A 121,896-nucleotide genomic window follows, 5' to 3' on the forward strand; every position below is an offset into this window, starting at 1 on the left:
ACACTGTGCAAGATCAGGGAGGACGAGGAGCAGGTCTTGTTAGTGGCTCCATATTGGTCCAACAGGACCTGGTTCCCGGAACTCATGCTCCTCGCGACAGCCCCTCCCTGGCCGATTCCTCTGAGGAAGGATCTGCTTTCTCAGAGACGGGGCACCCTCTGGCACCTGCGTCCGGACCTGTGGAAACTCCACATGTGATCCCTGGATGGGATGCAGAGGTTCTAGGTGACCTACTCCAAGAGGTAGCACTTGCTATCGCTTCAGCACGTGCACTGTCCACAAGACGGGCCTATGCTCTGAAGTGGAACCTGTTCATCGAATGGTGTTCCTCTCACCATGAGGACCCCCGGAGATGTTCAATCAGAGCCGTGCTTTCCTTTTTGCAGCAAGGGTTGGAGCGTAGGCTGTCCCCCTCCACCCTTAAGGTTTATGTTTCTGCTATTTCCGCTCACCACAACCCCGTAGAGAGGAGGTCGGTGGGGAAGCACGATCTGGTTGTCAAGTTTCTTAGGGGGCCCAGCAGGTTAAATCCTCCTAGGCCTCCCTCCCTACCCTCTTGGGATTTGGCATTGGTGCTAAGAGCCCTACAAACTGCCCCCTTTGAGCCTTTGCAGTCAGTCGAGTTGAAGTTTCTCTCTATGAAAACCCTACTCCTGACTGCGTTGGCCTCGATCAAGAGGGTGGGGGACCTGCAGGCATTTTCGGTCGACGAATCGTGCCTTGAGTTTGGGCCGGCTGACTCCAGTGCAACACTGAGGCCCCGGTCCGGCTATGTGCCCAAGGTTCCTACCACTCCCTTCAGGGACCAGGTAGTGAACTTGCAAGTGCTGCCCCTGGAGGAGGCAGACCCAGCCCTAGCTTTGCTCTGTCCTGTACGCGCACTGCGACAGTACGTGGATAGAACTCAGAGCTTCAGGACCTCAGAACAGCTCTTTGTCTGTTACGGAGGGCAGCACAAGGGGAAGGCTGTCTCCAAGCAGAGGATGGCCCACTGGATAGTGGATGCCATCACTTTGGCCTATGAAGCACAAGGTGTGCCCTGCCCGCTCAGGTTGTGTGCTCACTCCACTAGGGGTGTCGCATCGTCCTGGGTGCTGGCTCGTGGTGCCTCGCTAGCAGACATCTGTAGAGCTGCGGGTTGGGCGACTCCCAACACGTTCGCTAGGTTTTATAGCCTACGTGTCGAACTGGTTTCCTCCTGTGTTCTCCCCTCAAACGGGTAGTGGCACTGAGAGGCCCGGCTCAGATTCGACTTGCGGCGTCCTTGCGTCTAATTCTCCAGAGAGTTCCTTAACCAGGCAAACCCTGTAGAGTCCTCCAGCACTCCGGTGTCCAGACATGGTGGAACGTCCGGTGCCAGGCCTTCAGCCAATGAATTCTTGAAATCTGGTGTGAGGCTAGTGCCCATATGAGAGACCCTGTCGGGATCCCATATGTGTATTCCACGGTATGCTTATTAGAGCTGTATTTTCCCTGGGAGACCACGTTCTGCCATCTCTAATGATGCAGCCTAAGCCATCTCAGAGACTTCCATGTGCTATAGGGCCCTATTATGTATCATACTTACAAACATTCATGCATTTTTAAATTCACATTTTCCAAGCACTGGCAAACGCCCTGGACTGCATTTTTGGCAACCGCTCTTTTGTGAGGCGAACGGTTCCATCATTTACATGACAAAAGATTCACTAAGAATTTATTACTTTATTTTATTTGTAATCAAGTCGGACAAATGAAAAGGGGAGCCTGTGTCTTTCAAAGCAGTCCAAAAACTAGCACATAAGAAGAGACTCCAAAGAGCTATTCTAGGCTAATAAACCTGCCAAAAAAATTATACCACAAAATTGGAAAAGAGCAGTCCATAAGCCACATTCCAGTATGTTATTTGAACTTCCTATTAATCAAAGAATCCTGAAAAAATACAGCAATATTACAATATAACACTGATAGCACTGCATAAAATATAGTGCTATATAGGCTATATATATATATATATATATATATATATTATATATGCTAGTGCTGCTGCTGGTTATTGCTAGTTGTAGATTATTGCTGCTGCTGCTGCCAGCAGGAACTTGCTTGTAAGTAGATATTTCCTGACACACCACAACAAAAGATAGGAATAACTGGCTTAAAAACAAAATACGCACATACACACACATGATCCTTCAGAAATCATTCTAAAATGTTGTTTATTATTATTACCAGTGTAATTATCATTACCAATGTATTGTTGTAATTTACTGTAATAATAACAATAATCTAAATAGACAAAACAAATTGTGAGTTCATAAGTTCTCCCTCACAACTGTAACACAGGAAGGTAAAAAAACAAAATATGGTCAAGCTCTGGGTTTATTCACTGAATCACTATGCATGTTTAAATACTTGGTAGCAACATTACAATTATGTGCACTGCATGAGTAAACCTTCGTGGCCGGATTCACAGAAGATCAGTGGAGCCAGGGCCTGTAAAGGGTGTGTCTTCAATCTGAGTCACCCTGACACACAGTCAGCACATATTGCACTCGCACAATCTCTACTGGCAAACTTAACTTCCGTGCGTCAGTGTTTTTACCTGGGGCCAAGCAAAAGTCAAATAATAAAGAAAGCTCCATTTGTTATAAACGTGAAGTCTTGCATTTGATGACAAATACCATCTTGGAAGGCCAGTAGAAAAGAGTGGGGTAAAATGTACCACCAGAACTTGCCCTCTAGGCAGGAAGAAATGACAAAAGAGCTGAATCAAATGCACTTACCTTATAGTATTTTATATAATAGTATTATACTATATTATAATACTTGGAGTTGTTGGGTAATCTGTTCCAAATCGGTTAAAAACAGATTCATTTGTCAAAGATCAACGGTCAATGTTCTGCCCTGAGAGAAAACTTCCTGAGGGGAAACTTCTCGAATAAAATTCAGGACAAGCAAAAGACTAGACTCGTGAACCACTATAAAAACAAAACCTGTGGATTATCCAGGTAACTACACAGCATTAAGAACTTTTATTAAGGAACTTTTTAAAGAGGTCATTTTTATAAATGCAACTATTTTCTCTTGTGGACTATATGTAAACATCTTTTATGTGAAATATCTTATTCAAGTCCTAAATAAAGTACTAAATAAAACCTAACATGCATTTTGTATGACCCCTCTTATTTTAGTAAAATAATTAACATTTTGCAGATATTACAAACTGTATGTAAAATGTTGACCACAACTGTAAATGTCTACAGACCAGATGGCATGAGGTAAAGCTGTTTATGTTGTAAGTTTTCAATCATGAACATGTAAGATTTTCATTTAACAAACTGGAACAGCCTACTGATACCAGTTTTCTTCCTATAGATTCCCATTAGCTGCTCTTGCCGCTCCTGTCACGCCCGCAGTTTACTAAATGTTTTTGAGTATTTTATGATTTTATGACATATTACAATATGTAATAAAAAAAAAAATCATCCAACATATTACAGGTAAGTTGAGCCATTTAAAGTGGTAAATTGGGGAATTCAGCAGCATTCAAAACTTTAATGTAAATTGTTTTTAAAGAAATTAATGTTTATTCATCAGTGATGCATTAAATTGATCAAAGGTGACAGTAAAGACTTATACAGTGTAACTATTTCAAATACAGGCTGTTCTTTTGAACTTTCTATTCAAAGAATAAAAATAACTGATAATTAGATTTAATTACAATAATTGTATTTTAAATTGCAATACTATTTCACAATACTACTGTTATTAGGACTGTATTTCTTATACTGAACAAAAGACACTTCTTTCAAAAAACTAAAATACACTACAAACCCCAAACTTTTGAAAGGTAGAGTAGATAAACAATTTACAGTTTCAAATGACCGCCATTTAAAAGTGTCTAGATCAAGGGTAGTAGGTTTGAACCCACAACCTTTAGATTACCAAGCCCAGACCCATAACCACTAGGCTGCACCACCACATTCCCAGCAGATGGTTTTAAATATGACCAAGAGAAAATGCCAGCAACGAACCTCACTGCCCAGCATTTCTTAGCTTGAACGAAAGTTTGGATGGCTCGAGTTCAAAATTTAAAAAAAAAGGTATCGGGTGAATATAAATCATTGATCCATCTAGTAAACACACACCATCTTCCAAATTCAGAACCTGAAACACATTCCTCAACACTGCCTGACAGCTGTGTTTCTTCATTACAGAGGCAGATCATTTCAGATTTGAATTAAAGAAAGCAGAGTGATTCATGAAAATTCAACAGATTTGCAATTATACAAAAAAACATTTATTTTTACACTCATGAGCTACAGAGAAGCCAGAGTCATTTTAATATATACATGTTAAAAACTACTTGCATTGCTAAAATGAAATAAAAAGTTAGAAATGACTGAAAAAAAAAAAAAAAAGTAAAAATGAACTTGCACCAAAATATAAGACCCTTTGTGTCTTATAATAAATGCAATAATACAGTCAGATAGCCCTGATTAGTTATTGTTATAAGATACTGAATTAATCTTCTGGTGAGGTTTAATTGTTGTTCTGCGTGACATGACCTATCCAAAACATGAAAATGGAAACACAGATAGCAGACAGATCGGACTGGGCATCTATCAAACATTGAATGATTATTGAAAAGAAAAATCTAATTTTCTGATAAGCAATAAATTATTGCAGGTTTCAGTTTTCAAACATGGGTCATGAAAGTTCAGATGACTTTACAGCAACATGTATATGTATGACTGCTGTATGATCGTTTTTACATACAAGAATCATGAATTCAATGGAAACCACCTGAGCAAAGACAACCATGAGGTTTAAATCAAAGAATCAGATGAATGCATTTGAAACAGCTAGTCAAAACCGAACACAGAGATGTCTGATACAATTATACCATTATAAAGCTATATCCAGAATTTTCCACTTTCTGAAAATGAGAAAATGAGAAGTCCGGTTGCCAGACTGTTAAAACCAACTGTTGCTCAAGCAAAAACAGCAGAACTTATGTTTACCTGTGCAACGGCCATTAACTATCAATCTGGCAACCTAAAGTGAAATCCCTCTGTCTTTTTTGTGTCATTGCTTAGCTTTTTTCAGAATGGTTCCCACTGCAGAGATGACTGTGGTCTTGGTGCCGCTGGCTGTTGTGGTTACAGAGACGACTCCAGGGAGGGTGGCAGTGGTGGTGAGGAGGGCGGGTTGTGCCAGGGTCACTGGTACTGCTGAGTCCCACTTGCTCTTCCTCTTCTGTGCATCTGCTAGGTCATCAAACTCAAAATGAATTCAATTTGCACTAACAGTAAATTTGTTATCAGTAGCACTAACCCAATGTAATACACGAAAAAAATAAAATAAAGTGATTTCACACTTAAAGGGGCTGTGTGTAGAAATCAGAAAGCCTTGTTATTAATGACACTAAGTGAACTGCAGCCTGCATCTTTTTCAGCAATATACCGTTAACAAACATTCAGACTCTGTCCACACTGTTGAGAGCGACGTTTAGATGAATAAGTAAATATGTACTACACGGTATCCTCTCGATAAGAAAAATCTGGCTCTGTGAGACTAGTTTGAATGAATCCCTTATCTTTGCATGACACAATGACATTATAGACAGAATAGCTCTTTCGGCATTAAAGGTGCAATAGGTGTCTTCAGAAAATGTTTTTGTTAAGCTGGTTGAAAGTCTCTTCACATCCCGATAGCAATAATTAAGTTAAGTGATCTAAATGCATTTATCTGTATTTCTATATTCTGTGGAAGGCGTAGGACCAAGAAATGTTCATCCAATTATTGACTTTCCTACCTGCCTGTCAACATGTATTTGCATACCTCTGCGCACCCGGTTCACGCAGACAGGATACGTCATCAGCGCATTCAGGTACGCTGTGCAGACGGAGTGAGAATGGCAGGCAAACATCAACAACCCGATCTTCCTTCCTGGTATTGTAGTACTTTTACTAACTGTGCTATAAAGCTTTCTCACCGGTGAATGACACGATGTATTGTAGTTATGTTGCCTGATCGTCTGACCTGTGAGCATTCAGGTGGCGTGGCTTTGGATGGTGATTTGCAGAGAGGGTGTGACGGCCGCTTTCAGTGCTATCAGGCTAAAGTTAACATTTTCCAAGATCTCCTACTGCACTTTTAATCTGAACATAAGCATTCGTTTCATGTGTCATTAGCTCCCGCACTGTCAACATACTACACGGTATCCTCTCGATAAGAAAAATCTGGCTCTGTGAGACTAGTTTGAATGAATCCCTTATCTTTGCATGACACAATGACATTATAGACAGAATAGCTCTTTCGGCATTAAAGGTGCAATAGGTGTCTTCAGAAAATGTTTTTGTTAAGCTGGTTGAAAGTCTCTTCACATCCCGATAGCAATAATTAAGTTAAGTGATCTAAATGCATTTATCTGTATTTCTATATTCTGTGGAAGGCGTAGGACCAAGAAATGTTCATCCAATTATTGACTTTCCTACCTGCCTGTCAACATGTATTTGCATACCTCTGCGCACCCGGTTCACGCAGACAGGATACGTCATCAGCGCATTCAGGTACGCTGTGCAGACGGAGTGAGAATGGCAGGCAAACATCAACAACCCGATCTTCCTTCCTGGTATTGTAGTACTTTTACTAACTGTGCTATAAAGCTTTCTCACCGGTGAATGACACGATGTATTGTAGTTATGTTGCCTGATCGTCTGACCTGTGAGCATTCAGGTGGCGTGGCTTTGGATGGTGATTTGCAGAGAGGGTGTGACGGCCGCTTTCAGTGCTATCAGGCTAAAGTTAACATTTTCCAAGATCTCCTACTGCACTTTTAATCTGAACATAAGCATTCGTTTCATGTGTCATTAGCTCCCGCACGCATAAACGTCACATCCCTTTGATTTTCCTGGCAAAAAACATCCCAAGAGTTTCACAAAAAAAGAGTCGACAGGTGCATCTCAATTTTAATATCGTGAAAAAGTTTTTGCAAATAAAACTGAAAATAAATAAAATTGAAAGTCAAAAATCCAGTATCTCAAAATATTAGAATATTTCCTAAAATCAAAAATTATTTGCAAAACAGAAACGTTCAAGTTCTTTAAAGTATGTTTATTTATGCACTCAATACTTGGTCAATACTTTAGCACAAATTCCAGCATCAGTGAAGTGTGGCGTGGAAGCGATCAGCCTGTGGCTCTGCTGAGGCACTATTGAGCCTTCAGCTCGACTGTATTGTTGGATCCACTGTTTCTCATCTTTCTCTTGAAAATATCCCATAGATTCCATATGGGGTTCAGGTCAGGCATGTTGGCTGGCCAATCAAGCACCGTAATATCATGGTCAGCAAACCACTTGGAAGCGGTTTTGGCAGTGTGGGCAGGTGCTAATGTCCTGCTGGAAAAGGAAATCAGCATCTCCATAAAGCTTGTCAGCAGATGGAAGCATAAAGTGCTCTAAAATCTTCTGGTAGACGGCTGCATTGATTGTAGACTTGATAAAACACAATAGACCAACACCAGCAGACGCCATGGCATCCCAAATCATCTCTGACTTCGGAAAGTTCACACTGGACTTCAAGCAGCTTGAATTCTGTGCCTCTCCAGTCTTCTTCTAGACTCCAGACCTTGATTTCCAAATGAAATGCAAAATTTACTTTCATCTGAAGAGAGGACTTTGAACCACTGAGCAACAGTCCAGTTCTTTTTCTCTTTAGCCCAGGTAAGATGCTTCTGACGTTGTTTCTGTTTCAGAAGTGGCTTGGTAGCCCTTTTCCAGCTTCATTCCACTCCTTGTGAATCTCTCCCATGTGTTTGAATCAGCTTTGCTTGACAGTATTCTCAAGCTTCCGGTCATCCCTGTTGCTTGTGCATTTCTTCCTTCCAGTCAACTTTGCATTTAAAATGCTTTGATACAGCATTTGATACATGACCCTCTGTGACTTACCCTCTTTGTGGAGGGTGTCAATGTTCGTCTTCTGGATCATAGCCAAGTCAGCAGTCTTCCCCATTATTGTGGTTTCAAAGAACAAGAGATACCCGTAATTTATACTGTAGGGATGGTCATTAATTGAAACTCAAATGTAAATATTCTAATATTTTGAGATACTGATTTTTGACTTTCATGAGCTGTAAGCTCTAATCATCAAAGTTAAAACAAAAAAACTTTTGAAGTGTTTTACTTTACATGTAATGAATCTAAAATATATGAAAGTTTCCCTTTTTGAAATAAGTTACAAGAAACATTTTTCACCATATTCTAATTTTCTGAGATGCACGTGTATAGGATTTAACTGGCAACCTAGGAAGCTGAAGTAGTTTCATTACTAGTTGTTCACACGAGCAAAAAAGTGATTAATGCATGACAATTCTTACATATAACCCCTTTAAGGTCTTTATAAAGTACTACTTTGTGTCACCCCAAATCCACAAAAATGAACAAAAAAAAATACAATGAAATCTAATAAAATGAAAATGCAATAGAAGCCATTTTGGTTTAATTTAGTTTTTGATTTTGTTGATTTCATAGGTTATCAGTAGAATTTTTACTTTGTTGTTTTTTGGAACTGGTACCAAAAAAGAGACTAAATTTACATAAAGATAAAATATATTAAAATATATTTTAAAATTTTCATAATTATATATATATCTTTCAATAATAATAATAAAAACATTATTATTATTATTACTACTACTACAATTCTTATTCTTATTATCAGCAGAGGCTATTATCATAAGAGAGTAATTTATATTATGTTATAATTTTCTTATTTTAAAGCAGCATTAAACCCTCAAGTCCTCATTATTTGCATCAAACGCACTTTATGTACCTGTGGAAGAGGCAGTTGTTGTGTTCGTGGCCAAAGCTGCTGCATTAGTAGTGGTACCTTTTTTGGTGGCCGTCACAAATTCAATCTACAGACACATGGGTAAAAAAAAAAAAGAACAAACATTACCATCAATCAGTGATGTTGTGGCCCAGACAGTACAAACAAATGTTGTAATATTACTTTTATTTCTTTTTACTAAGTGGAGTGCCTCAGGGCTCTAACCTTGGTCTTTTCCTTTTTAGCTTTTTCCAGCTTGTCCATCTCCACTTTCTGAGCTTTGGCTGTGGAGAGAACAGCACACAAATAGTTAACAGATGTAGTCAATTCAATCCATACGAGTTTAAACGTCAAACATAATTTAGAGCTAAACTTACCCAGTGCCTCATAATACGAATCCTCTGACCAGCCATGGGGATCAAACATGTCCTTTGGAGAAGTAAACACAAAAATATTATTTTTGTAACAGACGTGAATAACATGTATTTATGTGGTATTAACAAGTAAACATTACCACCTACTTTTGGATAATTGGTTCCAAGTTCGTCAATACCACAGAACTGGATAAGCTTCTCATAAATACTATAAACACAAACACAAGGTTAGGTTGCAAACAAATAAAACAATATCAAAAGTTAATTTACTTCAGGTTATGTCTGGTGCATTGTGGATCATAAACACTTCTTATCTCCAGACCTTGGATTGCGAAACTCTTTCTTCTTTTGAATATGACTGTTTGTATCAAAGTCTCCGTGAAGCTTCCGCTCGTAAAGTTTACAAATCTTTTCCTAAAAACAGAAAAGGGAATCATTATTTTTCCCAATCATTACTGATATTAACTGCACGTATGATATTGCTAAATGAACAAACTCCATTTTAAGCCCACTTGGGTCCATTTTAAATGCAAAATGTGCAGTACAAAACAAGACAAAAACTGCCTCTTTGCTCCAAGTGTTGTGAGACACAAAGAATGAATAAAGTCTTTGTGCGAGTGTGAGTTTCTAGAACTAGAGGGTGATTTTTGACAACCAGACTCCAAGAAGCAGATGGAGATGTGCCATTTTCAGCTCCTCAATCTGTTTTCCTTCACATTCCAAGAAGTCAAATAAATTGCAAAGTCCTTTTTGACGGTTAAGACACTGATCTTAGTCAATTTGTACAAAATGTGCTACAAGAAAGTTAGCAGCAAGACCAACTCAGATGTATAAGGGAATGAGGATCATGTCTGAGCAGTGATTAAAGCATAGCCACAGGGTCAGGATATTCATCATAACGTGGAAAAAGAACACAGCCCATCTATCAGTACTAGCTGTACCATACTGGAATGTGACAACCACACCTGTGTTCACCTGTCCCGACAGCTCACTAGAGAGAGAGCTGCAACAGGAAGTGGTAGGTTTATTAGGAATTTGATAAAAGATATGAGTAACTATTACTGTAATAAAACAAACAAAATAAGTTCATATATGACCTTGGCATCAACACGGTTTTGACATCACTGACCTCAACAGTTTGCACCTCTAGTCTGGACATGTACTGACAACATGCAAGTTACATGATTTAGGGCGAACTGCCACACCTTACCTCTGGGTGGGTCAAAACACCTGAAAGCCTGACACCTACAACGCAACCCCCCCCACCCGCTCCAAACCCACCAGTGCCACACCCTGAGACAAAAAATGCCAGCCAGGATCTGAACATGTGCTTTAAACAGCGTGCCAAGAACTGAAACAACGAACCCATAAGAACTCTCCTTTTATTACTGTTGACAAGGAGCAGCAGTCCAACCAAAACAAAGCAGCCGAGAGAATGTTTTCCGGCTGGCATATGAAAAAAAAAAACCCAGCAGGAAACTGATACTGTTGATAAAAACATGTTTGCATTAAAGGAACATTACACTTTTTTTGAAAATAGGCTCATTTTACAACTCCCCTAGAGTTAAACAGTTGAGTTTTACCGTTTTTGAATCCATTCAGCCGATCTCCAGGTGTGGCGGTAGCACTTTTAGCTTAGCTTAGCATAGATCATTGAATCGAATTAGACCATTAGCATCTTGCTCAAAAATGACCAAAGTGTTTCGATAATTTTCCTATTTATCTGTGTGCATGTGTGTAAAACAACAAACTGACGATTTATATATAATCATTTATAATTGTGTATACATTGTTGTGATTAATTGTGGCTGGAATAATAATGTACCTGTAAAAATAGTTGCCTGCTGAAATTAAAATGTATTTACACCATCATGACTAGATAGACACGGTGAGATTGTGTTTACTATACATGTTAGCTGTGATCCACTCATAGTAACAATCCTGTCAGATCATTCTTTGAGTGAAGAGTGTAACGTTACAGGTCGGCCGATCTGATTTCGTCCGTTAAAGTTAACCTTTTCGACATGTTTCCGTGTTGTTGTTGCTCAGCAATGGCATGGACGCGATGCTGTCTGGGGGTTTGGCAAAAGGACGGTTTTGACAAAATGGGACCTTTAACCACAGTGTCTTCAGCGGCTCAGATGGAGGAAGTCTATGGAGACTCCTATGTTCGTTAGTGCATTCCAAAACACAACACTTGAAATGCCTCTTTGACAGCAGCTACAGCAAGCAATCAGTAAAGGCGGAGGCGGACCACAGCTTCTCACTCAGGGCTGTATTTATGCTTATAGGGCAGCGTCACAAATGGGTGGGACTTTTTCCCCTCGGTGATGTGAACAAAGGGAGCATCTGAAACAGCTCTTTTGGAGAGACTGTTTATGACTTACTGGTTTTATAAAAAAATGAGTGGGTGGATTTTTAACATTATAGGCTGGTTGTTTTCACACACTGCGGCCACACAACTGTTCAAACACCTTATAAAAGTGATTTTTGCATTATAGGTCCCCTTTAAAGCTTGACTCTTCTGTAGTTACATCGTGTACGAAAACAGATGGAAAATTAAAAGTTGCGATTCTCTAGGCCGCTTTGGCTAGGAACTATACTCTCATTCTGGCGTAATAATCAAGGAACTTTGCTGTCGTGCCATGGGTGCAGCAGGCGCAATATTACGCAGCGCCTGAAAGTCGTCCCCAGCTAAGTTCCTTCATGGATTCAAAAACGGTAAAGTTCAACTGTTTAACTCTAGGGGAGTTGTAAAATGAGCCTATTTTCAAAACAAGTGGAGTGTTCCTTTAAACTGTGTCCATTTTTTTAAAGAATTTGATTCATGCTTTTTTAAACAAATAAAAATATCACATTCTACTGAAAATTCAGATAAGCATATTCACCAAGAATGAACAACACTGATCACACTGTTCATTTGCATGCACAATCTGTGTTGTTTTAGCACCTGATTCACAAAAGTATTTATGAAAATTAAAGTAACGGTGCTTAGACTGATGATGACTTCATTTAAATACCAAAATCACCAAAAACTAATGGACAATATTTTCTGCAGTATTTATTCATTTTTTGTTCATAAAAATACAATTGTTCATTGTTGTTCATGTCAGTTCACAGTGCATTAACTAATGTTAATGGACAACCCGTTATTTTAAATAAGTATTAATATGTTGAAATTAACATAACCTTAAATTAATGAATAGTTTATTGTTAGATCATATTGTTATCTAACAAATGTGAACTTATTTTAAATCATGAGAAATTGACCATCCACTGTTTGTTTTTGATAAGTGATGTTTATGGGCAAATCTGAAAATTATCAAAGTCAATAAACACACATTCAAATAATCATGTAATAGGAATAAATCCTTTTGTTGAAACTAAAAACAAAGAAATTCTGTCCAAAAACCATTGGTTTTGATTTTTTCACAAATGTAATTGTGCTTAAAAGACATTTATTACAGAATGCCTAAAAAAACATCATCTTTAAAGGTTTGAAAATGACCTCACACACGTTTACTGCAGAAGTCTTTAACAGCTTTGTGGGTGACTCCTGGAAATTGCACAGCAGCCAACCAATCAGATTAGAATTGATTTTAGCCCTCTCTTGTCATTTGTTTGTGCAATATGCATTGCATAAGCCTGTGAATGGTCAGCGGACAAGATATTTGATAGCTTAGACCAGCATCTATCAGAAAACAAGCACCGTGAATGAGTGCCTTCAAAACTTCTCTCATTGGAGTCTATGGCAGCATGTCAAGAACATCTCAAACAGAATACAGCAACCATCTCACCTGCAGAAGACTGGAACAACGCCCGGGAGGTTCAGGAGGAATTCGGATCTCATCTGGAGACATATTCCGAACCTTCTCCGAAAACTGTGCTGTGAAGGAGGAGGAAAAAAATACTCAAAGACAGCAAATACATGCAATTTACTTAAAACATAAAATGCTGCAGTGGAGTAATGACAGTAAGTCATACAGTATGCTCATAAAACTAGATTTTTATATTTTCTCAAGAAAACCTAGTAGTGCTTGCCCGTGCAATCTTGCTATAGGTATCAGAGTATTTTTCTCATGTTGTTAATAAAATGCAAGCTTATTTATATTGCTTAATTTTTGTTTTATATATATGAAGAGTTTATTTGCAAAAACCGATCACTCCGTTTTAAACAATTTTCAAAAATCAGGTTTTTTCATTGTGCATTCCAATTAATCTGAATCAAACTGCAGTTGGGTTATTTTGATTTAGGTTCAAAAATAACTAAAAAATACAGCTAGCTAACACAAAAACATGATAACAATAAAAAACAATTGTAAAAAAAAAAAAAAAAAAAAACCGGAGTTAACTGTTTTTGCAAATAAACTTCATACATATATAAAATAAAATACGAGTTTATTCGTTACATTTTTAATCTTCGAAATATATATAAAAATTACCTATATTTTTTTTAAACAGTATATACAGCAAGCTTATTTGTTACATACTGTTTCTTTGATAAGTTTTAAAAAATGTATTTAAATAATTTTTTTTTATTAAATATAATGCAAACTTATTTATATAAACCAAGTTGTGCGATTACATCAATTTTCTTTGCTATAGACGTTTACATATTTCATATAGGCAGAAATAAGCACATATCACTTAAAAATTAAGGGAAAAAAAAGCACATGATTTCAACTGGGGGTGAGGGGGGGGGGGGGGGTACTCCCATCAGTGGTATGAAGTTTCCAAACACAAACATTCTGGATTCTGTATGCAACTTTAACCTCAAGCTATATTTCATTTTAATTTTTTTTTTAAAATGACACTGAACTACTTTAATTTCATAAGCATTTGCAATAAAAAAAAAAAAATTCCCTCAAACTAGAAGCGTCTAACAGCAGTTTTCATCAGACGTCTCTGGAGCGAATTAGCAAGATATGGAATTTGTGGTTGTGCACACATGCAGCAGTGAACACTATTCAAACCGTACTGGTTGGAACAAGCTACTGCCGAAATCTTTCACCTCACCTCCTCTCGTCTCAATCCCACACACCCTTCCTCCCCCATCTGCCTCTCTCACACCCCCTGGCTGCTGTTCTGGGCAGGTCTGAGGCAGCGACTGTGGGCCAAAACATGCCTCCGATTGTTAAAACGCATGACAGACAGACAGACACACACACACACACACACACAGAAGCAGGGAAGGGCAGGGTGTGGCCCTCTAGTTGTGGCACGCTTCCCTAAGCAATGCACAGACACACACACAGACATAAACATGTAAAAACAGGCCCTCTAGCGATGGAAACTTGCCGAGATACTTCAGAAAGGTAAAAGCATTTTTCAGCCAGAGCAGTCTTACGTAAACCGTACTTTTGAGAACAACCCTGTGGCAAAACAAATCATGCACACCTGTCCTGTACTTACAGTTAGAGATTTTAGACTAAGTATTAAAATTTGACGCATAACTCGTCTATAATGGTGAGTTTAAGTGATCAGAATTATTTTTCACCTGATGGATATTATAGTCACATTGAAGGAGGAACCAGTGTCGTGTTCCCATCCACTTTTTTTAGTGGTCTTGGTTTTGCAAAGTATTTTTCCCATTCATTTTTTCCATAGGGATTTTCAAACCAAACCAAACTAACCCAGCTACGAGGTGAATAACAACATAAATTTAAGACAAAAAAAAAAGTACATTTACATTTATTTTAGCAGAGACTTTTATACAAAGCAACTTACAAATGAGGAATACAAGCGATTTATATTAAAGAGGCAAATAAACACAAGAAGTGCTTGTAATACAAAGTTCAGAGTTTTTAAAAATTTGACAATAATAAGATAATAATAATAATAATAATAAGGCTTTAATGAGGCAAAGAGATACAATCCCATGAATTACAAATCAAAATAAAAAAAGAAAATATTAAACTACTGATTTAAAGATGTTATTTATATAGAAACAAAAACAAAATGTTTATTGCAAAATACACAAATATCAACAATACACAAACGTCGTTTGAGAACATAAGACTGCATTAGAGTGGGCATTAAAGAGCTCTTTTGGCTCGTTTCGATTTTCTGATTGCTGGAGATTTTTTTGCAGAATCATGGGTAATGTAGTTTTTCCAGCAACTCCACTGTTAAACAATTATTTAAAAATAAGTTGAAATAAAGGTTATCTTTAAAAATAAATTTCCCTATGGATAAAATGAATGGGATTTTTACTTCCAAAATTGGCCCACTACTGTGACCAGATTATTATATAGAGACATGTGGGTTCTTTTGACTGCAAGCGACCACCTGGAAACCACCCAGAACAACCTAGCAACAAAGCCAGAACAACAAAGACAATCACAGCTCAAACGTTCTTAGAAAATATAGAAAACTTCAGTATAAAACTGTCATTTTATGAGATTTATGAGTGTGTGATTATATTTGTGGCTGTCAAGGATTCAGCTTCATGTAGTTGGTCTGAAAGCTGTGTTTTATAAAGCATTCAAGCATATCCTAATAATTACAGTGTGATTAGAGTAAATGTGGTAGCAGCAGGCAGCAAGTGTGCACAGGAAAGCTGGCAAGACGAGGGTCTTCTATAAAAGCTCTAAAAACCCCACTGCTGCTCTCAGATTTCTAATCCCTGACCTGATTTACAATGTGATCTTAGCTGATCTTAGAACAGTAGATCTCTCTCCATGGGTCGGTTTTTATCATTTCCTCTCCATCAGAGTAATCATGCAGTGACTGTAAGTGACTCACTTCTCAGGCATCTTCAGAGATCAGTGTCCACCCAAACAAGTGGCACAATCACACACAAAGCCCATACACCAACTCCCATCTCAGAAAGACTCCAAAAAAGAGAAGGAGGGAAAATCAGAGACGAATCTAAAGATCTTCTGTCTTGCAACCACAAAGAAAATCTTTGAGTCTCCAACAAGACCTTCCTGTCTATGGTCTATTCTGATTTTTGCACATTTTAACGAGAAGAAAAACAAGACAAGGTGGAACGTACGGTTACTCGCCAAAGTGTGTTGTTTTTCCATAACTCCCTACAGCCGTAAAAAAAAAAGAATATTCGGTCTCTGACTGCATCAGAAAGATATATGCGATTTTACACATAAACACAAAGGGAAACTTAAAGGTCACACATCACAAACTTCTAGTGCATCCTCCATGTGTTATGTTGTTAATAATGTTGCACATTATAAAGTTTTTTTTCCACTCTCTCTCTATATCAGGCTGAAGTAATAATACCAAATACATATTACTATTGACGAATTGGCAAGGAGGAGGCTAATCATCACAAAGGCCTATTAACACTAAGGATGATAATAGCTAACTATTCTAAAGCTATATAATTATAACGATAGTAACAGAGGAACAGTATCAAGATTCCACTTGATTTTAAAGTGCTTGAGCATTTAAAGCAGCAGATTACAGAACTGCAAGTTGAGCTTATTATAAACGGGACGAAAGTATTTTTGCATGCTTGAAATGCTGCTATTTTTAATTTTTTTTATTGTCAGGACTTGATTAATCTGCAAAATACTCAGCAGATTACTAATATAAATGACAGTACTAAATCAGAAATCATTGTCACCAGAATAAACCAGGATTATACTTATGAGGTTTAATAGAAAAGTGATGATCCGATCCTGAGGTCTCACTATAATCAAACTAATCACACAGGATTTCCATAAAACATGATTGAAGCAATCCAACCTGGGTCACTCATTTCCTGGGCAGAGTCAATACACACACACATCCCCCTTAGCCACTTTCTGACAAAGTGATTACACCATGTTGCCTGGAGCACATATACACATCGGTGCTCTCTAACATATACGAGCTAAATTTTGAAAATATATTTTATTTGAAGATGACAGTATAATTTATTAAATTTATACTTACCAACAAGCTCATTGGGGTCTTTAACCTCCACTTCTGTGATGTCCTATAAAAGAAGAAAAGGACAAACATGAATAAAAAAAATAAAAAAAACAATAACACGTTTTACTTCCGATGTCGTTTCAAGTCAGCATGTATGTGTACATGAGATGAATTACGATAGACCAAGTAATATATTGTTAGAACGGATTAATATTTGGCCATTTTGCCATTATCAGCATGGGCTAATAACAATGTATGCTTGTTCATTTAACAAGTGTTAGTGCCCTCTTGTGCCAACTCCAAGTCCAACAACAGCAGAGCCAAAGGATCATTTTTTTAATAAAAAAAAAAAATGACATTTATGCAATTTTGTGCAGATCTTAATAAACTACTATCTATTCTAATGAGAAACGTGTTTTTACAGCACAGGATTAAACCGAACACTTTTAAAACACAAAATATCTCTCTTGGGAGGCTTAAAAACTGATGGTGATGAAATCAGCACCAAAGCGCAAAAGCCCTAATAATTAAAACTGGGCAGAAAAATACACTGGGCCTCAATTCACTGTCCTCCTTTACACAATCTCACACATACAGTCACTCAGCAACAGGATGTGCAGATGGAAGAATGGTCTCGTAAAAGCGCCCAAGTAGAAAATCTGTCTAGGACAGCAAAGAGAAAGAGAGATATGACTCACTAAGCAATGAATCTCTTGTAGCCAAAAGCACAAATCCTAACAACAGTCCTTTCACTTGAAAACCCAGCTTGGCAAAACAATGAGACACAAAAAAGGACCCACTCAGGTGGGGGTCCTGCCCTAAAAGAGGTCTTTTTCATTTAGATTAGCTCAAAAATTGGACCACAGGTTAATGGACCTACTTCTTGCCATTTCATTGTCATGCCCCTGCATGCACTTTTACAAAAGCAACGACAAAAAGAAAAAAAAAATGAATCATAAAGTTATAAGACACTTAATAAGTGAAGATTACAGCCTGCATTTAAAGGAATAGTTACTTTCATGCCATTCATCCAAACCCATATGCTGTTGTTTTTATGCAGTAGGTGCATAAAGATTCTTCAAAATTACCCTTTTTACGTTCCAATGAAAACCAAAACACCATATGGGTTTTAAACAACAAGAGGGTTAGTAAATGTGAATTGTAGTTTTTGGGTGAATAACAGTTAAAAGGACAAAAATGAACTGAACTCACATAAAAAGCACCATAAATCTTACATTTGGAAAAGTCATTGTTAGGCAATTTAAACTATTTATTTAATTACAAAACATGTTTTGGTGCTCTTTAGTAAGCATGACGAACAGTGTTCTGTCTTTGGGGTGTGGCTCTAAATTTATGCAACATTGCAAGCTTCTGTTATGAAAAAGTAATGTCAGTGCATGAAATAACTTGCCACTGCAGTGCTTTGCACATCTGAAATCCTTTTAGATGGAACTGGAATTTAGATTCTTGCTCTTGGAACTTATAATCAGAAAATCTATTCATAAAATAGCAACATAAATGTGCTTCTGGACACTATCATGATGAATACCATATACACACATACACTACTGCTCAAGAGTTTGTGGTCAGTAAGACTTTTTTTTTTTTGGACAAATTAATTGTTTTATTCAGCAAGGATGTATTAAATTGATAAAAAGTGACTGTCAAGACTTTTGCATTGTTACAAAAAATTCAATTTCTAATAAATGTTGTTCTTTTGATCTATTTCTCAAAGAATCCTGGAACAAAATGTTTGATTTTTACAAAATACTAAGCAGTACAGTTCAGAATAAGAAATCTTTCTTGAGCATCAAATCAATCACTGGCATAATGCTGCTGAATAATTTTAAATTATAATATTTTTTCTTATTATTACTGTTTTGACCGTAGTTTTGATCAAATAACTTTTAAAAACATCTAATACATTTAACTGTCCCCAAACTTTTGAAGACTTTTTGTACATTTTAAATGAATGTAACAAAAGTAACTGTGCATAACCCTAATGTTCAATAAGTATGCATGAAAACATTAAGGACATGCTGCATTACTCTCATATGACCCTTCTCTGCAAGTTCAAACACACATGTTGTTCCTCAGTTGGAGTGATGCTGTGTTTTCTTGGTTTGAGACCAATCACAACACTGCAATAAACTGAGGACGGGTGTGTCTTGGGTTTGATACCCTGAACTCCAGAGCAGTCAAGGGGGGGTTTAGGTGGGGTCACATACCTTCCCATCATCTTGGGTCCGCCCTGAGTCCGACTCCTCCTCTTCCTATGAAAACAAAAATGAACAGGGTCACCACAGACACATTAATCCCAAAACCACTCAAGAGCTCCCCCTTCAGGTGTGCAAAGTTTCAACCATGGTGCTCTGAGAATGACTGAATTCAGTTCTGACTGTGGCCTTTTTCTGATTAATCTAATTATAGTTGATTTCATATTAATTATAGGTGATATAAATTATAGTCTATGCCATACAACAGTCTTGACAGACTGTGGGAAATGGGATCAATCAAATAATCAGAGTTGAAATAAAACAAAATGGGCAATTTTAAATTTGGAACTAAGCAACTTTTAAAATTTGGATGTAAAAAAGAATATGTGTACCAAATATCAGAACCACTAGATCATAATCTTTAATTCAACAAATCAGTGTGTTGCTAAATTATGGAACATTATTGAACTTCTATATGGCACTAATTCTATTAGCTGTGAAGAACAATTAGCATTAAAAACAGATGGAAATTTTCCTACTTTATAATTATCTAAAACTATTTAAATGTATAATTTTCCTAATGATACTGATAATTAAAAAGGACAATAATAATAAAAAAAACTATTTCAACTATTATCAACCATAACTAACTATTTTTCAGCTCGTAAACTTTCAGCAAAGCTCATTTTATATGCGCTAAATATAGGTAGAGACGCTCTCCTGCCTCATTCGTATCAGAAACTGAGAAACAAAATAATTGCAGCACTGTAAATAACGATAGCGGCATTAACATACAGTTTCATGTTATTTTTAAAACATATAATTTTTTATGCCGAGCATGGTAATCCCAGGAGAATTTAGACACCTAAGTGTACATTTAAATGCTGACAAATAAACACTATCGTAACTGTTTAGGCTAATCTCTTGAACGACATCATAATGTTATTCTTGATAATAAATATTTTACCTTTAGCCATGAACACACTTTTTAAATCTTATAACATTTTAAAGCCTTTATTATTTCTCAACTCTACATCTGTGCAGTAAAATTCACTTTTCATTCATGAAGACAACGAAGTAATGTGCCAAAAATGTGTCTCTTAGAGGACTTTTTAAGATGAAAATGACATGAAATGACCAATGACCATTTTAACCTGGCAGCAGAGGATCAATAATTGGCTGCAGCTGCTATTTCAACTGCCTAGCTTTTTTTTCACATCTTTTGAAATTATTATAAAATTAATAACATATTATTATAACATATTTTAGTACTTTACTGCTCTGAAGTAAAGTATAGCAAGTGCAGGAAGTCACAAAGTCACTTAAATTGACTTACGGCATGATTTAATGGATTCACTCACGTACATTTTACACTTGCATTTGTAATTCCTGAAACTGTATAGGACGATTGGTCCTCTTAGACAAACAAAACTTTTCTTCAAATTGTGAATGGATTATGCCTCTTACGGCACAGTACAGTACAGTTGACTGGAAATGACTGACCTGGCTTATCTAAAACCAGGAAGAAATCATGCATATGCTTAATTGTTTGTGGTTGCAGAAATGTAGTGTTACTTCCTTTTATTGCAACAGGCTCTGATCGTCTCGAATTAATCAAAGGTCCATTAAAAATGTGAATTTTGTGAATTACATTTCATGTGGATCTGAAATTTGTGGTTAATACTGACCGAATTTCTAGTGCTGTCATCATCACTGTCCTCATTCTCCGAGGGCTTCTCATCTGGCTCCTCCACACGACTCACATCATCCTCTCCATAAGCAGCCGACACCAATCCACCATGAGATTCTGACAGACAAGCACAAAACAGCTTCTTCAATTCCACTGAGGCCACAGTTACAACAGTATATACTAGACTTACTAAATATTGTTGCTACTGTAAATCCATAACACACTATTATGAGATATTTTGTGACAACAGTTGAGACTACCTGTCGAGTCAATGAAGGTTACAAGCATAGTTACATAAAGCAGAAGAAGAAAAAACATAAAAAAAACTTTAACATTAAGTAAATAAAGCAGGAAACAAACCAATTTTTCTCTCCCCTATACAAAACTCAATGGTCAACTGTTCATCATAATAGTGTCCGTACTGCTACCCAGCAATTAATAAAATACACAATTGAGCTCATAACAATTTAAATAATTCCTGTTTTGTCCATTACACAACATTTTGTCATTCGCTGTTATTTATTTACGTTAACTTTACGTTAGCCCTACACTGACAACAAAGCCGCCAGAGTTACAAACTCACAATATGTACATGCTTTTCCTATCACTAATTAGAGTTTATACCTTGATCATCCGTGTCTGGATCTGAATCCGGCTCTGAATCATCTCCATAAGCCGCTAGTGAAGTGAGAACAGCATTCTTTTTACCGCTCGCCATGTTCAGCGCTGGCGCACAATAGTGACGCTATGTTCAGCTCGGTGTGCGCATGCTCGGCGTTTTGAAACGCGCGTCGCGTAGGACACGTAGTTCTGTTTGGTTTCCATAGGTTACCACGACGCTTTTGGAATCAGACGTGCAAACTTTTGTTAGAGTTAACACTTTAAAGTACAACAACAATAACTAAAAATTACTAAATGATAGTATTTATTACAACCGATGCCATACTGACAGTGAAATTATGTGAATATGCCCCCCGAACGGAATAAAAGTGCTACTCCATCTGAGGTAACTCCAACGGGGCCAGCTGCTGCTAATAAAAACTGGGAAGCAGCTCTTACTTCTGCTGTATTTGAAGAGGTAACTTAATATATAAATGATCCTCAAGAAACCGTTGTTTCTTCTTCTAATTCATCTTCTAAATTATCTACTCAAATCAGCATCATTTACTTGTCTTTTAATTACAATGTCTTACTTACAAATTAGCATCATTTACTTACATTTTCATGTTGTTCTAAACATTTTGACCTAATGTGTGACAGAATCTCAGTCACCATTTACTTTCACTGTATGGAAAAATATACAATGAAAGTGAATGGTGACTAGGCCTGTCAGCCCCTAAAATTATGTATGTAGAATGTATGTTTGTTTCAACTGACGAAAAGTTGTTTTTGTCTCCTTTTAATCATGCATGACTTTAGAATGACTGGAGGGCCAGTCTGTCGATGGTGCAGGCAGAAAGAGCAGAAGACGAAGAACTCATCAGCGCCCTCCTGCAGGCGGCCCAGCTGCCCCTGCGCAAGCTCTTCAGTGTGCTGTCCTGGGAGGACACTCTGGAAAAGGTCTGAAATATGGTTTCTGTTCAGTGATGATTCACATCAGATCCTTAGAGAGTATTATTAATAAGTTAATTGTAGATGGGTGTTATGGAAAGGAATACATTTAATTATGTTTCATTACTCTGACAAAGATCAATGAACTGGGAAACCCAAAGACCAGAAAGACCAAAGATGTTGCCATGTTTTGTGAGGTGGGTATTATTATTCACCATAAAAATTTAAATGTTAGTATAGTGTTATAGTCACAAAAATCTATTGATCATGTACAGTTTTGTTTTTTGTCTCCAGTCATCCCGTGATGGATGTATAGTTTTGGAGCAGAAAAAACAACCAGTTTGAAAGTTAAAATAAATAAACAAAAACATAATAATAATAATAAACAAATGTTAAATTATGTTGTCTATTCATGATTTCAGTTAAATGTCTTTTGTGCTTCTGTAGGTGACTGAAGTTGCAAAGTCTATAATCTTAAACCCTTGTGCAGATCATTGCATGTGATATCATTAAGGTTCCACATATTACATTATCTTCCACTACTCTCTGTAGCTGGTGTTTGGAGCTGCTATATTTGAGGGGGTGGCATGTCTGGTATATGACAGCCTGGACTGGAGGAGACAGTACAGCCATTATCTCAGCTGTATGAGGTTGATCCAGGTGCCAGAGGCCTGCAGATCCATCCAGCAGTCCCGACCTCAGAGCTCCACTGAGGTACACATCAGCCTTTACTGATAGTATTGCTGTTAATATGCCAGAAAAGGTATAAAGGTTTTGTGGGTTTTAAAGTCTTAATTGGCCTTTCCACAATTTAAGGCCTTAAAAGGTCTTAAATCCATAAAGTCATGGCATTAAATGTTGCATGCATTGCAAAAAATGAATATTTCCTTATAATTCTGTTACAAATATAATCATCCATAAATCAAGATAAAGTACATTTACCAAATGTAACGCAAAGTCTTGAAAAACTGAACTAAGTTAAGAGAGTTTAGGCTAAAAACAAGTTTATTTTTTGAGCCCATTGGTAGATATTTCTTCTTTTTTTAATCATAAATCAGCTCACTTTATTTTAAGACCTCTTACATGTATGTCATTTTGCTTCTGTATCTTTATATAAAAATCTTTTATAGCAACATATTGACAGTCATAAGTCTTAACTTTACCTTTATAAAACCTGCAGAAACCCTGGCAAGTGCAAAAAAAAAAAAACAGTTCATTTCTGAAGAATCTTGTGGCAGGATGTGCATGTTGGTTTTTTTGGTGATGATATTTATCATGGTTTATGTTCTAGGTTTTACAGACCCCAAGGAAGAAAGTAGTGTCAGAGGAAAACCCTGGTACAAAACACGATACACTGTTACTGAGCTTTGGTTTTACATATGTTTTACATTTACATATGCAGATAGGAAAAATATGATTAAAGTTCCACAGTCTCTCATTGACTTTCATGAAGAATGTAATAAAAACAATGTCAATAAAATTTTAAATGAATTCATGTTGAGTCATTAAAAATAAGAGCACAATATAAAATATACATAGACATTTAAGGTTTAAGTTACACAGTCTCCCATTGATGTTCATGCAAAATGCAATCAACAATAATAACATTTATTAAAGTCATATTTAATTAATGTAGTGTCATTTAAAATGAGAGCACAAAATCCTGTACTCACTCACATATCATTTTTTCTGTTATGGTGTCAAAATATCCTAAAATTCAACCTTTGGCTTTCCACAGCAGAGCCAGAGTCTCCTGTTCTGAGCACAGAGGTGGATATGAGATGCTACTGTGACCTACTGGACAGGATTCCTACTGAAATCACATCTGTGCCTCTTATACTGCATTGCATGCTGGAGCAGGTAAGGGCACTTTGTAGGATTCAATATAACCTTCAATTTGAAAAGATAAAAGAATGTTGAACGTATCACTGTATGAGCATACAGACATAAATATAAAAATAAACAAAAATGTGCAATTTTCTTTTGATTAACATTTGCACACAGGTTTCACGATCAAATGGGTACACATGCCCTACTGAACGAGGCACATCTGCTGCAAGATGTTGATTTCTTTGAAGAGTTGGCTGCTACATTTGACTTCCTGTGAGATTTTTAGGTGGTGGCTTCAGAACAGGAAGGATCCGTTGATTCACAAGAGCGCTTTGATAAAACAGATCAAGATCTAATCAGTTATCTGCTCTCATCTGTGCTGAGTCTGCCACAGGATGAAGAAGACCAGGTAAAATGTATGGATTACACCAATGCTACAACAGCAAAAAAGAACGACTATCAAAATCTAACTATAGTTTTTCTATTATCTATACTTGTGTAATGGCAGGATTTCATGGAGGCTCTTGAGATGCAGAAAAGCCCAAAGAATACTGATCTGAAACACCCTCTCCTGCTCAATCACCATGATGAGAGAGCGAGGAGACTCCATCAGCTTCCTGTGAGCATGTGAACGTACATTCACGAGGCTCATAATAACAAAGGATGTTGGATTCAAACAAAAAAATTTTGAAAGCACACACAAATGTTTTATTATGTGCATTAGCCCACTGATCATGTTTCAACCCTAAAGCCTACTGTATCATATTAAGGCCAATTTCTAAGGCCTCTAAATTATCAACCAAAAGTGATGTACTTATGCATATGTTAAAGGTCCTAGATGGTTTTGATGTCATCAAAATTGAAGCAGACATCATGAAGCAAAGCCATGTGTGGACCAACCTGATGTCCAGACACACTGAGAGCACCATCGATAGACAGACCAGATCACAGGAGCTCCTGTATTTGTGCACTGACAGTGAGGAGGAACGACAATGAATTACTGTTTTTACATTAACTTACCCAGTTCTTCCCAAAGTAAATTCTTAATGTGTTTCTTCAGATTCAATGAGCTGGTCTGAGCTACAGAGGCTTCTCCAGCTGTTTGTGTTTGAGAGCATGCTGTTGACTACAGTGGATGAGAACGGCTCTAAAGGATCTCGATCAGATCCTCCAAACCCCACACCATGGGACAACACTGTTGAATTCACCAAACATCTGTACTGGAGCAACAGAAGCATACCAGATGCAATGAGAGCACAAGAGCCGCCAATATACTTCAAGTGATACAAATACATTTAAATTCTAAACAAATACTTTTAAAGCAAGTCTTTTGTTGTTTTATTTTTTAAGGATCAGCAAAAAGCAGTGCTGGGACTGACGAACAAGCGGTATGACTGAAGTTTTAGGGGGGTAAAACTGAAATTTGAACATTATATTATTAAATTAAACATTTATATTGACACCATCTTGAGCAAGTGATTGTTTTTTAATATATTAATACATTTAACCAAAGCAGGGTCATGAAGTAACTGTACCAGATCTCCAGAAGTCATTGATTCGTCAGTTGGGACACTGGAACTTTGTAGAGAAGCACAGTGCTTATGTTTTTCCGCAGGTACCCACCTTCAAATCTCACATTGCATCCTTATGTTTGATATTTTTGCAATTTAATTTTGAAAATCTATTAGTGGCCTAATGGTTAGAGAGTCGGACTCGTAATCCAAAGGTTGCGGGTTCGAGTCTCGGGCCGGCAGGGATTGTAGGTGGGGGGAGTGAATGTCCAGCGCTCTCTCCACCCTCAATACCACGACTGAGGTGCCCTTGAGCAAGGCACCGAACCCCCAACTGATCCCCGGGTGCCGCAGCATAAATGGCTGCCCACTGCTCCGGGTGTGTGTTCACTGCTGTGTGTGTGCACTTTGGATGGGTAAATGCAGAGCACAAATTCCGAGTATGGGTCACCAAACTTGGCTGTATGTCACTTCACTTTCACTTTCAATAAAAGATGACAACAAATGAGGAATTTTTCTGCATTTTCAGGTCCTTCAGTCTGCATGTGAGGCTTATAGATGTGTGGACACATTTTACTGTAGCAGAGACAATGCAATATATGTCATCTGCCACAATTCCATGAGCCCTCAGAGGAGTTGCAAAGAATTCTGGGATGCATCACTTCACACAGATGTAGGCTTCAGGTACTTTGTCTCATCGTCAAAATTTTACATGATCCAATCATCCAAAGCCAATTTATTTTTAAACATTTGCTTGATGCATTTAATGATCATTTTTCCAATACCAAGATTTTTAATTACGAATTTACATTTTTAGTTTTCCTAATATGTTGACAATATTGGAACATTCTACAGAGAAAATGCTGCACTGACATTTACAGTTAAAAATGTCCGTTACAAAATATGCAGAATATTATAATATAATATAATACAGTATAATGTAATATTCGTATAGAAACTACTTGGAATATGTGGCAGACTCAATCACTGAATGGACCAGGCAGGAAGAGGAAAAATGGCAAATGGAGCAGGAGAAGAAAGAGGCGGAAAGAACTCCCATTCAAACCCCTTCAGAGACTGACAGAAAGAGAGGCAACATATTCATAACTAATGTCAAATATACTGTATATGTCTCTGAGCAAAGAGAAAACATATAGACAACATATCTATACATCAACTATATTAGATATTTAAAAATACCTTACTATGAATTTAATGATGTGCGTGTTTAAAACTGAGCTTATTTCTTTTAGACTCCCCAATCTCAGACACATTAGAACCGTATATAAGAGAGGACTCTCTCATGTTAACCATAACATATAAATATTTATATTATACACATTTTCAGATTTCACGATCCTTACACTGGGCTTTCTTCTCATGTATTTACTGTAGGCTTGGAATATCGAGCAGGAAAAATTAAAGGAGGAGGAACAATCCAAAAGGACTAAGAAAGAAAAAGGAGGAAAAGCAACACCGAAAGTAGGAGAGAGAATCGACTCAGTAAAGGAAAACAAGAAGACTCCGCTATCCTCAAGAAAGAGTGGAGACAACATGTCAAAAACACCCAGCTCAGCTACACTGCCTAAAGACAAGACCAGAGACATTCTTGAGACGCCTCAAGAACCAGCAAATGAGATGAGAACAAATGTCTGAAATATATATTTCCACATAAAATGCTTATTGGCTATAGTCTAGATTTAATGGTGCTAATTTTGAAATGAAATGTCTAAATGGTTGTATAATTCACACAGGTTTTCACAGGATACAGTTTAAATGGAAAACTGGTACAGGTTGCTGGCAAAGTTCAGTCTCTTTATCCCTGTGATGGAGGACAAATTGATGTGGAGAGTTTTCACTTCACACAAGGTTTGAGAATCCAAACAGGCAAAAAAGTACATGCACAAATACGTTATGCCTTATATAAATTGGTTAACCTTATATTATGAACTTAACCTCTTAACCTTTAATGATTGGTTTACATCTCTAGGGCTGACACAAGTGAAAGTATGCGTAAACAAGGATGGCCATCACTTCTACACACACATTTCAGAGAGAAAAAGAGAGGACAAACTAAAGGATTTTGACATGTGCAGTAAACAAGGTATGTGCTGCAAAACTATTTCAATAGCTTGAATAAAATCAAAAAAATCTTAAATCTTAAATATCTACTCTACCCATTGTTTTGCCCAATCCAGCTGCTGATGGAGTCAAACCTCTCTTTTTTTTCTCTCATAGGCAAGGCTGATTCTAAGGTAAATACAGAGGATGAGCAACAAAGGTCCACAGAAAATGAAAAAGCAAAATACTCTCTCGAGATTAACGGGGGATCTTGGACCACCACAACCCCCTCTGGCTCTGTGGCTGGAAAGGAAGTTAAAGTACAGCCGATACTGGCCTATCATGCTACAGACCCCTTCAGTGGGACAGTAAGTGTCTTGTGATTCATCTCATTGGTGTCAATAGTTGATTGTTGTAATACAAATGATACATGTATAGGCTCTGTTCACAAGAGAAGACAAAGTGCTATCTGTGCTGAAGAAAGATGGAACAGTGATTGTGGATTACGCTGATGGGACGCATATTGCCACCTTCTACAAGCAGGGGGAGCTACAACAACATCTGAGCTCAGGTGCAAGATTGTTTTTATGCAATAATGTTATAAAAAGGTTCTTACAGTGTGGACGGTAAGAGATTAAATCTGATTTCAGGAGAGAAACTGGTTCGGGTGGAAAAAGCTGAATTTGCAACGGTGATAATGGACTATGAGGGAAGAGCATGTGATGCTATTTCCGGGGATGGCACCTCCATCAGCGCAGCTGCTCATGGATCATATAAAGTAAGAGGATGAATGGAAGAATATGTGAGATGTATGTGTCAACATCATGTGTAAATCCACTCTCCTCTCTTCAACTTAATTGTAGATTTATCCTCATGGTGGAGGTGTTCTTCATATTGATAAGGATGGTGGGACGGTGTACACATCTCACCAGTCTCAGGAGCAATCAGAGAGGAACTCACTAGGCCAATACGTAATGAACCACAGAGCAGATGTCCTATGTCATGTGACAGACCCCGAGGGGAACCACTTTCAAGTACTTTCCATGAAATGTCTATTGTGAATATCTATTTTTCTAGTTATGATCAGCTTTAAAATAATTGAGTATAACTGTTTTTGTAAGTGCAAACTTCAATTTAATTTAATGTTTTTTTTTAAACACTTGAGAGGATGTAAACAACAATTCAGCAATTCTGTGTGGCTGTTGCAAAGTGACAAGTATTATTATTTATTCATATTTGAATTATCGGAATATTTTTACTTTTCATCATTTTATTTATTTTTAGGATTTTTTATGCTTTTCTCATTTTTATTAGTTTTTTAATATTTTATTATTTTTGTAATATTATTTTATGATGCTATTTTAATACTTGCCAGGGCAATATTTCTAATTTTCATTTAGTTTTTTTTTTTTAAGTTTAAGTTTTTCATTGAATGTTATATATTATTTTAATCTTAATTTCAATTACTGAAAACAAGTTTTAGTTTTAGTTAACAATAACAACACTGAAGTGACAACAGACTCTTCTATCCAAGTCATCCTGAATAAAAATCCAGGACATATTCTATGCAGGTTAATGCAGATGGTCAGGTCACTATCACGGCTAATGTTTCAGAAACAAAGGAGCCAGAGACAGAAGCAGAGCTTCAACAGAATGCTGGCTTTAAAACACACCCACCCAGGTAAGTCCCTTCAGAATACACACCCAAGGTCACTTAAAGTAGATTTCCTTACTGGAAAGTTAAAAGACTAGACATGAAACTAGCATAGCTATGTAGGATATCAGGAACAGGGTCATTATAAAAAATATTTACTGCAGAAATGAGTATTACAAAAAGACGTTATTTTTCTCTGCTATTGTTTTTATGCAGTTATTTAATGTAATGCTAGTGTTCCCACTCACACTGTTGTGCTGTCATTGGCTTTTCTCTCGGTGTTAAATACAGTACTGTACAAATATATTTAAAGCAGTAAGATTTGTTTTGGAAAAAAATTAATACTTTTAATAAGAAAGTATGAAATAAGGTCGGAAGTGACAGTAAAGACATTTATAATGTTACAAAAGATTTGTTTTTCATTTGTATGCTGTTCTTTTGAACTTTCTACTCAAAGAATCCTGAAAAAATGGATCACAGTATCCTTAAAAATATTCAGCAGTACAACCATTTTCAACATTTCAACATACAAAATGTTTCTTGAACAGCATATCGGCATATTAGAATGATTTCTGAAGTAATAGCTGCAGAAAATTCAGCTTTGGATCACAGGAGTAAATTACATGTTAATAGAAAACAGTTCTTTTCAATTGTAGTTATATTTCATAATATTTTTTTACTGTATTTTTGGTTAAATACAGTTTGATCAGCCTTGATGAGTGTAAGAGACTTCTTGAAAAACATGAAGGAATCCAAACATTTAAACAGTAGTGTATTTGCTTGGAAAAATTACATTGCATTTTGTTTGCTTTCCAAGGGACATGTTTAAAATTGAATAATTGTTGTGTTTTTGAGGTTGTTTGTGGTGCATGAGGACTGTTCAGCCTGAGAGCTGCTGAGAGCTCAAGATTTACATTTATTCATTTAGCTGACGCTTTTATCCAAAGCGACTTACAATTGCTATATATGTCAGAGGTCGCACGCCTCTGGAGCAACTAGGGGTTAAGTGTCTTGCTCAGGGACACATTGGTGTCTCACAGTGGATTCGAACCCGGGTCTCTCACACCAAAGGCATGTGTCTTATCCACTGCGCCATCACCACCCCACATCAAGATGTGGAAGATCTCCTACAGAAGGCTTACTGTGACTCTTCTATCGTCGTCCTCACCGACCCACTGCCAGACTCACAACGTCAGGACACTTTCCATTCATTCTGCGCATTATGTTACTGGCCTCTGTCATTATTTTCAACATCAATCCTTTTGAAATTATGTTTAATGCAAGTTTGCATTAATGCAGCAAGTATAATACCTTAAGTATTGTTCTCATGATTGATTTCTCTTCAGAATCATTTGGCATCACTCTGCTAAGGCCCTGCCCAGACATCAACTCTCATTGGCTCTCATCCAAGCAAGACGATGACATCATTCCCACACACCTCAAATCCAGGAAATGGGAGTTATTCCCTGCATTTGAGGTAATTTATAATCTATAGGTGATCTATTGTAGGTGTAAACTTCCTTTTTGTATTAACTTTGGACCTGCTGTGGCACAAACAACTCATTTGCTTTATATTCTCAAATCAAATCCATTAAATATCCAATCATTTTTTTGCTCCCAAACATGGGTTTTAAGCATGCAGTTTAGTATGGATTACCTATAATGCCTTGATGGTTTGTTTCCATGCCTGGTGCTTAGAAGAAGACTCCAGGCCCCCCTTTTGGGACTACCCTTGGTTGTAGTCTTGAGTTGAAGGAAAAACCGTCAAAGTCTAGTTCCATCCGCATCCATCCGGTTTTGGAGTGCCCTGATGTGCTGCTGGTGCATCAGATGACCCAGAATCCACCTGTTACTGAAGCACTGCGCAGGAACCTGCAAGACAAAGTCAAAGTGCTCTAATTCCTATAACAAATAATCATTTAAAATAAGTTTTTTAGGTTAACTTTTAATAACTTTTCTGTGATGATAGTATAGTGTGACAGTAAAACCACAATATTTCCAGACCCATTACTGTTCTCTTTTCACTTCCTCTCAACATACATTTGGCAACTGACCAGCTACTGAATGTGTGTCTCTTTTACCTAGGGGTTTGAATATACACATTTATATCTATGCATATTTATATATTATTATATTCCCATAAGGTATTTTTTGGCCAGAATATATTTGTGAAATATATATAAATATATGTGAAATATACAGTATATTGTAAACAGCATGGCTTAATATATTTTTCAAATGAAAAATTTAATTGGTTTAAACCTTCAAATGCCAAAATATATGACAAAATATATTTCAAGGGGAAAGAAAATACATGTCCAATCTTAAAATACATTTTATGTACATGCAAAATATTTTTTAATATATTACAATCAATAAATATTTAGATTGACAATATATAAAATGGCCTAAAATATATGTAACTAAAAAGTATTAAAATATATGTTACGGGTGCTATGCTAGATAAGCACACGACGAAGGAAGAGTTCAAATAAAAGTCTCTTTAATAATAATCCACAGAAGAAACAGATTAAATCCAGGATCACGGGGAAGCATAACACATAATAAAAATGATAGCAGACAAGGGAACAGGGGAGAACACAGGCTTTAAACGCTAAACACAATCAAGGAGGAACAGAAAACAGGTGTGGAACCAATTAATCAAAAACCATGGAAACAAACTTGGCAGGATGACGAAGACATAACTAAACTAAAACAGATCATGAAACAGATCAAACAGGCGTATTTGGAGCAGCTGCTGCAGAGAGAGACTCAGTGGGAGAAGATGGAGCTGAAGGACCCACGTACAGCGGAGGAGAAAGTTCATCAGAACGATCTACTGCAGCTTGTACTGGTCAGACAGGATCCAAGATCATATTTAATAAACGATTCAACATTCAGATGTCTATAGGTCATATTTATATATTGTATATGCTGCCTGATGCTGTAGATCCCCCAGTTGCAATGGAGATAAGGCCTCTGTCAGGTGAGAAAATTTAAATAAGAAATATTAATGAATTATTTCTAAATATTTACTATAAAATCATATTTAATTTTATATGTATTTAACTCTTAATTTATAGTTATTTATTAAATTACAAAAAGGAAACAAAAAAATTTTTATTTCGAAACTAATAATCATTAAAATATAATCATCCTCAATGTTGTTTAAATGATGAATTATGAGAAACGTGTTCACTGCAATATTAGATACACTCTCAGAATAAAAGGTACAAAAGCTGGCACTGGAGTTGTACCCTTTCAAAAGGAATTATTATGTACTTTTAAAGTTTTAATATGTACCTTTAAGGTACTAATATGTATCATTTAGGGGTAAATTAAGGTACAAAGACCCAGTGACAGCTTTGTACCTTTCTTTCTGAGAGTGTAGTAAATAGCAATACAATAATAATTTTAGTGATGGCATTTAACTACTGGATGATTTTTAGCTGTTAAACTCTGCCATTCATAGTGAAGCTCTTACTGTTTGCCTGTTTTTGTTCCTGTCGCAGCTGATGTGGCGTCTCTCTATACTCAAGCAGTGCGAGCAGCTCAACATCCCCACGAGCTACAGGAAAAGAGAGAAGAGAAATTTACCAAGTGGTAATCTCCTGTCTTATCTACAATATGTAAAATATACACCAGAATAAGTTATTAATAACATGCTTATTGCGGGTAAATTTGCTCAGCCAATGGACTGGTATTTATAGATAAAAAAGAAAACAGACCACCGATTATGTTACAGAAGGTGTGAAAGAGCATAGTGACTAATTGCTTTCAACTTCTGCTTTTGCAGTGTCAGTAAAAAGAAGCAAAAGTCATTGTGGGAAAACAGGATTAACCAGCAGAGATAAACAGTTATTCTGTTTGAATGGTTTCGTTTTCAGAAAGAAAGAGGGCGATGCATAGATGTTTTGTTTGCCCAACCTTCAGGCAAGAACTCCAGGAGCAGAGAAGACACAGAAACGCACTCAGACACCATATCGTTACTCCATACTTTCACCCTGAGCTGAAGGAAATGTCACTCTTTACAGATGAGGCTAGTACAACTGAATATTTCTTAAGAACATAATAGCAACCAGTTTGTCTGTTTATTTAGATCAAAAATTCCTAAACATTTTTATCAGTTAAACCCTAAAATATTTGCTTTTAATATTTACCTTAATATTTCAAACGCATTTGCATTTTCATGATTCTTTTATGTTGGTAAATGGTCACAATACATGTAGGTAAACAAACATAATATTTAATATTTTTTAGAAGTGTTTCATTTTGGTTATTTTAGGTTAATTATTTATTTATTTTAATCTTACATTTTTATGATTAACTCACAAAACCCCAGTTTGAGAAACCCTGATGTAGAGCATGTATATAAATAAAAATGGTCATATTGACATATATAACATTAATGTATCAAGCGGACCGGTTATATCACCATTCTTGTCTTCTGTTAGGATCTAGACTTGAGCTCACTCTCCCTGGATCTTCCACCCTTCCCCAGAGCGCAGCGCTTCTCCACGGACTCCTCATCAGGCAGAAGTAGTTCCTGTGAAGCTTATAACAAGAATAACCATAATATTTAAGTATAATTTTAAATGGAAAGCCTTCAGAATTTAGCTTTGTGTAATTTAGCTGATTCTACAATTGCAGATGCATTTAAATACTTGTGAAAGCTTTGCAAAGGCATCTGTTATTAATCAGCATTTTCTGGAAATGTCCCACTCCAAAAATAGGGCACAAATTGTGAAGTGTGTAAGCCATTAAAATGCCACATCAAAAGTTGCAAAAAATAAGTAGATTTGTTTTTTTAAATATCACACCAATCCACTCAATAAAAAATATAGACAAATATTTCCCCCCCAAAAAAATACACCTGCAATTGCTTAATGTCAAAGGCAACATGATAAAGTATTACTAAAATGAGTTCACCAATAGCTGTTCTCAGGCATTCACAGTATTTATTGCAATAATGGGAGCATGTCTGCCAAAATTAGAATAATTATAGTATCTTAAGTAAAAACCCTAGGGGAGAATTAATAATGAAAGCGAAAACCTTCACTTTGAAATATTCTTGAAAAAAAAAATCATTACATGGGTGTGAACGGAAATGCTTATTAAGCTACATGTGGTAACGAATGATTCAGCAGATGTTAAAAAAACTGCACTCGCTGTTCTTTGTTAACCAGTTTGTGTGCTCACAAAGATGTGCTTAATTTAAAATTGCAAAAAAAATTCAGATTGTTTGAATCCCCTTTCAGTGATGGTAATATTTTTTGGTCATCTCAGTGAGCAAACAGCTTCGTTTATTTCTGCAGATACACCTGTAAGGGAAAGGCCTGATAAGCACCAGAGTCTGAAATAAGGAAATCCCCTCACTGCTGTTTGACAGCTTGCTTCGGTTCTTGTTTTACGAACACTTCCTCTAAATGAAAGCAGAAGCGGCAAAGTGATTCAAGACTCGTACAACAAAGCAAACACACACACACACACACAAGACTGTACAGTGACTTAGAAAGGACAAAGACTGAAAAGAATCACATTCTATTGAGAGCTTGACTAGTTCCAGGTGGGTGAGGAGAAAGTAAATAGACAAAACTGGTTCAGCAGGTAAACCGGCATACAACGACTGTTGTGGACTGCTAGCACGCTGAAGGGATGTGGTAAATATTTAATCAAACCGAAGACTTCCAACCTTCCTAAGCTACAAATTGGATTCACGAGAGAAAGTTTGAACTGTGGTAAGTCACCTTGAACATGTGTTTCTATACAAACCACGAGTGTGATGTCCTTTCATGTCTATAATGCTTGCTTTCATTCTGTAGAACCACCTGTTAGCTGTCGGTACACCGCCTGAAATTTGCTGTAAATGAACAAGTTGTTTTATATCTGATAAACAGGAAACATTATGCAATGTTTATAAGAACAGGTGCACAACAAAACTTTTAAAATGCCAACAAGTTTAGAAGCAGGAATTGTGTTCACATTTACCTGAAACAACTTACTTGCATTATATATATATATATATATATATATATATAAAAAGTGTTGGCCCCCTTCCTGATTTTTTTTTTTTTTTGTGCATGTTTGTCACACTTTAATATATATATATATATATATATATATATATCCACACACATTTACACAAAACTTTTACATGCAAAATTAAATATTTGCCTATTTTACACGTTGCTGCATGTATGGAGAAACTGTCTGTTGAAAGACTTGAGTTTCAGGAAGACCTGGTAAAGTCAAACTGCCAAAATAACTGATGCAACGCATGATAGTAAAAAAAAAATACATATGATAAAATAAATATAATATAAAATTCCTTTTTTATTTATTGTTTTCAAATTAAAAACTAAGGTTTACGTGTAGGTGACTCTCACTATGTGGCTTTTTTGAATTTTCTGTGGTGAGAACAGTGCAACTATAATAACTTCCTCATAAGATAAAACATATTAGTGTTGATGCTAGAAGCTCACTGGACACTGTAGTGGACTTGATAAAATAATTCATTTGCAGGATCTCAGAAAACATTTTCCATCAATATCCCTACTAGTTCCTTCATATATAAAAGCTTGTTACCAGACAATAGTCAAAATAATGGAAAATAAGAACATAAAGTAGCTTTAGTCAAATGCTATATTATGTTATATTGCCCTCTAGAGTTCGGGGCAAGCTGGTCCTGTGTTTCTTTAGTGTTTAGGGAAGTAGTCTAAAAAAAGAACCAATTTCAGTCCTCTTTCTAGACCTGTAAGGTAAGAGAGCTTATTGTAAACTTATGTACTGGCCTAGCCTTTTTTTTTTTTTTTGACTCCTGCCAAAATGATATTGGGGTGAAATGCAAGAATTGTGTCCTGTTACAAGCAGGATCTTTACATACAAGTGCATAAAATACGACACATCTGACCAGCTTTAGTCCGTGCCGTGTTGAACAGCAGCCCTCCTGTACAGAAAGGAGAACATCGCTGCACTGCACAGTCAATCCAGAGCAAAGTCATGTCGGATACATCGTATTTAAGAGTTGAACGCACATGAACGCCACCACAAAGTCGTTGTTAATAGTGGGAAACTCCGAGTTCCCGAGTTGGGAGCGTGTCAGTGAAAAACGTGTCGGATGCATAGACTGTAAAACAAAGGATGCAATGGACGCAGCCAAGACTATAGATATGCAGCGTCTGTATTGACGGTAAATTTGTTGAAATTAATAAAAAATATATAATTTTTTTGTAAAGTAAAATAAAATTTGATAAGTTACATATACAAAATATATTATTGTATAATTACCATATAACTTACATCACCTTCATAAACTGAATAAAAACAGAAAAAAGCACAAACACAATGACGCACATTCTTTATTCATCATTTTGTAGATGTAGAGATGAAAAAATCGTTGATTTTTATGTAGAAAAGTTAAATCGCCATCTTGTTCTGACCTGAACGCACCTGTCAACTCGTAAGTCCCAGGAGGACTTGAACACAGCATCAAATTCCAGTTTAGTTTGTCTCGGTTCTGTGCTCTGTATGCATTTACCTGTATTAAATCTCATTGTCAGTCAGCAATAATTTAGTCGGATCTTAATCGTACCAGTAGCTACTGCTTTTATGAAGTCTGTTTGTAACCGCTCGTAACTTAAATGGGTCCTATTATGCTCTTTTACAAAGTCTTGATTTGCATATGGGTTTGGATGAATGGCTTGATTTTGTTTTGGGGGTGTACTAGAACATGCTCTCATGCTTAGTGGTTCGAAAATCGCATTATTTTTCACATAATTTATATTACAATACTTCTCTCCCCAGTCTGGCACTATATGGCTCGAGTCCGGGTTCGATGAAGGCCCGCCTTCCGAAAACGAAATGTGTTGTGATTGGTTAGCTATCCCATTGCGTTATGGTTTTCATTGCTGATGATATTTTAAAAACATTTTCTTTATCTTATAAACATGTAATTATGGGTTATTATATGAAGGATCGCTCTTTAAAGGATGTTGGTTTTATAATAAATTTTATTTTTATGTAAATTTCACATTCATAAGTGCAAGTTTACAAAAAGCAGACCTCTTTTTATGGTGCTTGAAAAGGAGATGGAAATGTATGTAGATGTGATATCAAAATCTAAAAATAGTAAAGCAATTAAAACGATTAATATATGCTCCTCCTTTAACATTTTCACATAATATAAAAAATAAAATGAATGGTTCTGTCCAGCAAATTGTATTGTAATATTCTATGGAATTGTTAATATATGTATAACATATATCTGTCTGTAAACTGATGCTTATGTACACTCTCGTTCTCTTTTTTTATTTTCTCTTTCTCCCTTGTTCCTACTTGTTGAGGCATGTGAAATGTTTTTTGTTGTTATATATTGAGATATGGAACTGTACATGCTACCTGTTGATAATAAAGCATATGTTAAAAAAAGAAGAGAATATTCTCGAGGTAATATTGACGAACTTGCTGCTTTGGCAAGGGGCGGGGCAGTACTGAAACACCGTCTAATCTCCTTTTCAAGCACCATAAACTTGCACTTATGAATGTGAAATTTACATAAAAATAAAATAAAATTTATTATAAAACCAACATCCTTTAAAGAACGATCCTTGATATAATAACCCATAATTTATAAGATAAAGAAAATGTTTTAAAATATCATCAGCAATGAAAACCTTCACATTATTCAAAAAATACTGGGTATATTGGCAGGACCAAAACAAATGAAAAATTGTTTCAGTGGAGCATTCACAGAAAAAGCATTTCAAATCAATATCAATTTTACATTTTTGTAGGAATACCTTTGTAGGATAAACTCTATGAATTAATTTATATGGATTTCCTTAACCTTATTTGTAAGGAGGAATTTTTGAGGTAATGACCAAACTTGAGTCCAATTTACATTATTAAAGAAACTGTTCTAATAAAAAATAACATAAGGCGTAGAAATAATCTCTTTCAGAAACAAGGATCTAATTTTATAATTGTTAGGCTTTAACCTAGAGAAACAGAGAGCCGACTGAGGTATGTTCAGGTCTAGGAGGACAGACAGAAAGTGCGGATGTATATACACTGCCTTTGAACAGCATATGTACACCTGCAGGCGCTGCAACTTCAGAAAACACATGCAAATAGAAAAAACACCAGCAAATCCTCGCAACACATGCAAATTAAGAAACGCTGCAAAACAACACATGCAAATTAAGAAACGCTGCAAAACAACACATGCAAATTAAGAAACGCTGCAAATCCTCACAACACATGCAAATTAATAAACGCTGCAAAACAACACATGCAAATTAAGAAACGCTGCAAAACAACACATGCAAATTAAGAAACGCTGCAAATCCTCACAAAAACGCGCTGCATAGACCACAATGGAAATGTTTCAAGGGGACCCCAAAAAAAGTGACGGACCAGCTGGGATTTGCTTATTGTGCAGTGGCTATTGGTTGAGTTGTTGGTGAACTGAAAGGTGAGTGTTTTTTTGTTGTTGTTGTTCTTTATTTTAACACCCTGATTGCATGATTTCTTTGTCTTTTGGATATTATTAGATTAATAATGACAAATTACACGATTAACGTTATTATATAAGATGGCTAACTTAATATCCTCAACTAAATATAATTTCAAGGTTAATGGAAATAAATTTGCAATGCTTCATTAATTGCTAAAACCAGGTCAAAATAAAAATTTTAAATGTATTCAGGCCCTTTTAGTAGGCTAATGAAAGAAAGGACATTTGCATGTGTTGTGAGGATTTGCAGCGTTTCTTAATTTGCATGTGTTGTGAGGATTTGCAGCTTTGTGTTGTGAGCATTTGCAGGGTTTCTTAATTTGCATGTGTTGTGAGCATTTGCAGCGTTTCTTAATTTGCATGTGTTGTGAGCATTTGCAGCGTTTCTTAATTTGCATGTGTTGTGAGCATTTGCAGCGTTTCTTAATTTGCATGTGTTATGAGCATTTGCAGCACATGTGCTGTCAAAATGAAGATGTTTTCTTGATTTGCTGGTGTTTTTTTCTATTTGCATGTGTTTTCTGAAGTTGCAGTGCGTTGAGCTCTCTCGGCCACCGTAGGTATGGCCATAGTAAGCATTTTGAATTCTTTTAATGTGATAGATATTGTGTATCTTGAGACAAAGTCTGTAAATGTAAATAAATTCCCTTCATTATTAAATAACTGATTCACTAATAACAACCCATTACTAAACCAATTATGAAAAAATAAAGACTTATTTCTATACAAAATATTGGCATTATTCCAAATAAAAAACTGTGAGGGAAGAAGTTGTTTATAAATATGACTCCAGGTAACAAGTACTTGTTGGTAAAATTTAGAAAGTTTGACTGGAAGTTTTTCAATTTTATAATTACACATCAAAAGAAATTCTAACCCACCCAAATAAGAAAAAATAAACCTTACCTCGAGAATATTGAACAAGAGGATTGGCAGAACCTTTGCACGCACGGATATTGTAAGACATATTAAAGGAACACTCCACTTTTTTGGAAAGAGGCTCATTTTACAACTCCCCAAGAGTTATACAGTAGAGTCTTACCGTTTTTAAATCCACTCAGCCGATCTCCGGGTCTGGCGTTACCACTTTTAGCTTAGCTTAGCATAGATCATTGAATTGGATTAGACCATTAGCATCGCGCTCAAAAATGAACAAAGAGTTTAGATAATTTTCCTATTTAAAGCTTGACTCTTCTGTAGTTACATCGTGCACTAAGACCAACGGAAAATGAAAAGTTGTGATTTTCTAGGCCGATATGGCTAGGAACTATACTCTCATTCCGGCGTAATAATCAAGGAACTTTGCTGCCGTACCTTGAGTGCTGCAGACGCAATATTACGCAGCGCCTGAAAGTAGTCCCCAGCTAGGTAACTAGTTATGATATAGCATAGGTAACTAGTTATGATATAGCTGGGGACTACTTTTAGGCGCTGCAAAATATTAGTAATAGCCATACATGTTTGAGCGTGCAAGTTCGTTATTTAATTGTAGACGTGCATCAGCGCTGCAGTGAGTTGAAACCTTCTCGTCGTCAAGGCGAGCGCGGCTCATGGTTGCTTAGCAACGGCAAGCACCACTAGAGTGCAAGATCCGGTGCGCTTTGAAAGAAGAGAAAGCGGTACAGCTCGCGTTTCTAGATGCGAATTATAAACGCTCCATGTTTTTAAATTGTATGTATTCTGCCACATATTGACGTCTCTGAGCTAAGACCCGGGTATCCATTCCCCCTAGAACCGTCCCTGCCTAGAATCTGTATATCTAACATCACAGACATTCAAAAAGACAAACTAAGAAGAACTTTACCTCTCACTGTAGTTATTGTAGTGTTAGGGCCCCAAAAAAATCCTGAACATAGAATTGGTGAAAAACTGTTTAACGGTTTAACTCCACAATTCAGTACTACATAGTTCAGAGTCTTTGTAATGTGTTTCAGCAACACATTTCTAACATTTGTAATGTGTTTAGAAACGATTCTCAGAATTCTCTTTACATGGACTTTAAATAAAAAATTTAAGTCATAATTACGTTGAAATTTTTGCTAAAACTGCTAAAACTGAACTGCTAAAAGTTCAAACTAATCCTAAAAAAACATTGCCACCTTGTTAAGGTGCTTCTAAATGAACATGTTATTTCAGTAGGCTAAATGTATTTTTTAGGGTCAGAGTGTGTTTTTGTTGTATGAGACATGTGGGAACATATTTAAGTCTTCTTTAAAAGAGAATTGCACTCCTCTGAGGTATTCTTGCGTCAACGTTACCTTTCACAAGAATGGTCAGATCTTGTCATCAAATTTTCCATCACTGATACAATGCAATCTGATTTGTATTTTGATAAGAGACAAACAACTGGACAAAAAGGAATAAAAGTACTTTAAGAACAATGTTGAGGAGCTGTTTAAAACAGCTGTTTAGTGCAAAAAGATGCTAGCTACTGTCCCACCACATTCATGACATGATGAATAGCCTTTAATTCTGAATAATGAGAGCGAGAGAATGAGTGGGTGAATGAATGGAAGAGTTAATGATTGATTGATGTGTGAAGGAGGAGTAAAGGAGGATATTCTCCTTTTCTCAGCAGCCGGCCCGGCAAAGCCTCTGTCTGTCTATTCAGTTCTGAGCCATAAAGACACCAGGAAAAAACAGGATTCTCGGACACCTTTATTTGTCGAATATTGTTATTTTTCCATTAAAGATTCAACCAAGTTCTATTATATGGTGAAAAACTCTATCCAATTTCTGATCTACATTGAAAGGCTCCGATCAGCTATGCAGCTATCTGGATCTGAAATAACATAAATGAACACTTTAAGGCCCGAATCTACAATATTTGCTACATGCAAAAGTCATGAAGTGCATCCTCAAAATATTCCCACATAACTGCTGAGACGGAGTCACTGGGGCAACAGGAAGACCTACTGCTGACCTGGGGTCGTCCTGTGGGGAATACAGTCAGCTATAAAAAGACTCACTAACGACCACGTCTTTCACGAAAACATGGCAATACGTATGGGAGAGGATAGAGATTCTTGTTTGAAGGACTGGGAATAAACATGAGTTTTAACGTGGACAGAATTCTTGATACAAAACAAATTGAACTATACTAATAGGTAACAATTATTAAATAAAAATTATTATTAAACTATTAAAATAAATAATAATAATAAAACAGTGACAATGTTTAAGGTATTTTTGTAAATGTTTATTTTTATACATTTAAAAAAAATATGAACAATATTTTACAGTAAATTACTATAATCCATTCAAACGTTTCTTTAATGTTTTTGTAAGTTTCTTATGCTCAAGATGCATTTGTTTGATTAATACAAATTTTAAAAAATATTCTGAAATATTTAAAATATTTTCTATTTTAAAATATTATATATTCTTGTGTTGGCAAAGCTGAATTTTCAGCAGTTACATAATCTTCAGAAAACATTCTATTGTGCTGAATTGGTGCTCAAGAAATCATGATGTAATCCAATTTCATTTCCGGTATTTTGGATGAATAGAAAGTTTAATGAAATCTTTTCACTGTCACTTTTGATCAGTTTAATACGTCCTTGCAGAATAAAAGTATTGCTTTCTTAAAAAAATCATTCCAAACTTTAGAATAGTTATCAAAACTTTACTTAATAGTTAATTCCAATAATTACATAAAAATATGTTTTTACGGCATTTCAGTAAATGTAACTTAAATGTCTTTAATTTATAACATTTTCACTTACAGTTAACTATTGAACACGTTTATCTATTTTTTCATTCTTATTTCCATTAAAATGATTACATTACTAGATTATAATTCACACACAAAGACAGAGTCTACATAAAACTGCTATTTTATGCAGATTGTTTTAACAAGTGGTGGTGATGGCGCAGTGGATAAGACACATGCCTTTGGTGTGAGAGACCCGGGTTCGAATCCACTGTGAGACACCAATGTGTCCCTGAGCAAGACACTTAACCCCCTAGTTGCTCCAGAGGTGTGCAACCTCTGACATATATAGCAATTGTAAGTCGCTTTGGATAAAAGCGTCAGCTAAATGAATAAATGTAAATGTAAACAAGTGCATGTTGCTTCATGGCATTGTATATGTTAAAGATGGCCATGTGAACAGGACTTCTGGCTCAGATATAAGCGCAAACCTCATGTGACGGTACTGTTTGACCTCTCTACAACAAAACCACCACAATTCTGATACTTCCTGTTGTAGTGTGTGGCTATCACAGGAAGTATCTTTGAAAAGTGCAAGTATCGCAGTATGTATGAGCAAAAACTTATCATGTATTAAGCTTGTTTCTCTATAACAGGTGCAACGAGACTTTTCATAAAGTATGGTTTTGAAGCACAAAATTATTTAGTTGTAAACTTTTCATAAAAGTAAAATATTAAATATCGTGCGTGAGTAAATGCATAGAAATAGACTTGCTGTTTATTGGCATTGGGAACAATGGAGCAGGTATGAGGTTACTCATGTCTGTGATCTCTGAACACACGTGCAGTCATGGGAGTGTCAAGACATTTTCCATTAATGACAAAGAGTCGGCAGGTTAATATTTACTTAAGGACCCAAAGGACTATAACCTTGGTCCTTGGGAAAAAACCTTGGAAGTTTCTCACATGTAAGGAGCAACGAATTTTACATAAGACAAGGTTTTCTTTTGTAACATTGCAATTCATTTTTTTCTGATTGTGACTAAGATGATAAAATATATGGAAGAAACTTGTGAAACTTGATGATTAAGTGTAGCCTACATGTTTTTTTTTGTAGGTGACACAATGACTTCACCCAGGAAAACCTGGGCGTTCTCCTCTATGCGTCCAAGGAGTAAGTAGTTTATGAATTTAAATTAATTGTTAAAAATATACAATATTCTTTATTTTTATTAATGTATGTATGATTAAAGCAGTAAAAATGTTTCAAATCTCAACATATTCGCATTCTGGAAAGATCCCCGAACATTTCAATTGTATTTTTGACTATTACAGCAAGACCGTCACTGGATGAAGGGGGAAATAATTTCAGAAGAAGATTGTTTTCTTCTTTTAGAAGTGATCGAGGTGAACGTGAGTCACTCAGTTTACACACCTAGCCATCCAAATTTGCTCTGCTTTGTAAATAAACTGCAAGTGCACAGACAAATGAACATTTCTAAGTACTAGCATGGAGTTCAGTTGTCTCTGTCTTGGCCTACAGGAAGATCTCAAGGAGAAGAAGATGATACAGATAAGAGAAGAACTCTCTCAGATACAGAAATTGAGACCAACAAAGGTAAGACTTCTTTTGAGCCTACTGAAGTGAAACTGCAGTTATCCACCACTGCATTTTTTCATCATTTGATATGTGCAAAAAATTGTTTTCAATATGTTTGCATTGGTAGGTCTGTGAACCAGTATATTCAGAATAAAGCTCTTGTAGTCAATAACGTTAGTATTAATGAGTCTGTAACTCTCTGAGAATGTTCTTGTGGATTTCTACCAAAGTGAAGCAACCTAAGGATGAAGCCAGCAGATGAGTTTTGGCAAGTGTTATTAAAGTTAGCTCATTGAGACTAAAATCTCTTTTACAAGAGTCACAGGCATCAAAAGACAAACAAACGCGGATATCATTTATATGTATGTCATCCAAAAGATAAATTCTGGACTAGCTGTAATAATGAACTCCCACTGACTGATTACACACACACTCGTTTGAAGTGTCTTCCGATCTGCCTTCTTTTCACCGATTCGGTTCAGTTTATTTTAATAAATCATATGGTTTTATTGATTTTACCTAGACGCCCCGCACTGTTTTCTTTTTTTGCAGTGAAACGGCATTGTTTATATAATGCTATTGTTCATTATATTGTCGATTTCGTTTCAGAAATTATGCTGTTAGTTAAATGATTCACGAACTGTTTGCGACTCGGTTCGAATGAACTGCCTTTTTTTAAAAGCAGCATTGAATCAGACATCAGCCGCGCGCGCACACATGTTGGTTGCACGCGCTCATTCTCGGCAGAATAGAGGTCTCGCGCGTCCACGGGAAAGATTGATTTCTGTGAGATCACGACATAAATATCACTTTGACTGGCAAACTTTACGTAAAGAGATTCGAACATGAACATTACTCCCTCTAATGTCAAAAGAAGAGGAAAGAAGGCAAACTCACGTAAACACCGGAGTAAGTTCAACCAAACTGTGCTTTAGTGATTCTGTATAAATTGTTCATATATTAATATTGTTATTTAATGGCGCTGATATAATAGAAGATTATAACAGTGCCACTTTTTCCATATATATTTTTAATGTGCAATTACTTAATTACTTATCTATCTATCTATCTATCTGTTTGTCTGACTGTCTGTCTATCTGCATGCATGGCTTTATGTTAACAGTTATGTTGAACTTATTGAATAGTTGCTGTCACAATATTGTATTGGGGATATTCTTTACAGTTAACTATCTGGCATGTGGTATTTAAATGACAAACAAAGCAGGTTAAGCAAGAGTCTTTGTGGTTTCTGGTGAGGAACTCCTGAAAATATAGTCATGTGGGAAAGAATAAATGACATTCGTTGAATTCACAATTTACATTTCAGCTGTCAAAACTAACCTCTTTGGCTAAGGAAGTGAATAACCAAACATGAGTTAGCGATCAAGCCATTTCTGAGCAATTCTCTGTGGTTGCATGTTGATTAAATGTTTTGTTTTGTGCATTTTATTACTCAGGTGTCTTGCTTCCAGGCGAAGATCAATCAGACGTGGGAGCCATGAAGAGGTTCAGTACCTTATTTTCATCCTTCCGGGGAAAAATCAGCAAAGACAGTGAGAAACGTCAATTAAGTATTGCTTTATAAAATACATATCTAGCTACTTAAAGAATCTCTTCAGATCTGTTTTTATGTTTTAAGTGACAGAAAAGCATCTTTAATAAATGCCCAACTAAACTTGACTATGTGAAACAGTTATCTTCAGCTGTGATCACAGACTTCATATTGCATATAAAAATAGTTAACCTTGTCAAAACATTTCAGCATGACTCATTCTCGTCTCGTAGCGAAAGTAGGGCAAAATGCCTAAACGAATTAGTCTTTCAAACTGCAGTTTTGTGCTCAAATATTCCAATTCAAGATATTTAGAAAGATTTGTAATATGTTGTTCATTTAAAATTCATTTATGAAGTCACAAGTCAGTCAAAGCACAATTTGCATCGGTCCTTTAGTGCACGTCTTGCCTTTTCAGTTACAAGCTGCAGTTATTGTTCCGTCCTTTATAGAAAGGCACATTGAAGGTTTCCATGGTGAGGCAAGTCAAGCTAGAACAAGACTTAGTGGACTCCTATGGTATTCCTGTCAGCTTTGTTTGCTCTGTGTTGGGGTCGGCTGCCAAAAAGCAGGCTCAAAAGGAAATGTTAAGGAAATTCACAGAAGAGCTCCATCTTTCACAGAAGAATTCACAGAAGAGCTCCATCTTTCTCATCTTTAATTTGTTTGTACTTGTTCGTGGTTCGGCATTCCCTGTTGGATCAGCATTTCAAGTGCTGTTCTGAAGAGCAACATTTTTAGATTGTTCAGAAATCAAACATTTATGAACAGCTGGTTTGGAAGTATATCCTCTTCACTGGATTGAAAACAGTGTCAGTTTGGTTCCAGAGCATTTGTGTTGATTTGTTTTTAATAAGAGGTAAACATGGAAGCTAACGTGTGTGTGTGTTTTTGTAGGAACTGGTAATGAACCAGATCTACCTGCTAGCACAGAGCTCTCTTCCGTGGAAGAAAAGGCAAAGGAGCAGCGATACGCTAGCGGGCAGTTTTTCTTTGAATATCTGGTGGTGGTTCGGCCTAAAAAGACCAAAGATGGGATTTATGAGCCACAGATCATCTATCAGTTCCCTAAGGTGAAATACAAACCCTGCGCTCTGCATGCAGCCACATGTAGCCTTCAGAAATTATTCAGTACGTCTGTAGCATTGTAGCATTATTTACATTCAATAACAATTCAATATTTTTAATGCTTGAATTACATTTATTGAATTATTAAATGCTTAATTCACGTTATTATGGCTTCAGTAGAAAGTGCAATTGCATCTTCATTTGTTTCTTGAAGATTGTGTTTAAAGGTTTAAGTTTGGAGTAAAATTTGGGTGTTTGGAAGAACTTCTTTATTATTATAATATAAATCTTGCAAAAGGATTTATTGTTTATACATTGTTTTTAAAACAAACCAGTGTATCTATTTTAACATGTTAAACTTTAACATTTTTAACGTAAATTAAATTGATAGGTTAAGTCATGCATAAATTGTCAATATTATAAAATGTATATATTATTTAATATAGGCCTAGTTCTTATAAAGGTGAAATAAGGTAACCAGTTATAGTAAAAATGTATAATGTTATACCCAAAACAATATAAGACGTTGCCATAAGTTAAATTGGATTATTGGACGTTTCTATCAGAAAAATACCATATTTTTATTTGGTTAATTGCATCATGCATTATATCATTTATAATTGCATTGTAGAAATCCTTCATTTATTATTTATACATTATTTAATATATATATATATATATAAATAAACACATATATAAACTTAACATTTAAATGAAAACAAAAAATAAAGCTAAAAAGAATAAAACATATTAAAGAACAAAAGGTATAAGAGTATAATAATGATTTTAACATAACTCTAAGCCAAACACCAAAAAACAACTACATATATGTGTATGTACAACCACACACACGTAGGCACTCACATAGCAAGCAAAGTACAAAACTTTTTATTATTAGACAGGGTTACATATTAAAAAACACCAACGTGTATCAGCCCAAGCAGGCCTTTGTCAGGTCATATATATACATGTATAAATTCAATATAAATTATATATATATATATATATATATAAGCCTAATGACAAGGAAATGTGTGAAAATAAAAAGTTTATTTAGCTCATTCATTGTCATTCTGATATTAATGAGATCTATATGAATGAAAAAGACCATTTGCATTTTCTGTCCCTGATGCATATTAATGTAGTCTTATTCTCCATTTGTCTTTTTCTCTTTCTATTGAGTACAGAAGGATGGAATGGTGCGATTTCAGAGGGAGGAGGAAGAGAAGACGTTAAAGGCGCTCACACTCTTTTGCTTTCCAGAGGGTGTAAACTGGGCACCCTTAACAGAATATCCCAGGTACTGTAACTACATGCATTGTTTCTCCCAGCATGCCCTGTGGAGGAAGAAACTGTATTTTTCATGGTCTCTTTTTTTCTCTATTTCACAGTGAAACATTCTCTTTCGTGCTTACAGATGTTGATGGCACGAGGAAGAATGGATACTGTAGGAGGCTACTGGTAAATGATGACTGGGCTCATTAGTGATACTTCCTGTTATTTATGCTCATACTCATCACTGCCCATTGCTCATTCGAATAAATCCCTATTCCTACATGTTAATCTTACACAGCAACCCACTAACAACATTCTAGCAACAGGGAAAGCACCACTTACCTTTTCTTTATAAAATAACTCAATTTTCTGATGCATGAAAAAACAAGATAAGGTCAACTCTTTCCAAAGAACTCTCACTCACATGTTAAAGTGTTTTAGTGTTTCTAAAGCTCGCTTCTCTTGTCGTTGCTCTTTTCTTAATTAGCCTGATGGGAAGGGGGCTCGTCTGCCTGAGGCCTACTGTATCATCAGTAATTTAGCCTGTTTTGGACTCTTTTCCAAGGTAAACATCATAATTTTATTGCCTTTTGTTTTTCTGACTTTGTAAATAAAGTAATTTACTTGTCTGAAAAGGTTTGTCTAATGACTGATCTCTTTGTTGAGCTGTCCGTTTGCAATACCACTACAGTGATTGGAGTACATTTTGTTTGTTTGAGCTGAACTTTGTTCAGGTACTTTTTTTTTTTAGGTAAATGCTCTCTCATGACTGGAAAGTAGTTTGTTTGTTCAGGACAAACATCAAAGACTAATGTGATTTTACTAATGTGATTTGACTAAAGCTAATGTGATCTTAAAGAAATGGACAAAAACAGAGAAGATAGTCGTACACAGATCGTGGGGCTGTAAGATTCCGAATTTTTTGGAATCGAGTCTGATTCCGATTCCTGGTTCCGATTCCTCTGTTGTTTTCGATTCTTGTTTTTTTTTTTTTTTTGAATGAAGGAACCTAATCTCGCCATGACTGTAGGATATAAAGGTCGTAAAAAGTATCCTTCTCATAATATGAAGCTTTATTAGTAAAAAATGATGATACATTTCTATAGCTCTGATTTTTAAATTGTCATTTTGTCTGCTTTGCCCGTGAAATTAGTCATAGCTCACTGCTCAGACAGGAACATGCATTTATCACAAGCATTGAACAAGATATGACGTGACTAAAATAAATGCACACAGTTCAGCTGAATGCTGAAGTTTACTTTGACTGTATGCTTTGCATAAAATTAACAAACTGTACATTGAAACTATTAGCAATAACATTGATAGAGCTCGTGGTTTATCTTTCAATCAGATGCTGATGCTCGTGACGTTTTCTTTTAGAATTATCATTGGCTGATAGAAAAAAAAAAGTATTTCAGATGGAAATAAGATCAAGACGATCGATCACGTCATGATCTCTTCTGTCGTGCAGCGCTCAAATTTGTGGACAACAAGCCAGTTTCACCGTAAAATCCCGAAACCCTCTCAATCTTTTTTTTTTTTGTCTTTTTTTTTTTGAACTGGTTCATTAAAACTATCTATCCGAAAGAACCTTTTTGTGGAAACGAATCAGATTTCTAATCACTTTTAGCGAGCATGAGGTTACGGGTAATAAAAATATAAAAATGAAATAAAATCTTTTCTAGATAAAAAATAATGATATTTTATCTCACAACTCTTGTAATTATGGCTTTTATTGAGCATGAGGGAGGCGAATGGTGCTTCGCAAACAGAAGGCTGCATCCTCAAATTCAGATCATCTCTTTTCGTGAATTTAAATGTGTGGAGCCTTTGTAGGATGCAGCCCTCCGTTTGAGAGGCACCCATAGATAAGCTTTGTTGAACTGATAAAAAGCTCTGAATGAGGAGTAGATTCCTCTTGATGGGATCTCGATTCCCAGCCCTACGTACTAGTTTCGGAGCACAAGGAGTTTTATGAAACCGTGCATCATCCAACCGGAGCTCCTGGACTAAATTGTTGGAAGCACCATACAGTTTCCTTCCCCGTATAATGTCGCGCTCACACAAATGTCATTGTGAACAGACATACCCTCCTCGTTAACTTCAAAAGCCAACGCTAGGCTACCGTTGCAGCTATTGTTATAGCAACAAAAGACGCCCTCGGCTGCTATTTGTTACTAAAACGCTGCCAGCTTTTTATTTTACTAAAAAAGCACTCGTCAACTTTTTCTAGTCAAAAAAGACGCCAAGTGTAAACGCCCCAAGGCTGTATTTATTTGATAAAAATTATAGGGACGAATACTGGGAAATATTATTACAATTTAAAATAACTGTTTTCTATTTACATACATTTGAAATGTAATTTATTCCTGCGATGCAAAGCTGAATTTTCAACAGTCATTACTCCAGTCTTCAGTGTGACATGATGCTTCAGAAATAATCTTAATATTTGTGCTCGCCACATTTCTTATTATTATTTCCCAATATTGATAACAGTTGTGTTGCTTAATGTTTATGTAAAATAGAACTCTTTTGTAACATTATAACTGTCTTTTGGTCAATTGTATCATTGCTGAATAAAAGCAATTTATCAAAAGAAATCCAGCCTTTTGAACTATTACTGCATATTTCAGTTTTTCACCTAATATTTTAATTGAAACTGATATCCCTTTGTGATTTGATTTATTATTTTTTTTTTCTTGAAGTTTTCCTGTTTGTTCAATCTGTCTGCTTGATGTTTTAGATCTTTGATGAGGTGGAGCAGCGCAGAAAATTCTCAATGGCAATGATTTACCCATTTATGCAGAGCCTGAGGGAATCAGCGTTCCCTGCCCCTGGACACACTGTTAATATCAAAAGCTTTATTCCAGAAAGAGGCACTGAGGTAAGAACTAGTGATAAAACTGTTTTATTTTTTGTTTTTTTATCTTGAGCATTGTCCGAATGGGTAGTCAGCTGAGACTAGGGTTAGGGGGACTCCATATTGTGCATAATAAACTATTAGTCCTGACATTGTTGTCTGAACAATGGCTCACAACAATTGTGGCTATTGTGAGATATGACTTAGTTGCAGTGTCAGGAAAGCCAGCACTTTCCATTTCCACTGTATTTGCAGCAGTTTAGTCAACAGCAAAACACAAAAAACAGGTGTTAGCCAGTCATTGCCTATTAAACACAAATTTATTAATTGAGGGTGTGAAATCATGGAAGAGAATTTGTAGTGCATGAGGATGTAAACATACATATATTGTTGAGTCTTTTGTGGGATTGTGTACACAGCAGTGTGTGTAAAGTGTCTACTGGTTGAGTGCATCAGGGAGGGATGTGTCATCATCACAGGCCTGTGGCGGGGGCTTGTATATTCAGTGATGTGAAGTGATTTTTAATGCCACAGGACAGATTGGCTCTTGCTGTTTTGAGGGCTGCTTTATCTGCTGATCTGAATGCTTTATCTCTGGTCTTTAGCAGCCCACGAACCTCTGCTGTCATCCATGGCTTCTGGTTTGCACGTGTGGTGATGATCTTGGTGACTGTCACATCATCAGTGCATTTTTTGATGTAAGCAGTCACAGTTTCAGTGTACTCATGCAGGTCTGTGTGGTTGTTGTAGGTGGTTGCCTCTTTAAACATGTTCCAGTCTGTGCACTGAAAGCAGTCCTGTAGTGCTGAGGTGGCATTGTCTGGCCATACTGTGATCTGCTTTTGAACCGGTTTGGCGAGTTTGAGAAGTGGTCTGTATGCTGGGATTAGCATAACAGAGATGTGGTCTGAGTACCCGAGGTGGGGGCGGGGTACAGCCTCATAAGCGTTCTTTACTGTTGTGTAAACAAAGTCCAGTGTGTTGTTTCCCCTTGTTGCAAAGTTCACATGTTGGTAGAACTTTGGCAAAACTGTCTTTATGTTTGCGTGGTTGAAGTCACTGGCTATGATGAAAAAGCCGTCGGGGTTATTTGTTTGTTGTTCACTGATGGCGCTATACAGTTCACGAAGCGCGTCCTTAGCGTTTGCACACGGGGGAATGTAAACCGCGACGATAACAATGGCCGTGAACTCCCGCGGCAGATAGAACGCTCGACACTTCACAAACATAAACTCCACCAGTGATGAACAGTGTTTTGATATTACCGCAGCATTGTTACACCAGTCTTTGTTGATATACACACACAAGCCACCTCCGCGGGTCTTACCAGACAGTGATGAACCTCTATCCGCTCGGTAGCTGGTTAGCCCGTGCTGCTGAATGGCGGAGTCCGGGATGTTGTCGTTTAGCCATGTTTCGGTGAAAACAAACACACAACAATCCCTTGCCTCATGCTGTGTAGACCGACTGAGTTGAATTAGGTCCAGTTTGTTTTCCAGAGAGCGAACGTTTGAGAGCATGAGTGTTGGAAGAACCGGTCTTGTGGGGTTAGCTCTTAGCCTAGCTCGTATACCTCCGCGCTTACCGCGCTTCCGTCCTCTCTCACACCACTTGCGACGCTGCCTTGTGCGGGTAGCGTCAGTAGGCGAGTAAACAAAGGCCTCGTAGCTTCTCAGTAGCCGCCGACGAGAGTTGTTGTTTGTAGGCGTTGCCGATATCCAAAAGGCTTTGGCGATCATAGATGTGTTTTGGATTGATTTCCTTGCGAGTTAGCGGTAATTTTACACTATTTGGAGACGAACAGACGACATTAAAATACATAAAAGCGCTGTCTTTGGGACCCGGAGCAGCCGCTGCGTCTGACCGTGCCGCCATCTTGGATAGTTTAATTTTAAACCATAGTGTGTTAATTACAGTACATTAAAGGAGGTGTAAAGTAATACGTCTCTAATTTCAAACAAGCGGCAGAGTAGTCAGGCAGAGACATGCTGTCCACAAACACACACCTTCTTAGCTCTGGCAAAACAGCAGGAAATTGAAGTGAGTGAAGTAATAGCTCAGGGGAAAGAGTCAAAGATTAGCTGTTTTATGCAGGTATGTCCTCATGCTTTGTACCAACTTGACTTAGTTCTGCTTGAACTTCTCCTTCAGCACATTTTGTATGTAACATTCCAATCAAGTGATCTGAACATACCTCTATCTATCTATCTATCTATCTATCTATCTGATTTAAGGTACTCAATTTAAAGTTGAGAAAAGTTAAGTCAGCTAAATTACTAAAGAAAAATACTTAACTACAGGTTCATTTATCAGAACTGACGAAATGGCTATATGACTATATGACAAAAGAGAGCATTACATTTAGGAAAACATCAAACATGAACACATTACACTAAATACAACTAATAAAACTACAGAACAAACCCAATTTATATTACTGTATGGAAAATATAGGGACTAAAACATTATTTACCAACGATTCAAATGATTCACAATATGTCACCTTATGCTCTTGCATTTGTTATGAGCTTTGTTTTTTGGATTGTTATAATTGTACCATGATAAGTTGATTTGTCTTGTCTTGTTTTAATGTGTTTGTGCTATATACGCACCAACCACTTTGGAAACAAATTTCCTCCCCGAGGACAAATAAATTATCTGTCTGTCTTCTAGTTAAGTTATCCCCAAAGGTGTTTTTTTTATTTTTTTATAATAAAATATGTACTGTACCTACAATAAAATATCTTTGTCTATCTGTAGATCATCAGTTTGACTCGTCCAACAGACGCCTGGCTGGAGCATGTAGATTTCCGCACATTGTTCAAATGCCTGTCAGATGAGGAAGTGCTCCAGGTGTTTGCTGCTACTGTGCTAGAGAGGAGGATCATCTTCATCGCTGATGAGCTTGGGTACTAAAACAGACATGCACGCACACACACACACACACACACACACACACAAGTGTTAGGTTTTGCTTTGATTTATATCCATATGTATAACCGATATTAATCAAAGCCATACTATCTCTGCAGGACGTTGTCTCAGGTGATCCATGCAGTGACTGTTCTCCTGTATCCATTCATCTGGCAGCACACGCTCATTTCCATCGTTCCCGAGATCCTAATCGACGTTGTCATGGCACCCACACCATACCTGCTGGGTGTCCAGAAAAGTCTCGCAGATCAGGCCACTGACCAGACCGAGGTGAGTGACCAGACTCGTGCAACTGTTGAAAATATTGTAAGCATTTTACATTTCAAATGCTGCAAGCTGACATCTAAATTCATCTACTCACCCAGCTGCTTGTTGTTGACTTGTCAGAAGGCAGGAAGGAGACATTTATAAAGAGTGTAAGTTCACGTTTAAATCATAGTGAGCATCTTTTAAATTGTTGCCTTGAAAAGTGACTGATGGATATAGTGTGGGTAACTGGTTGAAATGTTTCTCCAAACAGATGGGTGATGAGGACACAATCTTACCTCAAAAACTCAAAGATGAAATCAAGCAGGCCCTCAGTGCCAAAAATGAGAATTCAAGTAAGCAGCATTTTTACTTCATATTTAGTGGAGTTGTTTTAATCAGTTTTCTCATTGCCCATGAGTAGTGTTAAGTATTTGAACAAACCCCAAATAATCCAACTTCAGTTCCATTTTGCTCACAGTTGACTGTCAGTGTGGATGGATGGATGCAGCTGGTGAATGTACACTATCTAGTAGAGCTATCTTTTAAAGCACTCAATCACTCGCATTTGCAATGGAAAGACTGGATCATTTTACTGACTTCAACTTTATTTTCTCTTTCATTTATTTGTCATTTGACAAATGCAACGAACAAATCACCATTACATGGATGTTTTACTTAAACGCTGGCATGTGACTTTGTTCTATATCGTTGGTGCTATGGACATGAATGATCAAATCTTTCCAAATAAGTTACGGACTAAAGAGTGTTGCCAGATTTCACTAGAAAACCCAGGACCCGATTCTAACAAAACAGCTGAAAAATAAGCTACTTGGCACTAGCCACTGCAAATAAGCCTAAATTATCCAAAATATGCAGCTCAAAAATGCAATCCACAATTGGTAATATCATGAAAAATAATAATAAAAAAAAAGTATATGAAGCAGACATTGCAACACTGCATGCGCTGCGTTACAACCATAAACAAAACACAGTGCCTCTGTCACTATTAGAAATTTCTGGACATATTATGTATCTTTAGTTGCTAATATTACTTTTTGAAAATACATACATAACTGTTGTCGTTAATGTTTCACGTTCATAGCTGCAAAACATCATGACATCGCTATGTAAATAATTGCAGTTGCACCCTAGAAACAGCATATCATTTTCTCATAACAATAGCAGAAATGTAAAAATCTAGTTTATTCAGATCAAGTATTTAAAACTAATAATAACCCATGTATTTATATAATTTATCATCACTTCAGGTCTTGAGGAGTTAAACCAGGTGGTCCCAGAAGCTTTCCTGCCGTTCTTTATCAAGACTGTCGGTCACTTCTCTAAGTACATTGTGCGTAACGGCAAAGACCAGCGGGGCGAGTTCCAGCGAACGAATTTCTGTAAAGCAGTAGAATCCAAGAGAACACGACGGTTTGTGAAGAAATTTGTACAGACGCAGATGTTCGATCTCTTCGTTCAGGAAATGGAACAGAGACCCACCTCTCAGGACGGCACAGGTGAGACATGCACACTTAGACTTCACATTAAAATGTATATTCATAAATAGATTTTCACATTGAATCTCCAAACTAATGTAGAAACAACAAAGATATTTAAATTATGAAATAATTTGGCATCTTTTTATGAAGGCAAGCATCACCAATAGTGATGCTTCTCTGTTAAATAGATTTTTATTTAAGTGAACTTAAAACAATCTTCACATAAACGTATAATAAATATCACAATCAGAGGTGTCTTTAATAGTGTCATCTTAATGACTTTTACTTTGATTTACTTTTGCATAAGAGAATATAAAAATTCTTGAATAGTAATAGTACATATACAATCTTGAATAGTAGTTCAAATAAAGTAGTAATAAAACGTATAGTTAATATTGTCTCCCCTTTTCCAGGGTTTTTTGACAAAAAGATTGCTGAATACCACAAAAAGAAGAGGGAGAAAGCCAAGAAACCCTAGTGGAAGCACTCACCCAAGTAGCTGGTTGTAAATCATGTGTGAAATAAATCAGTCAGTAGTAAATCATTTTAAGGAATGTAGATAGAATTAAATGGCAGATTATTTTTGTATTTATGTTGTCATGTGTTGTCAGTCTTTTACTGCTGTTTGTCATTTGTGTCAGGGTCTTGTTGGGGGTTATGGGTAACTGTATTGCGATAAGCTGCTGTATTTAAGGCTTGTTTCAACTAGAAACGTTTTGACCAGAAGTTTCAATGTCACAGAAACTGATCCAGTGGAAACATGCTGAATGCAAAAACAAAACAGAATCAGTGAATGAAATGAAATTAAATAAAAAATACATTTCATCTCCATATGTCAAGAATAATTGTAAAAGCACTGAAATGTGTCAAAATATTTAACATGTTTCTTTTCAAATTAAAAGGAGAAACTCTTACTGTAAGCAGTGTGATACTGTATTGGCTTGTGTAAAAATGTTTGTACATAACTAGACCCTCTCTCAATATTCTCAGAATAATGCAAAAAGCTTACAGCGTACAGAAGATTCTCTTGAACGTGAAAAGTTTCTCCGGAAACACTCAAGTTTATGAAGCAGAGTCCACTGAATGTGACACAGTGGCAGTGTCTCTCACATGGCACCAGCCAGCAGAGGTGAGCGTTCTCCGTGCTGCATGTGCTCTCTATCTTCATAGTGAGGATAGTTGTAGAGATGGTTACTCTGAAGAACAGGCTGAACCCGCAAAGTGATTTTCTGGAACAAAAGCGGGTTAGTCAAACAGGTATGCAAATTGTATTTTATGCACATACTAAGAATAGATAAAAATACATAGAATTTTACATTATACGATAAATTGTGAATAATTAATTCATGAACCACCACAGTAACAGATCATACCTGGAAATCATGTATGTACGTGAGGAAGAAGCAGATGAAGGCGAATGCCAGAGACCACTCAGCTGCAGCGCTGACCTGGTGTGCTATAAAACCCTAAAATACAGTACAGTTCAACCTTACATCTTTACACACCAATTAATAATGCTGCAGAGCTGCAGTTTTCGGCCAGCAGCTAGCAGCCGTTTCAGAAATGGCAATATGAGATCCTGAAGCAGGAAGGGGCCACATCACCTCTCGTATAATAATCAATGATTATTTTGCATTTTTGTATTCCATTTTTTGTGAATTGTAATTTAATTGAAATGTAAAATGATGTGTGTTTATAATTATTTTATTATTGTAACATTTGTTACAAAAGATTCTATTTCAAACAAATGATAGATGTCAAATAAATCTCTTTTGAACTTTCTACTTATCAAAGAATCTTGACAGAAATGTTTGCCCAAAATATTAAACAGCAAAAACTGTTTTAACATTAATAATAATATATATTATTAATAACTGAGCCCCAATAATAATTGAGCAGCAAATCAGCATATTAGAATGATTTGTGAAGGATCATGTGTCACTGAAGACTGGACTAATGATGCTGAAAATTCAGCTTTGCATCTCAGGAATAAATTACTTCTTAAAATATATTAACAGAAAATAGTTATTTGTAATAATCTTTCACAATATTACAATTTTTAGTGTATTTTATATCAAATAAATGCAGGCATGGTGAACATAAGAGACTTCTTTCATAAACATTTAAAAATAGTGTTTCCATCAGAATTATTATCCTCATACCCAAACTTAACACACTACATAACACTAACCTAATGTAATTTTTCCTCAAATAAAATTTATGTATTATTATTATATATTACTGCTATATTATATTAAACCAGTGTATTTCCATGAAAGTTGAACTTTCATTATATTATACTGACTTAATGTGATTTTTACAGTACATACACCCAAAAATGAAAAAAGAAAGAAAATGAAGTGCATTGAGATCGGAGATATACTATTCCACAGAGCGCCTTCTCATGTACACTGCATATTTTGGCAACTATAGTAAGTCATTTGCATGCAGAAAATTTGCATATAGGTGCAGTATGTATGTAGGTACTATGGTTGAAATATTAAAAGACATTGTACAGTAACTTCAAATCAAGCATATCATCTGTCTTACTCTCTCTTCGGGCTGCCAGTGTAATTTATTAGCTACATCCACGCCAGGCAGGTCATCATACATTAACACAGAGGATATGAAAACTGACACATTCAGTCAAAGAAGCAGAACAGGTATAAGAGTACTGACACAACTGGTCTATAAGGAATATAGAGAACCATTACAAAAAAAAAAGACATTTATTGAGAAAAAGGATATGTGTAATTATGCTAATGAGCGACCACATTCCCACAGCCATACATGCCCACAGAATATCCCTGCCGTGGAAACGCGGCTGCATGCGGTACGACATGCCAGTCTGAACCAGGATATACAACGTCCCAGGACCAAAGGTCAGGCCTGCTCCGAGAAGGTGGATGGATGTCATATCTGTTTTCTGGAGGAATATAAAAACAGTTTCAGAGAACTGAAATTAAACACTCAGACCAGAGAATGAAATTGTGGGTGTCACCTGAAAGTTGGCCACAACGCACATCCCGACAGTGCTGGCGATTCCCATCAGGAGGCCTGTGTAGTTCAGCAGCTGTAAGCCCGACTCAGAGGTTGAAATCAAAGCCTGAACTTGTTTATATCGCACATACATGGTGCCCAACCCTGCAAACACATACAGGAGAGCAGGGATGAATCAGTCTTCTACATCTTCCCAAAATACCCACAAAAAACAAAATAAGAAAAAATATATACAAATTATATTATAAAGAAATAGAACAAACAGAGACAGATTAAATCCAGAGGAACTGTGGCAACGTCTCCAAGATGCTTCAAGAGACCTACCTGCAAAGCTACCTGAAAAACTATGCGCAAGTGCACCGAGGGCAAAAGCGGCTTTAAACGCAAAGAATGGTCACACCAAATGTTGATGTAATTTAGTTAATAGAAGTTAATTGATAAAGAAATTGTATTGACATTATTTTTACAGCATTTTTAAACAACTGCCTAAAACTTTTAACAGGACTGTAACTTTGCAGGTAGGTCTCTTGAAGCATCTTGGAGACGTTGCCACAGTTCTTTAGTCTGTCTCAGTTTGTTCTGTTTCTTCATGTCATTCCAGACAGACTGGATGACGATCAGATCAGATCTCTGTGTGGGGCACTGGCAACAAAAAACTCACTGGATTATTACAATTACTGGTAAAATGACTGTTTGGAAATGTAAACTGATATTTCCTACAGACACACTACGGCAAAAGATAGAAATAACTGGTTTTAACTTTTTTAACTGGTGAAAATACTATTGTTCTAATCATTTTGGCCACCACTGTGTATATATACACACAAAATTATTATTTTTTTGGTGACAATAACTTTTTTGTGACAATAATTCAAAGTTACATATGTTTATATGAATGTTGCTTTTGGTCCCATTTGGCAGCTAAAATATGTTTTTCTTTTATTATTATTTAATTGTACATGTATCATTCACCACTGTTACAAAGCATGGATGTGATGAAGGTAAAATCTGCCTTTATAAATTCTAGTTAATTTATATCTAACTTAATTACGTTATAAATGACTAAGTATGTCAAAGTTGTTTGAGGCAACATTTCAAAGGTTCAGGCTTAGCATTTTCTGAATAAATGAGTAAAAACCAATAAGTATTAAACTATGCTCTCGCTTACACCACACTCACTCATAAGACTGTAGTGCTATAAAATTAGACACTAAAAAGTTAGACATTAATGATATATACAGTGGTGTGAAAAAATGTTGGCCCCCTTCCTGATTTTTTTTTTTTTTTGCATGTTTGTCATACTTTAATGTTTCAGATCATCAAACAAATTTAAATATTAATCAAAGATAACACAAGTAAACACAACATGCAGTTTTTAAATGAAGGTTTTTTTTTTTTATGAAGGGAAAACAAATGCAAACCCACATGGCCCTGTGTGAAAAAGTATTAAAACATAACTGTGGTTTATCACACCTGAGTTCAGTTTCTCTAGCCACACCCAGGCCTGATTACGTCTCAGTTTTGCCAGAAAACATCTTGATGATCCCCAACGAGACAAAAGTTTAACTTTTTGGAAGGTGTGTGCCTCATTACATTTAAAATAAAAGTAACACAGCATTTCAGAAAAAGAACATCATACTAACAGTAAAATATGGTGGTGGTAGTGTGATGGTCTGGGGCCGTTTTGCTGCTTCAGGACCTGGAAGACTTGCTGTGATAAATGGAACCATGATTTCAGCTGTCTACCAAAAAATCCTGAAGGACAATGTCCGGCCATCTGTTTGTGACCTCAAGCTGAAGCGAACTTGGGTTCTGCAGCAGGACAATGATCCAAAACACACCAGCAAATCCACCTCTGAATGGCTGAAGAAAAACAAAATGAAGACTTTGGAGTAGCCTAGTCAAAGTCCTGACCTGAATCCTATTGAGATGCTGTGGCATGACCTTAAAAAGGCGGTTCATGCTTGAAAACCCTCCAATGTGGCTGAATTACAACAATTCTGCCAAGATGAGTGGGCCAAAATTCCTCCACAGCGCTGTAACAGACTCATTGCAAGTTATCGCAAACGCTTGATTGCAGTTGTTGCTGCTAAGGGTGGTCCAAACAGTAATTAGGTTTAGGGGGCAAGCACTTTTTCACACAGGGCCATGTGGGTTTGGATTTTGTTTTCCCTTCATAATAAAAAACTTCACTCAAAAACTACATGTGTTTACTTGTGTTATCTTTGATTAATATTTAAATTTGTTTGATCTAAAACATTAAAGTGTGACAAACATGCAAAAAAATTAAATCAGGAAGGGGGCCAACACTTTTTCGCACCACTGTAGTTATTTCATTTATACATTTAACAGATGCTATTAATCAAAGTGAAAGTGCATTCAAAGCACACAATAATCAATATGTGCTCCTTAGAATCTGAATTCACAATCTTTTCCTTATAGCACCATGCTCTTAGACCTCAGCTGCAGGAACAAATTTCAGAAACTGCCCTGGCTAAAATTTTAGATTTTGTTAATGTTTTTTTCTGAAGAAAGGCAAATATAAATAGTCAGTATAAATGCTGGTTATTGCGTCCCTAAACCCTGGGTTGCTGTTCACATTTGCATTTTTGTGGTGTCAACAATTATAATTAGATAAACACAAAACCACATTTGTTTTTCAACCTTTGAAAACTGGTCAAATTGGCCACATTGAGATCTCATATCTATGGAACCGAACCACACAGGCCTTAAAAATGAATATACCAAAAGAAAAGTTTGTTAATAATTAGAATCTAAAAGGATATTGAAATATCTTTAGCACATCTTGAGGTCGTGCTTGATTTGGGAAGATGATATCTATGGCAGGTATGCTCCAGGCAATTGTTTTGATAGAGGGAAACAATATACATTTCTAGTAATATTCTTCAGACATTCTCTTCAAACGGAAAAACTATCAGCTGTATGCAAAGTGACCCTCTTTGAAAATGTGTTAAATTTAACAATTTATTCATAGGGCCACAATGAAATCCCCATATAGGGCCTTAAAGAGAAGTTTGTAAAGAAACTAAATCTAAAAGAATATTATAAGATCTACTTATTGAGCCATGCAAACTTTGAACTGTCACTAATGGCATCTAACGCAACAAAGATTGCTAGTCAACAGATTTTACCAATCAACAGACCTACCAATGTCTGTGTAAAAGTAAGATGATGCTGCTATCTTTCTAAAGTCATTTTTACCCCCCTGTAATTTGGCTCCAAATCTCAGGTGAAAACTGTCATTTTGTCCCCCCTTTACAAAATAGTGGATTACTCAGTAAATATTCATATATGGCATTTAACATAGCTGGGGACTTCTGGTTGACTTGACATGCAATGACCCAAAACTATGCACTAAACAGCATTGGCTTTTCAAATTCATTTTAAAACTAAAATAAACCAGAGAGTTTGAAATATAATACAGAACTCAAAAGGAAAAAAAACGCAGTTTTACCTAAGAAAGCTGAGATTGACAGCATGAAGCCAAACACACAGCGTTCGGGAACCTCAGTGCCCGTGTCACTACAAACAAAATAATAAATGCACATTTTGACAGACGACAGAAATAAAACAAAGTATGATTTTGAAACAGTCGACTAAAGCTGAAAAATAAAAGACGGTATTTCATAGAATGTCCCTGATCTACAGCCATCAAAGTGATATTACATTAAAAAAGATTTATTCTGGTACATTCCAAGTATTCATGCAACAAGGTCTCCCTTCATAAAATGTTTCTCCAAGCCTGAAATGATGCATGACTCCTCATGGACATCTAGTACAAATGAAACTGAAAAACGTACCTTATGTATGGAACGAGTAGGTCAGCATGGCCCAACACGACCGTTGTGGCATAAGAGACGAGGAATGTAGCAGATGACCAGATAACCAGAGCCACCGGGAGAGCACAAAGCCCCCGCTGAAACCACCACATGCTGCCCTCACACAAGACATTCACTCAGAGATCACCAGCATCAAGAACAATCAGTAACACATACAACAGACAGAAAGTTATACATAGATATACGCACATCAAAACTGAACAAACAAGACTCAAAACGCCCTCATGCAAACTGAAATAAGGGGACGTCAGGTCAGCTGAGACTCAGCATCACCCAATCAAATGGATGTCAGCATCATCTGGTGAAGCACAGAAATTAATGTTCACAAACACAGAAATATAAAGAGATAGATCAGAGGTGGTTAGTGTGGGTTAGTGCCTCTAAAAGCTGAATGATCGCATGTGGTTTTTGTGATGCTCTCCCTAAAGTCCTGTGACCAAAGTCAGCTGACACTCATTCAGCATGATTTCACTTTCTGCGCTCACAAAATGTAAAACTCTCTCTCTCACACACTCAGGCTTACATATTAGGATGAACTTCATGGAAATATACAATAACATGTTCAAAATATAAATATAAAAAATTATATTTTGCACAAAATGAAGGACTATAACAATCTTTTGCATGGTGATATTATTTTCAGATGGAAATTCAACAATCAAAATATAAAATCAAATAGATGCAAAGTGATACCTATTCCATGCAGAAATCTTACCCATGTCTTACAATTTCATTTATGTATAACTGTGTATACATTCATATTAAGTTTATTACTTCAAAACCTAAATATTGGCCTAAATATTTCGAGTGTGACATAAAAAAAAAAAAAAAATGTATGAAATATTTAGTTATCACTTACACATATATTTTTAATATATTAAATGATTCTATTAAAAGTATTTTTGGAAGTACAATTTTAAGCACACCATCGAATAATTTAATATGATCTGATTTTACTTTATGCTGATCAGTGTTGTTTTAGTATAATACACACACACACACACACACACACACACACACACACACACACACACACAGTATCTCACAAAAGTGAGTACACCCCTCACATTTCAGCTACAATTTTAGTACATTTTCTCAAGGGACAATACTACACAAATGAAACTTGGATATATTTTAGATTAGTCAATGTGCAGCTTGTATATTAGCAGTACACATTTACTGTCTTCTAAATATAACTCAACATATAGCCATTATTGTCCAAATAACTGGCAACAAAAGTGAGTACACCCTAAGTGAACATGTCAAAACTGTCCAAATATCTCAATATTTTGTAGGGGAACCACTGTTATCTAGCACTGCCTTAATCCTCCTGGGCATGGAGTTCACCAGAGCTGTACAGGCTGTTGCTGGGATCCTCTTCCACTCCTCCATAATGAAATCACAAGCTGCTGGATGTTAGACGCATGGTGCTTCTCCACTTTCCACTTGAGGATGCCCCACATGTGCTCAATAGAGTTCAGATCTGGAAACATACTTGGCCACTTCATCACCTTCACCAGCAAGGCAGTTGTTATCTTGGCGGTGTGTTCGGTGTCATTATTACATTTGGCACAGTTTCTGAAGGGAGAGCATCATGTACGTAGTGTGTTACTGATGGTAGCCTTTGTTACTTTGGTCCCAGCTCTCTGCAGGTCATTCACTAGGTCCCCCCGTGTGGTTCTTGTGATCCTTTTGACCCCACGGGGTGAGATCTTGCGTGGAGCCCCAGATCGAGGGAGATTATCAGTGGTCTTGTATGTCTTCCATTTTCTAATAATTGCTCCCACAGTTGATTTCTTCACACCAAGCTGCTTGCCTATTGCAGATTCAGTCTTCCCAGCCTGGTGCAGGTCTACAATTTTGTTTCTGGTGTCCTTCGACAGCTCTTTGGTCTTGGCCATAGTGGAGTTTGGAGTGTGACTGTTTGAGGTTGTGGACAGGTGTCTTTTATACTGATAACGAGTTCAAACAGGTGCCATTAATACAGGTAACGAGTGGAGGACAGAGGGGCCTCTTAAAGAAGAAGTTACAGGTCTGTGAGAGCCAGAAATCTTGCTTGTTTGTAGGTGACCAAATACTTATTTTACCGAGGAATTTACCAATTAATTCATTAAAAATCCTACAATGTGATTTCCTGGATTCTTTCCCCCCATTCTGTTTCTCATAGTTGAAGTGTACCTATGATGACAATTACAGGCCTCTCTCATCTTTTTAAGTGGGAGAACTTGCACAATTGGTGGCTGACTAAATACTTTTTTGCCCAACTGTATATGTCTGTTTTTTGAAGCCAGCTTTTGCACCTGACGCACAGCACGAGGACCTAACTTCTTTGATCGACCCTTGCGAGGCCTTTTCTGAGTAGAACCCTTCTTGGAATACCTCTGTCTGTATGATAATGGCCACTGTACTGTAAATCAGTTTCAGGGTGCTCCCGAACTTCTTATAGCCTAGGCCATCTTTGTGGAGAGCTACAATTCTAATTCGTAGGTTAGAGGTGCCACGTTGAACATCCAGTGGTCCGTATGAGAGAATAGCTCTCAAAGCACCAAATTTTAGCTGCTCTAATACAAAATACACAAATTTGCATGGTCAATCAACGTATAGCTATTGCCACAGCCATATTACCCTGCAGCCCAAGACCGGTTGGCCACTGAAGCTAAGCAGGGTTGAGCCTGGTCAGTACCTGGATGGGAGACCTCCGGTGAAAACTAGGTTGCTGTTGGAAGAGGTGTTAGTGAGGCCAGCAGGGTGTGCTCACCCTGTGGTCTGTGTGGGTCCTAACGCCCCAGTGTAGTAACGGGGACACTATACTGTCAAAAAGCACCGTCTTTCGGATGAGCCGTTAAACCGAGGTCTTGACTCTCTGTGGTCATTAAAAATCCCATGGCACTTCTCATAAAGAGTAGGGGTGTAACCCCAGTGTCCTGGCCAAATGCCCTCTACTGGCCCTTGTCTATCATGGCCTCCTAATAATCCCCATACACTTGATTGGTTCAATGACTCTCTCGCCTCTCCACCTGTAGCTGGTGTGTGGTGAGCGCACTGATACCGTTGTCCTGTGGCTGCCGTCGCATCATTCAAGTGAATGCTGCACACTGGTGGTGGTTGAGGAGAGACCCACCACATGATTGTAAAGCGCTTTGGGTGTACAGCAATACACAATAAAGTAAAAAAAAAAAAAAAAAAAAATAGCTCTTATCACTTACTATATAGTTACTTATCACTACTCACTTTTGTTGCCAGCTTTTTTGACAATAATGGCTGTATGTTGAGTTGAAGACAGCAAATCTTTACTGCTATACAAGCTGCACATTGACTAATCTACAATATATCCAAGTTTCATTTCTATAGTATTGTCCCTTGTACTAAAATGGTTGCCGAAATGTGAGGGGTGTACTCACTTTTGTGAGATACTTATATGTTAATATTGTTTTCTCTTTTCACGGAAATGAATTTTGTTGCTTCAGTAATTTTCATTAGTTCGTTTAATTGTTAAGTATGTCTGTATAGTATTTATTCATTTCTATTAGATATTTGAGAAATTTAGTTTTATCAACAAGCTGAAATAAACTAAATTTAAGATTTATTTTTCTATTTTATTTGAAGTAACAATAATGTTTTTTTTTTAAAGTTAACTTTAATAACCCATTTAATAATAATAATAAAAAAAAGCAGAAAACAAGATGTATTACAGAAGTGAGAATTATTATAATGAGAATTTTGTGAGAAATAATGTCCTAATATATTTAATATGCATTGACACAAAAGATTGATGAATTTCAGTTTTGTTTAAGGTGTTTAAATCAACAGTTTTACAGTAACCGTAAAGTGCATGGATTTAATGTGGATTAAAAGGCCCCATTTGGAAAGAGCCACTTTGGTCAGAAAGGCCACACAAACACTATAACGTTGCTTAGAGTTTGGAGGCGGTGAGGCCCACATTAACTGCTGCACAATAGAGATGATTCATTAATGAATAATGTATGACTGTAACTGAAAAATACACACTGTTCATTTACACAAAGCACAGTACTGAAGTTCTTATAAAATAGGGTTTTGAAATTATTATTATATAAGCATATATGTTGCTCCAAAATTTACTTCACAGGAAAACATTACTATACACCGTTATTTTAATATCATTGATTAAATATTACTAAAATCTGTATTTTTTTTTTTTTTTTTTTTCAGTAATTTTGTTTTGTTTGCATCTTCGCATTATTTTAATGTGTCTATATAGTTTTTATTATTATTATTTTTTAATTAATTTGAATGTTAGTCTTTTTAATGGTTTTAGTTATGGCATGTCGAAAACCATGGTACATTTTTACTAACAACTATACTAAAACAAACTGAGGCAGTGATCAAGAAATCTGTTAACATAAATATAACAATCTTTATTTCATGGCCATTAGTCTATTACAAAATTAAGTATTTGCTGTAAATCAACAAAACAACAAAAGTCCTGGTCAAGGTACAAATTAAACATGTATTGTAGATGCAGCGACAGACAATTTTCTTCAACTATGTGTGTATTGCAGCTTTGGTTAACCTCAGAGCGGCCCGGGTGAACGGGTGACGTATTTAAAAAATACAAATAAAAAGGGAGAAACACAAATAGACAGAAAGCCACTTAAATAACGTTCACAACAGGATTAAAACATTTTCAATAAAAGTCTCAAACCGAGACTAAAACAACACGTACAAGCAACTGCTCAGAGGTAGATGCAAAACAATAACATATTTTGAGAAATTTACATGGAGTTCGGCCACTCTGTTCATATTCTACGCTTGGAAGCACCCGATACAGAACCGCAGAGTTAATGTCTATCGTTTTGCAATACAAATCTGTCAAAAAAAAATTTAAAATCCTGTTCTCTCTAAAACAAATTGGCATGAAGGTAAAAAATATATGACTGATTTCAGATTGCTAATTTAATAACGCAACATGCAGGAATATGAAATTGCATCCTTGTTGAGTATGATGCTCACAAACAAAATATGATGTACACAAGAAAAAAAATATTTTTTTTTAAATCCAAATTTTACTGTGCATAGAGTATACCGAAAGTGACAAATAAAAGGCACAAAAATAAATTAGCACAAGTTCACATTAACTGAAGTATTTTGACCACAAACACCGATTTTTTAAGGTTTTAATGTCTGTTATTAAGGGTTCATATATGTACAGTTTAACTCACTTACAACCATTCTAGACGCCTATCTTGGCCCCAGTTATTATTAGGAAAATACGGCACTATCAAAATACTGTTTATAATACAGATTTGATCATTTAGTGACATTGGCATACCTAAATAATAATAATAATAATAATAATAATCCCCTCCAAAACACTACAAACACAAAGTAACAAATGCATAGAAAGAAAAATGATACATACTGTATAGATTAGTTTACTGAATGACATCAGATCTAAATTCTTGATATTTGCACCTGTTTTTCTTGTCATAAGGTCTGATGTTATCTCTTACCTCTCTCTGAATGCTCTCTGCTCCTCTCAGACAACAGCACAGCTTTGTACTAGCAACAGCGACACTGGCGTTTAAGTTTAAATTTTGACATTTCATTTTGCAGTAAACAGCTGCGAAGTTTCCAGGTAATGAAATTACGAAATGACATTCAGATGGATTGTTCTGTAAATGGAATTAATTCTACACTGCTGGGCAAAATACTTGGTGCAAAACAAAACAAAATGAAAAGGAACAAAACAAACACAAATGAAACAAAAAAAAAAAAAAACATTTAAACTGTAAAATAAACATTTTTAAACATTCATAGTTGTGGCCTCTGTGGCATATCTTCTAACTATGGCACACAAAACTAGTCATCTAACAACAAAATACTGACAACTGAATGGCGTTCTAACTGTAGGATGTATATTCTATTTAATATTACCTTTCGTCCTTCAAATATCCTCTCTCTTCATTATAAGAACAAAATTCGAAACTGCAGCCATTTGGGCTCGGTCTCTCTGTGAGCTGTTTTACATTCAAGTGCGTGACCTACTGGAGGTGTTTGAGGGAGAGGGGACGCGAGGTTAGTGATTTCTGCTGTCTGCCTGAACTCTGGATGGAGACGGAGGCTGGATGCTGAAGACACGGATGTTTAAGTGTGAGGCGATCTGGTTACAGACACTCACGCAGTACCGCACCAGATCAAACGCCGACAGCACCTACAAACAGAAAGGAAAAACCTAAAGCATGGCAAATGCATTTTTGATAAACCAAGATGAAGAAGTTAAAAGCAGTGAATTGCAAGAGCTTTTTTAAGAGGTATGCTTTTTTTGGATTAAATAAAGGTGAAGATCCTGCACTGTGTACAGTTAATAAATTAAGATTTTTATACTTTCATAAAAAACTTTTATACAGCTTGTCCCCTTCTGATTATAATGCTAGTTAAGGTGTCTAGAACCAAAAAGTCATCATTTATTTGTTCCACCCACTCTCTTAGACCCTTAGAGGTATATGCTACTGTAACTTCGCAAGACTTCTATACATCTGATATGATTAACAAGCATCTTCACAAGTGAGTAATAAGGAGATGAATACTAAATAGATGAATGAAATGGTGAAATGTTAAAGTCAATGTGAAACCCCATTCACAATCCATTTTACTTCTGCTGTCAGACACATTTCCAGGCGAAACAGGATATTCAGTGATAAAAATAAAAATTAGACATACATACCTATGGAGGCCTGTTTCCGCCAATTAATAAAAAAATAAAAAAAGGCAATTGCGACTGTATTCTCCAATTCAGATTTTTCTTGTAATTGCGAGTTTACATCTTATAAACTCAAAATTGCAATTTGCGAGTTATAAAGTCAGAATTGTGGGATATAAAGTTGCAATTGCATGTTTCAGACTTTTTTATTATGAGTTTAAATCAGGCAATTCTGACATTTTCTAGCAATTGTGAGTTTATAACTCGCAAATCTGACTATTTTTTCAAAGTTGTGAATTTCTATCATGCAATTCTGCCTTTGTAACTCACAATTATTAGTTTACATTTCATATTTCTGACTTTATAACTTGCAACTGTGATTCTCTGAAGTAAAAAAATCAGAATTGTGAGATAAAAAGTTAATTCAATGGTGGAAACAGGCTTCCACACATACCTCAATGTGTTTGTTAAAAGTGTAAATAGATCCAAGTTGTTTCAGAGGAAGTGCAGGTCATTATATTATAGATTTCTTTTTAAATATGAAATCATGTGAATAATTGCGCATAATATGACCAGGAAAGTTTATCAAGAAGGTAAATAGTGGCAATTCTGATATCATGTTGACTTGAATGTGCCTGTAATTGTGACGTCACGACCATGACGGTTTCTGAATGACCTTTGTTTCAACAACTACTCTCAGCAGACCGTGTAAGAAGCCATGCGATGTGAAAATCAAAGTATGCCTACATACTACACTGAGCTCTTTATTTCAAAAGAGCAAGGAAAATCCATGTTTCCAGACAGATCTTACACGTACCAGAGCGACCCACAGAAGATAGTACTCATTAATGAAACTGTTGAAGTACTGGTTCAGAAACAGCAGCGCTGGTCCGGTGAAAGCCAGGTCGTTACGATGCATTTCACTCTTTGTCATATGAGCAACCTAGAAAACAAAGCAGATGTGACTGTACTGACATTTACATTAACTGATGCTAATGTGGTTTGGGTGTGACAGATGTCTAACAGACAACAATGTTTAGTATATTTATATAAAAATATGCAGAAAATCTCACCAACAACCTATTTATGCTTGCATGCAAGCTATAATTCTTCCTAACAGCAATAAAAACCAAGCAAAGTCTAAATGTTCAGGTAGAGATATATCAATAATCTGCCAGAAGTATTCATACAGAATGTGTTAGAAGCAGTTTATTTTAGTACTTATTTAGTGAAGCTGAAATGAACAGTATACTGATGTCATTCAGGATCTTACCACCAGTCTGTTGGTGAGTTTGGCTGAGACACATCCAAACGCTAAGACATAGAGACAGGGATGTCTCTCGAATAGCTGCACTGATGACTTCTTATAGATCATTAGAGCAAGTGTGATTACCACTCCTATATGGAAGGATGGGGACAAAACGCTAGTTCCCTAATAAAAGAAGAAAAATAGTTGTGTGATTAATTTAGAGAGAGACATATAGTAACAAGATTTTTTTGATAATTAGTTCACATCATGTATGTTTAACAAAGCATGTCTGATCCATACTAGATGAAAAATGTCTGATACATACTATATAAAAAAAAAAGATTGCTTATTATTTCACAGCAGTTTTCAGTCACTCGTTTCACAAACAGAGATATTTTATACTTAATTTTAAACAATTTTATTTCAATTAAAAAAGCAGTTTACTTTTAAAATTAAAAATACATAATGGGAGACACTGCAGGCAAAAGCTATTTTTTTTCATGCACCTGTCAAGTTTGAGATTTGGGGCTTTTTGGCAGTGTTTTTTTCAGACTAGTGAAAAGAAAACACCCAAAAGACACTGTTAAGTGTTTCTTTTATAGCACTTTATTTACTTGAGTCAATAGATTTAAATTACAATACGTATATATATATATATATATATATATATATATATATATATATATATATATAAAAATAAAGGTTGTTTTCTCAAAATGAGTTTTTTCTCCTACACTGAGCCATAAATCTCCACTTCAGTAGCACTTACAGTACACACACCAACCTTTACATTTTTATTCCTGTCTATTAGGGCTGCATGATTATAATAATTGTTGATTATTCCCTTGAGATTGTAATTGCGATTATTAATAACGGTTATGTTGAACAGATTTATGCCATTGTTTGAATATGCATGCCATATTTTTATATAAAATATATATTTAAAAAAAGGTTGAAAACACTCTTCCTGAACTTTTATTGCTTTTCTATAGCATTGAGCCTCAAATGTCAACTATTGGTTTGGTTTGAAAAATTATGCATGGTATAATAATGTTATACTAAAACTAAAATAAAAAAATGGTTTAGTAAAGCTATACATTTCATTTACAATTAAACAGACACAATTTCTAATTACAGTAACATTTTACAGTATTATTTATATATATATACAATTTATATTATAAGGGCTCCAAACAGTAGCCTAAAGATATTGTCAATTACAAAATCAACTGATAGAATAATTAACAAAATAATGTAATTATATTCCATTACTCCTTTTACATATTTAGTATATTAACCCTTGTGCAAGTTTTTGGACATTTTTGTCCATTTTAGTTTTTTCTTTCTCGATAATTTTGCCTGTGTTAATGCTAACTGCATAAATTTTGGCTCAGATGAGTATTTTTATTGGAATTTTAATATTCCACCCTCATTTCCTTTAATAAATCTATTTTGCACTAGGTACAAAAAATAGTTCCTCTCAGCGCCTTTTGGACAAAAATGTAAAAAATTACTGTAAAATGATGAAATTTTTGTTAATAGGCTTTCATTCTGCTGGCAAGGCTTTAATTTTTTTTCTTTTTTTTTTTACCAGATGGTGCAGTTTCTTTCAGGTTTGGTCTATAAAGCAAATACTTGCTTTATTCCTGTTTTCTGCTTCTGCATATTATAGAGTCAACTGGACAAATAAAGCTATAATGGTGTGGGTGTGTTGGTATGGATGTCAGAGTGTGGTTTGTATGCGTGTCATAAAAAAATGTGTGTGTGTGTGTGTGTATTCTTGTAATATTTGAGAGAGAAAAACTTTACCGCAAATCACAAATCCAACCACTGTGTGCACCAGCAGAGTTTTGCTGGCATCTAATGGGGAAAATTTGGTACTGCGCCAAAACAAAATTTTACTGAAAGCTAATTTTTTGAGATATCAACCTCAAATTTGGAACACAACTTGTTTAGATTTATGGCTTTGATTTTCTAGCAGGTTTAGAGTTCAACAGGTTTCATTAAATATAATTTTTTTTTATAAAATATTGTTCATAAATAACTTTCATAAACTTAAACCTGTGTAACATTTTTTAAGTTTCAGTTTTTAAACTTTTTTTTTTACTTCAACAATAACCTGCCATGGGTCTTCTTTAAAATGTGACTTTTTTTTATTGATGCACAAGGGTTAATGATACTCAATATGAATATCCTACTTTTCTGCCAACATACCATTGTTACCGTTAGTGTTACTACAGTAAAACTATGGTAAATGTGGGTGATTTGTGGATTGAAACGTCTTCTAACTGCATTGTTGCACTGTTTCTGCTGCTTTCTACATCAGTTTTGATGAGAATAACAGCTCCGGTTTATTTGGCTTTAAACTTGTTTTCTGTCTTATTTTCAGAATTAAGGAGTGACAAAAATGAGATGCCTAAAATTCCCTCTGTAAAAACTTTTGACTTCTATTTCAAAAATTAAACAAGAATTTTGAAACTGACATCATCCAGTGTTTAGATTTGCGTACTAGAAATGTATGCAAATTAGCACATATTTCATTAAATCATGACTCATTTGCATATTTAAACCTAACATTGCAGAAAACCTGTAATACAACAAATGTTCGCAATTATCAATGTAATCAATCAGCTGGGTAAGTAAGGCAATAACTACTAGTTTTTATTTTTTTAACCCTATTCACCTGCAGTGTCTTGCCTTAAATAACACAAAATTATGAATTTTACATCCAAGCAATGAACGACAGTGTTCACAATGCATTTTGTCAAGTATTTTAGCATTTCTTTTTAGTGGTGCAGAAATCACCCACACTTTAGTTTTAACTTACCGCAATAGTAGATCCATTTTTGCCCATTCCGCCTGTAAATATAACCCGGAAATAGTTTGTGCAGGAGAAAATGGCACCCAGAAGAGTAAAAAGGGCCGGTATTATTTTAGTCTGGATATTTATCATAGGGATCTGAAAGATTGAAAACAAATCTCTCATATCCTGTTCCCAGTCATCACATACATGAGTGCTTTTCATTGGGATTCTGCATTTCACCAAACACATGCAACATGCAAGAGAATCAGATTTCCTGTCTGACCATGATATACAGATTGAACATGTTTGTCCTTGAACATATGGTCTAATCATATGACCAAAATATGAAAGAATTAAGATTGATTTAAATTACCACAGATTGCCAAAAATCCGTTCCTCCAATGGCAGCCAGTAAGTACATGATTATAATGTAGATTTGAACCTCAGTCACATCAATTCTGCACAAGCAAATAGCAAAAGTGATTAAAAGAAGAAAATAAAATGAGTTAATTATCAATCTCACTCAATTCTTGCTTTTCGTGTTCTCTCTGTAGTCCTTTATCAAGCTGCTGGTTTCCCATGAGCAGAACAGAAAGTTCAAATAACATCTGTGCACTGAATGTGAAGTACAGGTGCCATCGATAATGATTAAGTAAATTGTTTTCACTCACATGCCAAAGCGCAGCGTTCCAGAAACATACGTCTGCCAGTGGGCACAATAAAACATGAAGATGCCCACAAAACAACAGAAAAACATCCAGTCAGGGTGAGTGCCCAGCTGCACTGCTATACAGGTGCCCAGGACCACAAACACTGCATCAGAGAAACACACAAAACAACTAAACATATATATTTATTTTCTATATACACTTCTACGTCTGTACAGTATATAGTGCATTATTTAATTTTCTGTTTTACTTTTATTAGTGTTATATTCCATCTCTACGGTGTTATTCTTATGCATGTCTGCACAATCACGTATATGTCTGTACTTTCTTCTGCACTGGAAGCTCTTGTCGTCACGTCAAATTCCTTGTGTGTTTAAACATATTTGGTAATAAAGCTCTTTCTGACTTCTGATATACAGTGTGTGTGTATATATATATTCATATATTCAGGGATGCACAGAAAATCAGCCCAAAAAAGAATCCAATAACAGAATCTGTGCATACATGTGAAATTGGATCGAATAAAATTGTAAATTTAGATGAAAGATACATTTCTGAAGTATTTTTCCACAATATTTTTTTATAATAGAACACCAGTCCACGCTATTCTGGTAAGAAATACATTATAATATAAAAATAAAGAATTATAATATTATAATAGAATAGCTTTTTATAATAGACAAAGATTTTTATATAATGTTTTGTTTTTTAGCCCAGTATGTCTAGAATTTTAGGTTTCAGCCAATATAATTTATCATCCGTTTTTATTGATACGTAATACATTTTAATCTATACATCTCTACTCAAATGTACACTACCAGTCAAAAGTTTTTAAAAAGTAAGATTTTTAATTAAAGAATTCTCTTCTGCTCACCAAGTCTGCATTTATTTGCTCCAAAATACAGTAAAAGCAGTATTTAGCCCTATTCGGACGGGACTAGTTTTCTAAACTACGTTCGAGTTTCGATTCTTATCACCTGACGTCTGCGATTTTCATGTACCAATTCGGACAGGACTAACATTTCCGTGTTTGTCACAGAGGTGGGAGGGTCTGTTTTGGACATCTGGGCATTTCAGAGATCACGCGCTCTGTATATGTGCATTGCGTATCATTCGGATTGATTACCATAATCACACAAATACTATGGTGAAGCTAGTATAGCAAAACCATGTTAATGTGTGGTTACTTTAGTTATTTATTTCTAGTAAACTCGTGTTTAATTTTCATAAAGGTACAATTAAAATATTATGTAATTGAGTGCAGAAATGAACGCAAATAATTTTCCCTGACGCTGATTAAAATAGCCAGTCTTAACAGTGATCTGGCTCTTGATTTTATTATTGTCTCTTTTTTTTTAATCATTATTTATTTCTAGTCCCATCCGAATACGGCTTTTGTTTCTCTGTGTCTTGTGTTTCCCCTCCTCTAGTGCCCATATTTGGTCTTCCTGTTCCTGTCCTCGTTTATAGTCCTCATTAATTGGTTAGTCCCCAGCCCTGTGTTATTAATTATCTAGTTTTGTCTCCCCTTCTTAAGCCCTGTGTTTCCCTGCCTCTGTGTCTGGTCTAATCGTCATTCGATGGTCTTCATGTGGTTATCAGTGTCTCCTGCGATCCCTGAGTTTGTTAAATAAAAGTCTTTTGTTGTTGAAGTTCCTCGCCTCCTCGTTCCCTTCTCCTGAGTGTGTTGCGACAGTATTATTGTGATTTTTTTTCTATTTAAAATAACTGCTTTCTATTTGAATATATTTTAAAATGTAATTTATTCCTGTGATCAAAGCTATATTTTCAGCATCATTACTCCAGTCTTCAATGTCACATTATCCTTCAGAAATAATCCTAAATATTATGCTGATTTGCTGTTCAAGAAACATTTATTATTATGATTACTATTATCAATATTTAAAACAACTGAACACATTTTGTTCAGGATTCTTTGATGAATAGAATCAGATCAACGAATAGAATTCTTTGCTCAGCATTTATCTGAAATAAAAAAAGCTTTTGTAACATTACATACTACATCAGGGGTCTCCAACCCTGCTCCTGGAGAGCTACCATCCTGCAGATTTGCACACCTGAAGCAGCTAATCAAGGTGTTCAGGGCTACCTGATAATTACGTTTTGGCTCACACCCTAAAAGTGGCAATTTTAACAAGCTATACAAATTTATCTGTGGGGTATATTGAGCTAAAACTTCACATATATGCTCTGGGGACATCAGAGACTTATTTTACATCTTGTAAAAAGAGGCATAATAGGACCCCTTTAAAATAGAAAGCAGTTATTTTAAATGGCAAAAATATTTCATAACATTACTGCTTTTGCTGTAATAAATGCATGCTTGGTAAGCAGAAGAGAATTCTTTAAAAAACATTAAAAGTCTTCCTGTTCAAAATCTTTTGACTGGTAGTGTATAGAGCTCAATCTTTTAAATGAATTTAATAATAAAGTAATAAAATATAGTGCCATGGATCTACGTGTAATATAGTAGCTGACTGTATGTGAGCAGACCTGTAGAGAGGGAGTCACAGCCATGGTCAAAGAGCTCTCCGAGTGGTGTGCTGCTATTGGTCCGTCGTGCCTGCTTTCCATCTATGGCATCCAATGATTGGTAGATGAACAGACCTAAAGCACAGGCTAAGTATGCCCATGTTGGTGCCTGAAAAAAAGATAAAACGTGCTTAAAATTCTGTCCACTTGGATGCTTTTCACTGACTTTGTGAAACAATGGCCAACATGCAAGTTCATACTAGAGCCACAAAGGTGGATATGAATGTGTTCTTTTATCTCTATAAGCCCTGTTGTGGATACAAATGGCACGAGGAGAGAGAGGGTGTCGTATTGCAGACTTGAGCAATGTAGATGCTTTCCATAACAGCAGGAATCATAAGACTGTTATAGCTGATAAACACAGACCGTTACAGCTGACAGAACAAGCTGTGTCTGACAATACACAGTGTCTTACTGCACTGTTTAAACACACCACAGCAATGATCTCCTCTGGAGAGCTCAGAATATACTAAATTATGGCCTTCATAGACTATATGCAAGGCAGGAGAAGAAGAACAGTCAAGAATTTACTGCAATTGCAACTATATATTTTATAGTTACACTTAGACCGATATTAAAATCAGCAAAAAAGACCACATCCTACTGCCTAAGTTAAACGAAACTGATATTAAAGTTGACAAAAGATCATGTCCTAATGGTCACTGCTACAACTGAACTAAATCTAAACCTGATAAAAAAGGTCATGTCCTAATGGTGACCACTGTAAAAGCTACTAAACAATCATAATTAGATTGATCTTAAATTGGATTAATTAAAAATAATCAACAACAACAACAAAGTATGATGCTATAATAGCTATTATATACTTAAAAGTTTACTAAACTGATATTAAAACCAAAAGAAAAGACAATGATGATGGCCACTGCAATAACTATTCACACTAACTAAAACCGATATTAAAAATCAACATCCTAATGGTGACCACTGCAACAGCTGTTAAATATTCATAATTAAAATATAACTGATTAAAATCAACAAAAAAGGCCAGATAACTACTCTAAAAGCTACTTCGTATTCATAAATTGACTGAACTGATATTAAAAGCAACAATAACAAAAAATGTCCTAATAGTGGCAACTGCAAAAGTAAATATTTGATTAAAACTGATATTAAAATCAACAAAAAGAAAACATCTTGATAATGACCATTGCAACCGCTGTTTAATTCGAAATTCGAAACGATATTAAAATGAGCAGAAATGAATGTAACTGACCACTGTAACGGCTGCTAAATAACAATAACTACACTAAAACTGATATTATAATAATGAATAATAATTAAAATAACTGCTAAATATTTTTCTCATCACATTTTGCATTGACATTATTTTGAATCTGCAGCATACCACTGTTTAATTAAGATTTGTAGCTGATCTGTTTAAAGCAGTAATGGAATCTACTGAAGCAGTGAAAGTGCACAATACCTGCTCGGTGGCAGTAGGACAGTAGTACACCAGTATCAGAGTACTGATAATATTAGTAGCGAGTCCCACTATGGTGATGAGGTTCGGCGCCATCCAGAGAGGCACTTTGCTCACCAGCCAGCACCAGAATCCCTGCATGAAGGGCTCCAGGAGGGACTGTCCTGCACTGCTGTACTGATGCTCTTCCAGCCTCTTCAGCTGCTGCCGGGACAGACGGGTTACGGGAAGCTCCATCAGCTTGGCCAGGAGACCGGGGCCCTCTTCCACACCCGGTGCGTTCAGGTCACGAGCCACGGAGAAATTATTGTCGGAATCGGGCTGAGCCCGGACAGGTCTCTTGTGTGAGCTCATGCTTCTCTGCGTGGGCAGCGTTGAATCCACAATGAGATTATGGTATTAGATCTATGGGAGCAAATACAGTGGCATGCATAATTTATTTTTGAACAAAATGAATGGAAGAACTCTGTCACTACTGGAATTTATGATTAACAGAAAGTTTTTGTGGGGTGGTGTAATATTTACTTAGTTAACTGCTATTTAGTAAATGATTAATATACGCTACAGTCAAGCTACACTACAGTCTGGAACAATCAACAAGTTAAATGTATTGCTCAAGGACAACAGATCAACGTTTTAAAGATCAAATGGGACGAGGACTGTTTTCTACAAACAAAATTAGCTGTATATTTTTTTTGAATCCAATTATAATCAACAGTATATGCATATGTATATACATACATACACTGATATTAAAGTGAATTAATTAAATTTTTTAAATTAAATTTTAACATTTTAAATAAAAATGACAGGTTATGAATATTTCATTATATTGTAGATGTTCAACCAGCGCCAGAACAAAATTATAAGCAATAATATATAAATTTTTAAATGTATAATTATAAACTGATATAATACTTAATTTTAATTTAATATTTTTTCATTTTAAAAATGAGTATAGCAGATGTTCTACTGGTAGTTTTATACATTATTTGATGCCTTTTAATATAATTTTGATAAAATGATAAACAAATATTTATTTTATATAAATATCATTTATACTTTGATGCCTCTTAAAATATTTTGCTCTGTCTTCGACCTCAACTTAAGAATTTTGTCAACTTTAATGAGTACAGAAGTAGGCCAATACAGTTGATCTCACAGCTATTAAACAAAGAGAACATTATTTCTGTAATTTAATAGGGTGTTCAGTCCCTATATCATTTTATGTGACATATTTGACCCTGGACCACAAAACCAGTCGTAAGTAGCACGGGTATATTTGTAGCAATAGCCAACAATACATTGTATGGGTCAAAATGATCGATTTTACTTTTATGCCAAAAATCATTAGGATATTTAGTAAAGATCACGTTCCATGAGGATATTTTGTAAATTTCCTACCATAAATATCTCAAAACTTAATTTTTGATTAGTAATATGCATGGCTAAGAACTTCATTTGGACAACTTTAAAGGCAATATTTTGAGAACCCTCAGGTTCCAGATTTTCAAATAGTTGCATCTCAGTCAAATATTGTCAAAATCTTATTTATTCAGCTTTCAGATGATGTATAAATCTCAATTTCAAAATATTGACCTTTTTGACTGGTTTTGTGGTCCAAGGTCACATAAAAGTAAATATAAATGTGATATATTTATTTTTGTACATCTATAATTATATTAAATACATTTTAGAGGAGGTGTGATTAATGAAGTTGGGTTGTGATCAACAGTACCTTTGTTTACCCACCACCCTAAAATACACCTGACAGTACAGGAAGAGGGCAGTTACAGCAAGGAAAGATAAGAGAATGATGCATTGGGATGTAATAAAACCAAACCCTTAACCTATGGCATTGATCTGCAGTGTGTTTAATGAGGTGCTCACCAGCTGACTGTATTTAAGAGTATTTAACAGCCCATGCAAATCTGGAGGATGACGTCAGCTTGATGGCGATCTGTCAGACGAGATGATAAATGTGACATACGTATACAATTTTAATTATTTTGAACACGTTTTTAGAGGCAGTGTGATTAATGAAGTTGGGTGGTGATCAATAGTACCTTTGTTTACGTGGTGAAGATGTCTTTTCTCCCACCAGCATTACACTGGAGATGCCCGTGTGATGGCAAAAGTTGAATTCTTAAATTAATTACAATTCAATGAAAAGAAATGCCGGACCGAAGAGACGTTCACGGCAACGGAGAAGACGCTTAGGTCAGTTAAAGGATGGTTAACCGACTGCAGGGCAAACAGCGTGGATAAAGATGCAGAGGCGTGAAAAGCGCGTCAATAACGCAACGACAACGCCTTCCGGAAGTAGGCATTTCAAAATAAAAGCAAGCGATAAAATATATTAGTTTTTAGAATCTAAAAAAATTAGAATATCATAAAAAAGGTCAATATTTTTTGTCACTCATTTCAGAAAGTGAAACCCATGTATTATATAGATTCATTACACATAGAGTGAAACATTCCAAGCTTTTATTTCTTGAAATTTTGATGATTATGGCTTACAGATAATGAAAACCCAGTGTCTCAGAAAATTAGAATATTACATAAGATCAATAAAAAAGGATATTTTAAACAGAAATGTCAGGCTTCTGAAAAGTATGTTAATTCCTATGCACTCAATACTTGGTTGGGCCTCCTTTTGCATGAATTACTGCATCAATTCAGCGTGGCATGGAGGCAATCAGCCTGTGGCACTGCTCAGGTGGTTTGGAAGCCCAAGTTGCTTTCATAGCGGCCTTCAGGTCATCTGCATTGTTGGGTCTGGTCACTGGTGTCTCTCATCTTCCTCTTGGCAATACCCCATAGATTCTCTATGGGGTTCAGGTCAGGCGAGTTTGCTGGCCAATCAAGCACAGTAACGCCATGGTCATTGAACCAGCTTTTGGTACTTTTGGCAGTGTGGGCAGGAGCCAAGTCCTGCTGGAAAAGGAAATCAGCATCTCCATAAAGCTTGTCAGCAGAAGCAAGCATGAAGTGCTCTAAAATCTCCTGGTAGATGGCTGTGTTGACTGTGGACTTCAGAAAACACAGTGGACCAACACCAGCAGATGACATGGCAGCCCAAATCATCACTGACTGTGGAAACTTCACACTGGACTTCAAGCAACATGGATTCTGTGCCTCTCCAGTCTTCCTCCAGGCTCTGGGACCTTGATTTCCAAATGAAATGCAAAATTTACTTTCATCTGAAAATAGGACTTTGGACCACTGAGCAACAGTCCAGCTCTTTTTCTCCACAGCCCAGGTAAGACGCTTCTGACATTGTTTCTGTTTCAGAAGTGGTTTGGTATCCCTTTTCCTGAAGACGTCTGAGCGTGGTGACTCTTGATTCACTGACTCCAGCTTCAGTCCCTTGTGAAGCTCTCCCATGTGTTTGAATCAGCTTTGCTTGACAGTATTCTCAAGCTTGCGGTCATCCCAGTTGCTTGTGCACCTTTTCCTACTCAATTTCTTCCTTCCAGTCAACTTTGCATTTAATATGCTTTGATACAGCACTCTGTGAACAGCCACACCTTTCAGTAATGACCCTCTGTGACTTACCCTCTTTGTGGAGGGCATCAATGTTCGTCTTCTGGATCATAGCCAAGTGAGCAGTCTTCCCCATTATTATGGTTTCAAAGAACAAGAGATACCCGGAATTTATAATGTAGGGATGGTCATTAATTGAAACTCAAATGTAAATATTCTAATATTTTGAGATACTGATTTTTGACTTTCATGAGCTGTAAGCTCTAATCATCAAAATTAAAACAAAAAAAACTTTTGAAATGTTTTACTTTACATGTAATGAATCTAAAATATATGAGTTTCACTTTTTGAAATAAGTTACAAGACATTTTTTTTCACAATATTCTAATTTCTTTAGATGTACCTGTGTATATATATATAAATATATGTATATATTTTTTTACATTAATCATATATATATATATATATATATATTTTTAATCCAATTATTTAAATATGGAATAATAATAAGTCGTTCACTAGTACTGCAGTAAAACAGATGGTATGGTTTCTCATGAATTTCAGTAATATGTAAAAAAATCTATAGATTGAAATTAATTTATTACTAATAGCAAAATGTGACCGTTATTGTTTTATTTGTTTATTTATCCAAAGCCTTTTTTCTTCTCTTAAAGGGACCGAATCGTGAGTAAACAGCGCCCCCTACGCCAATAACTTTGGAGCTGCATCGACTTAAATCGGTATTAAAATCAGCATATGACTTCAATGCAGTTGCTTGAAATTTCCTGCTTAAATGAATATCTAGTCATGAAATAAAATGTTAAAAAGAAATAAGTACTTTTATTTGAAGTTTGAAGAGTCCAGAGTTATTTTAGTATCGAGATAGTTATACTCTTATAACTTAACTGTTATACCCTTGGAAGAGTCAAGCTTATTTATTAAACTTTTTATACTTTCATTCTTACCCTTCTGGACAAAGTCACCACAATTTTTAAATAAAACTCTCCTCTATATTTACAAACATACAGTACTCTTAAAACAGGAATACAATTCAGGAAACAGGATGAAAAGCAGAATGTTGTTGAATCATTCTTTATTTAGCAACCACTGAATTGAGAGGTGCCAACACTGAAAACCTCAGCAGCAGATAAGTGGTATTCCCTATTTGTTATGAGAATCTTGCTGAAAGTTATAACATTGTACAAATTTTAATAGGAGATGTGAGAATGTTGGGAAGTTTTAAAAGTAAAACACTAAGTTGGTGGACTGTTAACTTCCTTTCCACAAGGAAACATGATATGGCACGAAAGCATTCTAGATGAACAGATGAGAGAGACGGCAAAGAGAATATCATGTGGAAAAGTGACAGCGGTCATTGATAAACCAACAAAACTAACTGCTGACAATTCTCACAATCATTTACATAACCTCAAGATTTTCTCCCAGTGCATTTTATGCTTCTTCGAGAACTTTTTTTACTTCATCTATTAAGCCTTCGAGAAATGGCAGAGTGAAACAGAGTAAAATGCTGTAACAACCAATCAACAGAAACATACATTGTGCCAAGTACGGTAAACGGACCCCCAGAAAACAAGGTTATTTAAAGTGCAGATGAACCAAGTCAGTCATGCTAGGAACGGAGTGATAAACTGTTGCAGAGTGTTCATGCATACAATTTATAACAACTTTGAAGGAAGGACTTCAGTGGTACAAAAAAAAAAAAAAAAACCCAAAGGGTAGAACATGTGAGTATCAACTGATACAAGTCTGTACCCTTAACCTACAATGAAAAAGTAAATAAATAAAATCGATACTAATAAAAAAATTCTAAAGCTTTCCTCACAATCATTCAAGGGGTTTAATGATCAGAAAAATCCCCTTATTTTATTCTCTGCTGATTTGTAAGAGAATTACCTAATGCTTTATTTCACATGTGAAAGTAGGAAAGGTTTCTTCAGAATACTTCTGAATACTATCAAGAAGCCTACAGGACTCTTGTGTTTGTCGTTTCTCCGTGAGTTTGTTCCAGGCTACAGCGCACGGGGCCGCTTGGGGTTAATCTGCTTGCTGGCTTGTTCCTCCTCTTGGAGAGTAGAACGGAATGACCTCACTTTATCTGATAATTTGAGCAGACATGTATCCATTAATAATCATTCCATCAGGGGAAAACTGAAAGGAAAGAACATTCTAGAGAATGCTTTACCTCTGAGCTCAATAAGGATGTCAATCTTCTGGTCAAGAATCTGCTCCAGCTGAGAAGAGTAGGTGTCCACGTCGTAGTCCACCTCCTCAGTCATCTCCAGGAGAACCTTCTCATCCTCAAGCCACCTGATAGACTCCTGTCAGCACATATAGTGTGAACATCATCATTAGCAATTCCCTTTTTCAGTTTTGGGACTGAACCGTATCTGAGTACAAATGAAAGTGAAGAGTTCAGATAAAAAGGAAGACAACAAACCAAACGCTGACGTCAACTGGAATAAAAAGCTCTACAGGACTCGCAAAATCGCTAGCCCGATGTCCCAGGGCTATTGTGTTTTCCAGTCGGACTACCAAAATGTATCACCGCCCTGCCCGACGGGCTACCTTAAATACAGGACTCCCACGGATCCTTAAGTTTGATCCAACTAAATTGAAGAGTTTTTAAGGCCTTAAAAAGTTTTAAATATGTTAAATCGTATAAGAAAAGTATTAATTATAATTTCAAGATGTCTTACAGTTGGGGTGGAAAGGCAAGAATCGTGATATGGCTGGAATTAACTTCAAAAGGCAATTATATCATTAAATAAATATGAGCGCTGCACGTTTTAAAGTCAAAATACAGCACGGTTTCTTTATGTGAATGCATCTTTGAAGGGAACCGACTGTCCTCAGGAACATAATCGTTGGCATTTTCATTTAATCTTGCCTATAATGCCGACAAAATGCTGATAAAACAGGCATTATAATAATGGCTAATGTAATGCGTTACATGACTCCTGTATTACTTTTGAGTTACTTTCACCAAAATATCTACAGAAGTAGAACTTAATTCTACTTCTAAATTCTTCATTCTAAAATGACAAAATGTACTAGAGCCCTGCCCTAATGGCAAAATGTTTATATTTCGTTACGGCTTTTTATTAAGTTCATTTAGAAAAAACATTTGGAGCATTTTTTGTTCATTAAATATTTTTTTTCTTAAAGTAACGACCAAGCGGCCAGCTGCAGACCGGTAGGCTGATCATAGCTTATGTTTGATCAATTTAGCCTTGTCAAATCATCATGACTTGCCTAAAATAAAATCTATAGATATACTAAAACAGTTCAAGCATATAACAATGTTTAAACGTTAAACCTAGATAAATGTGCGCTGCATCAGTAGTTTGTGTGGAGAGTGGAAGCTAAAGCGCAGGACATGGAGGCACCAGAGCAATCAATTGATATTTTTTTTTCAATGGAAACAACTAACGCCATAATTTTTGCTCATAAAGGTAAGAGTTATACATCATTCGTAAATGTAAAGAGTCTACTTTTATTTGTGTGCACTCACAATATCAACAAAACGTTGTGCTTTTATCTTGAACAGGAGCGCTTCACAAAAATGAATCTAAAGTCAGCGACTACATGCCTCACAGACATGATAAATATATCAATAGAAAGCTTTAAAATACTACTTAACGAAATAAATAAAAACAAAACAAAAAGTATTTAATACAATCGTTATCCGTGAAAATGCACTTCTCTCTAAAGGCGCGTCTAACGAGGAGATGGCGAATCCTTACTATTTCCCTCGGATACATTCATGGTTATTACTTTTGCTGGGGCCTTTGCTTTATTGTGTGTATTTGAAAGCAGAACTCTTCAGCTGTGCTGACGGCTCGCAGCTGCTGCGGGACACGCTCTTAACAGTCGAGGCAGCATGGACTCATGTTGTTTCCACCAGCACAGCAATTCTTTTCCATCAATAATTGATGGATGTCTAAAATATAAAGATAAGGAGAAGCCCCGAGGACCAGCCCGCGTCTGAACTATGACGAGAATATTGGCCCGAAGCCCGGCCCTAGGGACATAAAAAAAGTCAGAGCGCGACTTTAAAAACATTACTAAAAGTGTGTTGTAACGCAAGCGTTACTGAACATGTACAGAGTAAAATATTACTGAAAATTGATTAGTAATGCCTTACACTACTGCGTTACATCAAAAAGTAATACGTTACTGTAATGCATTACTTTTATAACGCGTTACTCCCAACACTGCTTAAAGGGGACCTATTATGCACAAATCACTTTTATAAGGTGTTTGAACACAGTTGTGTGGCCGCAGTGTGTGAAAACAACTAGCCTATAATGTAAAAAATCCACCAACTCATTTTTTTATAAAACCAATAAATCATAAACAGTCTCTCCAAAAGAGCCGTTTCAGATTCTCCCTCTGTTCACGTCACCGAGGGGAAAAAGTCCCGCTCTCTGACCTATTAGCATATTCACAGCACTGAATGAGAAGCTGTGGTCCGCAATTACTGGACATATACAATGTCAGCGCCAAAGAGGCTTTACAAGTGTTGTGTTTTGGGATGCACTAATGAACATAGTCGCCATAATCTCCCCTCATCTGAGCCGAGAACACAAAAATCAGTAACGTCCCCTAAATGTTTAGGAATCAATACCAACGCTTCGTGCACGAATGTCAGCTCCAGACAAAGTAAGTATCACGCATTTGTTTTCCAAATTTCCAAAAATTCCAAATTTCTGACTCTGCTTTAGCTTCTTGGCACTCTGTAAGGGTAATTGCTAAAGCTACCATTGTCTCTGCCTGTTTTCACTGATGCTGCCTTCAAGTGCTACCAGAATGATCGTGAATAGGAATGTGGTAGCTAAAAGTTGCGTATGAAAGCAATGTGAGTCGATCGCTTGAAGTTGTCGAGCTCATGATCGTTAAAAAAGATCGTTAAAAATGCTCGCGTTTGCAGCACACACTTCAGAAAAGGTTCAATAAAGTAAATCTCACTACTATGTCGTGTATGAACTAATGTTCAATGCATGCGTGTAAAACAACAAACTGACGGCTTTATATGCTTAATCATATGTAATTGTATATACATCGTTATGAGTAATTATGGCTGGAATAATAATGTAGCTGTAAAAATAGTTGCCTGCTGAAATTGAAATATATACAGTTGTGGTCAGAATTATTGGAACCCTTGGTAAATATGATCAAAGAAGACTGTGAAAATTAACCTGCTTTGTTAATCCTTTTGATCTTTTATTTTAAAAAAAAAAAATCACAAAAAGCTAACCTTTCATTGGATAATAAGAATTTAAAATGGGGGGAAATATCATTATGAAATAAATGTTTTTCTCAAACACACGTTGGACACAATTATTGGCACCTTTTTATTCAATACTTTTTGAAACCTCCATTTGTCAGTTTAACAGCTCTAAATCTTCTCCTATAATGCCTGATGAGGTTAGAGAACACCTGACAAGAGATCAGAGACCATTCCTTCATCCAGAATCACTCCAGACCCTTTAGATTCACAGCTCCATGACGGTGCTTCTTCTCTTCAGTTCACCTCACTCATTTTCTACAGGGTTCAGGTCAGAGGACTGGAATGGCCAGCAGAAGCTTGGTTTTGTGCTCAGTGACCCATTTTTGTGTTGTTTTTGAGGTTTGTGTTTGGATTATTGTACGGTTGGAAGATCCAAACATGGCCCATTATAAGATTTCTAATAGAATCAGTCACTTATTGATTTTTTATCTGTTGGTATTTGATAGAATCCATGATGCCATGTGTCTGAACAAGATGTCCAGGACCTCCAGCAGAAATATAGGCCCACAACATCACAAATACAGCAGTATATTTCATTGTACACATGGGGTACTTTTTATCCCTGTGTTCACCAAACCCATCTTGAGTGTTTGCTGCTAAAAAGCTAATTTTTTAGTTTCATCTGACCATAGAAGCCAGTCCCATTTGAAGTGCCAGTCCTGTCTGATAACTGAATATGCTGGAGTTTGTTTTTGGATGAGCTAGGAGAATTTTTCTTGAAATCCTCCCAAACAACATGTGGTGATGTAGGGGCTGTTTGACAATTTTTTTTTTAAGGTTTTCTGACCCCGAGACTCAACTATTTTCTGCAATTCTCCAGCTGTGATCCTTGAAGAGTCTTTAGCCACTCAAACTCTCCTTCTCACCGTGCATTAGGACGATATAGACACACGTCCTCTTCCAGGCAGTTTCATTACATTTTCTGTTGATTGGAAATTCTTAATTATTGCCCTGATGGTGGAAATGGGGATTTTCACTGCTCTAGCTCTTTTCTTAAAGCCACTTCACTAATTTGTGAAGCTCAATTATCTTTTGCTGCACATCAGAAATATATTCTTTGTTTTTTCTCATTGTGATGGATGATTAAGGGAATTTGGGCTTTGTTTTCCCTCCTATTTATATTTCTGTGAAACAGGAAGCCATGGCTGGATAATTTCATGTTCATAATCACCCTAGAGTGCTCAAAATTGTGAATATGAATGGGAGTATACTTCAGAGATATTTTACTCTTAAGAATTTCTAGGGGTGCCAATAATTGTGTCCAACGTGTGTTTGAGAAAAACATTTATTTCATAATGATATTTCCCCCCATTTTAAATTCTTATTATCCAATGAAAGGTTAGCTTTTTGTGAATTTTTTAAATAAAAGATCAAAAGGATTAACAAAGCAGGTTAATTTTCACAGTCTTCTTTGATCATATTTACCAAGGGTTCCAATAATTCTGACCACAACTGTATACATCTTCATGACTAGATAGACACGGTGAGTTTGTCTTTACTATACATATTAGATGTGAGTCACTCAACTGGAGGGAATCCTGTCAGATCGCCCAAGCATTGAGTTAAAGTGTGTGCGGGTCGGCCAATCTGGTTTCGTCCATTAAAGTTAACATTTTCAAATAACAATCGCGGTCCCGGACAGTGAGTGACCTTACATATGCAGGTAAAATCTGAATTTCTCCAGTTATTGTTAAAAAAAAAACAAGCTAACAGACTTCATAGCTAGCGTTAGTGAAGCGGTCAGGGGGTTCTTTCTGCTACCACCTAAGCTCCGCCCACAGAAAAACATCACAATGTTTACTAACAGAAAAAGGATCTATTATGCACAGTATAATCAGATGACTGACTTTGAAACAGAGTACGTTTTCTGTAAAGATCATTTGAAGCTCATTTGCATTTGAAGGGGTTATATGATGCGATTTCAAGTTTACTTTTCTCTTTCGAGTGTTACAAGCTGTTTGTGCATAGACAAGATCCCTGAAGTTGCAAAGACTAAAGTCTCAAAACCAAAGATATATTCTTTATAAAAGTTAAGACTCTGCCACACCCCCCAAAAACTCATTGCTCATTTAAACACGCCCCCCACATGTCACGGTGTGCGAAGATTTGCAAAACACCGCCCAAATGTATACGCAAAGAAAGAAGGCGGAACTATTATTCTTGCTGTAATTGTTGCTGCCGCCAGAGCCATGTCATGAAGACGCAGTGTTTCGTTGTGAAAGCGAAAGTACTTTGTTTGGGCTTCCAAAAGAGAACACAACTAGAAATCAGTGGTTAAGTTGTATTTACAACACTGTTCCAGAACAGTTCAACCCATATATTAAGAGTGTGTGCAGCGCAATTTACAGAGGACTATTTCCTGAACCTAGAAGATAAAGTATAAAGTGGGGCAAAAAACTTTGCAAGGACAGTCTGGTGCTTCTGACTCACAGCCTGTCAGTATGTTTCTGCTACTGACTATTCAAACGCGAGTTTTGAGCTGTGTAGAGTAGTGCTTGTTGTTTGTCGTTTCTCCGATCACAAATGTAGACATGGTAATGTTTACGCTGCGCAATGCACCGCAACGCGTGAAAAGACAGTATAAGTCATTATAATCAGTAATTATGTCCCCACTGGATGCAACAAATGCCTCGTTTATAATGTGTTTTATTGTTTTTGTGTCGTCGCGGAGGGACACGGCATCACAATACGATGAGGGACGTAACATTTCTGTCTCACGCTTGAGGTATTAGGCCAATCACAACGTACTGGATAGCTGGTCAATCAGAGCACGCCTCGCTTCTCAGAACGATGAGCTTTATAAAAATCGATGCGTTTCAGAAAGGCAGAGCTTAGAGGAGCAACAATAATGTACAGTATGTGGAAAAGTATGTGTTTTTTTAACCTTACACCGCATAAACACATTGCATTACACCAAATACACAAAATAATGTTCTTTTTAGCAACGTCATATGACCCCTTTAAAGCAACATACCCAAAATCAGACCGTTTTGGCTCATACCCTAAAAGTGGCAATTTTAACAAGCTATACAAATTTATCTGTGGGGTATATTGAGCTAAGACTTCACATATATACGCTCTGGGGACATCAGAGACTTATTTTACATCTTGTAAAAAGGGGCATAATAGGTCCCCTTTAAATTGATTTTTAAAAATTCTGCAGATACCCTGTAAATAGTAAAATAAAACTCTTTCCTTGATATTCGTTGATATCTGTGTATTGAAAATGTTTTTGATTGACATTTGTTTTTTTTTTATTTGGGCTAGTTAAATTAATTTTCAGGCAACCAAACTCTGAAGAGTACCTGCCCGAAGGCCTACCAGGGATTTTGAAATTTTGCAAGCCCTGCTCTAGTGTGAAAGGGAGGAATAAACACCTGAAACACAGCCCTGTGGTCTTCCAGAACCTGCTCCTCCATCTCCACCAGCTGAGACACCGCCTCGTGGAATGTGAAGAGCTGAGGGGAGACTTCCTCTTCCTGTCAATATTCAAACATAAGCTTTTATCCTACCTACAAGTCTTAATGGTGTTTAGTCACAATATCTGAGACAACAAATCGATTGCCTCCCAAATTTTCCTGTTTATGGTTTCAGCCTCATGCTTAGAAATGATATGCACTACATAAAGCACTAATACACTGATAACAAAAAATAAAGCCTTTATAGGCACATACAGTTGAGGTCAAAAGTTTACACCCCCCCCCCCCCCCCTTTCAGAATCTTGTTAATTATTTTACCAAAATAAGAGGGATCATACAAAATACATGTTATTGTTTATTTAGTACTGTTCTGAATAAGATATTTCACATAAAAGATGTTTACATACAGTCCACAAGAGAAAATAGTTGAATTTATAAAAATGACCCCATTCAAAAGTTTACATCTCAATACTGAATGATCCACAGCTGAGTTTTTTTGTTTAGTGATAGTTGTTCATGAGTCCCTTGTTTGTCCTGAACAAAAAAAAATCCTTCAGGTCCCACAGATTCTTTGGTTTTCCAGCATTTTTGTGTATTTGAACCCTTTCCAATGATGATTATATAATTTTGAGATCCATCTTTTCACACTGAGGACAACTGAGGGATTCATATGCAACTATTAGAGAAGGTTCAAACACTCACTGATGCTCCAGAAGGAAAAACCACGCATTAAGAGCCAGGGGGTGAAAGCTTTTAGAATGTGAAGATCAGGGTAAATGTAACTTATTTTGTCTTCTGGGAAACATGTAACTATCTTCTGTAGCCTCTGAAGGGCAGTACTAAATTAAAATAAATAATTATATTTAGGAAAAATAAGAAAAATGTACACCTCTCTATTCTGTTCAAAAGTTTTCAAAAGCTTTTAATGCATGGTTTTTCCTTCTGGAGCATCAGTGAGCGTTTGAACATCTTTTATGTGAAATATCGTATTCAGGTCGATTCTAAATAAACAATAACATGCATTTTGTATGATCCCTCTTATTTTGGTAAAAACATTTAGCGGATTCTGAAAGGGGGATGTAAACTTTTGAACTGTATAAATATATGAATCTACACAGAAAACAAAAAGGTATAATTAGTTGGAAAACTACAGGGTTATGAGGTTTTTTCATTCTTTCCTTTTCTTTTTTAAATTAATACTTAATATTAAGCAAGGACGTATTAAATTTATCAAGTGACATTTATAATATCATTTATGTAAACAGTAACAGACACAAATTACACTTCTAAAAACGTATCACTGGAGGAGGTGTCATTACGGTCTCATCATGCATGCTTTTTAAAGCAGAGGAAGTACTAGGAACAGATGTGTTTTTACATTCTGTTCACAGAGCAGTTTGAGGTCATCTCTCTGAGGGGAGTTGCCCAAATCCCATTCCTCATCCATGATGTCCAGCTGGTTGATGGCGTTGACATTGGGGCGGACTCCCTCTGTCACAGCATTGGGATCCACGGTCAGCTCCTTCACTCTAAATGCACAGATTGACAGCATTTATGATGATGTTTTTAGAGCAATCATGTTGACCTAAATGACACCATGCACAGGTCACAAGACTCAACTGGGGATATGCTTGTTTTGGCTGCAACGCTGCCTACTCCTACCTTATTTTAAAACAGAAACTTACATTATTTAAAAAAATGTTTTATGCTTTTAAGAAGCATTTTATTGTTTTTTAATACAACTAAAAAAAATATCAGACATCAGAATTCCCATAGGTGCAGCAATAAATTGCAGCAATTTGCACAACTTACGCAACTGTTTATGGTGTCATCTCATTTTTATTAATTGTATACAGTGTGTGTATTAATATTCATTATGAAATATTTCTAAAGGAGAAGAAAGGACGACAGCACCACAGATATGCCAGACATTCCCAGGGTTAGAGAAATGAAATGACAGCAAATCAGAGGGGAAATTAAAAATGTTCACACCAAAAGCACAGCCATTAGTGTGAGAAGTGAGTGCAGCCAACGTTTCAAATAAAATGAAACAGACTGTGGTTATATACATTGCAGTGCATGAGTATTTCCATGCATTGGCTGTCTACTGACCAGTGCTGGGGAAGCTACATTGAAACTGATTTATATTTATAATTATGTAACTTTAATAATAATAATACATTTATCTATATTTAGAATCAGAGCAGTATCTATCTGAGACTAAAACAATGAACATCTCAATTAAGGTCACAACAAGCACTAATATATCTAATAAAACACCCTTATTTAAACAACTCAATTGAAAACATGAATAAACAGCATTTAACTAAACATAAGGATAAAGTTGTAAAAATGTATACAGAGATTACCAAGTAACCAACCCTTTTTTTTTTTTTTTTAAATAGTTCACTGAAAGTGATCTAAGGTTGTGAGGACATGCAACCTTAAGGTTCTCTGGTTCTCATGACAAAAAGTTTAGTAGTTGATCGCAAGTGAAATTTGACAATACTCAATAACATTTTTGAAGTAGTGTTACTTTTGACATCCCTAGTCAGAATAAAGTGATTTGCTAAAACTAAATGTCCCAAAGATTTTTTTTTCTAGCTGATGAATGATAAAAACATTGACAGCCAATCAGAATCCATCCAGCTTAAAAGAGTTTGAGTATTTAATGTGGCAGAAGACAGAACTGCAGTGCGTGCTTATCATAAACAGATTGTTATCATGCGTTGTTGTGGACGCTAATATAGTTATCATTATTGTTATTGGTGTGACTGGGCCTCTCTACGGTGTACCAAAAAGAATGATTTAGAGGTTTGTCTTTTTTCACTGCTTGTTCGTGAAAAAGCTAGATGTTGAAAAGAGTTTGGTTACTATTACGCTACTGAAAAACGTTAGTAAATTCTATCACTAGTTTTAGTTAGTCCCCAACACTGGTGCAGTGTATCTGACTAAGTATAAGGTGGGAAGCTGCATAGACATGTGCTCATACTCATAGGTAGGAGAGGGTTCAGAGCGACTTCCTCCCCCCTGAGAGAAGGGGATGTCAGAGGGGCTAATCCCAAACTCCTTTACTCTGAAGACAGTCAAGACAGAACAGAGAAAACAGCAAGACAGAGAGAGAAGAGCACAGCCAATCAGGAGTGATGTATAATTATGACAAGACTTATTCCCACTGGCACTAGCTTATTAACTCATTTGTAAATACAACAACTTGATTGAGATTGCCTTTAACAGCTAGAAGCTACAATTTCAAGAGCATTTAGGTTCTACTCAACTTCTGTTTTCACAAATACACAACACAGTGTCATGTCCTTACCTGTTGGCATATCTCAGAGTGTTCAGCGTGTTCTCACAGGAAGCCATGCCAGGAGAAATGGTTGCGATCTGATCAGACAGAAGTCACAATTAGAGCTGTGCAAACAGGCAAAAGTAAACTTAGCCAAATCCCAACGTTCAAGAAGGATAGCTTAATCAAACTTACCATGCATGTCCTGGAGTTCTCGCCAATGAATGAGTCTCTGAGGACCTGTGTGAGCTTGCTCGCTCTGAATGGGGTGTGAGGCTTATTACGGCCCAGAGCCCGGATACATTCCTAATACATGGAAGATCACAGTGATTTACTAGGAAATTTCAAAATTGTACCTAATGGCCAAATGGTTGCTGACCCCTGCTCTTGGGTGGTATTTTTAAGGCGCTGACCTTCAGAGCCAAAAGACTCTTGTTGATTTCGGCTCCCTCTAAACGAGTCTGCCGATCAGCGCTGGACGTGTCTGCTCCACGTTCGTTACCCGCCAGATCAATGAGTGAGAATTTGCCGTGCATCTTGCCCTTCCTTCGTAGAATGATTTGGAAGACGGCATGGCTACGGGATGAGTGAGCATTGGCTGAGGTCTGACCCGAGGTCCTAAAATGGAATATAAAAAGATGAAATTTAAGTCAGGAGTGTCTGACTTGTATACCAAGACATTGTGTGGACTAATTACAGATTTAAATACCATGAATTGTTAAAGCTGCAGTCCGTGACTTTTTTATTTTCAAAATTTACAAAATTAATATAATAAGCGAGTACATCATAAATCCATTTTCCAAACTGTGTTTTTGGCTTATCCTGAATCACTAAAGTACACCTATAATAAGTCCTTATATTTGGACTATTTCAGACTGGTACTGGTGGAACCGCTGTGGAGTAGCCCAGTACCTGCGTGATTCGTCATAGACATAAACAGAGAGAAGTAGCTCCGGCTACAATGTTCTTCAGCAAGACGCACACAGTTCAAAAGTGATGGACTGCAGCTTTAAGGAAAAGATACAGCAGCAAATAACTACAGCAATATTCAGTGAACACTGTTTTACCTGCAACTGTTCCCTATTTCAATGAGTTTGAGGACATCCTCAGTGCATTTGACGTCACGCTCCTGAAGCCCAACCACCTGGACCTGCTGCTTCCCATCTTCTAAAACACGTAGCTTAGCCTTACGATTCAACAGATCAAATACCTAAAGAAGAAAAAGACTTTGAAAGACTCGTCCTATTTTTAAAATACACTTTATTTTGTCACAACCATTAGTAATACATTTTCTAAAAGATTCCTGATAATCAAAAACAAATCAATCAATGGATGTGTACAAAGTGTACAATTCTTCAAATGGTATTCTCAACACATTTTGGATCAACAAAAAGTGAATGAACAAAAAGAGCCACTTGCCTTTCCACTGTAAATTTCAAAGAAAGTTGCATAAACCTGAAGATCCAGCTTCTTATAGTTTGGTTTCTTCAGCATGAGAAAAACATCTCGAGCTGTTTGTGTAAAACATGTACATGAATGAGTTTGCTTGAAAGAAAAAGACTGAGGAAATTACAGGACCAAAAAACACATCAATTACCAGCTAATGCATAGATTCCTTTTGAACAATCCTGGTTCTTTCCTGAAAAATCTCCACCCATGGTCTAAAACACAAACCAATTGATGAGATTTATGTCTTATTACACTGATATATAAAAAAAATTTAAAAAATGAAGAAAAACTAAACTGTAAAAACTGTAATTTCAAAAAAAAAAAAAACTCAATTGTATTAAATAAATACTTCTTACATGAGTTTTTCCACTTCCTGTTTGGCCATAAGCAAAGCATGTGGCCATTCCTCTATCAAAGATGGTTTCCACAAGGGGTCTTGCAGTAAACCTTTGAAGAAAACAGTTAAAAGATTTTTTCCCCTAACAGTGACTAATTCCTGACATAATTTTTAGTTAAAGATTCATGTTTAATGAACAATGAAGGAAATCATCCTCTACCTGTAAACCATTTCATTTGTTGTGCTGTCATCAAAGGCATAATCGAAGCGGAATGTTTGGTTCTCTAGGTATCGAGTCAGGTCCACCTTCTGTTTTGGTTCATGGACCATGACAACATCTTTACTTGGAATAGTGATCACATCTAAGTCCTTTACCGTCAATTCTACAACACAAATGAGAAATAAATTACAACATACATAGGGCAATCAAAAACCAAAAAGAAGTACAAATGTCTGAGGCATTACCTTTTTTATTGAGGGGTCGTTTCCTAACACAAACACATATTCTATGCTCCTCAATCTGTCGAAAAAATTAATTACACTTTACTTCTCTTAATAAAATGTTTTACTTAACATCCAAAAATTAAGTACTTTTTTCTTACAAATAATATATTATGTTAATTACATTATATATAATTTTTCTGTATTACTATTATTATCATCATTAAAAGGTGGATCTCAAATGAATGAACATGTCTGGGTCGCATTTGCCCCAAAGCCCCTATGAAGAAAAAATTCTGAATAAATAATCATTAAAATAAAAATTAAATAATGAATAAATTAATTAATAATAATAATATAAAAATAATGTTAAGATGCATTAAATTTTATTAATTCATTCATTCTTGTATTTATTATATTTTAAATATGACCCAGATATTAATTAATCAATACCTACCAAATCGGTCGTGGTTAGCGGTCGATAGTCCAAACTTGCTCTGAAGTCTCGGATCATCTGCAGTATTTCATAGTTTGGAATTGTTGTATCAATTTCCTTTAAAACAAAACAAGCACATTCACAAGAGGAACACCACCAGGTGAACTGATCTATTTGTCAGACCATCGCAATTAAAAGCTGAGAGACGATGCAGAGAGATATAACGACAGAAAGATGAGAAGTCTTACCTGTGCACGCTTTTCTCTCAGTTCCTGTTGCTGTATCCTGCGTCTCTCCCTCTTCTCCTGCAATTTTTCCACTTCCTTCACACAGTTTGACTTCCTCCTTGCTGTTAGAGAGCAGAACAACACACAATTCCATTTTAACAAAAGCAACAACCATTTCCTCTCTTTCAGCCCGCCTCCTCCCACTCTGCATCTCTCTCTAATATAAGTGTGTATGTGTGCAGACAGAGTGGCTATAGAGGCAAGCCAGAGCCTCTGGCAGCTGGCACATGGTAGCGCCAACAGCCCTCTCCATCTTAAAGAGCTCTATTCTCTGAGCAGACCTTTTCCAAAGTCATTTTGCTGTCTGCAACATACCCTGCTACTATTACTTTACTACTTGATACATTACTACTATTACTTGCAAACAATAGTATCAGCAGAGCATGAAATAAAACTAGGCTTCAAAATGATAGTACAAACAGCCGTCCAAATAATCCACATGACTTCAGTTCATCAATTAACATCTTGCAAAGAAAAAAAGCTGCATGTTTGTAAGAAACAACTCATTAATACGTTTTTAACTTCAAATGAGTCCTATACTCATAATATTGCATTTCCAGAGAAAAAGTCTAAATCAGGAAATAAACATGCACAGATCAAGCACTGCTTACAAGTGAAAACAAAACAGTTCTAAACAAATGTGTTGGTGGATTTTGATGCAAGAGAACAACGGGGAATGGAGTTTTTCACTGGATTAAATGTTAATATGTTATTATGGACTCGTATTTTGAATAGATGTGACAGTTTGAAGTTAAAACACATTAATGATGGATTTGTTTATTACAAACATGCAGCTTTTCACTTTATAAGATGTTAACTGATCAACTGGATTCGTGTGGATTACTGTGAGGTTTTTATCAGCAGTTTGGATTCTCATTCTGACGGCACCCATTCACTGCAGAGTATCCATTGTTGAGCAAGTGATGTCATGCTATATTATCCAAAATCTGTTCTGATGAAGAAATATACTCATTTACATCTTGAATGGGCTGAGGGTCAGTAAATTAAGAAGATTTTCATTCTTGGGTAAACTGCAATTCAGAGAAAGAATTGCAACAAATCTGTGAATCAATTTGCCCCAACCCTGCACTAAACAAGCAAATTAAACCAAACAATAGTAATTCCACCCAAAGGATGGGCAGCATCATGCAACACATAGAAAACAGTTTGAGCATTTTGATTCCAGATTAATTCAGCAGACAGACTCTTGTAAGCTTCATAAATTCAAAGCAAGAGGATTAATCAGGAAGATTCAGAGTCAGGTCAAGCCTGACCGGTCACAAACAGTCACTGACATACAGAGGGGCGGCTAGGGTAGCCAAAACACACCCCACCGATTTGAGCCAAGATACAGACAGATGAGCAAGGTTTAGGTTTACTGCAAAATTCAGACTCCAAAAAGGATGCTTTCTCTTTATGCATTATACGCATCCTGCGCAGGAGGCCTCAGTCCTTTCAGCGTTTTCCTGTGGGGAAAAGGGGCTTGACAGGAACAGATTGAAAAGCACCGAGGAGTGTCATATTACCGTTTTGTTGTTGCTGAGCTATCTGACTTTGGGTCTGGCTCTGTGTGGGCTGAGAGGGTTGTTGTACTGGTGGAGGGGGTGCTGATTCTGGCTGTTGCTGCTGGGCCGGCCGTCCCCGAGTCGAGCCAACTTTGAAAAAGAACACATAAGAGTCAGCAAATCACACTCGGACAAACAGAGACTATGTCTGAAAACTGAGGCATCACAGGAGCACTCAAACATACCTATGATGGACAAAAATGCTGCTTAGATAGACAGCTAACCAAGTTTTCAAACACAGCCATCTTAGTATGCTGACATAACTATAAGTCATGTGTAGTAAAACAGTCACTATAAGTAAAACACCCTGGCACATCACTCTATTTGTTTGAGCATGCCGACTCAGCAATTTTGTGACTACAACAGATCTTTTCTTCCATATTGTAACTTACATCCAAGTTAAATGGATTATGTGGGGAAAAAAGAGTGGAGGACTTGGTTCTATCCATCAATTGTTCACTGCACAGAAGCAGATCAACTGTAAGAAAGCGGCAGGGTTTAAGCAGTCTAAATGACGAAGAAGAAGTCCGGCATATGTTATCAGAGAGAGAATATTTTGCACTGGAAGACTGAGTTTGACTGAAGACTGACATTTTTTGTTAAACTTTTCTACGTCATAAAAATAAAATGTGTGCACTGTGCAGAAATGTATCGTTCACAATAAGATCAATAAAATGCATTTAGAATATAGATGAGGAGGTGGAGAGTGAATTTCCATTTCATGTTGACTTTAACATCCGTTATTCTTTAGTAACCGAAGGAAATAATCCTAAATTATTATTAATAGTATTGAAAATTAGAGTTTTTTGTACAATAGCAATACACATCTGTTGTGATCTTTAATTTGTCTTAATTTTAACAGACTTTGAGTTCGTTTAGTTTTTTTATATGCACTTTCTTCCAGTTCTGGTGAACTTGTCCCCTTTGTCTACAAAACCCTGTTGTTATTATTTATATGCATCAGTAACACCATATCAACATCAAAGGCTAAATTCATGGGAAACTCTGAGTAATAAATTAATAATAGTGTATAATAATTAGTTTTATTACAGTACATTAGATTTGCATAGTAACATTTAGCACTAAAAATGTTTAGAACTGGGCAAACGAGGAAAAAAAGTTGTTCCCAGTGCATGTTATAACAAATTCAGAGTATCCCTGTCAAAATGAAGTGCTTGTGGCGTGTGCACTCTCTGAAAACACTGCATCATGAGCCTGACACGTACATGTGCCGCCCCTTCATTCTGAAGCACCCAGTACGTGCACGCTGCATTTTTTTTTCCCCTAGATTACTTCTGCAGATTAATAATTGCACACTGCCATACTGCAATTCATAACTTATTTTGATTTATTGTGCAGCCCTATTCCTGAGTCATACAACTATAAATATACCTCTGTTGTCTCTGGATGGGATTTCACTCCTTCCCGGTGCAATAGTTCTACGATTCTGCACACAAACAAGTGTACAAAAAGGTTCAAAATGTGCAAAAAATTAGAATAAAAAATAGTTCAACGTTTTACTCTGGCCTAGTACAAACCTTTGGGATTTTGTTGACCTTCACAGAGCTGGGTGTAGGAGGCGGTGGTGTAACAGGGCTCAATGAAATCTCCTCTTCTGGACCAACATCTGGATTTAGTGAGAATATGCACTCCAAATCAATCTGTTATGAAAAAATTAACAAGCTGTGAACGTTACAAGAAATCTGATCTTTTATTCCAATCATGCAGGATATCCTAAGGAGAAAAATGGTACATGGTATATGACAACATAATTCATATTTGAAAGAAACACAGCTTGTGTCCACGTAATATCTGAGAGTTTCATACTGTACCCTAACAACACCAGAATGTTGCTCTATCCATTATTAATAACACAGGCAGCTGAGAGGCTGCTAGATTTACCTCTTTTCCTTTAGTGTCTCCATTTTCTATCCATTCCACAGTAACACTTTCATTATCTTCATTTAAAGAGGTCACCATGGCCTGGTGTATTCGCCCTGTAAGAAACCCAACACCTCTAAGTGTGAAAGACAAATTGAAAACATTCATGTATCCATTTTGAAATTTTAAACTTGAACTTGAAAAAAGTTTATGTACAAGATGACAAGTCAACAGCAATCTGCTTCTGAGGACACTTCAGAAGTTGTGCTAATAGCTACTAAAAAGTATCAGAGCATCACTGAAAACAAACAGCCACGTTCCGTATCTATTATTCAGACCTATTCCTACTCACACGTCGACATCCCTGCAATTATTCAACAGCGGCATCAGCAAGAAAAAGCACATATTATCCTGCCATAAAACAAGCTATTTAAAACCCCTGCATGCAACATCAGGCCAAAAGAATAGTTCAGACCCAGTCTGAAGTAAAGGCACATCTTTATGACGTTAGAGGCCTCCTCTGTTTAAAGATGTCACAAGCACTGTTCATCTACAGAGAGCAGAGAGCTACAAGAAACTTCCCAAAGAGACAGGAGTGGTTTGTCTAACACGTCAACAGACCCGGGCTCACTCGTTTCTTTGCTACAAGCTGAAGTTAAATATAACACCGCCTTCTCAAAGAGATAAAATCATAATCTCTTCTGACAGTCTTGCAAATTATATTGATGCGAATACCAATGAAAAGCCCATGAGACACCATAGATTTACTATCTCTGCACTGAGACATCATTAGCAGAAATTGATCCTTAAACACATTCAGAACCAGTGTATGTTTTACTTCTGCTTGTGATTAACTAAATTACAATTAATCTACAAATATTTGAATCATAATAGTCAGTGAATGTTGTACTATTATTAATGATAATAAAAACAATAATAATAATGATTAGTAAAAGTAGTATTATTTAGTACTGCTGTTATTTAAAGTTGTTGTGGTTATTCTAAATGGAAAGTTGTTTTCATCTTTGTATTGAATCAATTACAAAACTAAAAAAAAGTGTGTTACTTACAAATGTAAGTAGTTGTCCAAACAGTACATCAAACAGGTTACTTCACACGTGAAAGCCATTGTTTGGTTCTATTTTTGAGTGACTGAAGTGTGAATATCGGTAATATATTTATACATCTGATAATAATAATGAAACTAATCCCAAGAAGTCATTATTTCCTTTGGCCACTTTAATCTCTGAACCCAAAGAATGACACATCACATAACTTACTTGTCATCTTCTAATCATTACTCTTACAACCAGTCAAATTATTATGACTATTTAAACTCTATCATCTCAAATTAGTGACTAATGTGAAGTGAGTGTCATTCAAATTTATGTTGGGTTTAAGTCTCCAAGCTAAACAAAATGAAACCAGCAACTTCCCTCCGTCAACACTTATTTACAACCAATCTGTAAAACAAAACATTCATTTGCAAGTGACTTAAGATGGCTAAAACACATGAATCTAGAATCTACAGTATTTACACGTTTATATTCCCTACCAATACAATACATAAATAATTCCCCACTAATCTACATCAAGTAAACCTGGTCTGGGCTGAAATCAAATATGATCGCACACATTATTAAACTAAACAAACTCCACCCGGGTTTAGCAGGTGGCTAACGTTAACCGACACTGTTGAGTGACACAAGCTCGTTAACTACCCCGGCAACCAGCACCACAAGACCAAACTTAACACCATATATCGATTTATACCAGGCCCGACCACCTAACACGATCATTTCTGTCAGGTTTGTTGGGTGGTAACGTTAGCATCCGTTAGCCGAACCGGGGCAATGACTTTAACGGACGGTTACAAGCGACCCAAATATGAACTCACCATCGCTGCGCTTTATCTCCACATAAATCCCCACAACGATCTTGCCGAAGTTCACCGCCATGGCTAATTCATGGGACGAAGGGATTACTCAAATAAACGGGCGTATGGGAACTAGAAACAGTGTTTGTGTTTGAATTTCTCACATTTGTTGTTCCGTGTTGCACAAAACCGGGAGGCGGCCACAGCGCCAGACATAAAAGAGGCAAGAGAGTACAGGGCGCGTGCGCGGGGGAAGCTCGATTTGCGTGTTTTTTTTTCTCCACAAGCCCCGCCTCCTGCGTCAAGATTGGCTAGAAGCAGCTGGTGGAGGTCTGAGTTGAGGTAACCTTAGCAACCACGATAAGCGGAGGAAGCCGGGAGGTGTTTAAATTTAATGTGAGGTATGCTTTTTATTTATTTATTTATTTATTTATTTTTTGTCTTATTTGTTTATATTTTGTATAATATAAACCCTTTTCTGCAATAATAAAAAAAAGAGAAAAGAAAAGAGGAAGCCGGGATGTTGTTGCTGGCAAAGATGAAAACATGTTGATGGCTGTGCTCTTTGTGTTGACTGCAGGCACACTGAACTTAGTTTGGAGAAATATGTCTAATCAGCCAACTGAACCAATTACTATAAGTTTGATCACAACAGTTGCAGGATAATAAACTATTAATGCAGAAACCTCCGTTTTCTGTAAAGCTGCAGAGGAGTTGTGTGTCGTGAAAAAAGCGCTGTACAAATAAACGTGAATTAAATTGAATCAGTTGAGGAATAAAAAAATATCACACATATCAAGGAACGAAGTAGGCATAATTAATTAGCTGGTCAAAATTATATAGCTGTTGCAGTTAATTAATTAATTAATTTGTGCTGAATTTAATATTCAGTATTTCATATAAAATCACTTGAACAAAAAGGAGAACATGCAATGAGCATTGTTATTGACTGATAGATAGAATTATATTCTTAATTTGTTTCTTAGTAGATATGTAGTGGTAGACATTTTAATATAGTGTAAGACTTATTTTAGCGAGTGATTCACTGAATCACTTTTAACACTAAAGTACTGGACTGAACGGCCACCAAATGAATCTTTTTTTTTTTAAATTGATTAAAAAGATTCGAATAACTGGGAAGATTCAAAAGTCACACCAATGACGCGAAACATTGTCAAAAGCGGGTGGTTTTCTCTTTCTGAATGACGTTGTGGCTGCTGACTGGAAACACATCACTCTAATCTGAGTTGAGGAAGTTCTGAAGTCTGCTTCCTTCATTTTTTTTGTCGTTATCTAGAAATCCCAGAATTGCGAAAATGGGCTTGTACTTTCACTTGCTTTCAGTTATACCCATTCGAGCATTAAAGCGGTTCAGTCTGCAGGGTGAAGCGGAGGAGAGATGGAAGACAGTCCGGATGAAGCCACCGCATTAATTAGAAACAAACCAGCTCGACTCAGGTGACTCCATCGTTCCTTTGTTCTTCTTTGCTTTTATGCTGTCTCAATCAAACTTTATTTCACAAGTTCCGTGCATTTATTTGATTGTTTATACTTTCTAGACATGGAAAGCTCTTCCTTGCGGTATTTTCAGCTGTTCTGGGCAATTTCAATTTTGGGTTTGCCTTAGTATTCCCCTCCCCTGTCATCCCCCAGCTTCAAAAGGGTGATGACCCTCGGCTGCAAATGGACATCCATCAGATATCATGGTTTGGTGTAAGATCATTAATATGATATGGAAGATGTGTTCAAGTATAAACAACATACAGTAAAAATACATCTTTGTAACTACTTTCTCTTTTGTTGATTAGTCCATTTTCACCCTTGGAGCAGCCTTAGGGGGTGTTAGTGCCATGGTGCTGAATGACAGAGTTGGGAGAAAAATAAGCATCATGTTGTCAGGAATTCCATCTGTTGTAGGTCTCCTTGTGATGGGGGCCGCACAAAACTTTTGGATGTTATTATGGGGCCGATTTCTGACTGGCATCGCTGGTGGTATCACTTCTGGATCTATTCCCGTAAGTTTTCTGTTATTCCATCTTGTTTATAGAGATAGCAATATAAATTCTACAGTGCCACTGCTAAAAGTAGTTTTTTTTTTTTTTTTAGTTTTTAGTAAGTTTGCAGTCTGATTTGAATCTTTTGAGATAAAATGCTGGATGGCATGTAATAATGATAAAAAATATTGTCAACAAGCATGTCTGTTGGCTGCATGCAAAAACAAAAACACTGTAACTATTCATTTACGAACAAATCGACCCCAGAGACTTCAATTTGTGAGTTATTACAGGGTTTCTGCAGGTTTTCTATGAAATTGAGTTTGTTTAAAACATAAATATCTGGTACAGTAAACGTTGTTTTCATATTCTAGTGTTTGGAGCAGATGTATTAAGCTATTTATCATGGAGATCAGTAGGAAGTTGTATCAAACTTTGAAGTGTTGCTGATGAAACTCATTGTGACATTTAAATTCCTTATTAAATTTAAAGAACATATTGACTTAAAAAGAAAATTTTAAATTGACCTTCATAATCCTGCATACACCCTGTATTAGTTTGAATCCGATTTATGTCTCGAATTATATATCTCAATTGTAAGTCGCTTTGGATAAAATGCTAAATGAATAAATGTAAATGTAATTTGCCGAGACCATGAGATCTGATTCACTTACTGAATGCATGTTTGTGTTACGTGTTGTTAGATATAGCCTACAAATATTTTAATTAAAGAAACATATCAGTGGTTGCAGTTTTTGCCTAATGGATCTCATTAACATCGGCTGATATCTTTTCCCACAGGTTTATGTGTCAGAGATTTCACACCCGTCTGTGAGGGGTGCACTGGGTTCATGTCCTCAGATCACAGCTGTCTTTGGAAGTCTAGCACTCTATGCTTTTGGTGAGAGAGCTCATATTTCTCAGGTTGTTTTGGGTGTATGATACACGCTTTCTCCAACATTTTCAAGAATTTCCAAGCATTTTTCAGATACATTATCCTATAAAATAGCATATAATTATGCTATTTTATCTTCTCTCTCCAGGCTTGGTTTTGCCATGGAGGTGGCTGGCTGTGGGCGGGGAGATCCCTGTCGTTATCATGATGATTTTGCTTTGCTTCATGCCGACCTCCCCACGTTACCACATCATGAAAGGAAACAAAGCAAGAGCAGTTAAATCGCTAGAATGGCTCAGAGGCCCCAATTCTGATTACTTGACTGAGTTCAATAAGATTGAGCGCAGTATCAATTCTCAGGTAAAAGGCACATTGCGGTGGATTACATCATGTTGTCAGGGTGGTTTGCATAACATCATAAGGTCATGCAGATAGACTTCAATAAGAGAAAATGGGATCAATTGTATTGCACTGATTTTTAAAATCTGATTTTTTTTGTTGAATATTAACATAGCATGACTACAGCCTATTTCAAAGATGTTGGTCATTTTCTGCAGTATTGCAGGGGGGCTGCCAACTATTGCTTGGAGTAAAACAAAAATTTGAATATGCATTATATAAAAAATAGAATATTAAATGACTTGCATGTTCTCTCCAACAAGGGCGTTCAATGGAGTGATCTTAAAATGCCTTTATACTATAAACCAATTCTAATCTCAGTCGTCATGAGATTCTTGCAGCAGATGACTGGTATAACCCCAATTCTGGTATATCTGGAGCCCATCTTCCACATGACAGCTATATCACTGGTATGTCTCAAAGATTCATTCATTCACACTGTGGAATGCCTGAAAGCACATTTATCCATCTAAAAAAATGTATGTTTGATTTCCATTCAGGAACCGAAATATGATGCAGCATTAGTAGGAGCTGTAAGATTGATTTCTGTCGCTATCGCAGCCAGTTTGATGGACAAAGCAGGTCGAAAAGCTCTACTGTTCACCTCAGGTTTGTGTAGAATTAACAATAAAAGTATTATATTTGGTAAATGTAATTCATTGGAAAAAATACCAAAAACAAAATAATCTTTTATTCCTTCAGGATTTTTAATGTTTCTAGCCATGCTTTCAATGACCATGTACACTCACAAAACACAGTGCAGCCATGGCAATCTTACTGTAACTGAGGGCTTGAAGAGCATTTATGGAGGCTTAACAGGCCCTGCCTTCGATCCAATAACTCTGATTCCTCTAATAAGCTCTATGGTCATCATATTTGGTGAGTTTTCTTGGTTTCAGGAAATTTGTTCATATACAGTGTAACCAGTTCACTTTGACTTACTGTAGACGCTTTGTGGATCTCATAAATGACAGATAAGGAACTTGTTGATTATTAAAACACTGCAGTTAGGAGTGATAAAGTCACACATTAAAATTTTGAAATGGCTTAAAATTGATTTTTTTTTTTAAATCAGAGAAACTGGCAGGACTGGATTACATCACTTTTAGAATTAGTTCTATTTCCTCATGTAAAATAACATGCAGCATAATGTCACTGAAATCTCCCATGCAGGTTATGCTATGGGTTGGGGTCCAATCACATGGCTGCTAATGTCAGAGATTTTACCTTTGGGCGCACGTGGTGTAGCATCTGGTTTGTGCGTTGGTGTTAGCTGGATCACAGCCTTTGTTCTGACACAACTCTTCATGCATGTGGTGGTGAGCTAAATCTCTTTTTTTTACACACATAGAAACAGGAATTAGAAAAATACCTATTTTTATCTTACTTAATAGCACATACAACAACATGATTCTTGTTCAAGATCATTACATTTGCATTTAGTCATTTAACAGATGCTTTTATCCAAAGCGACTTACAAATGAGGACATTAGAAGCAATCAAAACCAAAAGAGCAACAACATGCAAGTGCTATTATAAGTCTTGGTTAGCCTAACGCAGTACACATAGAAAGGTTTTTGTTTGTGTGTTTTTTTTTTTTAAACGAGTAGATAGAATATAGAAAAAAAACCTAGTGGGGTTTTTTTAGGTTTTTAAAAAAAAATAAGAAACAAGTAGATAGAATAGAAAAAAGAAAGCTAGTGTTAGTTTTACAAGAAAAGCTAGCAGTTAGAGAATAAATATGCAATTGATAGAGGGTCAAATGTGTGTGTGTTTGTTTTTTTAATAAAAAGAAGACAGATAGATCAAATAAAATTTTAATTAAAATAAAATATCATTAAAATATAATACAAGCTTGTCTTGATAATACTCATGTTATACATGATTATGTTTCTTCTGATTTTTTTTTCTTTCTGATTGTTTCAATTTCTAGTATTTTTCATATACATAACTGTGTGAGCTTTTCATAAGTATAGCTATAAAACGCAAACTTGATAACATATATCTTTTCATATAGGATTCCTATGGACTCTTTGCACCTTTCTTGTTCTTCTGTGTCGTCTCTGTAGTGAATATAATTTTCACTGCTAAATGTGTGCCAGAAACTAAAGGCCGGACTCTGGAGGAGATTGAGAACTTTTTCAGGACTGGCCGAACCTTCACCATTGTTGATTCTTGAAAAGTCCATTTTGGACTTAGCAGCAATGCTGTGGCACTATTTAATCTACAGAGCCACAACAAAAGAAACTATGTTTTACTCAAGTTGTGAGTTTGCTCTCTGAGTTGAATGTGATGAGATAAAGGGACTGGGTGGTGCCAAATAATACACATTTATATATTGCACTGTCTTTATGTTTATTTAGAAATATGAGCTATGTAACGGCTTTATGAATGTTACTCTGATGTAAATACATTCATATGTAAAATCTGTCCAATATACATTTATTATAAGGATGTACTGTATATGAGTGCACACTCATGTAAAGTATATCAATAAATGTGTGTATGTATATACTGAATATATAAGGTCTCTATCATTCTCTCAGTTCTATGAACATGTGGGCACTTCACTTCTCTTTCATTGTTCCGCAATTGTTTTCATCAGTGTGACTATGACCAAACTAAACCTGTATTGCACAAAATGTGTTTGTCCAGGAACAAAAGTACAATGAAAGTACAAGTTCCTATGGGTGTGGACACAGCTAGAATTGAGCAAGACTTCAGAAAAATGAATTCTGGCCTTTCTCATGTGCAGATACGTACATAAAGATTTTTGATTATTAATTGTTTATAACTGTACTTAATGTTATAGCTATGCACTAAAATAATGATCTGTTTCTTATTTATACTTACTGTTATTTATTTATTTCTTTTTTCAAACAATTAAATAATTCTTCAACCTCCGTACCCAATTAATTGCATATGCTTTGTTATCAGTAAGCATATTTTTTCAAACAAAACTTAAAGAAACTGAAAGAAAACAATGTTTCGTTTCATTGAAATAGTTGATAAGATTCCTCTTTCTTCTTCCATACTGTGACGCCACAGTCCTTCCTGTCAATCAACACTAAACCAGTGTTATGGACCTGTGTTATATATTTATACATGCTGAAAAATTGTCAAAACACCTATGCAGTGCATTATTTATCTAATACACAAATATACATAATTCTTATTTGCCACTTCTCAGACACTAAACTGATTTTCTTACACCAATGAATTGCAGATTTAGGTATAGCCAATATAATATTATTACTATATTGTTACTTTTTAAATTCAATTTAGTTACAGTTTAAAAGAAATGATATGTTATTAACTGTTTATTATTGGGAAATAATAAAAAAGTTCATTTGACCACAATATCTCATCATGTAGCCCAATTCTCAATGGCTCTTATCCAAGAGTTAAGTTGCTTACAAACAAGCCTTTAAGGAAAAATCATGTGATAAATATTTGCCTTTAAGCTGATTTATTGGTTTCCATTTAATTAAGGGTTCCCAAAAATGTTAATATATAACTCCTCTATTATACATGCGCTATTTAGGCTAAGGATGTTATACTGTCATACATATATATTTAGGCCTTCATAAATATGTAGCCTATATGAACAGGGTTATAGCCTAATGAATTTATTCATGAGTAAATGTGTGAATGATTTATTTATAAATAAAACGGTTGTTTCTCCATGCAGTGTGAAGAACATTTGAATTATTTGTGAAACTTACGTTGTAAATATTAATAAAATAAATTATGATTGAACAGTCTAACAATATGTTTTAAATGTCCAGGCTTCACGAACTCAATGGATTGCATCCCACGTGAACGTTTTTATTCCCGTTGATTTTTATGTAACACTCTGTTGTGAGTGGCTGCAGCCAGAAGAACATGAAGTCGCCATCAGCACCGGGTTACTCAAGAGAACGAGGAACCCCTCCAGTGAGTTTCATAATTAGGTTGTGTAAGGGCCCGTTACGTATGAGGGCTTTAGAAGCCAGCGGGCTACAAATGCAGTTCATTACCGCACTGAAAACATTGATTTAACCGCCAGCTCGGACTGCGAACCAACCATGAAAACTAACAGGGAGAAAGTAATTGGAAGTCAAGTGATTTCAGCCGAACTTGTGACAGGACTACTACTCAGCATGGCGTATAGGATGTGTTTCTCAGAGGTGGGTCTTTACACGTGTACAATCATGGGGTTATATAATATGTTGTTTGTAAATGTTAATAAGGGAAAGGAGAAAAATTGTTTTGTGTGAAAATATATGCTAAATGTGTTTCCTTCTTCTAACCGTGGTAATTATTGTGTATCTTGGCGGGAATGATTGTTACTGTGATGATACTTTAGTAACGCGTTAAACGCTCTTGTGTTGCAGGGGGAAAGCGCGCAATTTGCAGTAACGCGCTCACTCGTATGTGTGTGGGTTGCCAGTAATATTAAATTCATTTTCTTCAAAAGCAACAACCATCCACTTTCTCTTTCAGCTCACTCCGTCTCAAGGCTTGTTGTAAGTGCAATGCAAACACACATATGCATGCATATTGAAACTTTAGGAGAAATATTGTTTCTAATAGTTTGTCAGGTGATCTAAAATGTACTTCACGTGGTAAATAGACTGGTTTCATTCGAATTCAAATATTATTTAATACGGCTCAGTTAACTTTCCTGTATTAGAGTACACCAACAAATATATTTTTAATGGTTGGGAAGTTACTCCTTACAGTTGTAACAGTTGCAAAAAGTGTATACATTCAGTTGGGAATATTTGATATAAAAGACTTGGTGTAATTTAACGCAGTCAGGTTGATTCAGTCCTATTACCCGTATTATTATTTTTTTAAAGTATAAATATATATTTTAAACATATAAATGTTATATTTTTTAAACAATGAATCACATTTGAAGCTACCTGACAAAACACTTTTACATTGTAGTTCTGTAGTATATATTGTAGTACATGTGTGTTTTGTTAATTATAAAATCATCATTATTAATACTTTTATTCATCAAAAGGGATTTCTGAAGGATCATGTGACACTGAAGAGTAACGAATTACTGAAAATTCAGCTTTCCATCACAAGAATAAATGACATTTTATGATGTTTTATTAACAAAGTTCGGGAGGAGCACATCAGATATTTAGTGGCACGCAATCAAGTCAATCAACACACGGATATAAATACAGCTTACATACCTCCACTCATTCGACGGTCTATCAGCATCCCTCCACCACCCCTTCTCTACCAATATCACCAAGTTCTCACCACACCATGGGGGATGCTCTGGGTTCGGGCCATCCCGAGCTCAGAGCCCTTCCACAGGACAGCACGCCAACTACGTATTACTATACTCGCCAAATACGCATTACGTAACTCGTACTAAATATATGTAAGTGTGAACTCGTGAAAAAGTATATAAAACAGAAAGCTATATTTTAATTGCAATAACATTTCACAATATTACTATTTTGATCAAATAAATGCAACCTTGGTGAGCATAAGACTCTTCTTTCAAAAACATTACAAAACCGACCCCCAAACATTTGAACAGTAGTCTACATATTTAAATATTGTATTATTGTATCAGTTTAATATTATTTATTGTGACCTTTTATCCACATTTTGAAATCTAAATGATAAATTAAATGAACTGTTTTAAATGTCTTTCTATGCAGGCCTTCCTTTCACTGTTGGGAGTCTGCAGAGAGGCACACGTTCAAGGAACAAACTGCAGACATGTGTGTACTGTAACGTGTGCATTTTATTATATTAAGTCACTTTGGTATAAACATAAATGTAAAATGCAATGCTCTCTGTTGTAATGCCATAATACATCAAATGTTTGATACATGCCGGGTAAATCCATAAATCAGCAGTATCACAAAAATAAGCTCTTGACTTTTTCTCCTCAGCTTCCCATGGTGGATGTGGCGGTGTTCTTGTTCTTTCTTCTAAGCTGTTTGATTCTTTTGATCTTGGATCACAATCAGTTGAAAGGCTCTTTGAATCGATCTGAACTGCTCACTAAGCCCCAGAGGTTTTTCCTTCAAGTGGATTTTTTTGCCAACTTCATTTGTGGCCTCATGTGGTTGGTTTTTCCAGGATGGCTTCTTGGGTCACAGGTAAAAACATAACTTAATTGCAACTGCTGTGAACACGGACTATATTTGACACAAATAAATCAAGTACAGCAAAAGTAGTCATGTTGTAAGCTAAAATGCTTTTAGGTGGCATTGTCCATTAATGCATTGTGTATTCATCCATTGTAGATGAATGGATCTGAGGATCACCTTTATCTCACTCGCGCGTTTGGAGCCATGATGGTCGGAGACAGCTTTGTTTCTTTTCTGACTCAGAAGCAAATGGGAACCAATGAGGTATCTGTCTTCAGCAGCCGAGCTGTGGTATGTCTCATCATCAGAACATATTACAACTTTTTAACATTGATTTTGCTCCAAGATGATAACATATGGTTAACAATCCTTTTGTGTTCAAAAACTGTGTTGGGAGTCAAAATGACTTACATTGGTTTCCATTCAATTACCAAAAATCAGCACTATGAAAAATACTAGAGAATAATGTAAAAACACAAGCCTCTATTGTTGCTTATCAGAGACTATAAAATATGTGAAAAATATTGAAAGTCTGTTAAATTGTTTTGGTGTTATTTCTATTATGTATATATTACATATATAATTTATTTATTGGTCATGATTGCATGTAGTGACTGTTTCCACAATAGTATTATTTGTACTTAATGTAAGTAGTATTAATTGCTATTTGTACATTCATTCTCTTGCTTTTTGTTGTCTGGGTCTCAAACTCTTGTGTGGAAAAATGGGTTTCTCACACTTTTCCTCAGTGTTGCAACAGTCTAGTAATTGAGATCCCAAAAAACAACAAAAAGCAACCTTTGACAGTTTTTTTAACCATGAAATTAAAATAGAATAAAGAAAATTTTTCTCATGTATTTAATAGTTAAGTGTTTGACAAGCTACAATAAAGATTTTCTGTTTTTCTTTTTTTTCTGACTCTTTAGTGTTGATTTTTGGCAAATTGCATGGAACCAATGGGGCTCAAAAGTTGTATCAAGTGTACAGCTTTTCCAAAACACTTATATTTGTTAAAACTTTGCATGCACATTCATGACTCTAAATGAGAAGTAATCACAAAATTTCAAGAGGAAATAAATAGTTTAACCAATATTTAGAGCATTTTGAATATCGAGTGTGGGACATATTAACCTTAACACAACAGGAGGGTTAAGCATGTATGAATGTATCATTTAGGGAACTTCGGCGGTTGTCATCTTCATGATCCACACCCAGTTCACCACATCGGCATGGAAAACCCCACATCTCTGTTTGGGCCTAGTAGGGGTCAGTCTCTGGGCTGGAAACTCCATCCTTGGCTACCTGAGCTCCAAAGACGCGACGACAGAGTCAGTGAATGATATATACTGGCGTGCTGTACAGAGAAAAGACAGAAGACTTTATGTACAATAGATATTTTGTCATATGCATATATATATAATGACATCATTGTGTGCATTTCAATGCTTGATGATGTTTTTGAAAAACTATTTATACTGTAAATATAGTTGTTTTATGAATTAAATAGATGTAGTCTTTTGTAAATAATGGTTATTTTTAATTTATACTCATAAATATTGTGAGGAAACTGAAAATATCACTTTCAATATGCAATGTAGATATGCAAATAAAGACAAAGTTGACTTGAACGGGACTTCATATAAAGTAAAAGTGCTTTGCCAGCTGTCCATGAACCGCCTCCTTTCACACATTCAGGTGTCGAGTCATTCTCCAGCAATATGCACTGAACCATTTGTTTTGTAACTTTGGATGCAACGTTTGATGTTCCCACAAACACAAAACTGAAAATATACTGTGCAGGGAGTCAGAATCTTCTTTCTATCTCTCTACATATTTAATTTAACATCCTGTATTTTTTTTTTTGCTATTGTTTAGTGTTATTTTAAATATGTTCCTCTGAAAATCTTTTCTTTTATCAAAATTGCCAGATTCCGGTTCCCATGAGAACATACACTGTGTTCTTTCTTTCTTCTGGCCAAGGGGCTCCTTTTTCTACAGTCTCATTCTTGAGTTGATTGTCACTGGCAGGTTTATAAGTGTTTGGCAGTTGTTTGGTCTCTTTGGCAAGACCTGTGTGAGCAGTAACATTGACCTTAATTGAACTTTATTCCTCCTGCAACGGCCATGATGTTGTCCAACTTAACAAGACCGTGCAAAACCAAATAAATAGCTTTACCGTGCAGCTGAGATCTATTAACACCTCTAACAAACTGTGACCAGTGCCTTGCACAAGAAATCTGCTTCAAGAGCACAATGTGTTTTAAATATGGGCACTTGATGGCGCTGTACACACAGAGATTACAGCCTCTGGTTCTCTTAAAAACATCAAGCTGACAACAGTGCTGGTAAATTTACCATGAACTCTTGTTATTATAATGCCATTTCTAAATTACAGTTGGATAATCAGAACCAAAACTACTTTTTGATGTAGCATAATTATCCTAATAAGCTCTTTATCTTAGAAAATTAAGCAGTAAGATGGTTTTAAAGGCTTGTTTCAAGAAGGCCGTTACATACAGGCCCTCTCTTTCTCATACATACCCATAAAGGATTAGTTCACCAAAAATGAAAATTCTATCATCATTTACTCTCATTTTGCTCCATATTCTTTTTTTGTTCTCTGTAGAACAAAAAGGGAAAAAATTCTAAAGAATTGTACTGGTTGCTCTTTTCCATGCAATTGCAATGAATGACAACTGACGCTTTCAAGCTTTAAAGTGCACAAAGAACCTTAAAAGTGCCATAAAAGTAGTCCAAGTCTTTTGAAGCCATACAATACACAATGGGCCAAAATTAATGTTGATGGAACGTAGATAAACAAGAAACAATTATAAATGTATTATCGATTTACATGAGGAAACATAATATATTCAGTTTTGCCAGACATTGCAAAAAATCCTCAACTCCAAATGTAATAATATTGAATTTATTGTGTATTTTTATAATATTTAACGTATTTTTATGTACACTAACATATATTGGTATCTTTAAATAAATTAATATTTTATCATATATGCTGTATTCATGATCCACCTCTCTATATAAATAAACTTGCAATTTTTTTTCCACAAAAACAAGCCCCTTTAAGATTAATTGCATTAATCTCATGCATCATATTTTCACCAAAAGACAGCAGGTTCCCACAAATCTGTCTTTGTGCAACAGCTCCAGATTCCTTCCTGATTTGTATTTAACCCTTTAAGATGGAGCACCCAACCAATTTTCCACTTGCAAAGGATGTTGTAAAGAATTACAACACATTTACTATTTTACTATTTAGTCAATTTTATTGTTATTGGCTTTTCAACAAGACCTATAACAAATCATTCGAGCACCCTGCATCTCATCTCTACTGTTACGTGCAGATAGCTATTTGGTCTTGATTTAAACAGCTTTGCAGGCCTGCCTCCAGATACAGCATGTTAAAAGGGTGGACCTGACAATTGAGGGGTGTGTCATGATTGGATTGCCGGGGGACCTGTGATACAAGTGCTAGAGAAATACCAGCACTTTTAGAGCGCTGAGTGCCACTTCTGTCTCAATGGGATAATTCAGCTTAATTCACCTACGCAAACCAAAATTCCTTCAAGGATGTAATCCTTCCAGTGTGCCCTCACATTTCACATTTTGTTTCACATTTTTTAGCACAAGAGAAGCTGCATATTTTATATATAGGTCTCATCTACAGCTATAATTTTTTTTTGCTTGAAAAACTACAGTATACAGTTCTTAGAAATTTTCAAGTCACGACCCCAAAGTTGTGATGCTTGAAGCATCTCCATTTGATTTGACACATGGTTTCTATTCTTCAATAATCGAATGTTTTGTTATGAAATACAGGATGGGAACGGGCAGTCAAGCACAAACTGACTGTTTGGACATGTGGCTGCAGACCCAGTGCACAGCCATAGCTAAACCTCTCCATGAGAACAACAAAATGACTTTGGCTGGAGAGTCCAATCTCTATCAGATTAAAGTCTTCACTGTAACTGCTGAGCTCAGAAAGGGAAAGATCCAGCCAAAGCTGACGTCAGCAGAAAAAGAAACAGTAGGCTACAATGTGTTTATTTCAACGTTGCTTTAATTGACTTTTTATGCTTTATTTAAAGTGCCCCTATTATGGATTTTTGAAAATTACCTTTCATGCAGTGCGTAACACAGCTTTATGTGAATAAAAAAATCAGAAGTTTTAAAAAGTTTTTAAAAAAGTTTTAAATCTGAAAATGCACCGTGTATAAAGTTATTGTCTCTCAAAAGAAAGAGTCACTCTGAGTGATTGAAACTAGTCCCAAGCCGTTTCATGGTGATGTCAACATGAAACATTAGCATACCTGCCCACTTTTTTGGTCTTTTCATGTTTATCTGAATGAAAATGCAAATTCATTCTTTGCCACTAGGTGCTGCTTTTGGAGCAGTAAAAATAGCGTTTTCCCCGGTAACGCTGTACACAAAGCTGCACTGAGCTCACAAAAGCTACTATCAGGCATCATGCTGTGTTCACGTCATATCGTAATTACCGTAATTCTGACGTAATAAACCTGACGTTCAATTCTGTGCTGTTGTATACTATAGATGTATAGATGCCTCATTAGCGACTTTTTCTTTTTTTTTTTTTTATTAAGTTAATTTTATGGGCTTTTATATTGAGATAGGACAGTAGAGGGAAGACATGAAATTACTGGGAGGAGAGAGGGGAGCAGGATCGGCAAAGGACCTCGAGACGGGAATCGAACTTGGGTCGCCGTTTATAACGCACTAACCATGATGCGCCGACGACTATTTCTATGGGCCGCTATACGAAAGCCTGCCATATTGTCTATAATATAATGTAAAATAATATAATGTATTTTAATGTCTATGCTGTTCACGTCCTCAGACTGAGGATTGTCCGTTTCTATAGCGACAGTCAACAAAATGAACCTGCGACCGCGTGAAAGAATGTTACAGGCAGCTGTAAAACACATAACATTATGCTATTGCTAAATATTGCAGAAAACAGAAAGGTCAAAATAAATACTTACTGTTTGTTTGTTTGTTATTATTGAAGGTGATAGCTAACCTAAACAACAACAACTAAATAATAACAGTATGAACACTTACATAATATGTTTTTATATTATAGTACATTGTAGTGTCTATATATTTATCTATTTTCTCCTTTGTTTTAGAGCAGTAATAACTTTTTTTGAAAGCGCCACCATTTTTCTTTGTTTCTGCGTGAGGTGCTGCGGTCACATGGTACAAGCCAAGCTCTCTGAAAACTCCCAGTTTACAAGTTGTAATTACGACTTCTACGAGGACGTGAACGCTTTTTGAGAATGAATGAGAATGAGAATGATCTTTATTGCCAGGTATGTTTACACATACAAGGAATTTGTTGTAGTGACAGAAGCTCCACAGTGCAACAATGACAGCGACAGGACAGGACACAGATAATAAAAAGAATAATATTCAAATATACAAAATAGACAATGTACAAAATAGCAAAAACACAATATATAAAATAGACAATTATGTATGTACAGGTATGATATGTGCAAATTTGAAATGTAAATAAGTATGTTAAATAAATAATGTATAATAGTGTTGTGTGTTCCACGTTTATTGTGTGCCTGGTCATTCTGGTTCTCCGAGCTCTGTAGCGTTGACCAGACGGCAACCGTTCAAAGAGGGAGTGTGCTGGATGTGAGGGGTCCAGAGTGATTTTGCCAGCCCTTTTGCTCACTCTGGATAAGTACAGTTCTTGGAGAGGGTTGTACCAATATTCGCTCAGCAGTCCGGACTACCCTCCGTAGTCTTCTGAGGTCAGATTTGGTAGTCACAGTGCTGTTCATGACGGTGGGTGGGGGGAGTGCTGGGGGGTTTCTCCTGAAGTCCACGATCATCTCCACATTTTTGAACGTGTTAAGCTCCAGGTTGTTAAGACCAGACAGCCAGCTCCTTAACTGTCCTGAATGAGGCCGCTCACTGGTTGGGGTTGCAGGAGGTGTGAATGGTGTTTTTTCAAACCTGCAATAAAACTCATTCAGATCGTCTGCCAGTTGTTGCTTCTCCACACAGAAAGAGAATTGGTCCCTTAGCTTTCCAGAATAATTCCTCTTTGCCACTCTGATCTCCTTTTCCAGTGTGTATTTGGCCTGTTTATACAAGAATCTGTACCCATTCCTGCGAGCATATTCTTTGGCCTGACGGAGCAGTCTGAGTTTTGCAGTGAACCATGGTTTGTCATTGTTGTAGGTTAAATGAGACCTGGTAGGAATGCACATATCCTCACAGAATCTGATGATGCTACAGTCTCTATGAGCTCGTCCAGATCTATGGCAGCAGCTTCAAAAACAGTCTAATAAGTGAGGTGGAAACAGGCTTGTAAATCCCGCTCTGCTTCATTAGTTTTTACAGTCCTTACTACGGGTTTAGCTGATTTCAGTTTCTGCCTGTAGGTTGGTATGAGATGAACTAAACAGTGATCAGAGAGCCCCAAAGCTGCCCGTGGGACAGATTGATATGCATCCTTTATTGCTGTGTAACAGTGATCCAGTATATTATTGTCTCTGGTGGGACATGTGATGTGCTGTTTTCTGTAAAGCCAGGCTCGCGTGCACTTGCGGAGGAATGTAAACACTCGCGAGAATGAACGAGCAAAACTCTCGCGGTGAATAGAACTGCTTACAGTTAACGAAGAGCGCTTCTAGATCGAGACAGTACATCTTCTTTAACACAGTTATATCCGTACACCACCTTTCGTTGATGTAAAAGCATGTACCTCTGGCGCGTGGCTTCCCTGTTGATTCTGCGTCGCGATCCACTCTAAAGAAGCTGAAAGCCTGGCAGATGTAGCGTGCTGTCCGGAATGGCGTCATTCAGCCAGGTTTCCGTGAAACACAGAACAGCAGAGTTTGAAAAGTCCTTATTTGTCCGGGAGAGCAGAAGTAGTTTGTCCGTTTTGTTGGGTAGAGAGTGGTGATTCGCCAGATGGATGCTAGGCAACGGCGTCTGAATTCCACGCTGTCTGAGCTTCACGCTTCCCCCTTCTGCGCGTCCTAAAGCATTTGACCAGCACTGCTGCTCCACCAACTACAATGTTCATCAAAACATCCGAATAATAGAAATCCGGTAAAAGATTTTGTGGTTTGTTCTGTCGAATGTTCAGCAGTTCATCTCTGGTAAAACTGATCATGTTTGAGAAAAAAAAAACAGGAAAAACTAACAAAAACAGTATAAACACTGGAGAGCTAAGCACTGTGGCTGCCATGTGCACAGTGCACATGTGCATCTTAGATCTTTTTTTTCTTTTTTTTACAAGTTGGTATTACAAGTTGTTTTACAACTCGTATTACAACTGGTTTTGCAAGTTGGTATCTCGTAAATACGGTTATTACGATATGGCGTGAACGTACCTTTACAGGCATGATGAAATGAAAACGAGCCAAATCAGACCAATCACCGCAGATTAGCATCACGCAAAGGAGGGGTTTGGAAAAATTAATCGTTGAACGAATCATTTGGGACTCGTTGAGCCAATAAGGTAAAAATAAATGCATATTATAAGTCAATGAAAGTGTTTTTTTACCTTGCATGCATGTCAGCCTGTTGTTGGGGAATCCCAAAACCAAAATATGAACCTTTCATAACTCACAATAGGGGCACTTTAAAGGAATTTATCCACAAACTTCTGTATAAGCCCCCCAATTTTTTTTAAGTGACTACTTGAAAATAGACCTCCAAGTAAAGAATAAATAAATAAATGATGAATGATCATCATTCATTCATTCAAATAAATAAATGAATAAATTAAATAAAAAATAAAAATATACTCTTTTACAGTTTCTCTATGTGTTGTTCCCTTTGGTCAACAGAGGGCGCTGGTCATGAAGTATTATCGTTCGTCATCTTCCGCTAACTAGTTAGTTTGTGCTATTTTAACATCGGCAGTTGAATATGGATTCAAGTGAATGACTATAACATGAACACAATTTATAAGGTAAGACACCGTTATCAGCTTTTATATACGCAACTAACATTTGAAATGCGATTGGCTGCTTTTTGTTGTTTTACATGGTGACAGAGAAAGTGCGTGATTGAAGTTCAATGTTTTGTCTGTTTATTGGCGCCTAGAGTTTTTCAGTGTCTTCCGCCATGAGACCACTGATCTAGATCAGTGCATGAGACATTTTTAAGAATGTCAAATTGAGAATATTTCAAAACTCTCCCCGAGACCCGTGTGTCACGCTCCATTTAATAACTGTTGTTGAATCAAAAGAATTTTCTGTATGTGCGCCCCGATATGAAGTCAAGGTCTTGGTTGTGAATATTTGCATACCTGGTTTTGTAATATTTTTCTAAATTGAACTAGTTAATATTTATTTATTAATAAATATTAATGTACCACGCCCTTACAATATTAGCAACTCTTCTCTTTAAGCCAATAAATTGGGCGAACGTTGCGTCACTTAATTAATATTCATGAGCAAAGCCTTGTAAATGCAAGGTAGTGTCGTCTTCACAGAAGCTATATTGACAATTTTAAAACTTATAAACATTAAGAAATATTATTAAAAGCTTGTCAGGTTATTATTTAAAATATATTGAGAAAATAACATTAAAACACAAATACATTTTGATGTATGTATTTTCGATTAAATAGCAATGATATTTGAATTCAATAACAGCTATTTTATTTCTGATAATAATCACTAATCAAAATCATTATAAAAATGTGTTATGGTTATATTTTTGTTGGTATTGCTGTCCTTTTAATTCTGTCTGTCAAGTTAACTGAAGATACCGCAGTATTTATAATACATAAAACATGAATATGAAAAATTTTGGCAGTTTCACAGAAAAAGGATCACAGTCTTGTTTGAAACATGTTTCTGTGTTTGTATCAAGAATGAGTGTTTTGTCACAGATTTGAATTCGGTGTATGAAATTTTGTTTATTCTCACAATTCACAATGCTATTTTAGCTTTTTCCCGTGGTTTTTTTCAGCGTGTTATTTCTGTTTCTACGCTGGTCATTTTCTGACTCAGGAGGTAGGAAAACGATTCAAAATTAGACCATAATTTTTCATGGAATTGCTTTTTAAAATGGCAACCTTTGTGGTTCTTTAACACTGTGCGACCTGAAAAAATGAATGAAAATCAAATGTCAATGTGCAAACAAATTGGTCGCTCACAACAAGGTTGATTTTTATGACAGCGAGCGGCTTTTAATTTATCTCTGGTGATTTGCACTATGGTCATCCATTTATGTCCTTTCAATCATATTTGTGCAAACATTTTAAGCTCTGTTTCCAAAACCTAGTGAGCTGCCACTGTAGCAGCGTTTCAAGGAATCTTAGAACTAAAACCTGTTCCAAACTGGCAGATTATTAAAGGAATAGTTCACCTAAAAATAAAAACCGGCTGAAAATTCTCACCCTCAGGCCATCTAAGATTTAGATTTAGTTGATTTTTACTTCTTCATCAGAACAGATTTGGAGAAATTTAGCATTCCATCACTTGCTCACCAATGTATCCTCTGCAGTGAATGGGTGCCGTCAGAATGTGAGTCCAAACTGCTGATAAAAACATCACAGTGACCCATAAATATTCCACAGACTCCAGTCCATCAAGTTAATGTCTTGTAAGTGAATAGCTGCATGATTGTAAGAAACAAGTAGCCTACATCAACCGTCACTTCTCATCAAAATACAAGTCCATAATTAATAATAATTCTTCCTTCAGTGAAAAAGTCAATCCCCTGTTGTCCTTTTACATCAAAATACAATGACATATTTGTTTAGAACTGTTTAGGACTGTTTTTTCTTGTGCTTGATCTGTGCTTATTTCTCTCCTGATACAGACAATATTACTTTTTTACTTGAGGAAGCAATACTATGAGTAGAGGACTTGTATAATGGTCGAAGGCAACAGTTTGAAGAAAAACAACACGTTACTTGTGGATTATTGTGATGTTTTTATCAGCAGTTTGGACTCTCATTCTGATGGCACCCATTCACTGCAGAGGTGAGCAAGTGATGTAATGCTAAATTTCTCCAAGTTTGTTCTGATGAAGAAATAAAAATCATCAAAATCTAAATCTTAGATGGCCTGAGGGTGATAATTTTCAGCCAAGTTTTATTTTTAGCGTAACTATTCCTTTAATAATCTGCCAGTTTGGAACAGGTTTTAGTTCTAAGATTCCTTGAAACGCTGCTACAGTGGCAGCTCACTAGGTTTTGGAAACAGAGCTTATTAATTATGAAATAAGAAGTCAACCGTTGAGGGCGAATAGTCTACTGAAAAACATTTCCCACTCTTACAGTCAAAAGCTGTACTGACACAAGGCAAGCGAACAACTAATAAGCCAACTGTGCATTTCTAATTGAAGCGCTTTACCACCACTACCTGCAATTTTTACATTTTTAGGCGAAGTATTGTTTTATAAATATGCCATCATGCATTGCAGCTCATAAGATCACAGCACATTCTACAGTACAAGCTTAAAAAAAAGTGATACCTGTCATGAGTCACGAGTATTTGTTGTCAATCTTGTTCATCTCTGTGCCAGAGCCAGACCCCTTCTTTCTTTGGCTCCACATCAAATAAACTTCCTTTGAAGCTTATTGACTGATTCTTCTCACCAAGGAGCACATTTCCTGTAAAGCTGCTACTTTTAGGGCTACGTCTGTCCTTCTTTGCAAG

General features: G+C 36.2%; 8 protein-coding genes across 22 annotated transcripts; 4 read left to right on the top strand and 4 right to left on the bottom strand.

The window, feature by feature from the left end:
* Positions 1-3,551: 3,551 nt before the first annotated feature.
* On the bottom strand, positions 3,552-21,730 carry LOC306849755 (SAP30-binding protein-like). Of its 9 annotated transcripts, none has more exons than XM_079385043.1 (12): positions 21,592-21,702; positions 20,966-21,084; positions 19,290-19,334; positions 17,083-17,125; positions 14,203-14,293; positions 12,984-13,072; positions 9,509-9,600; positions 9,334-9,394; positions 9,190-9,241; positions 9,038-9,096; positions 8,816-8,900; positions 3,552-5,246 (listed from the first exon to the last, which is right to left on the bottom strand). In XM_079385043.1, the coding sequence occupies exons 2-12, from the start codon at positions 21,016-21,018 to the stop codon at positions 5,068-5,070; spliced, it is 849 nt and encodes a 282-aa protein (XP_079241169.1). In that variant the 5' UTR covers positions 21,019-21,084; positions 21,592-21,702; the 3' UTR covers positions 3,552-5,067. The 9 variants fall into 9 exon arrangements, with proteins under 9 accessions (XP_079241169.1, XP_079241165.1, XP_079241168.1 ...); XM_079385042.1 differs by having other exon boundaries at positions 4,260-5,249; positions 21,592-21,695; XM_079385044.1 differs by having other exon boundaries at positions 4,266-5,246; positions 8,873-8,900; positions 21,592-21,730.
* A 204-nt stretch (positions 21,731-21,934) lies between these two features.
* Positions 21,935-31,051, top strand: LOC306849124 (sperm-associated antigen 17-like; the record flags this gene model as incomplete). The annotated part of the gene is made up of 20 exons (XM_079383966.1): positions 21,935-22,045; positions 22,387-22,527; positions 22,656-22,715; positions 23,071-23,232; positions 23,810-23,855; positions 24,257-24,378; positions 24,635-24,757; positions 24,857-24,967; positions 25,180-25,324; positions 25,409-25,628; positions 26,815-26,983; positions 27,255-27,509; positions 27,614-27,728; positions 27,850-27,963; positions 28,098-28,288; positions 28,359-28,491; positions 28,571-28,698; positions 28,784-28,954; positions 29,492-29,601; positions 30,921-31,051. 20 exons carry the CDS (start codon positions 21,935-21,937, stop codon positions 30,994-30,996), a joined length of 2,703 nt encoding a protein of 900 aa, XP_079240092.1. The 3' UTR covers positions 30,997-31,051.
* A 3,897-nt stretch (positions 31,052-34,948) lies between these two features.
* LOC306849430 (DENN domain-containing protein 2D-like) lies at positions 34,949-56,697 on the top strand. Of its 3 annotated transcripts, none has more exons than XM_079384442.1 (16): positions 34,949-35,312; positions 43,858-43,914; positions 44,076-44,153; positions 44,284-44,358; positions 45,798-45,893; positions 46,790-46,965; positions 48,148-48,260; positions 48,352-48,421; positions 48,723-48,800; positions 50,979-51,119; positions 53,856-54,004; positions 54,128-54,299; positions 54,395-54,445; positions 54,550-54,631; positions 55,547-55,795; positions 56,191-56,697. In XM_079384442.1, the coding sequence occupies exons 2-16, from the start codon at positions 43,866-43,868 to the stop codon at positions 56,253-56,255; spliced, it is 1,644 nt and encodes a 547-aa protein (XP_079240568.1). In that variant the 5' UTR covers positions 34,949-35,312; positions 43,858-43,865; the 3' UTR covers positions 56,256-56,697. The 3 variants fall into 3 exon arrangements, with proteins under 3 accessions (XP_079240568.1, XP_079240569.1, XP_079240570.1); XM_079384443.1 differs by lacking the exon at positions 34,949-35,312 and adding an exon at positions 36,272-36,332; XM_079384444.1 differs by lacking the exons at positions 34,949-35,312; positions 43,858-43,914; positions 44,076-44,153; positions 44,284-44,358 and adding an exon at positions 45,010-45,249.
* A 55-nt stretch (positions 56,698-56,752) lies between these two features.
* Positions 56,753-62,729, bottom strand: LOC306849431 (DNA damage-regulated autophagy modulator protein 2-like; the record flags this gene model as incomplete). The annotated part of the gene is made up of 7 exons (XM_079384445.1): positions 56,753-57,006; positions 57,151-57,243; positions 58,328-58,410; positions 58,526-58,703; positions 58,779-58,921; positions 62,253-62,320; positions 62,599-62,729. The coding sequence occupies 7 exons, from the start codon at positions 62,727-62,729 to the stop codon at positions 56,884-56,886; spliced, it is 819 nt and encodes a 272-aa protein (XP_079240571.1). The 3' UTR covers positions 56,753-56,883.
* Positions 62,730-67,010: 4,281 nt separating this feature from the next.
* Positions 67,011-80,357, bottom strand: LOC306849331 (choline/ethanolaminephosphotransferase 1-like). The gene is made up of 10 exons (XM_079384278.1): positions 80,100-80,357; positions 79,924-79,993; positions 78,037-78,438; positions 76,554-76,701; positions 74,043-74,184; positions 73,745-73,829; positions 73,396-73,527; positions 70,593-70,751; positions 70,137-70,262; positions 67,011-68,830 (listed from the first exon to the last, which is right to left on the bottom strand). The coding sequence occupies exons 3-10, from the start codon at positions 78,385-78,387 to the stop codon at positions 68,696-68,698; spliced, it is 1,278 nt and encodes a 425-aa protein (XP_079240404.1). The 5' UTR covers positions 78,388-78,438; positions 79,924-79,993; positions 80,100-80,357; the 3' UTR covers positions 67,011-68,695.
* A 2,227-nt stretch (positions 80,358-82,584) lies between these two features.
* LOC306849733 (kinesin-like protein KIF2A) lies at positions 82,585-102,056 on the bottom strand. 5 transcript variants are annotated; one of them, XM_079384999.1, is made up of 21 exons: positions 101,832-102,038; positions 99,956-100,050; positions 99,592-99,714; positions 99,446-99,500; positions 98,015-98,143; positions 96,450-96,550; positions 96,223-96,318; positions 95,790-95,844; positions 95,545-95,707; positions 95,344-95,434; positions 95,136-95,199; positions 94,958-95,049; positions 94,606-94,748; positions 93,952-94,156; positions 93,734-93,844; positions 93,569-93,636; positions 93,242-93,325; positions 91,628-91,778; positions 90,208-90,309; positions 83,723-83,858; positions 82,585-83,635 (listed from the first exon to the last, which is right to left on the bottom strand). In XM_079384999.1, exons 1-21 carry the CDS (start codon positions 101,890-101,892, stop codon positions 83,550-83,552), a joined length of 2,211 nt encoding a protein of 736 aa, XP_079241125.1. In that variant the 5' UTR covers positions 101,893-102,038; the 3' UTR covers positions 82,585-83,549. The 5 variants fall into 5 exon arrangements, with proteins under 5 accessions (XP_079241125.1, XP_079241126.1, XP_079241127.1 ...); XM_079385000.1 differs by having other exon boundaries at positions 101,975-102,029; XM_079385001.1 differs by lacking the exon at positions 93,242-93,325 and having other exon boundaries at positions 101,832-102,056.
* A 988-nt stretch (positions 102,057-103,044) lies between these two features.
* Positions 103,045-108,008, top strand: LOC306849524 (solute carrier family 2, facilitated glucose transporter member 6-like). Its single transcript, XM_079384625.1, has 10 exons — positions 103,045-103,268; positions 103,370-103,523; positions 103,619-103,825; positions 104,606-104,705; positions 104,848-105,059; positions 105,362-105,508; positions 105,599-105,707; positions 105,801-105,977; positions 106,272-106,417; positions 107,116-108,008. The coding sequence occupies exons 1-10, from the start codon at positions 103,210-103,212 to the stop codon at positions 107,275-107,277; spliced, it is 1,473 nt and encodes a 490-aa protein (XP_079240751.1). The 5' UTR covers positions 103,045-103,209; the 3' UTR covers positions 107,278-108,008.
* Positions 108,009-109,033: 1,025 nt separating this feature from the next.
* On the top strand, positions 109,034-112,857 carry LOC306849041 (uncharacterized protein). The gene is made up of 6 exons (XM_079383894.1): positions 109,034-109,267; positions 109,475-109,606; positions 110,774-110,836; positions 111,011-111,220; positions 111,368-111,502; positions 112,388-112,857. The coding sequence occupies exons 1-6, from the start codon at positions 109,166-109,168 to the stop codon at positions 112,601-112,603; spliced, it is 858 nt and encodes a 285-aa protein (XP_079240020.1). The 5' UTR covers positions 109,034-109,165; the 3' UTR covers positions 112,604-112,857.
* The last annotated feature ends 9,039 nt before the right edge of the window (positions 112,858-121,896 follow it).

The sequence above is a fragment of the Barbus barbus genome, assembly GCF_936440315.1.
Source record: "Barbus barbus genome assembly, chromosome: 29".
NCBI classification, from domain to species: Eukaryota; Metazoa; Chordata; class Actinopteri; order Cypriniformes; family Cyprinidae; genus Barbus; species Barbus barbus.

Coding starts and splice junctions, on each gene's coding strand:
- LOC306849755 (XM_079385038.1), bottom strand. CDS start 21,685: ATGGCGAGCGGTAAAAAGAATGCTGTTCTCACTTCACTAGCGGCTTAT. Junction 19,335..20,965: donor ATGACAGCACTAGAAATTCG/GTCAGTATTAAC, acceptor TTGTTTTCATAG/GAAGAGGAGGAGTCGGACTC. Junction 9,601..12,983: donor GTTGTTCCAGTCTTCTGCAG/GTGAGATGGTTG, acceptor TTCTGTTTTTAG/GAAAAGATTTGTAAACTTTA.
- LOC306849430 (XM_079384442.1), top strand. CDS start 43,866: ATGACTTCACCCAGGAAAACCTGGGCGTTCTCCTCTATGCGTCCAAGG. Junction 54,005..54,127: donor TTCATCGCTGATGAGCTTGG/GTACTAAAACAG, acceptor CTATCTCTGCAG/GACGTTGTCTCAGGTGATCC. Junction 54,300..54,394: donor AGGCCACTGACCAGACCGAG/GTGAGTGACCAG, acceptor CTACTCACCCAG/CTGCTTGTTGTTGACTTGTC.
- LOC306849331 (XM_079384278.1), bottom strand. CDS start 78,387: ATGAGCTCACACAAGAGACCTGTCCGGGCTCAGCCCGATTCCGACAAT. Junction 76,702..78,036: donor GTCCTACTGCCACCGAGCAG/GTATTGTGCACT, acceptor TCTTTTTTTCAG/GCACCAACATGGGCATACTT. Junction 70,752..73,395: donor AAAATGGATCTACTATTGCG/GTAAGTTAAAAC, acceptor TTCTTTTATTAG/GGAACTAGCGTTTTGTCCCC.
- LOC306849733 (XM_079384999.1), bottom strand. CDS start 101,892: ATGGCGGTGAACTTCGGCAAGATCGTTGTGGGGATTTATGTGGAGATA. Junction 95,845..96,222: donor CGCTAACCACGACCGATTTG/GTAGGTATTGAT, acceptor TTTTTTCGACAG/ATTGAGGAGCATAGAATATG. Junction 83,636..83,722: donor CATCCTTATTGAGCTCAGAG/GTAAAGCATTCT, acceptor TCAAATTATCAG/ATAAAGTGAGGTCATTCCGT.
- LOC306849524 (XM_079384625.1), top strand. CDS start 103,210: ATGGAAGACAGTCCGGATGAAGCCACCGCATTAATTAGAAACAAACCA. Junction 103,826..104,605: donor TCACTTCTGGATCTATTCCC/GTAAGTTTTCTG, acceptor CTTTTCCCACAG/GTTTATGTGTCAGAGATTTC. Junction 105,060..105,361: donor AGCGCAGTATCAATTCTCAG/GTAAAAGGCACA, acceptor CTCTCCAACAAG/GGCGTTCAATGGAGTGATCT.
- LOC306849041 (XM_079383894.1), top strand. CDS start 109,166: ATGAAAACTAACAGGGAGAAAGTAATTGGAAGTCAAGTGATTTCAGCC. Junction 111,221..111,367: donor GATGGCTTCTTGGGTCACAG/GTAAAAACATAA, acceptor CATCCATTGTAG/ATGAATGGATCTGAGGATCA. Junction 111,503..112,387: donor TCTTCAGCAGCCGAGCTGTG/GTATGTCTCATC, acceptor TGTATCATTTAG/GGAACTTCGGCGGTTGTCAT.